At 40.4% G+C, this 144,179-nt stretch overlaps 2 protein-coding genes across 7 annotated transcripts; both read right to left on the bottom strand.

Moving 5' to 3' along the window:
- Window positions 1-20,070: 20,070 nt before the first annotated feature.
- Window positions 20,071-21,565, bottom strand: POU4F3 (POU class 4 homeobox 3). The gene is made up of 2 exons (XM_029218581.1): window positions 21,360-21,565; window positions 20,071-21,044 (listed from the first exon to the last, which is right to left on the bottom strand). Exons 1-2 carry the CDS (start codon window positions 21,477-21,479, stop codon window positions 20,148-20,150), a joined length of 1,017 nt encoding a protein of 338 aa, XP_029074414.1. The 5' UTR covers window positions 21,480-21,565; the 3' UTR covers window positions 20,071-20,147.
- Window positions 21,566-52,638: 31,073 nt separating this feature from the next.
- RBM27 (RNA binding motif protein 27) lies at window positions 52,639-136,633 on the bottom strand. 6 transcript variants are annotated; one of them, XM_029217170.1, is made up of 21 exons: window positions 136,408-136,633; window positions 125,087-125,205; window positions 122,546-122,670; window positions 114,719-114,810; window positions 113,858-114,051; window positions 112,632-112,895; window positions 110,859-111,146; window positions 108,451-108,585; window positions 98,431-98,595; window positions 96,371-96,520; window positions 93,956-94,100; window positions 93,359-93,512; window positions 91,062-91,337; window positions 89,345-89,485; window positions 85,494-85,613; window positions 84,045-84,119; window positions 83,740-83,904; window positions 81,600-81,704; window positions 81,304-81,495; window positions 71,321-71,431; window positions 66,862-70,134 (listed from the first exon to the last, which is right to left on the bottom strand). In XM_029217170.1, exons 1-21 carry the CDS (start codon window positions 136,464-136,466, stop codon window positions 70,051-70,053), a joined length of 3,159 nt encoding a protein of 1,052 aa, XP_029073003.1. In that variant the 5' UTR covers window positions 136,467-136,633; the 3' UTR covers window positions 66,862-70,050. The 6 variants fall into 6 exon arrangements, with proteins under 6 accessions (XP_029073006.1, XP_029073003.1, XP_029073000.1 ...); XM_029217167.1 differs by having other exon boundaries at window positions 91,041-91,337; window positions 136,408-136,632; XM_029217168.1 differs by having other exon boundaries at window positions 91,041-91,337; window positions 112,632-112,892; window positions 136,408-136,632.
- Window positions 136,634-144,179: the final 7,546 nt, after the last annotated feature.

Genomic DNA, 144,179 nt, shown 5'->3' with positions numbered 1-144,179 from the left:
TGGGGTGTTGTTTAGCCGGAGCGGGCTCCATATTTTCCTCTCCCATCTCCCTGCGGTATCAAGTGTGTGACTATTGATTTCCTCCCTGCATTTGTTTTTGTTATCCATTATTTATGGGATCATTTTTCCATCCTTCGTTCATGAAGGCAAATTTTGTGTAAAAATCAATTGAGTGAGTGCTGCCGATGGCTCGTCGCGTTTTCTTGGCTTTCATCTCCGAGGCTCCAGTTCTCAGGAGATGCAAAGCCGGATATTAAGGAGCATGCGAGAATGGGAAAAGGAGGTGGGGGACAGGGCAGGGTTCCGAAACCCGCCTTAAGGGACCTAGTCCTTGGGGCAATGGCTTCTCGTTCCTGGAACAATACACTCTGTTGAGCTCACCTGGAAGTCTAGGTAAGGATTAATGTCTTCCTGCCCTGAACGGATCCCTACTTCCCTTGCCCATTTGCTGGGCTGTGGTCTAGAAAGGGGTGGAGTCCCAGCTGCAGAACCTCATTTAGATTTATTTCATTGTAGAAATCCTCCAGGATCAAGCTCTCTAGTCGCTTAACCTCAAGACCCCAGGAAAGACATCCCAAAAGATTAGACGTGGAGGAGTGGGATTAAGGGCAGGGCTGTTATTGAATAAGCAGCTTGAGCACTTCACATGTATTCTTATTCGAGCTTTAGCACATGTTGTAACATAAGTAGAATGAAAAAAGGAGTAGGGGGACTTCCCTGGTGGCGCAGTGGTTGAGAGTCCGCCTGCCGATGCAGGGCACACAGGTTCGTGCCCCGGTCCGGGAAGATCCCACATGCCGCGGAGCGGCTGGACCTGTGAGCCGTGGCCGCTGAGCCCGCGCGTCCGGAGCCTGTTGCTCCGCAACGGGAGAGGCCACAACAGCGAGAGGCCCGCGTACCGCAAAAAAAAAAAAAAAAAAAAGGAGTAGGGGACTTGGTGTCGGAAAGTCCTAGTTAAAGTCCCTACTTGGCCCTTTCCTAGGCTGTGTGCCCTTGGGTAAGATACTTAACCTCTCTGTGCCAGAGTTTTCTCAGTTATAAAGTGAGGATAACACTGGTGCTTACCTCCAGTGAGGTCCTGCATTTAAAGGTAGGTGACCGGTTCGTGGTAAGGACGCAATAAACATAATCATCCTCAGCTTAAGTGTCACTTATACAGGAAGCCCATCCCTTAAGTGTCACTTATACAGGAAGCCCATCCCTTTTCACCTCAGCTAAAGTGGGTACTTGCAACCCTGCAGTTACTTTCCATCATGTGTGGATCACAATTTGCATGTCTCTACGTTATTTGTGTACTGCCTATCTCTTCCTATGCTCTAATTAAAATGGAGGCTCATTGAGAGCAGGCATCTCACCTGTCTGCCCAGAGTCTAGTTGAGTGACTGCACGGCACATAGTGGAGACTCAATGAATGTTAGTTACTATTACCATCATTCTCAGTTTCCAGATAAGAACAGAAAGGCTAAGCCATGGGACCTGCCCACGGTCACATAACTAGTAAGTGGCATGGCTGGCATTCATACCCACGTCTTTCAGACTGCAAAGCCCGTGCTCTTTCCACTCTCTCCACTTTCAAGTTGCCATGAGGTCAAATTCAGGTTAATGGTTGGTTAAACTAGAAACTGGCAAGGTGTCTCCTGAGGTACTGTTCTCTCTACTGCATCCTCTTCCCTTTTCCAGCTACCGTACAGTTTGGCAGTGGCCAAGATCTGGGGCTACCTTTCTTAACAGGTGCTTCTGACTGAGTCATCAATCTCCCAAAGAATGTCTTCCTCCACTTTCCGGGGCCCTGAAGCTGGAAAAACCAGCTGCCCCAGAGCGAGCCACCCACCCTCCACACTGGGCTCAGGACAGGTTTCTGTAGGGTACAGAGGCACAGAAGTTTCAGTGGCTCTGCTCCAAGCTGGGTCTCTCAGGGGTTCTAAGGAAAACTAGCCTCCCTCAAAACAATGATGACAATTAAGAAAAAAAAAAGGGGGGAGAGGGGTCATTCCTTGGTCAAATATGTTTGAGAAATGCTCTATTCTAGCTTCCTGTCCTAGAGATCCACATTCATCTCAACTTATAAAAGACTCCAAAGAGTTCTGCAGTTAAAACAAACAGAAACAACAACAAACCTGTTTGAAAATTTCCCAAACTTATTTTACTTTCTGACGCGATACTTTTTATAGTGAAACAATACTTTATGAATTATCAGTGGTATGTAAGACCACAGCTTGATAAAAATCCATATAGTTCATTGTTTCCCAAATTTCAGTCATTTGTATGACCTTTATGATATTTGCCTTATGTATATACCACCCATATACTATTTATTAAATACATTTACTAAAAATGTTTACTAACATTTTTCTTTAACTTACTCCTTTTTTAAACTTGGTCTCAGCCAGGCAACAGTATCCATGAAATCATGGTTTGGTGTGTGTGTGTGTGTGTGTGTGTCTGTCTGTCTGTCTAGAGGGTGGGTGTAGCTACAAATACAGACATGTTTTTCTGTCTTAATTAACCACATGTCACTTGCAAAGGAAGACATAACACACTTCAGGATATATTGGTCTGTTCTGCAATGCCCAGTTCAGTAGCCACAGGTAGCTTCTAAATTTAAATTAAATTAAATTTTAAAATTCAGTCCTTCAGTTGAATTAGCCACATTTCAAGTACTCAATAACCACATGTGGCTAGTGGCTACCATATTGGACAGCGCAGATACAGAACACTTCCATAATTGCAGAAAGTTTTATTGGACAGCATTGAACCTTTCTAGAATCTTTTAAAACTACTCAGTCATTGTTGCCTTGTTCACAATTCCCACCCACCCCCAACTTTGTATAACTCTTCCAGCAAACTCTGAGAAGTATAACTATAATGGTCAAAACCAACACTCTCTCTTCATCTTATCTCCTCACCAGAGTCCTCCCCTCTTTCCCCCAACACTCTACCTCTGTTTCACACACACTCTCCAGCGCCACCAATTTCCACCCTTTGGTCTATATTGAAGGACCCAGGGCTCCCCTCAGGGATCCAAGGACCAGTCTAGAACCTTCTCTTGGATAACACTGACATGGGAGCTTCCTCATTCTGGGCAACAGGATCCCAATATGCAAAAGAAGATTGGAGTAGATCAGATTTCACAAACTGGTGGTCTGTGAGCTAAATCTGGCCTGCACATGTGTTCAGTTTGACCTACCTGATTTTTCTTTTTTTTTACCTTTACTTTAAGGAAGGAGAGATAAGTAGATATCACATTTTAGAAGCATTACAGCTTCTCTTGGCAAATCCGATTTGTTCACCTCACATTGGGCTCATTTCCCCACAGGGCAGTCACCGGCTGGTGCTGAGTAACTTCTACCCCCTTTAGGTCAGGCCCCTGCCCTTCAGTTCACCACAGTCTGCACCACTCTGCCACCTTGTGTGTGGCTCATTGTTCTCATCTCCATGACCTTCTGGCATTTGAATCTGTTCATCTGAAAGGATCATTTCAAAGGTTTCATCAGTTACTTTCCACCTGTGATTTCAACATGTAGGTGCTCTGTCCCCAGGGATAGTGCAGTGGTTCTTTGGACCTAGGACTATATGGTGTGACGAATAGGAATGAATTAGTTTTCAAGGAATGCCCAGTCCCTGTTGGAAACTTCATCTATTAGCAGCATTGAAAAGTTTGGGGCTGGTCTAATATTCTCCCGAGTTTGAGAATCTTCAAACCTACGCCATCTTCTTCCCAATGTAACATAGTCTTGGCCTCTAGAGAAATGATACTTAGATTTTGAGGTCACAGATCACTTTGAGAATTTGATAAAAGCTATAGACTTAGTGAGGGTGGAAATATACACATAATTTTCATACAGTTTCAGGGGGTACAAATAAAATCCATCACTGACTCTTCCAGGAGTCCTGAGACCTTAGTTCAGAATCTCAGTTCTGGAGATTTCCAGTTAAAGTAGGAGATTGGACACAGGCATCAGCTCCATTCTCTCCTAAAACCTAACCTAAAATGATGAGTAAAGGACATTTAACGCATACACCAATTACAATGATGAAGAGAATGAGAAAGGAGACAATTGCAAAAAAATAAATAAATAAAAGGACACTGGAAAGCAAATAGATAAGAGGTAATTGATTTGAGAGACTCAGAAAAGCTGAATCGTAAGTCAGCACTGGGGGGAGCTGATAAGCAAACTGAAATGCGGAGCAGATTCCCTAAAAGACTTCGGAAGGGATAGTAGCACACATCTCTGGAGTTAAGACGAAGCTGCAACGGGTGGCTCGGTTGAGAGTTTGTTTAAGAAGCAATCAGACCCTCAGATTACCTCACCCACTTGGCACAAGCGGGCAACTGCCTCACCCAAACCTCGCAGAATACTGGTAACTCATTCACAAGAAAAAAAATGTTTTTTAAAAGTCATTGTATTTGAGACACCAACCACAGTTAAGGGTGGGAAACCATATTGAAAACAGAGGAATTACGTGAAATTTTACATTCTAAAGGTTGAAAACCCCATTCCTTTCCCTCACTCAGCACCTTGGACATCAGCTACCAGACATATACCCGCCAAACAGGAAATTGAGAGAATCAGCCAGTCCAAAAAAGAAAACAAAAACAAAAACAAAAAACCCCTGCCATGAGACAACTCCAAGATCCCAAGGAACCAGCCCAGCCAGGTCACTCTAGACAGAAAACCAAAGTAAACAAGGCCAGCTGAGATGTGCAGAGCTTCCAATCAACGTTTTACCCAATTAAATAAACAATACCTAATACAAGGCACAGAGACAGAACAGTGCTTTAAGTTTTTCGAAAATAAAAGCACTTTGGAGGAAATAGACTCTGAGGGAAGAAGAAATTAAAGAGAAACTATTATCAATATTAGAGACATAACTGAATAGCACTCAGAGCTATAACTAAAAAGATAGCATCCATGAAACAAGAAAAATATTTTTTCCTCAATTTAAAGAACAAAAGATCTATTAGATTTATTTATTTATTTTTATTTATTTATTTTTGTGGTACGCGGGCCTCTCACTGTTGTGGCCTCTCCCGTTGCGGAGCACAGGCTCCGGATGCGCAGGCTCGGCAGCCATGGCTCACGGGACCAGCCGCTCCACAGCATGTGGGATCTTCCCGGACCAGGGCACGAATCCATGTCCCCTGCATCGGCAGGCGGACTCTCAACCACTGCACCACCAGGGAAGCCCTAGATTTATTTTTTAATGATAGGAGAAATTTAAAACTCAGTAGAAGGTTTGAAATATAAAATGTAAGAAAACATCACACAAAAGGACAAAAAGACAAAGAGAAAAACAGTAGAGAAATGATAAATAAATCAAGAAATCAATACAGGTGGCCCAATATCAAAACAATAGGCATTCAGAAATATGAAAATATAAAGAAAAAAACCCAGAAAACTTCAAAGAAATAATGCAAGAAAACTTCCTGTAATAAAAATTGTGAATGTCAAGATTGAAAATTGCTCAGCAGGGACTTCCCTGGTGGCACAGTGGTTAAGAATCTGCCTGCCAATGTAGGGGACACAGGTTTGAGTCCTGGTCCGGGAAGATCCCACATGCCGCAGAGGAACTAAGCCCGTGCGCCACAATTACTGAGCCTGTGCGCCACAACTACTGAGCCTGCAAGCCACAACTACTGAAGCCTGTGCGCCTAGAGCCCATGCTCCGCGACAAGAGAAGCCACCACAGTGAGAAGCCCACACACCGCAACGAAGAGCAGCCTCCGCTCAACCAGCTAAAGAAAACCCGCGTACAGTAATGAAGACCCAACGCAGCCATAAATAAATAAATAAATAAATTTATAAAAATAAAATAAAATAAAGATAGTGATGTAAATAGCAAAAGAACCAGATGGAAGCATTTAAAGCTGTAAGACAGCTCTTTATCAAACCAAGTCTTGCTGAACTATTTGAATCTTGGAACTATGGACACATATAACTTTTATTTTAAAAAGAAATTAAAAAGAAAAGAAATCTTGCTCTGACTCTTGGGAAAAACATAAGCATCACCTAGTTCCTAACTAATCTCAATCCTAGAACACAACCTTTGACCCTATTGGCATCAAACCTCTCATCCTTCAGAAAAGAAGCAGCTCTTCTTACACTCTCCTCACCTTAGGAAACCGTTTAAACTGGGTTTAAACTCTGAAGAGTCCAGCTGCATACAGGTCAGCAGTTAGTTTGTTCTGGAGAAGAGGCATCCATCTCAACACGGCGTGTACAAAGAGGAGGGCCATGTAAAAGCTGGATTCATGCAACTGGTGGCCCACGGGAGACACAGGGAGGGGCGCCATCAGTGTCATGATCTGGTGTGGTTGTCAGGAACACACACGTTCCTCTCCACTTGACTATTACTTCCACTTGTCATTTTTTTCAAAAAAATCACAGTCAGGTTCCACAACTTGTTACCAACTGCTGTGATGCAAAATCACCAGGCTTTGGAGGTTATTTTCTCTCTTCTTTTCAGCTCCATGACTTTTCTCCCTGAAGAGGAGGGCAGGGGTGGGGGGAGAGGAGAGCAGTATTAACAGATTACATAGTATGCTAACAGAGACATTCCGAAACTTTAGGACTGCTTCTCAAACACTGCAGACAGGTAAAGGTCAGGTTAACTTGGTCAACACCTAACGAAGATATTGGCCCTGAATCCCAGGAATGAGATATCCTAGACCCCAATTTGAGTGTAAGCACCACGGCGGAGAGGTCTGAGTCCCGAGTTTTTGGCTGAATCCCCAGCATCCTGAGCAAGGCCTGTCACAGAGTAAATAACATAAATATTTGTTGAACTAACTCATTATATTTCTAGACCTCAGCTGTTTATTTTTTTTATTGAAGTATAGTTGATTTACAATGTTGTGTTAAATACTGTTGTATGGCAAAGTGATTCAGTTATACATATATATATATACATTCTCTTTTTTCATATTCTTTTCCATTATGGTTTATCATAGGATATTGAATATAGTTCTCTGTGCTCTACAGTAGGGCCTTGTTGTTTATCCATCCTACATATAATAGCTTACAGCTGCTAACCCCAAACTCCCACTCCATCCCTCCCCCAGCCCCCCTCCCCCTTGGCAACCACCAGTCTGTTCTGTATTAGACCTCAGCTATTTCTGACAAAACCAGACATCTCCACGGAAACCAGAAGAGACCCCATTTTTCTTCAATTCTTTGGTCAACTTGAGCTAGACATAGCACAGTGTTCATAATCATTTTTATAATTGTATTTATTTTATGTTGGGTCAAATGAAGATCTTTAGAAGCTTGAAACCCTGAATGCTTTATGTTACCCATTCTACTGTATGAAATTTAAAACACTATCTCATAAAACACATGGGAGGAAGTCCAGCACCCTTTTGAACTCGACAACAAGGATGATTTTCTACTTTTTTTAGTTTTAATTATTTATTTATTTATTTTTGGCCACGTGGCTTGTGGGATCTTAGTTCCCTGACCAGAGGTTGAACCCACACCCCTCCCCCACCGCCAGCAGTGAAAGCTTGGAGTCCTAACCATTGGACTGCTGGGGAATTCCCAGGATGCTTTTTAAAATACCAAATACTGAAGTCTTCCAAAACATCCTTTGTTATTTTGGGGTGTCTTTCCTTTGCAAGTACCCAAAGTGCATGTTTAGACTGCCTTTTGGTAACTGAGCCCTGGCTCAGAGCGTTCTACATAGTCTGTTGCCTCTGGAGCCTTCAAGGGTCCAGATGAAAAAGTTAAACAGTAACCTGTCCTTGCAAGCACGTTGACACTGTGATCAGGGAAAGGGAGACAGGGAGAGAAAGAACTGAAGGAACAAAAGAAAAGAAGCTTTTTTTTTTTAAGGGGGAAAAGATGGGAGAGGACACAAAGCCATGCCGGTAGGGAAAAGGCAGGCAGGGCCCCCAGTCTGGTCCCTACTCTACAAAACCATTTTAAAATAACAGCTCCTCAGTGACACTCCCATTCTCCCCTGAAGTCTCTAGTGACTTCCTCTGCCCACACTCAGGCAGCCAAATGTTGTTAGGTTCTTCTAATACACCAAGTCGATAAAGGACCAGAGCCTAACGTTTTTATTTTTGTTAGTTTGAAGTATATATCTTTGCATTCCAAAAGGCAAATGCAAAGAACAAATATTTTTAAGTAATATTTACTTCCCATGCTCCTTTAAGGGAGTTGTACGTTCTTTTATGAGATAGTTCCTTTATATTTTTCACTGGAGGTGAAATGGACAACCATGTAGAGCAGCACTGACTCTCAGGTTGGAATGAGATGTCACCTCATTCAACCACACGTCTGATACTGAAATCCACCCCCAGTGTCACTCACTAAAATCTCTGTTCGGATCCTCCAACCCAAGGACTCACAGTAGAGCCCACTCCTTGGACCACGGTGACTACCAAAGTCGTCTTTTTTCTATGAAACTGAAATTTTTCCTCTCTGTGACTTTCATTTTCTATTTAGTGTACCCCTTGTGGCCCTGTAGAACAAGACTCTTTCACATAAGAGTCCTACAGATTTTACCTTAAAAACTTAAGTCCATCATCTTCTACAAGAGCAAGCATGGAACAGTGCAAAGAGGTCAGTTCTAGAGGCAGACAATCCTGGGCTTAACTCCTAAATTCTATCACTTATTAGTTGTATGCCCTTGGAAATTTATAAAATATGGATTAAACTAGGCGTGTAAAACATTTTAGAAGGGGCAGCACCTTGAGTATAGGAATATTCCATATCTTAAAATTTCATCCTTGCCTTCCTTCACCTTTGCGGGGAAGGGGTGTGGTCAGGAGGAAAATAAGTAAGAATTGCTCATTCATAGACTTAATGTCAAATATTTGTTAAATACCTATTATTCTAAAGTGATCAGTAGAGAGGTTGCTTTTTTTTATTTAACATCTTTATTGTATTGGAGTATAATTGCTTTACAACGGTGTGTTAGTTTCTGCTGCATAACGATGTGAAGCAGCTATGTGCATACGCATATCACCAAATCCCCTCCTTCTTGCATCTCCCTCCCACCCTCCTTATCCCACCCCTCTAGGTGCTGGCAAAGCACCGAGCTGATCTCCTTGTGCTATGCAGCTGCTTCCCACTAGCTGTCTATTTTACATATATCCATGCCACTCTCTCACTTCGTCCCAGCTTACACTTCCCCCTCCCTGTGTGCTCAAGTCCATTCTCTATGTCTGCATCTTTATTCCTGTCTTGCCCCTAGGTTCTTCAGAACCATTTTTTTTTAGAGATGTTGCTTTTTTTTACTGTTATATACTAAATATATTTTATACAATATATTTACTAAATTTCTTTTAGGTCTCATTTTTTGCCCTACAATAAAAAGGTTGCATTAGAATTTACTTTCAAACTAGGCTACATATCAGTGTGCAGAGTATGGCTGTAGCCAAAAGTTCTGGGTGTTGCAACAATTTACTCCATGGTAAGTAAGTTACCATAGCAATGGTGGACAGGGCAAAACAGTCACAGACATGTTGTGGATGGAATGCAAAGTTTACACCACATTTAATGAAATCAGAATTGAAAGAAATTTTGTGTTTCAGGCTATATACCCAAACTCCAGTGTGAGGGCACTTCGGTGAGGAAAAAAAAAAAAGTATAAGAAACATCTTCCTAAATCTGGGCAAATAAACAGAGACATGGTGAAAAATATAGATTCCTGGGTCCCTAGAATGACAACATCATATTCTCCAGCCAGTGAATCTCTTAAGAATTCATTTTGGCTCACATTCTAGGATTCCATGCTTCTGACAGTGACAATATAAAGCACTTGAGTAAATATTATCAAAACTCTTTTTTGTGATGGAAAAACCCCTACTGTGACAGTCAAGAAATACAAACCTTCCCCTCATGACCTAATAGCATTAGTAGAAGCATAGAGTCATACTACACACAACCAAAAGCAACAGTAAAGAGCTGTGAGTGAAAAACTCAAGACGTCAAAGCTACAGAACAGAGGAATTAGGGGAAGGTGGTCAAAAGGTTCAAACTTGCAGTTATAAGATAAATAAGTCCTGGGATGTAATGTACAACATGATGACTATAGTTAACAATACTGTACTGTATATTTGAAAGTTGCCAAGACAGTAGATGTTAAAAGCTCTTACCACAAGGAAAAAATATTGGAACTATGTAACGTAACAGCTGTTAACTAATCTTACTATGGTAATCATTTTGCAATATATACAAATATCAAATCATTATGTTGTACACCTTAAACTTATACAATGTTATAGGCCAATTATATCTCAGTAAAACGGGGGAGGGGGGAAACTATAAAATAGACAGGAGAAATTCTGGTAAGTTGGAAATGGAAGAGTTGAAGTTGACATGACATTCTTATCATTTCACTTGAGCAATGTGACCAGTAACGCAGACCCTCAAGGGCTGAGTGAGCTCACAGCTGCAAACACTAACCCAAGTCAGAAGGTAGAAAAACTGAAGATCTGAGAGCAGACAACAGGAGCCCTGGTCAGCATTGTCTTATGTGTGGATTCCAGCCAGAGCTGGGACAGGCTTGGGTGCCCTGCCCAGCCCACAACTGCCCTCTGCTCCCCACTGGGCTGAGTCTCCCCAGGCCTGCTGATGACCTGGCTTGGCTGAGCCAGAACTATGTAGTCTAACAAAATGTTTTAATTTCATCCTGCCTCCTACTCCCACCCTGCCTTTAAATTTTAAACTTACAAATTGTTGTTGTTTTTATTTTTCCATTGGGTGTTGTGTTTCTGCCACGTGGTTTTAGAAGCCTCAGTGCTTAGGAACCCAGGAACTAGGAACTAACCTTTCTTCCAGCACCACTTTGTACAACTATCCTTTTGAAAACAAAATAGAAAAATAAAATAAACCAAAACAAATACCAAATGTAAGACATGCCAATGTCGTTACGTATAAACTCACATGAAGTTACAGCTGACAGCTTCAGTAGTCATGTGGTCCAACCCTCTCATTTTACTGATAAGAAAAGAGGGGGCCAGAGCAGGGAAGCTCCCAGCTCAAAAATCTCAATTCTAGGTGTTGGAAGACTGGTAAAAAAACACCTAGATTTTGACCCCTAATGTAGTGCTTTTTTCACTCCGCCGCATTACCTTTGGGAGACTGACTATTGATCTGAAAAATAATTTTGCCAAAGCCATTTGGAGTCTTTATCAACAATTGGCTTATAGTCTAATTAACACTTTATTTTTGCCTTCAGTAAAGTTCTTCCCAGTTTCCTAAACTGGTTTCAGTGTCTACAGGTATTTGACTGTAAATTCAGATAGTGACATAAAGAAAGGACTTTAGATCACCTAGTCCAAGGGGTATTAACCGTGGACCAAAAACTCCTGGGTTGAACCCAGGGAATCCATGATTGAACTCCAACAAGTTAGCAAAACTTTTGAGTGCACAGATGTGCATTTTTCTGGGTTAGAAAAAACAGTTTTCCTCAGATTCTCAAGGAAGTCCAAAAACCCTCACCAAAACTGAACTACTACCTAGGTCAATTTCCTCAAGTTAGAGTTGGGGAAACTGAGAAATGAATAGAGTTACCAAGGTCACGTAGAACAGAGTAAGGCCTGGAATTCAGAACTTTTTGTGTACCTTCCAAGAACCATGTGGCCTGTGCTCTGTAGGCTGACCAGAGATGATTCCAATTCTCCCAGTTAACTCTCTTCCAGTACAAGCTTTTTACTAACAAGAGGAATTCACTGAGAGAATATGCAGGGCTCAATACAAATCCATCCTGCCCTGGGAACAATGGTTCCCTGTACCTCTCCAAGCAGCCAGTCAGGATCACCACTTTGAACCTCTGTGAGAGGTAGAATTTATTTCCCAAAGCACTTGGCTTCCTCACGTGTGGGAGCTCAGCTGGAGTTTCTGTAGTCCGATGCTCAATCCCTAACCTTAGGTGGATTATTAAATCATTTCATCCATGTCTTCCCCAGATAGGCTGCTTTAAATTCTATTTGGAAGGCTAGAACTCAAATCAACCTATAAACACTCTCTTTATCTTTGTGAGTAGGCAGTTTTTATATATTTGTGGTGTCCACATCTCCAAATTAATTTTTGGTCACACACACACACACACACACACACACACACACACACACACACAATCAGAATTTTCAACTGCCCATGCAGTTCATGCTTTTTAGTTATTGATTTTATACAAAACTTCTTAGCATACTGGTGTGGGGAGATTATTCAAGATTATTATATCTCTAGTTCTCTGATATCATAGCAAGAAGTTAATGCACAATGACTAAGAAAGACAAATCAAGAAATGGCAGCCAATAAACTATCTCTGAAGTAGACACAAGAAATTGTTATTTGCCTTCAACAAAGGGAACTGGGTAAGTTGGGTCAAGGGTGAGAGAAAGACTTTTCACTGTAAATCTTCTAATTCTTTTGAATTTGAATCATGTATTATTTAATCAAAATCTTAACATTTCTTAAAATTCTTAATAATATTCAAATAAATCTTGAATTCTTAAAATATCTTTATTGGAGTATAATAGCTTTACAATGGTGTTAGGTTCTGCTTTATAACAAAGTGAATCAACTATACATATACATATAGCCCCGTATCTCCTCCCTCTTGCGTCTCCCTCCCTCCCACCCTCCCTATCCCACCCCTCTAGGTGGTCACAAAGCACCGAGCTGATCTCCCTGTGCTATGCGGCTGCTCCCCACTAGCTATCTATTTTACGTTTGGTAGTGTATATATGTCCATGCCACTCTCTCACTTCGTCCCAACTTACCCTAACCCTTCCCTGTGTCCTCAAGTCCATTCTCTACGTCTGCGTCTTTGTTCCTGTCCTGCTCCTAGGTTCTGCTGAAACTTTTTTTTTAAGATTCCATATATACGTGTTAGCATACGTAAACCTTGAATTTTAAATAGTGCTAAATATATATTATTTAGATATAATTAACTTCCAAAAGAAACAGCTAAAAGTGGCTAAGGAGAGCGTTGGTCATTTTGCCCTTCTGTATTCAATTTTTTAACCATGTGCATAAATTACTTTGACAAAATGTAAAACTAATTAGAAAAGAAAGAAAATCACCTCAACCAACTCGTTTTATATGTAAAGAAACTCAGGCCACTGGGGTGGGAGAGACTAGTTTCCCAAGGTGGCAGAGCTGGGATACCACTCAGGTGGCTGTGTCTCAGGCCAGAGCTTTCCTTTACATGGTGTGGCTGGTGTCCAAATGCCTTCTTCTTATTGTTATTATTAATATTATTAGATTAAGACATTTTAAGAATATTTAAATAAAATTGACCTCTCCTCATTCTGATCCTCTGTGCTAATAACTGTACCCTTTTTTATTCATTCAATTACAAGCAAATTGACAGGAGACATTTATATGAGGCAGCTTAAACCCCAGCTAATGGAGTGCCTAATGACTAATTGATCAGATCCCAACCCAGAGAGCAACTCTGAGTGGCCTAAAGGAATTTATGCAATTAGTTTAGGTTTTGTAGAAATTGAGTGCATATGAAAGTAAGCTTTTTATGGTCTTGATTTATGAGGGCTGGACGTTAACTATATCTGCCAAGAGGTGAGCTGCTTAGCAAAGCCCCAGGCATTGGGGGGCACTATCACGGCGGGGATGTTGGGTCTTGGAGCTGGGCTGATGGGGGGCAGGGAGTTTGTCAATAGAGGAAAGAGGTATTGGCCTTAGGAGTGGGATTCGGGCAGAGAGCTCTTGAAATTATGGTGGTTCCTCCTCCCTATGTAATTCAAAGTAAAATCAATATTAAATCCTAACTATGTATAAAGAAGTCCAATGAAATTCGGATTGTCCCAGGATGAACACTTGGATTTTTGTGGGTGTGAAATTCTAAAACTGAAAAACTCAAAAGAGAGAGAATGCTATTTCGGTACCAGTTTGCCTCCCGTGCCGGACTGGGCCGGACTGGGTTGAGGGACGGAGCAGAGAACTGACGTTTTACGGAGACAGGTACTCCGCGCGGTGAGGACCGGAGGCAAGGCCGGGGGTGGGGGGATGGGGGAAGGAGGGGAGGACTCCCGCGAGCAGCCTGGGACCGGCGCCCACTCCTGTCTCCGAAACGCCCCGCCCAAAGTCCAGGGGGCTCCAGGCCCGGAACGCGGCAGAAGTCTCCTCCACGGAGGCGCGGGGCGGAGCCGGGCGAACCCTGACCCCTTGGGGGAGCCCAGGGAGCCGGGCCGGTGCGGAAGCGCCGTCGCGGGGCGGAGGGAAACCTGACCTGATCAGAAAAGAGCGATCAAAGGGGAGACTAATTTGTCCGCCGGGGTCCTCGCTGGCTCCGTCTAGCCCGCCGGGCGGGTTACCGCGGGGGATCCTGCCGCTTAGCGGAAGAGAAGAAAGAAGGGAAAAGGGCTCTGTGCTCGCCGCGGGGACGCGGCCTGCCTCGCTCCTGCACTTTGGGGCCAGACTTTCGCGCCTGATAAGTCCGAGGGAAGCTGAGAGCGGGTGTGTGGGAGATAAGTAAACAGACACAGAAAGGAACAGAGACGTGAAAGGCGCAGAACCGCGAGGGGGAGACCCGCAGAGATGGAGCTCCCCCAGAACCCGGCGAGGAGAGCAGGCCTCGTCGGCTTCCGCCACCTCCTCTGCGGCCCTGGCGTCTCCAGCCAAATCCGACACGCCTGCTTCGCCCCCACCCTTGGCGGCCCCCCTCCCCTGCCCCTCGCCAGGGTCGAGTCTCACTTGGGGACGGGTGAGGCGAATCAGCAGGTTTCTGCCAGATCTCTCCACCAAACAGCTAAACAGTTGAACTAAACAAGTTCACGACTTGCCCTGGGCAAGTTACATAAACACTCTGTGCCTCCAAGTTCTCATCTGTAAACTGGGCTTAAAAATGGTACCTACTCGGGCTTCCCCGGTGGCGCAGTGGTTGGGAGTCCGCCTGCCGATGCAGGGGACGCGGGTTCATGCCCCAGTCCGGGGGGATCCCCTACGCCGCGGAGCGGCTGGGCCCGTGAGCCACGGCCGCTGAGCCTGCGCGTCCGGAGCCTGTGCTCCGCAACGCGAGAGGTTGCAACAGTGAGAGGCCCGCGTACCGCAAAAAAAAAAAAAAAGGTACCTACTCAACGGTGTTAAGGATTAATAAGCCAATGCATATAAAGTGCTTGGAACAAAACCTGACATACAGGAAGCTCTCAATACGTGTCAGAGATCATTATTACTCATTTATCTAACAAATATTTGTGGAGCGCTCACTCTGTGTGCTGTCCTACACTCGATTCAAGGAGACCGGGGAACTGGGCCGACATGGTTCTTGCTTGCCCCAAGCGCTTTTACTGCTCAATAAACAAACGGGGTGCTATCAAGGAGTAATAAGGACTAAGAAAGAAATTCAACGGCGTAGTTTGATAGCGTGACAGGGTAAAAGAACAATTTAAGGTAGAAGGAGTGTGCCCGCCCTTCTCTGGGCCTCAGTCTCTCCTTCAGTGAAAAGAGATGCTTCTTCGCTCTGCGTCTTGGCTGACGCATTCTAACCCCGGGGGCCAACAGTGGGTGCAGGGCGGGGAGAACAGCCAGGGGCCTCATCCTCAGCGCCTCCTCTGCCCCCTGGAGCCCCGCCCCTCCAGGGGAAGCGCCGCGCTGAGTCTCGAAATGTCACTGACAGTTGATGTTTGCCAGGATTCTACAGAGGAGGAAGGCTTGAGTCCAGAGAACTGTCAGAGGGTCAAGCCTCTTAGTAGGAACTACATAATCGCTCCATGGGCTCCTGGGAAGCGAATTCCTCGTTCCTTCCGTCACTGGGATGAACAGAATGCAAAGAAGTTTCTTTTATGCTTTCTAGCTTGCCCCTGACAGAGGCATCTCTCACTACTCTCATTTTGTACATGAACAGATGATGGTTTACAGAGGAAAAATGTTGATCCCACCTGACTCCAAATCCTGAAATTTGCCACTGCAACATAATCTCTCATTTTTCTGAGTATAAGTAATATTTTAAAGAGAGTATCCATTAATGCCTACTATGTGTCAGGCCCTGGCTTCTGTGATTTCATTTACTCATCAAAGCAATCCTGAAAGACAGTCTTTTTTTTTTTCCAGTTTCACAGATAAAGGCACCGAGGCTCAGAGTGGTAAAGTCACTTAGTCAACTAAGAGATGGAGTAGGTATTCCACCCTAGGTCTGTCCACTCCAGAGCTGGAGCGGTTTACATCTCAGCAGGAAAGTAAAACAACCCAGGGTCATAGTAGGGCCAAAAGAGGGTCAGGCACACTCAGCAGGCCAGAGGTCACACCCTGATCCTTGAGATTCCTCTTCAAGTTTCTAAGGGCTCATGTCAAAGAGGACCCCATCTCTACCCATGATCACCACAGAGTGAGGCAAGGCCTCTTCTAATTTAAATAGGAAGGAAACTCGCTGTCTTTAAATGGAAGCTTGATATGCAGACCCTTGGCCCTGGCCCTGCTCCTGACTTGTTTATTCTTGACGGCCTCTGTCTTTCCCTATAGTCCCCAAAATCCAGAGAGGATTGGGCTAGAGGGGTCCTTCCATTTTACAAAACAAAACCTCATTCATTCATTCAACAGATACGTATTGTCTGCCACTCTGAGCCAGACCTTGAGCTGGCGTTAAGCATGAAACAGACAAAACTCACACTACCAGAGGCACACAGACAGAGGAAGCTCCTGGCCAGAGATCACACAGCCTGGACCCAGGAGCCCAGGGTTCCTTCCTCCACATTCTGCCTCTCAAGGCTTCAGCCGTGCTGGCTTGTGTATGCCTGCCTCATTCCAGGTCAGGCCCTGGTTCCAGCCAGGTAGGGGCCTAGAAGCCTTACTCTGGTCCACAGATGACTCTCAAAGTCCCATCATGAGAGGCCAAGTGCAGCTTTCCATAAAAGCAGCCCAGAACATTGGCCTCACCTTACCTTGGCACAGTCTAAAGAAACCCCCAGCTGGGCCTTAGGCAGTGAATGCTGCAAGTTGATGAGACTTGGTAAAAGAAAATCTGCTCCAGAGTGCTTTTCAATTACTCTTCAGAGTAATTTTTGTGCGGTTGTACAGCCATCAGCAGAGGCTTAGAGAGGTAATGTGACTTGCCCAAGGTCACACGATTAGGAAATGACCCGCCAGGATGCAAATCAGGCCTGCGTGAATCCCAGACCGTCTGGTACCCAGATCCCGACCCCCGCCACACAAACACACATACACACACCCCTTGAGAAGTCTGTGCCTCCACTGGACGAGTGGCAGAGGCGACTGAACAATTTCAGAGAAACCACAGCTCCCGACGCTTCCTGAGAGAGCCCAAGGAGAGAGGCAGCGGCGCCTGCCCGGCGCGCTCAGGGGGCGGGAGAGGATGGGGCGCTTCGTGGACCCGGCCACAGCTCCCGCCGGCAGGTAGAAACTGGTCAAAGTACTCGTACGCGCGGACGGTCCCGGGCGTCTGAAGCGGATGACGCCGAAACGCGCGGCTCCAACTCACAACCCTGCCGGGCCACTACTGACGCAGACCTTGCATTCAGGCGACTCATCTCGCCCTCTCCAAAAAAAGTCTCCCAAACTTTTGAGGTTATTAATAAAACAAACAAATGAATAAGCAAATATATAACAGCGGGGAACTTTCCGAAAAGGAGATGGAGGCGGATATCGGGTTCTTCCCCGGGCCAAAAAAGCCGAAGGCCCTTACCTGCAGGAAACCTCCCAGCCCGCAAAGGCGCGTCTGTCTGGAGCACTTCGCTTCGGCGCGCGGGACGCTCACGGCCACCTCATCTGCAGCCCGGCTGGGCTCTGGCCCTGTGTTTTATACCACTATAGGCAATTAATATTGCATCAGCCGTATTTTAAATTTTCAAAACCCACAATATAATGTAATGGCATAAGGGCATTTATTATTAAAGGACACCCGATGGAGAGGGAGGTGGAGGAATCGCTGGGGCTGGTGCGCAAGGCGGGGGCGACAGGGTGAGACCCAGGGGCTGGGGATGATCCCCAGGTTTGCTTTTGCAATAAGGGGGCATATAGCTCGGAGGGGAGACCCGCTCTGCTTCGAATTTCAGTCCAGAGGTGATGACGCAGAGTTCTTTGCAGACACAGTGGGGAAATGTACAGACGACTCCAGGACTTGGAACATTAATTTTTAAATCATGAAGGTGTTTCTGCGTCTCACAGATAAGATTTCCTCCCCCTTTTAGAGTATGTGGAAGAGAGAGAAGGAAACCGGCATCTGTTGAGCACCTACTGTGTATAGGCACCAGGCCAGGATCTTTGCCGCAATTATCTCATTATCCGACCCCCACCCACCCACACACACAGAGAGAAGCCTCGATAGACCGTGGAATAATCTCCTGGGTGACAATTCCAAATGAATTTCTGAATTGACCTCGAGGAAGCCCAAACGACTCTGTCCCAGCAAAGAACACTTTCCTCCCTTTTTTGCATCTCTCCTCACCTCCCATCTAGCTGTTTGAAACTTTTAAAATAACCAAGTTTCCCGAGAAGAGCCAAGCACTACCAGACACCTTAAATAAATAATCTTACTTAGTCCTGACAATAGCCTTGTAAGTATTCGCATCTTCATGCTGCAGACAGCCGATGGAGACTCAGAGAAGTTACACTCACTTCAGGATCGTTCAGCCAATGAGTGGAGGCATTGGGGGCCCCTGCTCCCATCAGTCAGGCCTAAAAGTTTTCTGTCTGAGTCAAGTTGAGCAAATAGAAGCTGAAAGATTAGCACGTGGGAAGCGTGGAGGAAGGGCCTGGAAACCCTGAGGTCCGGGGAGGATCTGGGTGAGAAGATGAGGCAGCCCCGAAAGAGGAGCAAGGAGGGAAGATTGCAGGAGACTGGCCTCCTGGAAATGACAGTCCGGCCCTTTTGGGTTCTCACTTTTAAATCCTTTCCAAGACTAGTACTCCTTAATGTCCGAGAAAGAAAAAACACTGCAATTCGGGTTGAAAAATAAAGCATTTATTTTAGAAGTTAATTCAAGGGGTAAAGAGAGAAGGAAACAATATTTTATTTGTGTCTATTCGGGCAACGAAACCAAAGGTCACACAGCAACACGCAAATTACATGAAGCAACGAAAGAAAACATGTGACGGGGCCAGAGGAACTTGGGGTGAGAAAGATCCAGGCCGGGGTTTCGCCCCTCTTTCCGTTCAAAGCTATGAGTGAACCTCCGCCGAGAGGTTGGGGGATGGAAAGAAGTAGAGTTAAATAAATAACAGTAAATAACGGTGCTAACAATAATAATAAAAGCATAATGAGGTGAGACATGTTAGAAGGACTTGCATATGATTCGGAAAAGTCACAGTTACTTTCGTTCGAGCCTCTACGCAGCTGCTCTGGGAGTCTGGCTGGAAGAGCGAGCTGGGGTCAGAGAGTCCTCAGTCCGACTGCTACCAATGCCCTGCTTTCCTGCAGGCGGGCATTACCCCTCAAACTGCTGTCATTACCCAGCAGATCGTGGCGGACGGGCCACAGCAGGGGCCGGCTGCTGCTTGCAAACCAGCTACAGGATCCCCCCCACCCCACCCCAGCATTTTCAGTCGCTGAACTGGGCCCACCTTTTCTGGAGCCCACCTTATGGTGGAGAACAGCTCGGAGCCCGCTACTCCCCGAACATTTTCCCTGAACCTAATCTATGGTACCTTAGACAACTTACAACAAACCAAAGGATGAAATGGATAAAATTTAGGTGACGAACGGAGTATAAGGCTATCCTTTGGAAACATACATGTATTTTATACTCTAAATAAATCTCCAGTACATGTTTGTGCCCCACTTAGACTCTGTTATTCCTTATCGCTTCCTTCCCATCCCTTCACCCCTTGTCTAGTCGCGCTTAGTAAAGTGGTGTCTTCACCCCAGAGTCGTGCGTTCGGGCCAATTGACCATCCCCTGCATTTGGGCTCCCGCCGTGAGGTCGCGCGGTCTTGTGCGCGAGGGCGATTTTCAGCACCACGGACAGCACAAGCCCCTCCAGGCCTGCCTTTCAGGAATTTTTTTCTTAGCGCCCAAACTTTTCTGGTGGGAATAGAAAGAAAAGAATGGAAAGAGAAGGCCGGGAGGCAACGAGTTGGGATAAAGGGGAAAGTCTGTGACTTCGGGGGAGAGAGCCTGACCTACCAGGAAACGTCTCGGAGCCCCCATAACCGTGCCCCCCAACTCCAGGGGGACATACACTCAGCTCTCCCGGCCCCGGACGCTCAGCCCCGCAGCAGTCAGTGGACAGCCGAGTACTTCATTCGTTTCTGTTTCTGTCTTTGGTTACAGAACCAGACCCTCACCACGTTCTTTTTAAGGTCCAGTTTCTCGGCGATGGCCGCGATCTTTTCGGATGAGGGCCGCGGCTGGATAGCGAAGTAGGCCTCCAGCGAGCGCTTCTCCGGTGCCGCGATAGACGTGCGTTTGCGCTTCCTCTCACTGCCGTTGAAGAGCTCCGGCTTGCTGTTTTTCTCTCGGTAGGCGGCCTCGGCTTCCTCCAGCCAGGCCTGGAGCACCGGCTTGAGGGCGATCATGTTGTTGTGCGAAAGAGTGAGAGACTCAAACCTGCAGATGGTGCTCTGGCTGAGCGAGCCGACGCCGGGGATCTTGAGGTTGGCTAGAGCCGCACCCACGTCCGCCTGGGTCACCCCCAGCTTGATGCGCCGCTGCTTGAAGCGCTCCGCGAAGGCCTCGAGCTCTCGCGGGTCCGACTCCACGTCACTGAGGCATGCGGGCATGGTGCTATGAGGCGCCACGGCATGTGGGTGGCTCATGCCCATGGCCTGATGCAGGTGGCCCATGGCACCCAGGTGATGCGGGTGGATCTGTGCCGGCATCACCGAGTGCTCGGGGGCTCCCAAGCCGCTGACGCTCAGCGTGGGCGAGATGTGCTCTAGCAGGTCGCCCTCGAGGCCCTGGTGCACTGCGTGGTGCGGATGCGAGGTGAGGGTGGCCGGGTGGGAGATGGGCACGGTGGACGAAGTGGACGTGCAGGGCACGCTGCTCATGGTATGGTAGGTGGCGTCTGGCTTGAACGGATGGTTCTTGCCATGGGAGACGATATCCACCGCCGCCAGAGCTTCGGCGCGTGCCAGCAGGCTCTCATCAAAGCTTCCAAATATATTACCCTGCAGCTGCAAGCGAGAAGGCGCACAGCCCGGTCAGTGGGGAATACTGTCAGCTCAGGATTAAAACACGTTTTCAAGCAACCGAGATGCCTCTCCTCAAAGCCCAGGGCATAAAAATTAATACGGAGACAGAGGCTCTGCTGAAACAGACGTGTGGATCAGAGACATGAATGAGAGAGAGCGCGCGCCGGGAGAGAGCACGGGGGAGACAAGGAGAGGGGTTCAGACAGCGGCGATTGTTCTGGGCGACATGAAAAAAACATGAACCAAGTGCCTGTCAAAAAATGTGCCTTAGAGCGGTAATTATGCTCCACTACGTACCTGCGGGGCTGGGAGACAGACTCGGCGCATGGCCTCAGAGCCGGAGTGGAGGCTGGAGAATTTGGGTTCTTGAAGCACCGGGTGCATGCCGAAAGGCTGCTTGGCGTTCATGGCCATCATCTTCGCACGCCGGGCAGGGAGGCAGCGAGGGACATGGATCAGGCTCTTCTCGCTCTCTCGCTCGCCGCACTCCAAGTGAGCGCCGCTCAGCGCCCGCGCTCCCCTCGCCCTCTCGCTCGCTGCCTCCCCTCTCCCCCACCTGCTCCTTCACTCATCTTACAAGCAGCCTGCCAGGAAGGGCCCGGGCGCGCGCGCAGGCGTGCTCACGTGCCCGAGACTCGCGGGGGCGGCCCGGGAGGCGAGGCCAGGCAGCAGCTCTCCGCGCGGGCCCCCGCCGCCCCAGACACAGCATTTATACCCTGGCCGGGCCGGGCCTCTCCCCGTCCGCCCCGCCCTGCCCGGCTCCAGCCCGCAGACCTTCCGGATTCTTTCTTCTTCTTCTCGGACCTTCTTTCCCCCAAAGTCCCAAACCTCTCCATCCTGTCCCAACTCTCATAACCCAGATAGAAGGGCAGCCGTGGGACGGGAAGCTGACCCTCCCTGTCCCCCCACCCCCCCACCCCATACACACACTTTGCCCAGCTGCCGCCAAACTGCCCATTTCCAGGGCGCTCCTGGTCCCACGCCGGTGCGGTCCACCAGAGTCCGGCCCAGTCGCGCAGCGAAGGGGCGCCTCCAAGCGCCCAGACGGGCTCCGGGGAGGATGAGAAACTACCAGAATGAGCCCCAGGTGACCTCCACCTCCCGGGGTGGAGGTGGGGAAAGTAACTGCCTGCCCAGTGCAGGAGGTCTGAAGTTTCCTCCCTGCACTTGTCTTTCTTGCCTTCGCTTGAGAAAGACAATTTGCACCACCCCCCCCCCCCGCCTCCCCCATTCCCCAAGCCACCAGTCTAAGGACTCTTGCAGGTTAGTTTTTAGAACTGCCCACCGGCCTTGGGAGTCGATCAGAAGACTTCTGCTGGGCCGCTGATGCTTACAAGCCCCATTACCCACAACAGCAGCATTCATTTCAGAGCTCCTACTGTGTGTTAGGCAATTTAGAGTTAGCTCAGTGTGCCCTCAATACCCTGTGGAATAGTTACTGTTATGCCATTTTATAGACGAAGAAAACGAGGGTCAGATGGGTTAAGCCCAAGACAACATAACTGGTTGGGAGCAAAGCCATTCACTCACTCGTTCCGTTGTCGTTATCCGTTACACACGTATTTACTGGTGGCCTACTGTGTGCCAGGAGCCACGTCTGACTTCCCAGGCTCTTAACCACTCAGCTACTTTGTCTTTCCTCCCGAAGTTTCGGACTTGCGTGCCCCGAGGTTAGTGCTGCCCCGCCCTCGCCTCCCCTCTGCTCCCCTCTCCTTCCCTCTTCTCTCCTCTCCTTTCCCCGCGCTAGTAAACATCGTGAATAATGCATGGGGAATCCTGGGACCGCGGCCGCGCCGCCCTCGGGCTTGGGAGAAAAGCCCTGCGCGCCCAGCTGAGCCCACCTCGTCGCCTCCACCGCGGAGCGGCCTTCGGGTTTCAGTGATCCTGGCAGCCTGTAAGCTAGGACCCCACGCCTGGGGCTGTGAGTCAGGATTCCACGAAGGTTAACGGGGGTGGGGCGGGGTGAAAGGGGCCACCCCCTGGCCTAAGAGGAAGCCCAGCCGGGTCTGGCCTCCCCCCCCCTCAGGTCTTCTCCGCATCGGAGTCAACCCCCTTGCCTGGGTCCTCTCCTCCAACCAGCGGAGAGGATTAACCCCGGTGCGGGAAGCCACGTGTGGCCCTTTCACTAACCCTTTCTGAGCCTCGGTTTCCCGAGCTCTAAAATGGGAATTGCATTGCTATGCCTTCTTGGGTTCTGGTGAAGATGTTGACAGCTGGAGTAGAAAGGAGAGCACTGAGTCACCTTCCTCACAACCTGATGCTTGGGGCCTCAGGCTCTGCCCTGGGATCTTGCTTGCTAGAGGCCAGGAGCCAACTCAGTGTCTGTGTACTGCAGTTTCCTCATCTGTTAAATGGACATTGTAGTTTCACCTCCACTGATTGTTGTGAGGAATGCACTGAGATAAGCACTTGACACAGTGCCTGGCACACTGAAATCATGGAATAATGTTTGTTCCTCTCTTCTTCCTCCCTCCTTTGGGAACAGGAGTGGCCTGGGTCCTCTCTCTAGAGAACGGTTTGTCTGCAGGTACAGACTGGCTCCTTGCTCTCCTCTGTTCACCTGCTTTGCACCAGAGTCCGTGGTGAAGGTTGAGACACAGATGTGAATCAGACACCATCCCTACCCTCACGGAATCACCAGTCTAAAATCCACTGCGGGAAATTGACAGTGAACTTGCAATGCAGTGGAGGGGATGTAGATTCATGCACAAGACACAGAGCAAAGCTGGTGGGATTCTTGAAATACAGAATACACACCCAGGACCGTGAGCCTCAGGAGGCCTGGGCTTGGGACAGCATTCAAACACTGTGTCAGTGTGATGCTGGCTGAGCCTCAGTTTACCCATGAGAGGGCTGGACTAGATGATCGCTAAATGCTTCCAGCTGTAGCAAAAGACTACCATTCTGGTTAATTTAAATGAAATACAATTTGAGCAGGTCAGGAGCTTCTCTCCAGGAATCCTCAACTCTCCAGAAGCTAAATGCAGCATTATTGTATCACTCACCAGCATTTAGGACCACTCATTCTTGTTTTCTGCCCAATACTAGAAGCCAAAAGAGAAAATGGGGACAAAAGTTGGGTATACTGGATCCTCTAGGGAGAAGAATCTGTAACTCGCCTGGCTTCGCGGTGCCCTGAGACCCTAGTTGTCTGTGAAGCTGAACCCCCAGAAATGAAGGGAAAGGCCCGTCTACATCCATTCTTCCCCGCTTTGTCCCTTCAGGGGCCTGGGAGATACTAGCCAGGGTCGAGGTCAGACAGGGGTCAGAGACAGAGCACAACCAACTAGCCCCCTTAGGCATCCAGTACAGACCTTTGGCTCACCAGCCCTCACTCCAGCATCCTGAGGCATTAGGATCACAAATCAAAAACAATGCTTGCATCAGACAACCTGTGTTCCCTGGGTTTTTCCCACCCTTCCCTTCAAGAGGGTCTACTAGCACCTCTAAGCAGCCAGCAGGAAGATGACTGCCATCCTTAGGGACCACTCTTACTGAGAAGGCCCTGGAGATAACAGACTGGAGAAGAATGAAGGAAAAGGCCATTCAGAAAGTAACCGGAAGGAGAGCCCCAGAATGCAGTTGATAACATCCTCTGTACTGTACGGGATTTGCAAACTTAAATTCTGTCAGGGGCAAGTCTGGTAAAATTAATTAGCTGGGTGTATACAAGGGAGGATTGGGACTGTGGTAAACTGGAGAGCACATGTCCCCACCCCATGTGTTAAATTACAGTTAACACACACACACACACACACACACACACACACACATCACGTATGGGCCAAACAAAATCTGTCTGAGGGTCCAGGGAAGGACCACATGGGCATTTACGCAAGTGACCATAAATGGGGCATTTTCTTCATGCTGCAACCATTTCCGAATACCTACTGACAGCTGGGCCTTGTATAGGTTCTGCAGGAATAGAGCACACTGCTTCAGGGGCTCATAGTCTAGTGGGGACAATAGAATGGCTACATGTAAGCCTAAGTCAGGACACAAAGCACCATGTTCTCCAGAAGGACTATAGCCCTATAGGAGTGCTAGGAAGAGCGGGGTGGGGAGAGGCATCTTCCCTGAGGAGTGGCTTTCAGCTTTACTGTGAGTAGGAATCATCTACAACCTCTTAAAGTACAGCATCCTAGGGCCACACACAGAGATTTGGCTACAAGGCCTAAGGCGCTTTTTAAATAGACATCCTTGATTTGTGCGCAGATGACCTGGGACCAACAATTCGAAAAAACTTGCTCTGCACACTTGTTATATGATGATGTTAAAGCCCTGATTTAATTATGTAAGTTTCACCAGGACTCAAAGAGTTTTCCTTCTTTGACTCTTTCGCATCTTCCTCTATTATGTCTTGGGAAGAACATGATGTTTCATGGTCTCTGTTTCTCGAAGGACCCCGGGACTTCTTTGAAGATGAGTCTTATCTGTTGCCGTGTCTACAGATACAGATATATTAAGTTCCTGTATATATAGGTATACGTGCAGGAACTTAATAATTTGTGTTGAATGAATGAATGCATGAATAATATCCTCCCCAGGACTCTGGCCTGTGATGATAGTGACAACAAGAGGAGCCATTGGTGGGATGGCTCCTTGTGTGCCAGACTCTGGGCTAAGTGCTTTAGCAGTATTATGCGCTGAATCCCCACATCAAGCCTGTGAGGTTGATATCATTATCTCTAGTTCACAGATAAGAAAACTGAGGCACAGAGAGACTGAGCTGCCTGAAGGCAATAAGCATGGTAGAGTGGGGACTGGAACCCAGGTCTCTGACTCCCAGGCCCATGCTGAAAGTTGACTAACATCCTGGACTGGCACCAGTTCCCCACCACCCAAGCCCAGGGCCTGAGGCAGCGGGGTGAGCCAGCTTTTACTCCTTTCTCAGAAGGCCATGCTTCCAGAGGCTCAGAGTCTGGCCCTGCTCCAGGCGTGCTTCCGGCTGAGGCCACAGGGAGAAGCCAGCAGCTACCCCCCCTCCCACCTCCATCCCTGGCCAACCTTCACCTTCCAGTGCTGGGGAGAGAGAAAAGGGGTGGAATGGGAGACGACCCCGATAGGACAGCCCGAACTCAAGATGCCATCGCGGGGAGGCAGCTGGCGGAGCTGCTGCCTGGCCAGGTGTTCGCAGCCGCCCGCCTCGCCTTCCTCTCCCTTTCTCTCGTCTCCTTTCACAAACTTCTCACATGTACCCGCCGCCTGCGCAGCTGCTGCGGACTCGCCTGTCGACCTCGCCTCGTATTGTCTGCGCGGCCTTGGACGATCCGAGACGCCCAGTGGGACTCAGGAGCCCGGGGCCGAGCATCCGTGAGTGCCCGGCACGCGCCAGGAGTCCTCCCCTTCCCCTGGGGTCCCCGCCACAGACCAAGCACTGGCTCTCAGGCAGTAGGGCTCCATGCAGGTCCCTGATTCCTCACGGCCTGTTTCCTTATCTGAAACATGAGAGGACCGAGCCCAGGGATCGCCAAGAGCCCTTCTCCACCACGCATTCTTTCACTGAAGACATTTACTGAGTGCCTACTATGTGGCAGCCACTATGTTAAGAGGTAGGGATTCAGCTGCAAGTGAAACAGTCCCCGACTTTCACCTGCCACCCCTACCCTCCTGGAGCTGCTGCTTCAGCAGAAGATGGACAATAAAAAAGAAAGCCTCCAGTAGTGATAACTACTACAGAGAAAATAAACCAGGGTGATGGAACAGAAAATGCGTGGACAGAAAGGGGAGGAGTAACCTTTGAGCCAAGACTGGAAGGAGAAAACGGAAGATAAAGGGGAACAGCTCAGGGTGAAGGTCCTGAGGTGGGATCAGCTTGGGGTGTTCAGGGACGAGCAGGAAGGCTAGAGTGGGGGGAGTGTGGTGGGAAAACTGCGAATGTGGGGAATGGCAGAGTCAAAAGGTAGGAGCTGGATTTTGCAGAGAGGTTGGGTTTTGCTCCAAGGAAAGTGGGGAGCCACCAGAGCATTTAAACAGGACAGTGATAGGATTCGAGGTCTACTTCCAGTGGGTGGTCCAGAGTGGAGGCGAGAGACCCCAAGTTTTCTGGGTTTAGTCCTGGACTTCATGGGGAATCGTTTGAGTTTGAGGTGTCATGGCCCAGGAGACCCTTCCTAATAACTTCCCACATATTCCTTTTGCATATTCCTCCCTCCACACCCTATGTAGGTCCCCTGTGTCTTCATCTTCGAGCTCTAGACATTATCATATGTGTTGTGAGCAGTGTGGCCAGCTCTGTGCTTGCCCTCAAGAAGCTGGACTCCATAAACACATGGTTCTGGCACATGAGGACTGGTTTTGCCTCCGTCTTCTCCAGTTCATAGGTGTCTCAGAGTTCAAAGTCATAAAGCCAATCCCCCTGTGGCCTAGCTTGTTGTTACCTCTTCCATGGCCAACGGATTAGGCCATTTCTCTTACCCAGCCAGCTTGGCTATGAAGAGGCAGCAAGGGGTGGTGGACAGAGCACAGGAAGTGTGGATTCTAATGTGGATGTATAACTAACCTGCTATGTGATCCTGAACAAGTCACTCGCGGTGTCTGGGCCTCAGTTTCCTTATCACTATAACAGGATTAGGGAGACGGGCTCCACAGGCCCCTTCAGGACCTGTGTGGATACCTCAAGGTTTCAAGTGTAGATCTTGGGGAAAAGGTAGAGGCCAAATCCATCGCCATAAACGGAAACCACATTCTGATGGTTCTGCAGTGTGCTCTGTAAGTAAAGCAGGGACTTCTGTTGCTTTGTGTATCCATCAAATGCTTGCTAAGCACCTAGTCTGTGCCCGGCACATGCTAGGTCTGGAGATAAAATGATAAACAAGGGCTACATGGTCCCTGCTTCAAGAAGCTTAGAGTCTGCTGTTGTCTTATTCAGTCCTCCTAATACTCCCAGAAGTGAGCATTATCCCTCCACCTTTTCTTTCTAGATAAGGAAACCGGTTCAGAGAGGTGAAGTAACTTGTCTATCAGTGCACAGCTCATTGTTTCTTGAGCTCTAACTCTGCCAGCCTGGCTCTGTGCTTTATGTCACTTAATCCTCACAGCCACCATCTCTATGATGTAGGTACTATTATTACATCTGTTTCACAGAGGGGAGCCCTGAGGCTCAGTCAGAGAAGTTAAGTGTGTTCCTTGAGGTCACACAGGAATAAGTGGCAGGGATAGGATTTGAACTCAGGTGTGCTGCCCAGAGGCCACAAGCTTTCCTGCACACACTAGACAGCCTCCAGGAAAATGGGCGAAACTTCTGCCACTTGTTCACTTTCCTTTAAGCCCTGCATGCAGCAAAGAGAAGCAGGGTCATTAACAAGCCTCTGTAAATTAAAAAAAAAAAAGAAGAAGAAGAAGAAAAAGAAAGGCAGAAAAGAAAAAGAAAGAGGGAAGACAGGTGAAGGCTTTGCTCCCATCAGGGGGGAAATCGGCGTCTTGTCGCCTAGCTCCATGCCCTGATTTATGATAAAAAATTTAGAGGAAATCATTTATATTTTAAAGGATCTAAATAGCTGCATGAAAGTTTTATCTAAAGTGCCACTGTATTTATAGGCAGTTCTTCCATGCTGGAGGTAATTAATAGACATATAAATCGCAGGGCTCTCGGTTCTCCTGCCCGCCCCGCTGGATGGCGGCGTGGGCCTCATCGGCACTTGAGGACCACGAGGGAAGGGGCGGGGCGGCAGCAGCAAAGAGACCTGCACCAAAGCTACCGCCCCCCGCCGCGCCCCGTGTTTTGTGAAGCCTTCGCTGGGACCCAGGAGCTATTTCACATTAGACTAGCGGATGCAGCCCGAAGTCGAAGCCTGGCCACAGCTCCCGGCTGCCCAGTGTCTACTCCCTTTCAAGTGTTGTCCAAAAAAAGCACAAAGGCAGCCCCCCTTCTCTCTTTCCCGCCCTGCCGCCAGCGCCAGAGAATATACTGCACCTCTCTGGCGGCCTTATAACTCCCGAAGGTCCTGGTAAATGAAATCTTGTGCTCCCTCACTCCCCCAGCCCAACTTTAGTCAGACTCCCATTTCCCTGTGTGTGCCCCCTGCTCAAGACGCCAGGCACTTGTTTTGGAAAAGGAAGCCAGTTGTGAGAGGCCCGAGGCTCTCGGCTTACTTTAATTAAGGCCGTGAAATATTGATGGTTTTGGCTCTCTCTGTGGCTGCCACACCTTACAAGCCGGGAGAGAAGCCCAGGGATGAACAAGCTAAGGAAGGCCAGATGGTTTCCCTTCAGAAAGGCCATACAAACCTACAGAGGTGTCACCACCTGAGATCATCCTGGGGCCCTAAATAATTGATGGGTCCCCTGAATTTGAAAAGAAAAAAAATCCACCAAACTGGAAATAACAGTGATGACTCACTCAGGGTTGAACCTTTGGAAATGGGGAGAGGGTGAGCTTACCCAGCGGGCTGAGGGTGGACAGGCTGGGGAATAAAGAACAGCCCCCGTGGCCCTCTTCCTTCATTTGGGTTCCTTCCAGTAGAGCCATGTTGAGCAGCTTTCTGTCCGGAGGTGGGGCAGACAGAACCTTCCCCGACTGAACACCCTCCTTTCTTTTCCTTGAGAGACCGAGGATGGGCATTTCTCACTGAGGAGAAACTGTCCAGCTCCCTTTTGAAAGCTCTTTAATTTCCCACGCTCTGATAATGTACCCCCCTCCCCAGAGCGGGTTTAAAAGAAACTCACACACAGTTACCTATTTACTCCACCATTAAATTTCAGCTGGAGGATAAATATGTGTCTATGTTTTTTTGCTTGTCCTGTGGCCCTAAGCACAGCACTACTGAAAGAGCTGCCATCCTGGGCATTGAGATTATTTTCACCTAGTGGATTCACTTATGGGACTTAGAAGGGGAGTGATGGTGGTGCTAATGGTGGTAGTGGTGGTGGTGATGGTGGTGGAGACCTCATCTTCCAAGACCCATGTCTTCTGTCTGGTCTAATCCATTTGGGTGAACTGAGATCAAAGATTATTTCAGCTTTTGACATAATTTGACCTTACCGTTGACATATTTTAATACATTAGTCCTGAAGGGTTTTACAGATAGCTGCTTTCTCTTTGCTAAAATTAATCACTTTACAAACAATACAAAACACTATAAGCAAATACTACCCCCTTCCCCTTCTTCCCATGTATATTTATCCATAACTTATTATATTTCTCAAAAAAATTTTTTAACACAACAAATAAGACAATGAAGTTCTGGCCTTATGAGTGGGTTCAACATCCAAGTTCTAGTAGGTTAGAAATACAGGGAACCTGGAAGCTCTTTTCTAGTGTTTTTTCAGACCTTTTTTTTTTCCTGTGAAAAGGGCAGTTCATCCATTTCTTCTGCTCTTACATCTTACTTCCTGAGCAGGGTAGAGAATTTTGCATGCATTTGCAGTGGAGCCTTTTAAAATTCAAAATCAGGTCTGGTGGTAAGTAGAAGGATCTGGAAGTGAATGTCATATTCTGAAGGGCTGTAAGCCTCACGATATGGTAGGTGGGTACTCTGTTACATTTCATCTCACATTTATAACCTCCATATTCTCCAAAGAGTGTATTATACATAATGGGCCAGATTCCGTGCAGTAGGAAATGACTACTTCCTTTGTGAATAAGTGGTAGGTCTTCCGGATAGTTGAGCCCCTGATAAAGGCTATGAGTGGGAAGTGGCCATGTGACAGGGAATGGGCAGAGGATTTGGGGAGTGGGGGAAGCCTTTTCTGAGTTGCTAAGACCTTAATGAGAAGAAGGAAGCAACCATAGGACAAGCTCTGGGGAGAGTTTCTAGGCAGAGAGAGCAGTGAGTTGGGAATGAGTCTGCGTGTTCAGAGACCAGGCAGAAAGTTGCTGTGGCTGGAGCCAATGAAATGAGGCAGAGGAGTTTGGAGAGGTGAAGGGGTTAAATAGGACCTTGTAAGCATGGTAAGAAACGTATGCTTTATTCCAAGTGCAGTGAGAGGTTTGAAGCAGGAGAGTGATACATATTGTGATAAAAGTCTCATAAAAGGGGACACGACCCACTCTAAAGGCAGGCTGCTGGCAGGGAGGTTTTCCAGAAAAAAAGGGGGGTACTTTTGCTGCTCCCTCTGCCTGGAATTCTCCTCCCTGGATGGTCACAGGGTTCACTTTCACACTCCCTTCACGTGGCAGCTGAACTGTCCTCTTCTCAGCGAAGCCTTCCCTGACTGCTCTTTTTAACATTTCAACTCTCTCGCCCTCCTCCCTCATTTCCTCTGCCCCGCCCTGCTTTATTCATCTCCATAACACTCGTTATCTTATGTACTTCATATAAGATATGTGTATCTTCCTGTTTTATGATTTTTATTGCCTATTTTTCAGATAGAATATGTTTGATGAGGGCAGGAGTGTGGCTTTAGTCCCTTCTACATACCTAGTGTCACAGACACTGCCTAAAGCTCAGTAAGTATGGGTGGAATAAACGAATTAACCCGAGCGGAGTTTTGACGGCACCTGCTCACCATAGACGAAGAATGGCACTGCCTGCACTGTTGATGAGGCATGTACTTGGAAAGAGTTAGCTCCATCCACATCCCTCATTCAGGCCCTCATGTCTAAGGGGAGGCCACACAGTTTTTGTGCTCTTGAAGGGTATCAAAGGAGGGGTGGGCATCAACCTCACCTCATACTGTGCCCCACATCATTCTGTTCTAGCCCCATGGCCCTCTTTACGTCCCTCAAACATGCTAAACCCATCCCCATCTCTAAACCTCTGCCTTCATGTTCCTCTAACTAGAAGTTTCTTCCCCCATTTCTTTACTTGGCTAGTTCCTCCTTGTCATTCAGTTCTTAACTCAAATGTCACCGCCTCAGAGAGGACATCCCTGACCTTCTCTGGCCACCCAATCAAAATGATTTCCATCTATCCCATCCCTCCACGGGTCACTTTCTATTCCATTACTCCAGTGGTGTTTTTCAACCTAGCGCTTCCGCTGTCTGAAAATAACTTGTTCCTTTACTTGTTACATGCTTATCACTCACGTGCTTTCAATAGAATGTAAGCTCCATGAAAGCAGACGAAGTCACCCTTGTTTTTTATGGACTCCCCAGTGCCTGGCACATAGGAGGTGCTCAAAGCGTGTGCTGAATGAATGCATAAATGAATAAATAAGTCAGACAAGCTAAGGTTGGCCTAGAGGTGCAGAGTAAGTGATTGGCATTGCCCAGGAAATCCAATTCCCAGTTCCCTCCTCCCCTTTAGAGCACACTGCCTTCCCGATGTATGTGGGAAAAGATACCCGAAAAGATAAACAAGAAGAGCTGAAACTTTTCTAAGCCCAAACTCCAGGGGAAATGCTGAGCTCTCGTACAGAGAAGAGGAAGCATGTCCCAGCCCTGGGAGGGTCACTGCTTCCATTGTTCACCTGAGCCTTTGGGTCAAGAAAGCAGATTATTGACATCATAAAACTGATCAGGACAAAAAAACAATAAAAACTCAACCCTGGCTATGACATGACTGTTCCATTGTACAATCTGATGGAGGAAATGTATCTAGGATTACCCAGACAGTCAATTATTCATGAGCTAAACGTCCAGGCATCAATTACCTGGCTTGATGCTCTTATTCATTAAGGAGATTGAACAGCCCGACTTAACAAAGCAGGAGAAAGTTGCTAAGTAACAGAAGTTACCTGACCAGCCCACAACACTGCACCCTCCACAATATGAGTCTTTTCATGGCAAGAGAGGGCCCAGGGATCACCAGCACGAGAGATCAAGTGGTAAACCCCACTGGGGCTAGTTTCAGCTTGGGCAACGGGAAGGGGGTTGAGGGCCGATGGGCTGGGTTTAGAGACATCAGAAGGAATGTACAAGACTAAATAAGTTCATTTGTATCATTTTTTTAGATTCCACCTTTAAGCTGTATGATATGACATTTGGCTTTCCCTGTCTGGCTAACTTCACTTAGCATGATAATCTCTAGGGCCATCCATGTTGCTGCAAATGGCATGATTTCATTCTTTTTTATGGCTGAGAAAATATAAATAGACTCACAGCCATAAAAAACAAACTTGTGGTTACCAAAGGGGAAAGGCGGGGGAGGGATAAATTAGGAGTTTGAGATTAAAGTATACACATTACTATATATAAAATAGATAACCATCAAGGACCTACTGTATAGCAGAGGGAACTATACTCAATATCTTGTAATAGCCTATAATGGAAGAGAATATTAAAAGAAGAATATATATATGTATAACTGAATCATTTTGCCGTACAACTGAAACTAATACAACATTGTAAGTCAATTATATTTCAATAAAAATTTTTTTAAAAAAGACATGAGCTAAATCACCTTTTCCAAATGAGAGCAATATTTACCAGGAAGAGTAAGAATATTTTACAACACATACTGTTAATATTTTAGTTAAAAGTCAAAGATGCTTATCTAGCATATAATTGAGCAAAAGTACACTGCAAGCATAACAAAAAATCCCCTGGGTGCTACGAATTCTTGGATTTTTCTCTTCAGGCATCCATCTGAGACTGAGTCTAAAAATCATTGTAAGGACAGGAAAATTTATAAACAGGATACAAAAGTTTGTATAGAGGACACAAAGATTTATACATGCAACATAATTAACTTTCTCCTTATAAAAATATGTTCCACTGTAGATAAAACTATAATCCCCTTGACTGCTACTTCCAGCATTTGTCTGTATAACTTTTATAATCAAAAAAAAAAAAAGACTCATGGGTCAATACCCTGGCATCCCAGTGGTTAGGACTCCAAGCTCTCACTGCCGAGGGCCCGGATTCAGCCCCTAGTCAGGGAAGCTGCATGGCACAGCCAAAAAAAAAAAAAAAAATCAGATTTGAACATACAGATCGTGAGGAAAGGAGCTTGTGATTCCAGCTTCAGCTCATACAGGGGTTGACGCAGGGTTATCACAAAATCAGGATGCTCACTATATCCAATGTTCCAGGACCTCATGTGGTATAGGCAGGACCAGTTACATAATTTGCCGGGCCCCTTGCAAAATAAAAATGTAAATCCCCTTGTTCAAAAATTATGAAGAATTTCAAGATGGCAACAGCGGACAATTAAACCAAGCACGGGGCCCTTCCAAGCATAATGCCTGTACAGCTGTGCAGGCTTCCGAGTGAGACCAACTCTGGTGAGCCCAGGCTTCACCTTTACCAGATGTAAGGCCTCAGTGAGCCTCCATTTTCTCAGAGATAATAATGGGAACAAAGTGAGGATTGAGTGAGACCATGCATGGCTCGTGCTAACCACTCCACAGGGGATAATTATCTTTATTTATTTTTATTTATTTTTTATTTTTTTTACATCTTTATTGGAGTATAATTGCTTTACAATGGTGTGTTAGTTTCTGCTTTATAACAAAGTGAATCAGCTATACATATACATATGTTCCCATATCTCCTCCCTCTTGCGTCTCCCTCCCTCCCACCCTCCCTATCCCACCCCTCTAGATGGACACAAAGCACCGAGCTCATCTCCCTGTGCTATGCGGCTGCTTCCCACTAGCTATCTATTTCACATTTGGTAGTGTATATATGTCCATGCCACTCTCTCACTTTGATGCTGTGGAAATGTTAATGACAAGCAGTGACAACGGAGCAGGCTCCTCACGGGGAAACTCTACTCGTGCATACAGACTCCACAACAAGCCAAGCCACTTTCCCTCTACACTTGAGTATCACCTGGTCGCAGGGTTCAATGGAATTCCTTTCTTCCCACAGCTGTTAGCACCTGAGAAGGGCCTGATTTGGGTTGATGTGAATATTTCATGCGAGGTGAAGCTGTTGTGAGTTTGATAACTGAGGTTCATTCTGAACCAGCATAATTTGGCCCTTTCATTCCAACATTCATTCATTCATGAAATACTTTTTTTTTCTTTTTGGTTGTGCTGTCCCCCACCATCCCATATGGCTTGAGGATCTTAGTTCCCAGACCAAGGATGGAACTGGGCCCTTGGAAGTGAGAGTGCAGAGTCCCAACAACTGGACTGCCAGGGAATTCCCCATGAAATACTTTTCATGGTCATTTGCTGGCATTGGGGAAGCAGATAAATTATAAGCAATTCCTGTCCTCAGGGTTGGGGAGTGGGCATGAGGACACGCATTCTGGAAAATACTGCCACAGCCCTACACGGGACTGACTTGTTCGCATCTTCTTAGGTCTCAGCTCAAATGTCAGCTCCTCAGCCAGGCCTTCCTCCATTACCCTCCCTAAAGAAGACTGCCAAGGACCATGTCCCATGACCCCATTTAAGGCCTTCATAGATCCTGTTGACTTATTTGTAAATGACAGGGACCATATCTTGTTCATCTCTGCATCTCTAGAACACAGAGAGAGGCCTGGCTCATAGGAGCACAGTAAATACTTTTCAATAAATTAATGAATAAAGTACGAGGGAATTTTGATGATGCTGTGAGAGCACAGAGAAGGAGTACTGCATTATGCTTGAAATTGTTGCAGATGGCTGCCTGGAGGTGGTGTCATTTCAGGTGGGTCTTGAAGGAGGAGAGGGAGTTTGACAGGCAAACAAAGGTGGGTAGATGTTCCAGTCTGAAGGGACAGCGTGTGCAAAATCAAGAGTCCCAAGGGAGTTCAGGAACTGCAAACTTTATTTATTTATTTATTTATTTATATTTTTGGCTGTGTTGGGTCTTCATTGGGGTGCACAGGCTTCTCATTGCGGTGACTTCTCTTGTCGCAGAGCACGAGCTCTAGGCTCACAGGCTCAGTAGTTGTGGCACACGGGCTTCAGTAGTTGTGGTTTGCAGGCTCAGTAGTTGTGGCTCTCAGGCTCTAGAGCACAGGCTCAGTAGTTGTGGCGCACGGGCTTAGTTGCTCCGCAGCAAGGGCCGGGGCTCGAATCCAAGTCCCCTGCACTGTCAGGCAGATTCCCAACCACTGCACCACCAGGGAAGTCCCAGGAACTGCAAACTTTTTAGCGGGACAAAGGAGTAGGACCCAGATCACAGGAGGGCAGGAATTAGGCCCAGAAACAGAAGTGGGAACCAGATCACTAAATACACCATATGTAATTCTAAGGAAGCTGAGTTTTATACTGGAGGCAGGAAAGCCCACTCCATTCATCCACCTGTTCTGTGCCAGGCACTGAACTAACTGTGATGAATACAGCCGTGAGCAAGAGATATATGGTCCCTGACCTCAGGGAGCTTACCTTCCAGCAGGGAAAACAGACATGACATCAATCCATAATGACATATTTAATCATTAAACAAAACTAATTAAAAGCAGTGTAATTAAACATTACAGAGAAAAGCAGAGTGTGATGAAATCCCGTAACAGGGAGAACTAGCCTGGTCTAGGGATTAGAGAAGTCTCCCCTCTTGGACTCTCAAATCGGTCCTGGAAAAATCCATTGCTTGATGTCAAAAATTAACTTTAACTCCATGTACAAATGGGGAAAAAAACCTCATATATATGTTGATGAGTTCAGTAAATCCGTTCCCAGAAAGAAACATTTGGCTTGTTGCCATTTATATAATACTTTAAAGCATGCAAAATATTATTGTCTACTGATACAAACATATAGCATAAAGGCATGCATGCGAATGAAAAACGCCAGAATCAGTGTAGTGACTCCCTTGGGAGTAGGGGTGAAGTTTGGAGTAAAGAATATCACTGGGGAGACTGAACTGTATTTATAATATTTTATTTCTAAGCTGGGGATAGTTACATAGGTTAATTTTATTCTCTATGCCTTTTCATATTTTTGAACTAGTTCACTTAAAAAAATAAAGTTAACTGAAGTCTACACTAAGTATTTTTTATTAGTCATCATTACCACAAAAGAGATTGTAACATCTGTTCTCCAAAAGAGTACTGGAAATGGAAATACATATGTGATACCAATTCTAGCACATATTGCAGGGTAAATAAACTCCAAGCCCATAAAAATTGTCATTAGGTCAAAAACTTTGCCCAGTCCTGTAAGTTCTTCCCAGAGATTCTGTATATAAAACACAAAGTAAGTAAAGGAAAGAAATGCTATTTTTAAAAAACCTGTCCTTGTAAAAGCAACTGTTCTTATAAACTAAGGCTCTTTGGTGACTGTCTGGACCTCTTGCAATTCCTTTTATCTTTATTTGAGAAAGAGGCAACTAAAATGGAAAGCAATCCAGGGAAGGCGGAAATAACTGGAACCTCAAATTCTCACCAACAATGCTGAAGTCGAGGCGCCAGTGGGACAGCGCCCTGATCGATGTCTAAGTGCATGGGAATGGCTGACCCTCAGCCCCACCATAAATGGCTTTCAGTGGTACCCCTCAGAAGGGTCTCCTGGACTTGCGTGCATCCCTGGGCTCTGTGACTGAGGTCAAAGCTTGTATAGAGGAGAAGCAATGGACTTCCTTGATCACAATATTTCCTCATGAGTCCACGGTGGATCTCTGTAGCAGTCCTTAAAATAGCCAATGAGGAGTGATTGGACTGGCAGCCAGTTATTGATCATTCAGCAGAGTGCTAGCAGCTGTCATCAGGCCAGAGTAATAGAGACACCATGGACCTGCCCTCCGCTGGCAGAACACATTTCCCCCAAATCCTTATCACAGACCCAGAACTAAAAGCCCTGACTAATTTGCTACCTCAGCAGCACAATGTCTAATAATATCCTCTGATAAATGGAGAAAATAGTGTTTGGAAGGTGGACAGTGCTTTCTAGATTGACAGCCCAATCCTAGGGAGACACAAAGGCGTCAAGCCATCATCCGAAGTGAAAGTCTATAAAACCATCAGCAGTAGAGGCTCTTTCCCAACACTGGACCCGTTTCTATGGGCCTATTCAATTGCTAAACGCATCCATCCATCCATCAAAGCATGGTTCAACATCCTTCTGTGTCAGGTTCCGTTCCAGGTTATGGGAAATGAAAATGCCCAGGATTCTGGCCTGGAGGAGCTCACAATAAATGTTGACCACATACCCACTGGAAACAGGACCTGGCATAAGATTTCTAAGGAAAGATCCTCCCTCCAGCTTTGATACACCAAGTGAATTAGCTGATTCGAGATCAGCGATGAAGGCTAGATACTCTTGTCCAGGAATGGCAAATAAGTTTGTTATATTCCTATGTCACTTACACTCACCTGGTGATGGCTGTCTGGAACACTGTGATGAGAATGGCTCTGAGCAGACGTTCAGGTGGTGGGAGAGAATCTGGTGGTTGATTAGTGATGTCTGTTACAAGTGAAGAGTGAGAAAGTGGCTGCACATGTTCGCCTTCTCTGGTGCAATGAAAAGACAATGGGCCTATGGGTAGAGATTCTGATTTTACTTCTATCATTAACTGTGTATCTTAAGCAAGTTAGTTGCTTTCCCTCTCTCAGTTTCCTTAATCTATAGAACAGGGATGATAATGTATACTCTGCTCTTTCTTCCTCTCAAGTTTGCCAGTAAGAATTGAATGAAATAAAATATGAGAAAGTATTTATCACTATGTACTTACAACTATGTTGTAGGTTAATATTGTACTCGAAGAATTAGGCTTTAATTGGGGAGGGTGGGAGGGAAGTGGGCAGAATCAATCAGCTTGTTTCCCTTTTTGATAGATTTAATTTTGGTTTTCTGTTCTGCCCGTACTACAGAAAGCACTTGCACGAGGTAGGTCTTTTGGGTTTTCTTTGTTTTTTTTTTTGCGGTACGCGGGCCTCTCACTGCTGTGGCCTCTCCCGTTGCGGAGCACAGGCTCCGGACGCGCAGGCTCAGCGGCCATGGCTCACGGGCCCAGCCGCTCCGCGGCATGTGGGATCTTCCCGGACCGGGGCACGAACCCGCGTCCCCTGCATCGGCAGGCGGACTCTCAACCACTGCGCCACCAGGGAAGCCCCGAGGTAGGTCTTTTTTGATGTCAAGTAACATTCAAAATAGGAGAAGCGTACCATAAGAATTCCTTTACAACGAGGGAAGAGTTCTCACAAGGACCAGGCTCATGGAGACTGGTCCCTATTTCAAGATAAAGGGGTGGTTTATGGTCAAACACAGCCCTAGGGCCTTATCACTCTCTTCAACGGCAGGAGTCTGAAGCCCCACATCATGGCAGCTCTCCCATGGTTCCTCCTCCCTGCCATGCTGGTGATCATAATGATGATGAGGATAAAGATGGCTACTGATGCTTTGTCAGGCACTTTAATCACCAACTTTACTGAGATTTCTTCATTTAATCCTTCCAACTGTCCCATGAGGTATTCTCATTTTAGAAATGAATTGAACAAAATCTTAGGCTAAGCAACACCCAAGGTCACAGAGCTAGTGAGGACCATTTGAAAGCAAAGTCTGTTGAGGTCTTGCCCACTACACTCTACCACCACCCACTGTGGAAGTCTCCAAGCCAGATGACATAACCCCCCAACGAAGAGGAATTCATGCCCCAGGCTAGGAGATGGATTGACAGCCCTGAGAGCCTCAATAGCTAGGAGTTCTGTGATTCTAACCCCATGAACACCCGTGTAAAGGACCACTGTTTTAAGTAGAAGGGTTATTTCTCAGAAACAGGCAACTCGAGGGAGCCAAAGTGAGCACAATTAAACCAGGAATGTTGTAGTTCTATTATTCATGGTTTTTTTTAAATAAAGTACTTTGGATTAAGTTCTAGCAAGGCAGCAAAAATTAGAATTTTCTCCCATTTCACTCACATCACCTGTTTCTGTTCCCAGAACTCGTAAAATTTCCATTTTCTAATATCATGTTTTACAGAGCCCTTGTCCATAATGTAGACCACATCCTTTTAGCATTTACATCCTAGCAGGTAAATAACATTAATTTTAAGAAGTTCCCATCATATGCTTCTTAAGAACTAGCTAAAATCTATATATAGTGCAAATGCTTGGGCCCGTCTAGACCACCAAGAGGAACTACTCTGCCGTGCAACACTGGGTGAAGTTTGTTGAACTGACAGCCCCCCTATATTCACTGATTTCGAAATACCTTGTTGAAATGTCACATCTTAAATTGTGTCTATTTTGCCCACCAAGTGGTTACAGGGACTTACTGGTGGACAGTACGGTCAGATGGCACTCAGTTGTTCAGTCCTGAATTCAGCTCAAGCTTAGGAGCCAGAAAGTCCTACCCTTGGGTAGGAAAGTTACAGAGAGTAACTCATCTGCATTCAGAATATAGTATTTGGTATCTATTCATAGGGTTGTTTTAAGGGGAAAAATAGATCAATATGCGCAGAGTGCTCAGGGTCTGAAACATGTAGGTCTTCGTTAACATTAATAGCTGTTACCATTGTTGTGGTGGTGGCAGTGGTCATCATGTTCATCTTTCCGCATCAGTACATAAAGCTCTGTCTTAGCTTTTTCCTGACTGTGTAGTATTCCATTGTAAGGATATTTCGTGATTTATTTATTCATCTGTATTCTCTGAATTTCTTAGAATGATTATAATGTATCACATATGTAGTAAGAAAAATAGTTTTAAATATTTTGTAAATATTTTGTTACTTGCAATCACTTTTCCCTGTTGTGTATCAGATACTGAAAGTCCTTATTAAACACACACATTTGTAGATATAAGTGAAGTACTATTTTAGAGTTGCTGAAGAAAGTCTCACCCAGCTGATCTTTAAATGACAGACAAACCAATTTCCCAATGTTATCACTAATTAAGCATCCCAGAGAGACCTAGCACATGACGACACCCCTCTAAAGCAAGAAAATTAGATCTTTCTTTATCCTTTGCAATGTTTAACAGCATCCAGACTGCAAACATCAATGTTATGTTCAGCTAGTTAAATGTTATTAAGAGCCCCAGTATGAATTTCAGTCCCAGCCCTTATATAATCATGGTGTCCTGGACAGTGTCCCTTTCTATTGTACTGCAACGGGCAAGTGGACTGTCTAAGAATCCACATGTTCACATGCAAATAATCATAACTGTGTGCCACCTTCACTTGGGAAGTTTTGGGGGCAGCGAAGGGAAGTTCCTACGTATTTTATTATTTTAAAAAATTTATTTTATTGAAGTATAGTTGATTTACAGTGTTGTGTTAATTTCTGCTGTACAGCAAAGTGATTCAGTTACACATGTATACATTCTTTTTCCTATTCCTTTCCATTATGGTTTATCACAGGATACTGAATATAGTTCCCTGTGCTATACAGTATCTTATATATTTTAAATGTGTAAACATGCACATTTAAAATATCACATACACTTTTTAAAGACATATAACCATTTTAAACCTATTATAATGATCTTTTCTCCCAATATACACTTTTTAAGGCAAATGGAATGTATTACATGGTCGGTTCTGAAATGAAGCAAAAGCTTTTATTTCTCATCGGAGGTTTGAAGGCTTTCTCCAAAATCACTGTAATTGGAACAAGGAGGTCTGTGTTTCTCTTCTAATTATGTGAATAAGTTACAGCTTTGCTCTACATTTTATTGTGTCCTCCCATGACTTCTGGTGTGATGTTTGCCTTGTTCTAATTACATGGTTTCCCCCAAGGCTTCTGGAAGGCAGGGATGTGCGTGGGAGAAGGTTTATCAGGCCACTTGAGCAACACTTTGCAAAGGGCCATTTCAGTCACTGAACGGGCCCTGAGGCTGGGGAAGGGTTTGTGCAGTCCACAGTCACACATCACAGCCCCTTCCCGATGGATCAGTTCTACTCTTTGTGGATTAAAGCATCATTGTTATACACTTTACCCAGGGCATTTCAGACTTGTGTCTGTGAACCTGTGAGCATGACTTAGCTCTCTCTGTGTCATTAAGTGGTAACCACGAGTGGTAGCAATAGAACTAGTGCCTGGAGTCTGTTCCATAAAACAGAAATGGATGAGAGAGAATTGATGTAATCAATTCCCATTAAGAACTTGTGGTGGGACTTCCCTGGTGGCGCAGTGGTTAAGAATCTGCCTGCCAAGGCAGGGGACACGGGTTCGAGCCCTGGTCCGGGAGGATCCCACATGCCGCAGAGCAACTAAGCCCGTGCGCCACAACTACTGAGCCTGCGCTCTAGAGGACATGAGCCACAACTACTGAAGCCCGCGCACCTAGAGCCTGTGCTCCGCAACAAGAGAAGCCACCACAATGAGAAGCCCGTGCACCGCAACGAAGAGTAGCCCCCGCTCGCCGCAACTAGAGGAAGCCTGCGCGCAGCAATGAAGACTCAACGCAGCTAAAAATAAATAAATAAATAAATTTATTTTTAAAAAAAAAACAAAAAAAAACTTGTGGTATGATAATAAGCTCCAAAAAGTCTTTAAATTCACAGACTTGGAAAACAAAATGTTTGGACGAAACACCCCTGGCAGTAACAGAGTCTGTCCCCAGGGACCTGCCCCTGCTTAGCCCACGGTAGTGGCTGGTGTTGGAAAGGTGAGGTGCAGTTAAGACAGTGAGTCAGGCTCTGGCAACAATCTTTGTGCGGTTGGGAAGGGCTCCATCAGCATGTGTTTGCTACAATCAGAATGGCAGATGGGTAACAAGGAACGCACTCTCCTAAATGGGGACCCAGAGGATACACGCAACAGACATAGCATGTATCAGCTCCACTGGAAGATGGTGTGCAATAATGGCTTAAGAGCACCAGCCCTACAGGCAGAGGGACAGGAGCTGGAAGCCCTACTTTGCCTCTTCCCAGCTGTGTGACCTGGGCTGAGTTTCAGTTTCCTCATTTGTAAAGTAGGGGTACTATTAGTACCTACCTCCCAGGGTTAGTTGTGAGTACTCATTACAACCAGTACTAAAACATAAGCTAGTCCCCATACGACGAGGCTATTCTATCCCTAGTCCCTCCCCAGACTAACAACAACAGTAACAGTAGCCAGGATTTACCAGCATTTACAAAGGGCAGGCATCGTACTCAGCATTTAGGGCACTATTGAATTTGATCCTCACGGCAAGCCTAGGCAGCTTGTATTATTTGTCTCCCCATTTGCCAGTGTGAAAACAGAGGCACAGATTGTTAAATAACTATGGTGATGGAGAGAAGAAGTGTCAAAACCTGGACTTGAACCCAGGGTTGAGTGACTTCAGAGGCTCCCCTCCTGAGGATACTGCCTCCGGTGATGCAGAAAGCAATTAGAACAGGCAGAAGTAACTTCATACACAACTGGCGGGCTCAAGCATGTGCTAGGCTTATGCAGTTTTGCAGTTAAAAATTAATTTTTACCCTGAAAAATATTACTTCTCTAAATTTTATTTTCTCCCTTCAATTTCTTCCTTCTCATGTCATAGTGATCACTGACCTGGGGGTATTTCAAAGGGAGTGGGTACTGCTGAATGAGGAAGGAAAGTACAAATTTTAAAACATTAGAGGATTGTTGAGGGCTATCAGAGAACTTTGCTGGACTCCCACAACCCCCAAATTATAATTGGAAAAATACAACTTATCTCTAAAAACTATTTTTTCTTATTGTGTGCTTATTATAGCAGTTACTAAATAACATCCTGCTCTTTTTTATCTTCTGGACACTCGTTTTCGTTCATACAACAGTTCATTTCTACCACCCCTTCCAAGCTCTCTCCTCCCTCGATGTTGCCTATCCCACAAAGAGTACCACCATTTGCCTAGTTGCTCAGGACAATTTCTAGGAATGTTGTTTGATTCCTCTCTTGCACACCCCACATCCAATCCATTGACCAATCCCTATCTCCCCCACTTTCCAAACTACTTCCAAGGTTGTCACTCGTGTCTAGACCAGCAACCCCTGTTGCCTTCTAACTGACCTCCTGACTTCTGTCCTTATCTCCCTGTCTCTCTGATTCTCCAAACAATAACCAGTGATCCTTTTAAAAAGAGTTTTATCATATCATACCTTTGCTCAAAACCTTCCAATAGCTTCCCATCACACTCAGAATAAAATCCCAACACTTATCCAGGGCTACAAGATCCTATATGATCTTCCCCCCTCCCCCACTGCCTCTACAATCTTCATCTCCACCACTTCCCACTCTCTACCCTGCTTCCCACACCCCAGCCTCAGGAACTTCAGGACCCCACTCTGAACTCACTCATCCCTCTGTCTGGAGCCCTCTGCTCCCATATTGTACACATGACTTGTTTTCACGCAGATCTCTGCTTTATTTTCTCATGATCTGTCTCTCCCATCAGAATGAAACTCTACGAGAGCAGGGGACTTTGTTTACCTTGTTCATTGCTGAGGTTCCATGTTCTAGTACAGTGTCTGTACGTAAGAGACAGGCGCCATAGGTGAGACTAAAAATTACACTAGCAAATGTAAAACTACACCTGCGATAAGTGCATGTACTAGTCAGGATAAGCCGGGTTATGCTGCAATAAAAAACAACCCCCACATCTCAGTCATCTCAAATAAAGAATTGTTTCTCTCTCACATTATGTGTCCATCATACTCCAGTGGAAATGGGAGATGGTCTCTGCCCAGGTCACCCTCACTCAGCAATAAAGGCTGACTAAGTTTTTACAATTGGACAATTCCAAGTCCATGGCAGGGAAGAGAGATTAGAGCAAACTGGACTGTTTCTTAAAGGCTTTTACAGGGAACTGATACATGTTTCTTCTCCCATTTCATGGGCCAAAGCAAGTCATATGGCCACACTTAACCCCATGGAGGCAAGGGATGCCTGGTCCAATTTTGTCCCTAGATGGCGGGGAAGCAGAAGTACAAAGTGTCTGCAAAGTCTGAAAACATAGGAGAATCATACTGAACAGTTTATTAATATTACAATTTGTGAGAGAATTATATTTTCTTGTTTCCAGACTTCTGAATACCTTGCATTTGATCAGCAGCAGTAATGACCCTCCCTGTGCTATGCAAAAAATGTCCTTTTCATCTATGGTGACTCTGAAAATGTAGAATAGGGATCTGACCCCTATCTTTGGGAAGTGATGTTTAAGCCAATATCTGAAGGATGTGTAGCTAGAGGGAGAAGGAAGACTTCTTGGGCACTGGGCCTGGGGTAGCCGGAGAATAGTAGGAGAGGCAGCAAGACAGACAGGCAGGACCACAGCTCTGTGCGATGTGCCTTTGTGTGTGTCTAGGGGAGAGTGTATGCCTGTATTATTTTTACAAAACAAGTATCAAACTCAAATTGTTTCATAGCCTGTTTCTTTAAACTTAACCAGTATATCACAGACAACTTTCCTTGTCATTATAAACACTAATACAACTTATTTTTAACGACAGCATAGAATACCATTATACAGCCAAATCATAATTCATTTAACCCATCTCCTATTGTTCAGTTTTGAAATAGATTCAATTTTTTTTCATCCCGTAAATGACACTACAGAAAAGACCCTTGGAATTCATTCTTTGCAGTCTTCCACTCTTATTCGCTCTGAATACGTTACTCAAAGCACAATTACCAGGTAAATGGGTAGACACAATTTTTAAGCATTTTTTTTAATGAATTGACAAATCATCTCCTGAAAAGCTTCTGTCACTCTGCACTCACACAACCAATATGGCTTTACTTTAAACGTTAAGATGTTTGAACCTTATTGTATTTCACTATTTTCTAGCACAACACATTATACCGGAATCAAGGGAAAGAGTTGGGAGGAGAGAGATCTCCAAGTGCACAGGAATATTTCATTGAGACAAAACAGCAAAACTCATCTATCAGACAATAGTTTCCCGTAAGTACTCATCATCGCATCCACAGTATAGATCTCTCTGGCAGCAAACATTTAGGGGCCATATAATTCAGGAGTCATTGTCAAAACAGATCAATGGGTCCAGTACATGATAACAAGCTTCCACCCGCCATTGACAGCTGGGGGCATCTGTGCCTCTCTCGACCAACCGAGAGACCTGGACGGTGAATGGCAAATCACCATTCAGCCCTCAGTGGGAGGTGGCGCTTTCTTCTTCCAGCCCAGCCCTGAAGCAGCGGAAAGGGAAGCAGTGTGGCTTTGTGGTTAGATTAGAGGACTGGGCCATTAGAACTTCATGTCCTCTTTTGGGCTCTGCCAATGACTTCTCCCAGGGCCTCAAAACTGTCGCTCTCCTTTTTTTTAGTGGTAAAATAGAGACAGTAATGCTAGCCTCTTCCTCAGAAAGAAGACATCCGAGTGTTTACTTTTAACATGTCTGGGCATCCAGAAAGGAAACTTTGTTGCCAGGGCAATTAATTATTTTAAAAAACCACTATTGTGTCAGAGATTCTGTTATGTCACTTTAGAAAAATCTAGGTTTCATGGTCATGTAAAGAGAGCAAATCAAAATGAAGGCACCGATGAAAAATAAGGGATGTGGCAAATTGTCTTTTCTTTGTGCCACAGTGAACCAGTAAGCAAAGTGATATTAAAATAGGAAGCCTGTTAGAAGTATGAAAACAATGTAAAAGAAATACTTTTTATAATTATGGAAAGATAGCAACTTATTGTTGAATGAAAAAGGTAATGAAAGCAACACGATCAACATGATTCCATGTTTAAAATCTTTGAGCACCTATATACGTAAATACATTAAACACAGAGAAAAAACTCTAGAGGCACACAGTTATCAAGTGGTTGTCTGTGGATTATCACTTTCTTCCTTTTGGCCAATCTCTATTTTCTGATTTTTGTACAACGCACATACATTACTTGAGTGCTAAAAATTACTTTAAAGTAAATGATGAATATTTTAGAGGGCAATGATCTTTGTGAACCTAAACAGCGAATAAACCGGGAAGCTTTCATATTATGTATATGGACGTGATCCAAAACTGAGTAATATGAAATATTTGTTTTCGTTGGAAAGATGTAAGTAAATCAAAGGGGGAAGGCATTTCCTGACTTGGAAGTAGGCATATTCGGGGCCCTGATTAGGAATAGTTATTGACTTTTGTATCACCACTTAGAAAACTCTGTCTCCAGATATTCTTATAGATCAGTCTCCTTCCCTGCAGAAGATATAGAATTTAGTCTCAGTCACAGAGCCGATTATCTCTTCATGTTATACTAGCAGTCACCAACCCAGCCCCCAGCACCACACTCATGTAAGTCTGGAGGCTCTCATGGCCCATGAATACCAAGTACAAGCCTATAGTGCCAAGTAACATAAAGCTAAGTGTGGTGGATCCATGACTATGATGGTAACAAGCCCATATATGGCAGCTCCTCTCGTACACTGCTTGCGAAGCGTGCCAATGAAATGTGGAAAGAATAGAATGAACAACTATTTTTAACGTGACCATCTTCCATTCCCCCTTCTGCTGTTCTACACTTCAACTTTGCTTTGGGCAGCTAGCCCTTCCTGAGTGGAGGCAATCTTGGTGGGACTGTCAGTCAAGAGCCTTGCCCTCTTCTGGGTGATGGTTTGGTATAGAACTCAAGGTCAGCCGGGCCCCTGTTTTCTCCATGAACACTGTCCTGAGTGGACTGAGAAGGGCTGTAGGAGCTCACTCACCACAATTGCAACACCCGAAAGTTGGGTCCCTTCCTTCCTGTTGCTTCAGAACTGCCTGGTTTCTGCCATTCCTCGAGATTTTCAGGCTTTTCTTCAATTCTGTATGCTACTCTATATTTCTAGTAGTTCCATTTTTCTTTCCGTTAACCAGATTTAGTTTCTATTGCTCACAACCAAGGAACCCAAAGAGATACAAAACCCCCTTTCCATGGACCACTTTCACACCCAGCCCTTTGAGTCTTTGCGAAGTCACAAGATGATACTGGGTAATGGCACATATGTGCCTGGAATCTGGTGGGAAAAGGTCAGAAAATATCTATTATTCCCGGGAAATAAAATGAATACATACTGTATATATACACATAATACATATATAGTGCTCTGAAAATAGCACACTTTTGAAATTAAGATGACTCTACCAGCACCATCTGCTATAAGAAGAAAAACATTCTGATGTACAACTAATGCAAAATGAACAGAAATCCTGGAAAACATAACCCAAAGCAATGATGATGGAGCAGCAAAGTTTTGTGACCCCACCACGTAAAAAGCTCTGAAAGGGAGAAGAGGGTAAAAGAAGCAAAGATGGGATGATATAACATACAAACTGCTCTAGGCTGAGAATCAAAAACGCTGGTCTTTAGGATGGAATGATAAAGCTGATGACTCCAGGTATTTCTAAATGACAACACTGAGATATAGAAAGGAGACAGTATTATTCCTCAACCGTCTCTGTCTTTGTCCAAATTCCCAGAAGAGAGTCTGGCTGATTCTGCCCTCCAGTGACTGCCTTCCCCTAGGTCAGGTGTCCACCTATGGTTTAATCACCTGCGGCCACAGGAGGACAAGGTCATGTCATATAAAAAAGGATGCAGAAGCCCAGGCCTGGGGGAGGGGAGAACACTTACGAAAGGGGAAAGGGGTGTCTTATGCAGCAGGGTAATTTTAGAATAATAAGGGGATCAGAAAACAGGTCCCCAGTTCCCAGGCTAAGGTTTCAACCACCAGACCACATCATCACTTAGAATACGAGGTTTATGATAGAGAGGGTCGCGTTAGATAATTTCCAAAGCCCTACCAGCAATACAGCACTGTGGTAAAGTTTAAGTACAGTTTGAGGATTACTTTGTTAGTAAACAAAGAACACTTATTCGCAGCCTACTTTTCAATGGGAGTAGGCATATCGCATGGTGATATAGGGCAGATTTGGGAGTCTGATGCCCAAGCTCAATCCTGGCTCTCCAGTGTACCTCCAGTTCCACATAAGCTCTCCGATGCTACCTCATACATTTATTATGAGGGATACATGAAATAACTGATGCAAAGGCCTTGTTGCAATGCCTGGCATATTTTTGTTGTTGTTGAAGTACAGTTGATTTACAGTGTGATGTTAATTTCCACTGTACAGCAAAGTGATTCAGATATATATATATACACACATCCTTTTTTAAAAATATTCTTTTCCATTATGGTTTATCATAGGATACTGAATATAGTTCTCTGTGCTATATAGCAGGACCTTGTTTTTTATCCATCCCATATTTAATAGCTTACATCTGCTAATCCCAGCCTCCCACTCCATCCCTCCCCCAACCCCCTCCCCCTTGGCAACCATCAGTCTGCTCTCTATGTCCGTGAGTCAGCTTCTGTTTCGTAGATAGGGTCATTTGTGTCATATTTTAGATTCCACTTATAAGTGATATCATATGGTATTTGTCTTTCTCTTTCTGACTTCACTGAGTACAATAATCTCTAGTTGCATCTATGTTGTTGCAAATGGCATTATTTCACTCTTTTTTATGGCTGAGCAGTATTCCATTGTATATAGGTACCACGTCTTCTTTATCCATTCATCTGTCGATGGATTTTTAGGTTGTTTCCATGTCTTGGCTATTTGTGAATAGTGCTGCTATAAACATAGGGGTGCATGTATCTTTTTGGATTAGAGTTTTGTCTGGGTATATGCCCAGGAGTGGGATTGCTGGGTCGTATGGTAATTCTACTTTTAGTTTGCTGAGGAACCTCCATACTGCTTTCCACAGTGGCTGTACCCTGGCATTTTATTTTTATGAGTTATAAAAATTCCACTACTGTTATAGCAGAAATAAATGTATGAATAAAGACATTTCTCTCTCTCTGCCTGATTTCAGTTTTTAATCCACCATAAACTCATAATCTGATATCAACCTTTTGCGATTATCAATCTGATCTCGGAAATAATTCTTTATTATGATGACCTCTTAGGTGAAAGTGGAATGAACAAGCCAGATATCCCTATTTCATGGTATAAGCATTGATAATTGATTTTTTTTTTTTTTTTTTTTAGGTGATGAGGGAAAAGGAAGAACAGCTCTCCCTAAACCTTGATTCACACAGTGAATATTAACATTAACCCACCCCCTCCCCTCAGCTCTCCCGCCTCTATCCCCAGGGCCTCCCTCCCTTCCTCCTTCCTGTTTGCATCTCCCTAGCATTGTCCCTGCTCCTGTGATGTACCCTCGCAGGACTATCTTCAAGAGCCGAAGAAAATACACTTTTTATTGATTTCATTTCATATACATTTATGCTGTTGGTTGGCTGCTTTTATGTCACACCCAACCTTCAGAATTCAGATTGGATATGTCATGCCACGGTGTGCAGGAGGCCTGCAGAGAAAGCGCCCCTGGATTTTAATGGGAACCGAGTACATTCAAAGGAAGAATTTTGCTTTCGGTGTATTTAACATTGTTTGCCTAGAGTGCTGCCTCCACAGGGGCTAACATCTGTGTAAGACAGCAAGGAGGGGAGCTCCTGGCCTCGGCCCTGCTGAGAACAAAGCCAGGACACCTGAGAATGAAAGGGCTCCCATCCTTCAAAGCTTTCCTAAGCCGGCAACCCTTCTCATTCCCCTGCGTATCCTGACAGTTTTACTACCTCTGTCTGCCTCACTAAACTGCTCGTCCGCAGCATCATTGTGCCAGTTTACAAACTCGGTATAAGTGGCATCATACTGTATGCAGCCCACCACCACCTGCTCTTATGGATCAGAGTTCTGTCTCTGAGATTTATCCACATCCCTCCAGTTCATTCATTTTAATAGCTGTAGAGCATGCTGTTGTTCATAATGTTTTATTTCCTAAGCTGAGTGATGGGTACCTCTGGTGTTTGCTGGATTCTTTTCTCAACTTTATAGCAAGTCAGAGATATTTCATGATTTAAAAAACTAAAGTCAGTGCTGTATTTCAGGTTCTCCTGGACATATAATACTTCTGGCAGTAACACGTGGCCGTCCTGGTAGCAGAGTGCAGCTGCCCACTCACCCACTTTCCTGCCTCTGTAGGCTTGAGCCCAGCAACTCACAGTTCTGTGATAATACCTAGTTGTGTTTGCTGAACGTGGATGCTGTGTCAGGCGCTGTGCCATGTGCTTTGAGAGGCTGATCTCACTTAGTCCTCATAACAATACTACGGGGTCGGGGGGTGTCATTTTTATCCTGTGTTGATAGCCCGGAAATTTGGTGGCATGGCCAACATCTGACATGTAGGCAGGTACGGAGCCAGTATTTGAAAGCAGGCCTGTCTGACCCTAGGATTCGTGTTCTCACCACCATCCTGTATTTTTCCATAGTTGAGAGAGGGCGGGGTGCCATCGCCTTGGTCTGGACGCTCTGTTTGTCTGTTCCCTCCTCAAGAGACTCTCACCCAGATTTTAAATATGCCGATTTCACATTTTCATGTTGGTTACTTCTTTTATTTTCTAATAGAGCAGGAACCTTTAAAACATGGCAGTGACCTAGACACAAAGAAGGCTTGCCTGGGCTCTGAGGGAAGGGGAAGGGGAAGGGCCAGGGTCTCGTAGGTCACTCTGTGTGCAGGCAATCCCCTCCGGTGCCCTGGAGAACCCTCAAGCTGTTGACAGCCAGACAAAAAGAAGCCTCCTGCATGGTTCTTTATTCACTATCTGTAGAAGGCCTAATAGAAGGTAACATGAAAGATAACTGGTTTTGTTTGTTTGTTTTTACCTTATGTCCAATCCAAATCAGCACTGGCTGTGAATGAGTAGCTACTGAAAATTGCTATTGCAGGACCAAGCTGACAGGTGACACCTCTCAACTGCAACCTTCCCCCCAAACCTACTCCAACAGCTCTGCAGCTATTAATTCTATTCTGCGGCTGTGCTACCAAACTCCAAACCACTGGGTGAAAAAAGGAAATAAACTTCACGCCTCTGAAAAAATCAGTATTTTATTCATCAATCAGTTGGACAAGATTGCTTCCTAGCCAGGGATCTGACCCACTGTTTCAATAATTCCAAATGTTCTGAGGAGGACCACTGCTTCTTCTAAAAGACAGCTGTAACTTCAGGCACTTGTGACAAAATCTGGGTGAATTATTAGACAATTTCATGTTGGTTTACAGAGTGATTAAAACAAGTGCCTCGAATGATAGCATATGTTATAAAGAGATGGAGCCTTTCAGTTATAAAAGATGTATCAATCAGGGGAAAGCAAATACAAATTAAAGTTTGATGAGCCATTGGATATTAACTGGTACTAACTCTGCTTTCTACGGCACTTTGATGTGGAGTGGATCGTAAACATGGTAAGCGATGCTAATAATGTATATTCACTTCAATACAACTCTAAGGCACCATTTATTAAAGAAACCAATATCGCGTTGGAGTTGTGAGTGTGCTGGTGTGCACTTCCCCTGTCGTGCACCTTCACCCAACTCTTGCCATGAGGGCTCTCAGCCACAGCCTGCCAGCTATGTTGCAGTTGGTTAGACAGCTGAGAGTTATCGCCTAGTTTTTTCTTTATGAACCAATTCTAAATTATAGTGGAAACAAATTTCACAGAAAACTAGGGCTTTATGCTTTTCTCCAGAGTTTTTTCAATGAGCTGCCTAGTCTTTTCTGAATTTAGACAGCAGGCTCAAAAAAAGGAATGCCGTCTCAATGTCATTAAGTAGACACTAAATAGACATTGTGGTGTAGTCCTATAAATAGCCAACACACTTTATGTCAAATATAACCCAACATATTTTATCTCAAATGTCAAAGTAATTTTTCTCCAATTACAAAAATGCAAAAGTGATATATGATCTCTAGTAAAAGAAGAAAATAAAAACTGTCTTCTTTTGTCAATTAAACTGGGAACTAACTAGATAATCAGTTCCATGATGTCTTTTTCTCCCTTAACAATCCATTTGGACAATTTTATTTCATCTTACCTGGATTCATAGCCGAGTTCTGCCATTTCTTCACTGTGTGACCCTGGGCGTATTATTTAATCTCTCTGTGCTTTAGTTTCTCATCTGTAAAGTGGGGATAATAATATGCACCTTAAGGATTATTGTAAAATTCAATGAAACATTTTTAAAACGTCCTTTAAAACTATTATTTAACACTTAGCACTATGCTTAATGTGCTCAAAAAGTTAGCTATTTTCATTACGACAACATTATTTATAATGGATGGGTCTATTCAGCTGTATTGCCAAACTATAATTTATTTAATCAGTCTACTAATAGTGCTGGTTTTTCAGGTTGACACCAACATTTCTCATTAGTACTGTAACAGAAAGTGGGGTCCGGCTGCTCGCCACATAAAAACCAATAAAGAGGCAAAGGCTGGTGGAATGGAAAGTTTGCTTTATTTTGGATACTGGCAACTGCAGGGGGAGGGCAGTCGCCTGTCCAGAGGCCGACCTCCCCCCACTGACAATCAGGGGGCAAGAGCTTTTATAGACAGAGGGAGGGGGCTACATGCAGAAACAGTACAGTCAGCTCTGACCGTCATCTTGAAATTGGTCATCGGTGGTCTGACCAGCGTCATCTCGATTATTTAGGTACAGTTAATCTTCAGTTCCAGGGTCGGTTTGTTTCCATTTCTTTGAGGCCAATTCCCGGAACTGTGGCAGCTTATGTCATGGCTACAGCCTGGTCATCATGTAGTTAACTTTTTCTACCTGGTGGGGTTTTCAGCATCTACAAGACAGCTCACAGGATGTGGCTCAGAATATTATCTAACAGCCCTTGAGAAGGAACTAAAGGGCCTTGACTATGCTTAATGACAAAACTATTATTATTTAGTCTCCTTTGACAGTTTTCCTCTGTTTCTGCATTTTCTCACTTCTCTGATTAAACTTATTCTTTTGCTAAAATTTTTCCACAGACAAAAGGCAGGTGGAGGACATGGGGGGCAAAGACCATAGGGTTCTGCTTGGTTTCAGTGCCTGGCACTGTTACTTTGGGATAAATCTTCAGAGGCCACCATGGCTAAGAAAACATCTAAGAAACACAGCTTTCCTTGCTTGCAGTGGTTGCCATTACTTAGAATTTTAGCAAAGCCATAAAGGAGATATACTTTATCACTACATTGGAGGCACTTACTTCTGTATTGTAAACTTATTCTACTAGCTTTTTTGTTGTGTTTTTAAATCAACCACAATTTGCCTTTGGTTGGGTGAAGCGTAGCCCAGTTTAGAGCTAGGCTGAATAATTTCTGAAGATCCTTGGGAAGCCCAAGAGGGTACTTTGTTGATATTTGGGGCGGGGGGAAGCTTTGCCTATTCTGGGTGTCAGAACCACACAAACCCTGATGTGCATTTGATTTTTTTTATAGAAGGAAATGTAACTATTAATTAGGCTAAAGAGCTTAGGGAAGTATTTTACTGGGCTATTTCCCTCAGAACCTATATTTTTATTGTCTGCCCATTAATTTGAACAGATTTAAAGTGCGTGTGCATTAATAAATAGCAAGGGAGGGAACTAAAGACTAAACTGGGGCAAGGGTTCTGTCTGCTTATCAACCGAGAGGAAGCCCCCAGCTGGTAATGACACAGGGCCATTTCACAGCAAAGGGAAGAAAGGGATCAATGCAGAGACAGAGGGGACCTTTGGGTTTTGGATTTGTTTGATGAAAAGGCAGGTGTGTTGTAATATTTTATAAATATTTCAATACAATAAATAGTTACTACTTGCATTAAATTTAAAAAAAAAAGGCAGGTTTGTGTGGAAATGAGGGAAACAGGTCACAGAACAGACAACTTGTGATGCAAGGCCCTTAGCAAACGAAAGACATATGTCGTATCTCATTAAAAGAGGTTTCTTTTTGTTCATCTATGAACTCAAATGTCATAATTTTCCATCAAAAGTAAATGATCTGTTTTCAAAATAGACAGTGAGTCCCTTTTCCTTAGGTCTTCTCTTAATTCAAGAAATATATCTAACGGTAGTCTAACAAGAGTCGGTTTCAGAAGAAATTAATGAGGAACAGCCATTAATTATTTATGCTCTGAAACAGTAGGTCTGCTAATGTTTCTGCTAATCACCAAAGCTAAACAGATGTATCTTCATAAAGACAATCTTGAAGAATAGAATGAGTATAAAAGAGGCACAAATAGAAAAAATACATAAATATATAGCGATGACAGGAAACAAAAACAGGGGATACATCACTGCCCCCGAGACAATGTTTGTTTAAACTGCAAGGCACAATAAAATTACCAGCGCAAGTTCTGTTCACATTTTCCAATATTTAAGGATTATATTAAGCAATAATAATACGAGATTAATGTAGAGGGCTAAAGCTAATACTGGAGAACGAAAAGAATGAGCCTGTCCCTCTTGAAAACAGCATTTAGAAAACTGCCCAATTTCCAGTAAATATTTTAAAAGCAGCCTCTTTCATGGAGGTTATATAACTAGTAAGGCTGTAAATTTCTAAATCATCATATCCAATTCTGAAATGATTCAAAGCTCCATTTTTGCCTTCATACAAAATCTATTGGCTCCTTTTCTGAGTTGCAAACTTTGTGTTAAGGCAGCCCCTGCAGTTCTGTGAGCCGCACCATGGGAGTTGCTGTTAAAATGGGGACATTTCTGAGAGCTGGACCATCTGGATTTAAAACCTGGCTCTTCCACTTAATAGCTTTTTAACTTGGACAAGCTGGCCTCTCAGTACCTCAATTTCCTCATTGGCAAAATAGAATAATAAGAGGACCCAAGTCAAAAGGTTATAAAATGAATTCTCAGGACAACCCAGTTTACGGAATGACAGGACTTGGTCTTCTACACACAATTCACATTCTGTCTGGCCACAGCTTTTGTGATGGATGGATAGTGACAGCTCCACCTTGCCTGCTAACTCATAGTCTCAGTCATGATGATGTTTCTCATCATCCTTTGAGCAGAACACAGTTCCCCTCATGTTCCACAGAAGGTGTGCAAAATGGTTGTGTCAACATGGGGACCAATATGGGAGCTGGTAGGAGACTGGTTTTCTAACCCTGTCCTTTTTCCAGTGCCCCTCTCCCGACCCACGCTGGAGACTACGGATGAGATCTTTTCAAAGGCCCTTGCAGCACTCAGACCTTGGATCCAAAGGGTCACAGGGAATGACCCCTCTTTGGGATGTCCTGCCTGTTGAAATATACCTCATCAATATATGGAGTGATCCTAGGAAGTACTTCTCATGCTGCCTGCCAGAATCACTTGGGGAAGTTAAAAAAGTTTTAATTTAAATTTAAAAATATACTTATTTGAGTGTGTGTGTGTGTGTGTGTGTGTGTGTGTGTATACTCAAGCCCCTCTCTAGGATTACAGAAATAGAATCTTCATAGCTGCAGCCCAGTAACCTGTATTTTTTAAAGTTCCCCAGAACCTTCTGGTGTGCAATCAGATGTTGGAGCTTCTACTCCAAGGCAGGGATTCTCAACACCTTGTGTCAGAGCACATTTGCATGTCTCGCATAATTTGCTGTGATTTAGAGTGTCCACATTTATGAAAGATCTGCTGTCATAAATTAGGGTGGACTTGAGGTTATCCCCTATAATGAAGTCACTCTCCCTCACTCGCGCTCTCTAATGTTTTCTTGCATGGAGAGAAGAGGAGTTATATGGCTGGGGCATAAACCGGCATCCTGTCTAATCTCTGCGGGTGTCTCGAATGAGTGAGTGCCACTGATGGGCCGTTAGTGAATGTGGTTGAAATACTGCTTTACTTACCAGAAAAAATAAGGGGCGGGGTGCTATTTTCAGTAGCTCGCACAATACATGCACAAGAGCAGAGCGTGCTGCTCAGGTAATTATGCGTCACCCACCGGGTGGGGCAGGGTAGACCCTGCCCTCGCTGCAGCAGACCAGCATCATGTTCTCCTGTGGGCCAGAATGACTGTCTCCCCTCTCACACAAGAATCTCTCTCACTGGCAAGAATCCGCCCTGCCGCCACAATCAACCTCTCTTTAACACCTCTGTCCGTTTTCCCCTCTGTGCCTACTCAGCTGAGATGGCTTCAGCCAAGAACCCACACAAATAGTAGAGGAAATAGACATGAAACAAGACAAGGATAACAGATTCCTTTAGTATCCATCCTTCTGCTGCTTTCCACCATCCCCTGCACCTACTCCTTTAGCATCAATGAACCCTGGACCAGTCACCAGGTTGTGGAATTAAAATAGAAATACCACAAAGACGGACTTCCCTGGTGACGTGGTGGTTAAGAATCCGCCTGCCAATGCAGGGGACACGGGTTCGAGCCCTGGTCCGGGAAGATCCCACATGCCACGGAGCAACTAAGCCCGTGCGCCACAACTACTGAGCCTGAGCTCTAGAGCCCATGAGCCACAACTACTGAGCCCATGCACCACAACTATTGAAGCCCTCGCGCCTAGAGCCTGTGCTCCGCAACAAGGGAAGCCACTGCAATGAGAAGCCGGCGCAACGCAAGGAAGAGTAGCCCCCGCTCGCCGCAACTAGAGAAAGCCCGCGCACAGCAACGAAGACCCAATGCAGCCAAAAATAAATAAATAAATAAAAAATTTTTTTTTTAAAAAAGAAAGAAATACCACAAAGAGAGGAGAGCCTATTACCTAAAACCAAGCTCTCTGGAAGTAGCACACTAGCTCATTTGTCCAACGTGGGGAAAACATGCAGGAGCTGGGCAAAGCGTACACACCCTTAGCTGTACTAACAAAATCAAACCCACATGCTGCCAAAGCTTTCTGTGTCACTTCTATGTTTTATTAAACAACACGACCTGTCGGGCCATGTAACTGGCACTGCTTTCTGTACTCAGACCAACTGAATCCAAAGAGCCACTCAGATATACGGCAACAGTATATTTAGGTCTTTCTACCCACACTGGTCACATTTCCATTTCTCTCTCTACACATTTCTAACCTGAAGGACGTGCTTATTTGCCATGTGATCTGTAAAAACACATAAACTCTCACAGTGCAGAATGGAATTAATCTGAAGGAGAATCACACTCTATAAACCATAAAAATGAAAAAAGGTGGAAGAGATAAATATTTGCTAATTACCCAAACTTGGTAATACTCACGTTTTGTACCACATTAAAGCAAAATGTTCTAATTTGCCTATGAAGCTATTCAAAATTACAATTTCCAGACCACTCTTCCATTTCAGTGATCTGCACAAGCTTCTGCTCAGGTATTTTTCCTTTAGGACAGATACTATCACCTTTAAAAAGCAACGTCCAGAATTACACCCATTACTAAAATACCTGCAGAGTGTACTGCAATAACAATTAAACCAGCTAGTGGGAGAAAGGAAGAAAATTAAAGAGCTATTCCAGAATTTCTCTTCTTCCCAGTGTTGCCAGGCTCTTATTGCTTGAAAGAAGGAGATAATTCTTATAAAAATCTGAACTGATAAGTTTACGCAAAATAAACTCATATGAGGGGAAAGAATCTTCCCTCTGTGTTTATCGTGTAAGTTAATATACTCCTTAAACAAATGGGCAGATGACACTCATTTGTTCCTGACACAATGCAGTTGGTGCTAAGTTCTTCAAAAATTCTGTAAGTTACTTTTTAGTATAAGCACCAATGCATAGTGACAACAGTAAATGATCTTTTCTTCCATAAACGCCCCAGTCTCTCTCATAACCTGTTATTCCAGGGTGAAAAGTACTATAACATTGTAAAGGTTTGAATGATTTCATAATTCTTAGGTTTGTTGCCTGAAAAAAGCTCTGTGTGTGGATTATAAGAGAGGCTCATTTTTCTTCTGCTGTGCTTACCCTTTGGGGTTACAGTGTAGTATTAGAATGGAATCCACAGGTAATATTCATTACCCGTGGAAAAGGTCCCTTCACCTAATGTTCCAGATCTAGTCCAGATAGAGCCAGTACCAAAAAGTTCGCACCTGCTATCCCCCTGCTTTAATTTTAAATTTGAAGTGCAACTCCGCCCATGGCTTCTGGGTATTCACATTAGGTTAGTCATTCCAACAATAAGAAAGAATCTTGGTTTCTTCAAGCATGGTACCATCATGGCAGTGAATTAAGCATGGTGCCCCTGGCGATCCCTGAGAGAAGCCTGTTGCTATGACCTCCTTTCTTCCTGAAGGGGAATCCTTTGTTACAGGGAATAGGTTAAAAAAAAAAAAGAAGACAAAATCCTGCAGGTTTACGAATAGAGAGATGATGTCCTGAGGCAGTGTAAAATAGAGATGTGGAAAGAGTCGCAAAGGAGAAAGTCTCCCTCTGGTCACTTTAATAGTGGAGTAAAGTCCGAAGTGAGGAGGGGAAGCAAGAGAGGGAAGGTGCCATCCTAAAACATGTATATTTTCAATCTGAGTGTTTAAAACATTTTTATCTTAGACTCCCCTGGAGGTCCAGTGGTTGGGACTCCGCACTTCCAGTGCAGGGGGTGCAGGTTTGATCCCTGGTGGGGGAACTAGGATTCCCTCCTGCCGAGCGGCGTGGCCAAAAAACTCCCAAAACTTTATCTTCCTGAATGTTCAATAAATCAATATGTTTGCTTAAATAATTACAGTAGAACCCACTAAAAAAGAAATGTTTAAGAGTTTTAACGTGATTCTTTTCACACACTTGGATGATAATTTTACAAAGAGTTGGAGAAAATGACAGCTTGCTTTTAAATATTTTCGGCCTTTTACGCAGAAACACCAAACCCATGAACAATGCGTTTATTTCACATAATTTGTACTAGTGATATGTCTATTCAAGTGCTAATTCCAGTGTCCTCCAAATATATTCTTTATGAAAAATAGTTTCATTAATTTTTCTATTTAAAATGTTTTCCTTTTGTCACACCCTAAAGCATAATTCACTGACCACAATTTAACAATTTTAACAGAATTGTTAAAACAAGGAGAAAAATCTCATTTTGCATAAAGAGATTCACACTAAGAGATTCACACTTATCCAGCAGGAGCAGATCATATGGCAAAAAACAGAACAACCAGTAGAGGGTGATTCTGAAGTATTGGCTCTGTTAAGTAAATTCCCAGATCAAAGGGCTTGAGACTTTGGGGGAATACTTAGGCTTTTCTGTGGTACATCACATAAGTATATATAATACTTTTGTTCTTCTGTGGAAGACTGGTAAGGGGATTCTAGACAGGAAATGGAGCCCCTTCACCCATCTGCAGTTAAAGGCTTGTAAGACGGTCAGAACATGCTGACCGTCTACCACGAGGTAGTTGACCCACCTCGTGGCTACGTGTAATGTTCACTAACAATTGCTAAAGATTAGGAAATGTCAGTACCTAGAGTCTGGTTGTCTTTATCTACTTGATTAATGTGATATATTAAAGAAATATAAAGATGCAATCTCAGGTATGAAGTATTCCCTTCTCTTTTTTCCAACATTTGCTAAGCACATTTATTTAGGTGATTCCACAAGGTTTAATCACCAATGTAAGAAACTCACTTGTAGTTGAAAACAGCTCCATTCAGAGATACTATCTCATTTAATGCTTATTGCCATCCTGCGACCATTAAATGGGCTCTGTTATTATAAGGCCCATTTTATGAGTAAACTGAGCATTCAAAGGACTAAGTAATTAACCTCAGCTCACACAGCTATTGGGACGAGAGCACAGTAGCAAGCAGTGGTTACAAGCCATGCTTTGAAGTCAGATGTATTGTGGCTTCAAATCTTGGCTTTGCTTTGAGACAGTGACCTGCCTGTGCCTCAGATTTCGCTTGGACAGAAAGGGAAAAATCATAGTATACCTTGTAGAGTAAATAAGAATGCTTGAAACCATACAGCACAGTGCGTCACATGATGAGCTCTGAAATCATAGCCAATATTATTTTGACACCAAGGCCAGGGCTCTCTTGACCCCTGAAAGGCTGAGGAACACCTCAGTTGTGGGAGAGGAGTTACCTCCATCAGACCTGTGGGTCCTTGGAGTTCTGCTTGCCATGCCTCTCTGACTGGGAACAGTGACATTAAACGTACAACACAAAAATGGTACCATGCTTAAAGAAACCAAGATTTAAACTGAAAAATAACAATTTATAGGAGTACATCAGGGAATAAAAATAGCCTTCACAATTCCCTTTCCAAGTTTACAATTATTTCTTCTTAGCACCATTAAAATTTGACTGTGGCGAAATGAAACAAAAATTCCCTAAATAAAAGGCAGAAATAGGTTTTTCTTTATGACCTCTCCTGGTTCTTCAAGTCATTTTTTCAACGGTTAATAAAGGGCTTCTGCGTGCAGGCTATATTTCCTTGTCTCATGTTTTCTTAATTTTTTATTTATGGCATACACAAAAAAGACCCCATTATGTTTCTGGGCAAAAACGGTCAAGGATTGCCCTACAAAAATGTTGAACACTATCAAAAGTCGTTGTACTTTTCTCCTATATTAAGTGTGCAAATTTTCTTTGGATTCTGATTCACGTAGGCCACAAAGAAAGAAAAACAAGTGAAACTCTCTACTGTAACCAGTTCTTCCACCCTGTCTATGAAGCATCAAGCTACAGCCAGTGATGATCATGGAAACCTCAAAATGAATAAAAAGGCAATCCTCCTGGTTTGTAGAACAGGAGAGACAAAATACACTGTGAACTGTTTTTACAGACAATGTTCAAAGTTTTCTGAACATGTTTGATCATACCAGTTGGGTTCTTTGTTTTTTGTTTTTGTTTTCCTAGATACAGCCATTTCTGAGAAATTAATAGGGGCCTACAACTCATAGATAGCTTTCCAAAACCACTAGGAACTAAGCACAAAAGCTAGTCATAAACATATAGAGTCCTTACATAAATTAAGTCTTCACTTCTACACAGATCTGAATCATTTACTTCAATCTTTACAGACTTCTGTCCAGCTTTATCTACTTTATCAATAATAGTCACTGAAAAATGTAAAACTAAGAGTGGATGAAACTTCTTTGACATACTTGGGGCCTCAGGAGACCACACAGCACCATTCTATTTCAATGACTCCAAATAATTTTCACATGAATGGCTAAAGTGCAGAAATGTATAATTTATTAAGATTTAAATAAATCACAGGGAGAGAAGTGCCTTAAAGTTTTTGGTAGAAATTTTTCAAAAGATAAAAAAAAAAAAGTTCTAAGAAATTAAGTTCTATGTATAAAATTCTTCCCCATCTTTGATATTTCAAAGCAAAATATGTTGATAATGCTTTAAAAAGAGCATGTATGCTTTTTTAGCATTTGACGACAGTGAGTTTTTTTTTTAATGACATAATCCAAAATTTGGGGGGAAACACCTTTCTAAAAACTTGTACTGTTACCAGCAGAATGTTATAGTCATTCTCTTTTGTCTCAGCAATTTCCCTGATACAGTTCCCATACTGGAAATATTCCCAATGGCTGCTAAATTTGTCAAGAATAAAAAACTTTTTCTGTTGAATCTATTAGAACATGCCTACTTTTCTCATGGGCTGTCAAAGAATAAAAAGCCCCCTTTCTCCCAAGGGTGCTAACATCTTTTCCTTTTTGCAGATGACAATTACCATATCATTAGTAGTCAATAAACATCTCTCATAGTTGCCAAAATAGCTAAAATTAGAAATCCACAAGGATTCAGAATGACATTACTAAAATAAGAAATCTGAACATGTAAAAAAATCAAGTAACTGTATAAACAACAGAACAATGACATGAACATCAGTTTTATTCACTGAGAATATACTCTTTAAAAAAAAATCTATGGCATAAATATAACTGTGAACAAACACTGCTTTTCTCAGCACTTTCTGCCTAGAAAATTCAGTATACTATATGAAAACATCATTAAATTAAAGCATGTAAACTTATTTATGTACAACATGATTTTTTTAACGCCAAGGTTAAAAGAAAGAAGGCACCAGAAATATTGAAAAACACAAACAAGCAAGGTAGAAATACTGCAAGATTATCATAATTCTGTTTGCCACAGGAAAAATATTTAAGATAAAATTGAACATAAAATAAACATAGGTTATGATACAGCCAAATTATTGTCAAAGGTATCAAATTGGCTGGCTGTACATTATGGAGGTCACAGAAAATTATTACTTTAAAATGCTTCTCCACAAATTAGCATCTATAAATGCTATGTTCTGTGGTTTCCAATATGCTACCTAAAGTATCACTCCCCAAGGGAGCCCGGTTCCAATCCAGGGCAGATGAGATAGATGGAGCCAGAATGGCAGTGTTTGACAGACACTAGTGAAAAAGACCAGTGACATTCTACATACTTGCAATATCCCATTTTATTAGAAGCAGCAGGGCACAGAGGTTAAGCACATGAGCGCAGGAGTCAGACCCATGTTCAAATCCTGGTGCCACCACTACAGGCTGTGTGACCTCTGGGAAGCCACTTAATCTCTTCTAAACTCAGTTTTCAAAGCCGAACAGGGAGCACCTTCTTCAAAAGGCTGCAAGCAGAATGCAGGCAAACTACTGAGCCATTATCTGGTTCACAGTCTCCATTCACTACTTGTACTGAACTGAATTCACAAAAGTGAATAGCTTAAAACTATCAACTAATTTAATTAAAATTATTTACTTGTCACCATGGTATTAGAGGAAAGTCAAGTTTTATTGCTTAAGGAATCCGAAAAGGAATGTACATGGACAAGAGGATAGAAATACTGAAATGTACAAATAACATATTTCCATGACCAGAGTTGATTTATTTTGCAGACAATAGTTTTCTTCTATGGATTTCTGAAAATATGGCAACCTTCACACTGACATGTTCTCAATCTTTCTCTTCACATTTTAGAAACTAGAAAAGCTCAGACATGTAAATACACAAATGACACACTTGCCCAAGATTAAAAAAAGTGGCAAGGACTAATTATTTTTTATACGAGTTTATCAATATCTCCTATTTCTTATGAACCTATGGGAGAATATGATTTAAAAGGGTGAATTCAATGGAACAATTTTGGAATATGTACAATTTTCTCAGAGATATCAAACCTGGTTTGTTTTGAATCGTTGATAGCTAAGGTGAACTCTAAATGCAAAATTAAATTCAAAGCCAAATAATCTTTTCTTGATTCACAGACACTAAATATTTGTAGCTGTATGGACTTCGTGAGCAGGTTTTTTTTTTTTTTTTAAATAATTCCTGAAAAGTGCCTTAGATTTCATAAAAAGTAGCACCAATATTCTAGCATTCCACTCCCTTCCCAGGGCAAAAAGTGACAAAAATATAAAACTACAGGCAAGTTTAAAAAGTCACTCACAGTTGTCTATTTTAAAAATTAAAAACTATAAAATAACTTCATGCTCAAGAGCATCAAGTAATCAATAAAGAGATTGATGTATACATTATTTTCACCTTTAATTTTAGACTAAAGGTCAACTTCAGACCCCAGACTACTTTTCCAAGCAAAGCACAGAAGGTAAAATTTTATCATTTTATGCTCAAAATAGTATTGACAATGTCACAGGAAGAGGGATTTAAAAATACAATTCACCCTGAAACTCAATAGGTTAGTGTTTTCCAAACTGCAATTTTGAAAGCCAAGTAATGGGTCCTGACAAGAATAAAATATCAGGTGCATACTGGGTTGTAAGGGTAAGCATTGTCTGGTAAACTTTTGTTTGGTTTGTGTGTACGTATATACTGGGTCACAGTGCAAAATGTGTTTTTCACTGTTGAGTTGCTGTGAAAAAAAGATTCAGTCACTGCTCTAAGGCCCACTAAATTTTGCCTTCTGGAGCCCCCTACAGGCTTTAAATGTTAAAATCTTGAATTCTACAGTAAATAACCCTTTGTTGGAGGTTGGTTCAGGAACTAGCACTAGATAGTTTACACAGGATCAGAAGCTTACACAGATAAATCGGCAGCCTTTGGTCTAAGAACTCAAAGTAAACATGTGAGCAGCCTCAATCTTGAAGCCAAATTATCCTCAAAAACCGCATTTATTTGGCAAGGTCTACGTTAGCCCTCATTATCTAATTTCATTTCAAATTGAGAGAAATATATCAGTTATCTCACAAAAGAAGCTGTCTGGGGGCCAACTAAGAAGAGATAGAATCACAAGGACTTTAGAAAACTGTTAAAAAGACATTCACTTTTATGAAGTGCTTACAAAGCAGTGTTGAAAACTCATTCAACAGAAACATGGCTAGGCAACTAAAAGGCTTATTTCTATAACCCTACTCCCCAACAAAGATTTGAGTAAAGAACAAAAATTCTGAACAACCAAGCACTAACCATTACCCCAACTCAAATGTTTTAAGAACTAATGGATCACTCTATCAAAGTAATAGAACTCTATGGGGACTTCCGTGGCAGTCCAGTGGTTAAGACTCCACACTCCCAATGCAGGGGGCACGGGTTCCATCCCTGGTCGGGGAACTAAGATCCCGTGTGCCACGCAGTGCGGCCTAATAAAAAAAAGAACTCTATAAAGTGGTTAGAAAACTGCAGTGATGTAGGAAATACAGACTTTCAATGAAAACAAACTAATAGGCTATTAGATTAGGGCCGTCTTCCCTTGCTCACCTTTCATAAAAGGAAAAATATAACATAAATACAAAGTGTTTATCACGCTTCCTAACCACCACAACCAAAAAAAATCTGTTTGCAGAAATCTAAAAGTAGACTCAAACCACAAATATCCTGCAAACAATTATCAAACACTGTTCTGACCTTAATTTCACCTGTATCAAGTCACCTATCTCAGAATGCTTGGGATGGTTTAGTTAACCTAAGGTCGATTGCAGAACCAGGTAAGAGGCCAAATGGTAGATGATCCTGTAGAAAGGAGATCACTTGGCAATAAATGGATTTAGCATAAATGAAGGTGATTCGTAATACATGGATTAGCAGTGTATAGCCTTTTTTTGGGTCAGTCTTGGTTGGCCCCTCAAGTAGATCTTTGAGACTAAAAATGTTGCCAAATGGGGCAGGTTTGACTTGCAAAATGTTGGTCCACTTGTTTAAAGCAACCCTGACTCTCTAATCTAAAATGGTCCTGCAGGTTGACATACTCACTCATGTCTTATGTTTACTGGAACATAATTAGATCCAGCCTAGACAGTAAACTGGGGCTTGTGATTCAAAATTTATCCTTGGCTATAGAATAACTTACATCAAAAGCAGTAAAAAAAAATCACATGAAACCAATAATTAATGAGAGCTCATTTTGGTACTATTTGTTAATATTAAACAAATGTAATTATGTTCAAAATTATGCTGGCTCCCCCACCAAAAGCCCTAGACTCATGTTTATGATAAAAACCTATTGGATAAATTATCATCTATTCAAAACAAATGGTCACACAGCTTATTTGCCATTTACTTAATTCACAAAATATGAATAAAACTTGTTTATTTGAAAATAATGAAAATGAAATTTACTCCCATTCTTTATTATTTTCCTGTATAAGCTGAGATTTAAAGAACGACTCTTCTTGGACAATGCATAAACATTCGGAGGGGAATTTTATATGAAAAGCAGTTTTTAAAACAAGAAAATAGGAGCCCAAGTGATATATCCATCCTTTTCCCACCACCGCATAGTCCTTTTGGGTAAAGATCACTTCCTTCTCTTGTTATTCCTCACAAATATCCATCACAATTAGAACTGTCATATCTTTAGGTCATTTTTTTTTGTTTGTTTGCAGTACGCGGGCCTCTCACTGTTGTGGCCTCTTCTGTTGTGGAGCACAGGCTACGGACGCACAGGCTCAGCGGCCATGGCTCATGGGGCCTAGCCGCTCCGCGGCATGTGCTATCTTCCCAGACCGGGGCACGAACCCATGTCCCCTGCATCAGCATGCAGACTCTCAACCACTGCGCCACCAGGGAAGCCCTAGGTCATCTCTTCAAGGTGTTCTTTCCCTTCTCTCTATTGTGCTTAAGGAAAATGTCCTTCCTATTGTTTGCAGGCATCTTGAATATCCTCAAGATAATATTAAAATAAATGCTTTTATAAAATTGTTTGTGCTTTTTATCTGGGATACCAAGATCCATCCATGAACAAAGAAATATGGCTATTAAAGGTTACTTGTAAGTTAACACTTTAATGCCCTTCTCTTTCATTTTCAAGACCACTCTGTCAAAGGAGTGATTCTACTGAATATTTAATAGCCAGTGACTTCGGTACCCAAATTCATATTGAGTGGCATTCTCTCATGTACCTGAACCCAACATAACACACACACACATAGCCATCACTCATTCATTCTCACACTCAAGCAAGCATACACATACGTTTTCTTTCTTTCCAGAACAAGCCAGAATTACAGCTCTTTTGGTGATTGTTATAATTTTTGGAATGGTTCATAAATTTTCCAAATTCTTTTAAATTTGCAACACTTTTATCTTTTTTTTTTCAATTGTGAACCATTCCATATTGCATCTTTATTGCAAAAGTCAACATGCTTCTTAGAAATTCAGATTGTAATCGATAAAACAAACATTACATATATGAATTTAAATGTATAAACAGTTAGAAATTCAACAATATCTCCTATTATACTATTACACAAGTTCACAATTTTGTAAAAACTATAATACAGGCATACTATACATCAAGAGGAACCGCTATTCCTTTTCACATGATTTTTTTTTCTTTTTTTTTGAAATAATGATCCATCAGCATGGACCTCTTTTTTTCACCCTAACAAGACGTTTTCCAATTTATCACCTTAGCTACTGACAATGTTTTCTCAATGTTACAGCATGAAGAAATTGAGGGAAATTCTGCATTCCCCGGGGTTGCCTCTTAAGCCTGGGCAGCAATCCACTAGTAAACCAAGATGACCGAGCCAGGCTGGTGGTGGTTATTGCTCAACGGCTACTTAGAAAGATGTCATACACATTAAAAAGAACAGAATTTGCCTCAGATGGTATATGTTATTTCTGTAAGTGAAGATGCCAAGAAAACAAGTCACAGTTACTCGCTTTTAAGAGAAATTCTAATGCTTGGGGATCTCAGTCCTAAAGGAAAAAATATATACATTTAACTAGTTCATGCTAACCTTAACTTAAATTTTCTAATATTATATTTAACGCATATTTTGAATACATTTTTGAGAGTCAAACATGTTTTAGAAGTCTTAGAAAAGACGTTTATGAAGTATTTTAGGTGTATCGAAAACTAAGTTTTATATAAAGGGCCTCAAAACTTACTCGAAAAAGTGTCTAGCTATTCTTCACTTTAACATCCTTCTCTTTCACCCCCCTCTCCCTCAAGAACTAAAAAGGTCAAACAAATCCTCAACTCTCTCTGTACTGAGAGTGTAATAAGATGTCAATTTTAGGTTAAAAAATCATATGAAAAGGAATCTCACTCTGCTGAATTGTCAGTCTACTGAAAATTTCCTTACAGCTCCATTAATTTACTGTAATTTTCAGTTTCCAAATACAAAAATACAACAATTCTTATTGAAATCTATACGCTGGTAGTTTTAGTACACAAAAAAACCAAACAAATTATTTACAAAATTATACAGTTTAAGAAAAAACTTTGTACAAAAAATATATAAATCCTTTGTTCCCTCTATCACGTTTAAACTGTCAGGACTCAAAATATTCACCACAATGAATCTTTCAAAATATATACCAACTGAGCCACAGACATCAGGAAAATTTCATTAGAGATGACGGAGGAGGAAGAAGCAAGATTGCTTACTCTACCCCACTGTAATGTTTTCCTTCTTTTATAAGCTTATTTTAGCTTTGTGTTTTCAGAAATATAACTATAACCTAGAAAGAGGAAGTCCTTATTATTATGAAGGGAAAATTACATGAAAACTTAAAAATGATCCTGGTTTGACACATCATTCCAGGAAAACATGTAGAAGAGGAAAGATAGTCAGAACATGGGATTTAACTTCTTGTAGCCAAGTAAAATCTAGAGTCCTGATGGTTTTAAGTTTCTTAGTGAATAGTTTCTATTTTGAGAAACAGTCTTCACCTCAGGAAACAAAATCCTTGACATAGTGATCACCAAGAACCTTCTGAAGCCAACAGGAGGTTTCAAATTTTCACACCACACGTACTATAAAAACATAGCTGTGTATATCCTTGAAAAAGTTAACATCCTATGTACATTAATCATTTTATTTCCCCAGGGGTCAATACAGTGTAGTGTTGCTCCTCTGCTTTTCCATCTAACATTCAGAACACAAGGACATAAATTTACAGATATATTTTACTTAACAGATACTCTATACAGTGTACAGTAAAAATGCACACAGTGAAGGAAACCGTCTACTGAAGGATGCATATGTTCATGGATAGCAACAAGCTACAAAATTATGAAAATATAAGGTCATCTGATCAAAGTCAAGTTATGACTCCCATTTATTACTAGCATACCCATCCCACTACCCCATCCCACCCCCAACCTATCCCCAGTCACCTCACCATCATGGTTTAAATTTAGAGAAAGAATTTCACACACTTTCAAACCCTTCTGCATAACTATTAACTAAAGTGAAGCTTTAAAAAAAAAAAAAAAAAAAAAGCTGGTGACTCTCTCTCCCCACAAATCCTTCCATTATTCTCATCAAAATATCACTTGTTTATCAAGGTGCTGGTTTAAACTTTTTATTGGGGACTGACTTTTGGTGGCCCAAAAGAATCACTTATCTCAATAATGGGTAAGTCAGGCTATTAATAAAAAGGCAGGAGAAAGAAAATGGGGACGAGAAAGGGGCAACAGGTGAAAGCCTTTTATATTCTGAGAATGTTAAAAAAAAGAAAGGAAAAAAAAAGGACCAACTGAACCAGTGCTCAGTAATTTCAAAGCAAACTAAAAATCAGTGGCAGAAGTCCAGGAGAGTTAATATGATGACAGAATGGAAATCCCACAGAGCTAGCTACCATTGCCTTATAGCATTGAAGAACAGTTACGATTTACACTAAAATATTACTTACTGCTGCACATTAAATCCCCCCGGAATTCAGATTGAATACAAATTGGGCTCCTCCTCAATAAAATAATTAAATTTACTTTTCTTCCAAGACAACTCTTGAAAGCAAAAGGGTATTTTAATTACAAATATCTCCTACTATCTGATGACCCATCCATAATAGCTAAGAGATAAAAGATTCCAGGCGATTTTTACATTTAATGAAACTTTATCAGCAGATTATAATCCAAAATAAAATTTCTGAACACCCTGTCATTTACATCATAATCCAACACCAATAGCAACAAAAACAGGTGGTGTGGAAAAATAAGGCTCTAGAGATTATCCAAGTCATTCCTGTGGATCTTCACAACTGTGTAAAAGTCACTAGGCCTTTGGTGCTTTAGTATCATGAACAGTTATGAGATGTATTTAAATAGCAAACTTGCTGTCCTTAAACCTACTGTGTTGAAAATAAAAATAAAAAAATTTTTTTTGGCTCATTGACTTCTTTAAATAATTTTAAAAAGTTGTTCTTCTAAACAATATTCCTAAAAATTATACAGCTCGCATCAGATTTCATCTTCGCCATGAACGAGATTCATATTCATCTTCATCCTCATCGTCGTCATCATGCAAAAACAAATCTGACGTTTCTGTTTCCTGAAGAAAAGAGAGGGTAAAATCTGCTCAGTGGCACAAGAAAGTTAAGTAAAGTGCTTTTTAGGCCAAAGGACAAACAGACTAGTATACAAAGCCCAGGCTGGATTTACAAGTGATGCAAAGCATCTTTGGGGGCAAAAAAACCCCCCAAACATTTATATATATATATATTCTTCTCCCCTGCTAATTTTGCTAGTTTAATAGAAGATTTCCATTCTAATATCATCAGAAAAACAAATAACATATGAACATTTAGTGGGGGGAGGGGGATATCTATGAAACATGTTTTTGATAAAATTAATTTTATTCTATTATCTTAAAAGTGAGGAAAGTAAATAACCATTTGAACGTCTAAACTTTTCCTCTAATATCTGATTGTGAAGGACAAATATAATACCTTGCCTATGACACTGACATTCCAAATCTTACATAAAAATCTAAAATCTTACACAAAGTAAAAGTATCTACAAACATTCCCGAAATACCAAGATTTTTCTTTTCTTTCTTTTTTAAAGAAGGGAAATGTTTCTGCTTTTGTTATGTAAAATTACCCACTTGGTCAGGAAGACTCTTGATCAGGCATAAATGCTATCTTTTAAAACCAAAATTAGGATGAATGAGGAATAACTTGCAATGCTGCCTAAGTGTCCATTTTAATAAACTAATTAGAAATACTGTAGTAAAAAAGCAATATTAATTCTCATGTTTTAAGAAGCTGGTTAGTACTTGTATTATTTAAGTCCTTGGTTTTGCTATTCTTCCCTCTTATGTCCATCTTCTTTACACTCTCTCATTTTAACCAACTATATGTAGAAAGAAAATAAACTCAAATCTATTACTTATGGAACTTGAATAAGTTAAAACTAGAACAATCAGATAAAATTTAATTTGTTCACTTAATCCATGTCTTCATTTACCAAAATAAAAACGTCCAGAGCCCCAATAAAGCCAAAATAAACGCAAATTTTAAAAAAGTACAGTCTCTCCTACACCAGAAAATAACCCCCAAAAGAGCTTTTTTATTTCTGCACCTAATCTGATTCTTTAATAAACTTCTAGACTAGTCTTAATTACATGCATGAAAAAACTCAATATTTATTTTTAAATTTATATTACTTAATGTTAAGAAAAGCATATAACTGGAAAACAATCTAGTTCAACTCTTATTTTCAATCGTTAAATTTACCTCCTCCTTGACTTCCTCTTCCTCAGTCTCAGTGGATACAGAAGGCACCTTGGCCTTGTGCCATGATATTTGTAGCCGACGGTCTTTGAATTTTGACCCTTGGTTTGCAGGCTAAAATAGATTTTAGAAGAACACAAAAGTTTGTACTCACACTTACTAATGATTTCTTCAAATTGTGTGCTATTAAAAGTTTAGTGACTTGAGGGAAAAAAAAATCTGTTAAAATGGATCTACAAATAATCTCCAATGAGAGCTAGAAAAAGTGAAGTTCTTTTTAATTAGAAGACCACATGTCTGGTTTTCCCAGGATAGTCCATGATTAATGTTGATGTCACATAAATTTTAAGATCTGTCTTGGTTTGGATGATAAATTATATAGTCATTCTACATAGAAAAGTCATGATGAGGACAACAAATACTGTCTTAATATGATTATTGGCCTTTGGCTTTGATAATCTACATATTTAGAGTAAAACCTTACAAATATAAGTAATTTAAAAATTATCTATTCATCTCATTACATCTCTTATATCCTCATCTATATCTGTTAAAACTATTCCCACTTCTTTTCCTGAAATGCTATATAACAATGACAAATACTCTGCAGCTCATCTTCGCATCCCACAAATGTTAAACACCTATTATCCTATCTCAGGGTAAAACTACGCAGTTTCAAATGTATTTCTTGTTATTACTGTCTAAACATTTTTTTCCTCCCCAGCAAATTTCAGTAAGAGAAACCAAAAGTTTAATTTTAAGGACAAAGCAATAGAGACAAAAGAACAGAGACCCAAAGTTTCATGAAAGTGAAAGCTTAATCATTCCTACAGCTTTCCTATCAACAGATCCGGGTTGTAGAATATCCCCAATTCTTGGTTCAGTCCTAAAATATGTAATAGAAGGGGCTCTTTTAAATTTGGGGTTTCACCCTAGCTTTTCTAGGAAAAATATTGATAAACTTCATGAAGCATTTGCAAAATATTTCCATAGAACACTCAGATCACTGCACGGCAAGAATGTACATTAGGCCAGATGCATACCAGTCAATTACTGTCTCTGCTGATACCACAGCCTGTGATTTAAGGAAAAGCTCCTATTATCCCTTGTAGGTGTTACATGTTTATAACCTGACACCAAACATTTTGACTCATGGGACAAACTAAAATGACATATCAAAATGGCCCTAACCCAAATATACATTTACCATCTTTTCAAAATCAGGTAGTTACTAAGTGAGTGGACATTAAAAGTTCTCATCACAAGGAAAAAAAAATTTTAACTATGTGTGGTGACGGATTTTAACTAAACTTATTTTAGTAATCACAATGCATATGTATACTGAATCATTATGTTGCACATCTTAAAATAATACAATGTTGTATGTCAATTATATCTCAATAAACCTTGGGGAAAGAAAAAAACAGGTAATTTGTGTAACAGACATCCCTTGCCCTTACTCTATCCTTTAACATACAGCCCAATTATAAAGATTTCTTCAGCATTTTGTTCATTTCTATATTATTTAAATTCTTTCCAGCTTTACTGAAGTGTAACTGACAAATAAAACTGTAAGATATTTAAAGTGTGCAATGTGATGATTTGATTCACTGTGAAAGGATACCCCATCGAGTTAATTAACACATGCATACCTCACGTATTTATTACCCTTTTGGGAGGGGGGCGGGGGAGGGGGGTTATTAGAACATTTAAGTTCTACTCTCCTAGCAAATTTCAATTACATAATACAGTGTTGTCAACTACGGTCACCATGTTACACATTAGGTCCTTAAACTTTGTTATTTGAATTTTTAAGTAAAGTTATATTACTTTTATTAGCAAGAAAAAGCAATATAAAAAATTTTAACCTATATTAACTGGGTTGCTTTCCAAAGAGGGTAGCAGTTCTATCTTCCAAAAGAAATTTTAAGGCATTAGATGTACTGCATATATATTACTGAAGGAAGAAGGAGAAATTTAATGTGTATGCAGTCAGGAACTAAGAATATAAAACTCCCACTACCTAACTTGTAACAAATAAGATTAATAAATAGAATAGAGATGTATTCTAATAATACCAAGTCAGGAACTCTCACACACCACCGGTGGGAATCTAAACTAATAAAACTGATGCAGTTCACTCAACAAGTCCATGTATATCCAACAGAAATGTACACGTATATATGAAAAGACATTTAAAACAATGTTCACAGCAACACTGTTCATAAAAATGAAATGGAAATAACCCAAATACCTATCAATAGGAGAATGGAAAAATAAATTGTGGTATATATATATACAACTGAAAACTATACAGCAATAAAAATAGCAAACTACTGTTACATGTAATAACACGAATGAATCTCACAAACATAATGTTAAGAAAAAAAAGTAGACACAACAGAATATATACTATGTGGTTCCATATATATAAATTTTCTTAAATATGCAAAATAATACTATAACATTTAGGTGATAAAAATACAGTTGATTCTCGTTATTTGCAGTAGTCACATAAAGTTCACCCAAGCACTGAATTAGCAAACACTGAACCATTGTTCCTAGGGGAAATAGAGGGTTAGGTTCCTATGAATCTCTGGTCAAAACATTTTTGCCAATGATCAATATGTAACCTTGTTTTATGTTTAAGGACATTACTTAATATATACTGTTGATTCATTAACATTGAACTCATGGCCCAAACCATGACAACTCATGCCTGAACAAGGCTTATCTCTAACACACATCTTCACCATAAGGCACATCACTACCTTACTGAACACTTACACAGCACTTCAGAACTATACTTGGAAGCCATTTTAAACAGTGAAATCACCAATGGAAAGCACAAAAAAATGAGAGAAATATGGCACTAAATAGACTGCAAAAAAGACTTGTTTACAGGATGAGAGCTGAGATGAGAAGGCAGAACATCACCTCATTTGACCTCCACTGGGAACTTGTGCACTGGTCAACTCAAACTTTTCACAGTTCTGCACATGTCTGAAAATGACCACACAAGCACTTCAGGTATTGATTTTGAGGCTGTAATAAATTTTAGTGGGTAGGTGAATGTGCAATGCAGTATCCACGAATAATGAGAATCAACTGTATAAAGAAAGCAAGGAGGTGATTATAATAAAGTGAGGCTAGACTTTTTCTGAGGAGGAGAGAAGATAGTGACTGGAAGGGGGCAGAAGGAGACTTTTGGGGTGCTGGGAATGTTCTATTTCTTGACCAGAGGGGCAGGTAATATGGTACCTTCTGATAAATCACTTAACTATACATTTCTTATTGGTATAGTTTCAATAAACATTTTAAGTTGAGTATCATCTTCATAATTTCAAGAAAATACCAATTAGCCAAGGTATTTATGTTAAAAAAGCAATGTTTAGAATGCACCTCTGTATTTATAAATGATCCCATTTTGGTAATTTTTTAAAATTAATTAATTAATTTATCTTCGGCTGTGTTGGGTCTTTGTTTCTGTGCGAGGGCTTTCTCTAGTTGCGGCAAGCGGGGGCCACTCTTCATCGCAGTGCGTGGGCCTTTCACTGTCGTGGCCTCTCTTGTTGCGGGGCACAGGCTCCAGACGCGCAGCCTCAGTAGTTGTGGCTCACGGGCCCAGGTGCTCCGCGGCATGTGGGATCTTCCCAGACCAGGGCTCGACCCCATGTCCCCTGCACTGGCAGGCAGATTCTCAACCACTGCGCCACCAGGGAAGCCCCGGTAACATTTTTTTGATGAGAAACTTAATATATGTATTCTCATATTCGTAATTTTTTTCTATAAATATATCCAAGAATAATAACTACCTTGTAAGAGTAGGCCAAGATTAAGAGGTGAGATTTTTACTTTTTATTAACCGAATTTTGACCCTTTGCATGTATTAATTTTTTTAATTAAAAATACTTTAAAAAATTTAGGACTTGCCTCATATACCTATCAAAATATCTAATTTTTCTATATACACATATATATTCTCTCACACGCATATCTATACCACAGCTTGAAATAATGAAATAGTGGAGAAAAGTTAGATGTCCATCAATACAGGACTAATTAAATCTAGTACAGTACATCTATACAATAAATCACCATGCATCCATTAAAAACAAAGCAACATCATATGCACAATTAACAGTAATTGCCTACGGGGAGTGGAACTGTATAACTGGAGGTAGAAGGAAATGTTATTTTTCTTTCCTTTTCTTTTTCTTTTGGCCACACCACGCGGCATGAGGGATCTTAGCTTACCGACCAGGGATCAAACCCGTGCCCCCTGCATTGGAAGCATGGAGTCTTAACCACTGGACCGCCAGAGAAGTCCAGGAAATCTCACTTTTCATTGTACATACTTTTCTTTTTGACTATGTATATGTGTGTTGCCCCTCAAAATAAATCAAATATTAACATATATAAATATGTGTGAATATGAGCAAATCAATTACATATCATCAATAAAAAATTATATGCAGTAACTTAGAAGCATGTAGAACCTTAGAGGTAGAAGTTACGCAGAGAGAAATTCACCTACACAGACATTTTCCCAGATCAGAAACTGATGCCAAATCTGTGCCAGTCATGATTCATCAATCCCCTGACTGGCAAAGATGAAAAAACAAAACTTAAGTGCTGTTGAGGATATGGGCAAACAGGTGCTCTCACCCAATGTCACTACAAGTTTAAATTAGCGCAACATTCCTGGAGGGTTATCTGGCAAGCTGTACCAAAATTTTAAATACACATACGCATGCCTTCGATCCAGTCATCTTGCTCCTATGAACTAACCTAGGGCAATGGTTCTCAGTGGGAGACGATAATGTTACTCTAGAGGGCATTTTGGTGGTCACGCTGACTGAAGAGCACTTACTAGTATTTAGTAGGTGAGAGCCAGGGGTGCTAAAGGTCCTGCAATGCACAGGACTGTCCACATAACATTATTTCCCTCAAAAACGCCAAATCCAGTAAGATGTATATAACATTGTCCATTAACAGTGAAAAAACAGGAAACACCCTAACTAGCCATCCTGACTGACACCATGAAGAAAAAGACCTAAGGAAGAAAGCCAACACACTAGGATAGTAGAGGAGAAATATGAAAAGAACCTGTGTAGCTGAGTTTCTTAAATAATCAATCCTAAAACCTCCCTACCTCTAAACTTCTTGAAAAAAAAGAAAATAAATGTCCATATTTTCCAAGTTATTTATCTGTTACTTGCAGCTACTAAATGCATCCTGAGAAGCATTTACTATTTTCATAATCAGGAAGAAGAAAATAAAAAAATCTACTTCCACTCTATTATTACTGAGTACAACTCTAAACCACACTACCATAGCTCAAAATCTTTGTAGTTAAATGATGCATACTATTGAAAAAATGCCAAAGTACAGTTCAAGTATTCCAAACATTCAGTATAAATAACTTTCCCTGTTGAAATTAGCTGAACCTCTCTTTACCCAGGAGTGAAGGAAAGCACCCTAAGCTCTCATCCTATCTGTGTCCTTAAGCAAGCCTCTATGACTTAAAATTTTCAGCTTTTACCTAAACTTTAATGTTAAAATACTTAAAGGAAATTCTTCATGGTCTTTGATACCCTCCTAACTCTGTCAAATGAAAGATATATAAATAAGGATTCTTTTTTAAAATAAGTTCTTTTGGGACTCACTGATTTTATCTTTAAAATATACAAAATTCTATTTATATATTACATGATATTATTTCCCATTTTTTAATTTATTATTATTATTATTACTTTTTTTTTTTTTGTGGTACGCGGGTCTCTCACTGTTGTGGCCTCTCCCGTTGCGGACCACAGGCTCCGGACGCACAGGCTCAGCGGCCATGGCTCACGGGCCCAGCCGCTCCGCGGCATGTGGGATCTTCCCGGACCGGGGCACGAACCCATGTCCCCTGCATTGGCAGGCGGACTCTCAACCACTGCACCACCAGGGAAGCCCTCCCTTTTAAAAAAAAAAAAAAAAAAAAAAAATTATTTATTTGGTTGCACCAGGTCTTAGTTGCAGCAGACACGCTCCTTAGTTGAGGCTCGCCAGCTCCTTAGTTGCAGCAGGTGGGCTCCTTAGTTGTGGCATGCGAGCTCTTTGTTGCGACATGCATGTGGGATCTAGTTCCCTGACCAGGGATCGAGCCCGGGCCCCCTGCATTGGGAGTGTGGAGTCCCAACCACTGTGCCACCAGGGAAGTCTCATATTTCCCATTTTTGAACTCAAATATTTAATATATAAAGTAATAAAATAATATATACCAGGGGTCTGCAAACTACAACCTTCAGGCCAAACATGGCCCAGCACCTTGTTTTTGGTGGCCTGTGAGCTATGAATTATTTTTACATTTATAAAAAATTATTAAAAGAAGAAAAGGAAAAAGAAGAAGGAAGAGGAAGAGGGAAGGACAGGTTTAGAGAGAGGAGGAGAAGGAGAAAATGTGACAGAGACTGTATGAAGTCTGCAAAAGCCTAACGTGTTTACTATCTGGTTCTTTACTAGAAAAAGTCTGACTAGTGATATATACTATTAAAATATTTATATATTATTATACATGTTTTATGTTGTTATAGATAACTTCCATTGTATATAAACATTCTCTGGATTTTAAATTTGTGTATATAGTTGACCCCTGAACAATACAGGGATTAGGGGTGCTAACTCTCCATATGGTCAAAAATCTTGGTAATAACTTACTGTCAGCCTTATTATTGAAAAAAATCTGTGTACAAGTGGACCAGCACAGTTCAAACCCATGCTGCTCAAAGGTCAACAATTTTTAAATTTACTCATTTTTTTCATGTACGTATCTGGGACGTAAAGCCCAAGATTAACACATATCCTCAAATTTGGTTTTAACATATACAGTATAAAAATGCTGGTGTTTCATCTTAAAAATGAATGTGAAGTTAAAAAGGCTGATTTTAAAAATAAGATATGTTCCTTTGGAAAGCACAGAAAACAGAGAAGAGCCTAGAAGGGAAAAAAAATTAAAACTACCTTGAATTCTCCCACCCAGAACTAACAATTTAAAGCAGTTCCACTCTAAGCTTATGTATACTCTCCTATCCCACCTTTCCTTAACCTAAAAGACAATCCTGAGAATTTTCTTATGTCATTATTCTTCAAAAACATGTTTTTAATAGCAGCAAAGTACTGTTGAGCGTTTAGATAGTTCTCATTTTCACTATTATAGAAAGTGCTACACTGAGCACACTTACAGTTTGCAGAATCATTTGCATAATTTCCGTATGATAAATTCTTAAAAGTGGATCAATGCAGGGGTCCTCAACCCCCGGGCCACACAGCAGGAGGTGAGTGGCAGGTGATCAAGTGAGGCTTCATCTGTATTTACAGCCACTCCCCATTGCTTGCATTGCCACCTGAGCTCTGCCTCCTGTCAGATCAGCAGCGGCATTAGATTCTCATAAGAGCATGAACCCTACTGTGAACTGCGTATGTGAGGGATCTAGGTTGCACGCTCCTTGTGAGAATCTAATGCCTGATGATCTGCAGTGGAGCTGAGGTGGTGATGCTAGCACTGGGGAGTGGATGCAAATACAGATTATCATTAGCAGAGAGGTTCGACTGCACAGAGACCCTAATAATTCAACTGCTTGCAGACTCACATCAAAACCCTACTGGTGAGTGGCATGTGAAAACAAGCTCAGGGCTCCCACTGATTCTGCATTATGGTGAATTGCATAATTATTTCATTATATATTACAATGTAGTAATAATAGAAATTAAGTGCACAATAAATGTAATGGGCTTGAATCATCCTGAAACCATTCCCCCCTCCCCTCCGGTCCGCGGAAAAATTGTCTTCCATGAAACCAGCCCCTGGTGCTAAAAAGGTTGGGGATTGCTGGATTAATGAATACAAGAAAAAACTGAAGGACTCTAGAATTAGGTCCTCACACTTCAGAACAGCTTCACTAACACCCATCCATCACCTTTTCATACAGATATGGTTGATCCATGATCCTTTCACAATCATTAAGGACAGTAAAAGAATACTGAAAATATACATTTTACTTTAGCCTTTGTGGGATTATAAAAGACCTTGAAGAAGAGTTACCCTATAGGTTTGCTAAACCTACTTTCAATAATGTCTTAGGCATATGTATTTCTGTATTTTTTTCAAAGAAAGCATACTATACTGCAAGTATCTGTTACAAGTGTAAGTGTGTTTCTAGCACTCAAGACTGTCTGATAGCACCCTATCAAAATAAAAAACAAACTACAAAACACCATCGAAACCAATGGTAGTGTCTCATTCTTGAAGTTGCCTTACCAGCCTTGGCTTTGTTTGCTCCTTCCCCAAATGCCTGGACATGTCCCTTTCCGCAAGCCAAGTGCCGTATTTCAGACTTAACAAATATATGTATATAAAAGTTGGTTATTGGGGCTTCCCTGGTGGCACAGCGGTTGAGAGTCCGCCTGCTGATGCAGGGGACACGGGTTCGTAACCCAGTCCAGGAGGATCCCACATGCCACGGAGCGGCTGGGCCCGTGAGCCATGGCCGCTGGGCCTGCGCGTCCGGAGCCTGTGCTCCGCAATGGGAGAGGCCACAACAGTGAGAGGCCCGCGTACCGCAAAAAAAAAAAGGTTATTATTAGATACTCTAGAATGACTCTACTTATGAGAAGCAAAGAGAGCCATTTGAGCATGACTTCTGGATTAAAACTTAAAGATTTATATATAACCCTCAGGGTAGAGCACGCAGCTTCCTACCTAACAAAATTACCTACTTTTTGTAACTAAAACTTTCTACAGAGCCAAATTTATAAAAATTCTGCTTTATATTATTATACATTATTATCTAATGCACCTCACCAGAGCTGGCAGTGGGTCTAAATGCCCATGCCCAAGTTTTGGCAAGGAAATTCGAATATTATATACTCAACTCTGAGAGACAAAAATCGACATTCACCCAGCCTCCAGAAGAACACCCTGCCCATGTACAGTGCTCCTCCGTATATTATCTTCTTTACTCCTCAAAGAAGTCACTTAAAGACAATCTCACACTTTACAAAAAAAGAAAATAACAGGCTAGTGAAAAAACTGGCTCAAGAGTAAACAGACTGTAGCCCAGGTGGCTCTCAAATCTGGACATCTTATAACAACCCACCATTCTCTAATAGCCAGGGTGAAACAAGATTAATGAGCATCAAACTAATAAGAAACTATGGAGTGAAATCTTGCTCTTTAAGATTTCTCTCACCATCTTTAACACTCAATAGGGCTGAAAATGTTTTCTCTCAAAAAAGTTGTTTGAGGAATAGGCATCCTGGATGTTAACAGTCAATTGTGTATTTTTACCTTGGTCCTGCCACTTATTAACTGTATGATCTGGGGTGACTTTTTTAAGCTTTAGTTTTCCGATCTGTACACATGGGTTTCTACCTGCACTTTATACAGTTATTTAAGGTTACATGAGATCATGTATGAAAATGCTCTAGCACAAATAACACTCAAAAAATATTTACTGAATGAATTAATGAGTGGTTAGAAAGAGAATATACTGTTTATGTGCAAAATAATAAAAACATTCACCTGTGGCAAATATCTATTTGCATATTTGTCTAAAAGCAAGTGGTCACCACTGTACACAGAATATAACTAAACATGACTCTTCTCCTAACGAATTCTTCCTTTGGATTTCGTCTCCATCCCAGACTATTTTCACTTATTGACTATAAACATCTGGTAAACCATGTAATAAACCCTAAAGCAAAAATCAAATATAGCTTTCGAATAACTTGTTGCTACAAATGCATTTATGTGAAGTATTATGGAATATAGCATGAGCTGCTTCTTGACCTTCAAATATATTAATAGGAATTTGCTAATACCCATGATTTTACAACTTAATTTTCTAATCTATAAAACATTTGACATTTATACAGAAGGCATAAAGGAAATGCTAAATACAATGCTTTTAGAGTTGGCATTTACTACTTTAAAAACTTACTGAAAAATGCTGAAGTAAGTCATCTTTCTCCTCCTCAATGAATCCCCCAACTGTTAGTGCTTTAGGGCGGTGGTCCACCACCATGTGATTTAGTGAACCCCTTCCTCTTCCTCCACGGCCTCGGCCTCTTCCTCGACCCTGAGAGGACATGGTCTTTCCTCGACCCACAGGTAAAATACCTAATCGTGCAGCCTGAATAACAACAAAAAGCAGAATACAACACATTATCAGACTAAATCTAGGAAAACCATTTTTTGAGATGTTAAATGTAGTGGGTAACTCCTCTTAAATCTCACCTCAACCTGTAACTGACTGAGTTTTTTCCGTAACTCTGTTGTGTCTTCTCCTGAGGATAGCCTCTTGTGAAGGTCCAGTTCGGTATCTAATAGTTCTTTTTGGGCCTGTGGAAAAATTAAGAGTAAAAATGTATTTTTTAGACAACCTACGAAATCTTGTTCACAATATTACACTTACAGAATGACACACACCTCTTCTGGGTAAATGTGAAAGCACGCAATAAACATGGGTGTTTTAAGGAAAGTAACTTTACAGATATAATACTGAAAACATGTAGAGAGTATAATGTTATCAGTAGTAACAATAAACGGTATTACTGCTTAATAAGCAAGCAGTATTACAAATGCTTAATTAAGATGGCACAGCCCCTCCAGAATAGAGAGAGACCCCCAGGGTGGCTGTCTCCAGGTCGGCCACCTGTACACAGGTGTGTGAAGTTCTGAGGCACAGCTCCGTCCATACGGGGCCACTGTGTCCTCGGTAGCACCTAGGGCTGCTACCCGCACCCTCTGAAATCGGCTTTGAGAAAGATTTGTATCTGCGGGGCAGCTTTTGGCTGAAATGCAACAGATGTCGAGCCCTCCTTGTAAAGGAACATTGAGTTTTCCTCTTGTGACACATGGAATGCATCATAAGTCCCTCCCCAAGTCGTAGTTCACACACCCATCCTTCCGACAGCGAGTTTTGTGGTTTTTAAAAACAAAAACAATTCATTCTGATTACTGTCGTGATATGAAGGCATCATTTCCACGAGCTTTGGGGGATTTTTATGTGAAATAAACAAACTATCACTGAGGAAAAAAAAAAAAAAAGATGGCCTAAAAATCAGACCTTGGAAACAGTCATCTGAGATGAGGGAGCTGAGAACATAATAAACCATCATAAGTGAAACACAATAGGGCAAAATAAATTACACAATAAAAATTCACTAATAGTACAAACATAACAGTTACATAATTGCTTTCAGATCTGAACCCTATAACTATTGCCACTCTTTTTTTTTTTTTTTTTGGTAAGAAACAAATTATCAGCCTTTAGCTGGTGTGACTATGAGAGATTTTCTTTCCCCCATATTCTCTTAAATTTCTTTCCATAATTAAATGCTCTTTTCATAATTGGGGGAAATTTCAATTAAAATAACATTTTATTATGTTTTTAAAAAGCAATCATTTTTTCTTTTTTTAGATCATAAATTAATCTTTTTCAAAAAATTTTTATTGGAGTAGTTGATTTACAATGTTGTGTAAAAGCAATCTTAATGAAACACTTTACATTCCTTTAATAACAGACAACCACAATTTCAAATGTAATATAATATTGTACATAAAAATTTGCATTCTATATATATATATCTGACAGATTTATTCCCAGTTCTCAAAGGGCTGCAAATTTATCTAAAATCCCACTACAGAGCTGTAGAATAATGATGGAACCATGGTGTAAAAGCAAGTATTCTTCTACGGTAAGGAAACAAATAGAAATGAACAAAATTAGACTTAAATGGATCTAGAACTTTTGATTATTCTTTTCAATAGAAAGCCACATTTTTACCCATACTAAAGTCAATGATATCTTTTGAATATTAAAAGGGATGGCTGCATTACAACATTATTAAAAAAATAGAAAAAAAGCTGCTGAAATAGGAAATGTCTCTTTCCTTGCCATCACTCTAAGCAGTTACATCATCAGCATGGAGAACAAAAAAATTCAGTTAAAAAACATCTTTGTTCAAACCGGGTATTATCACTTCTTTCAGAGGGAGTGTACAGCATCTACAGAAACATTAAAAAAAAAAAAAGATACTTATAATTGTCTCACACTAGACTATTAGCTACCTAAGGATTCCACTGCACTTTTTTTTTTTTTTTTTTTTTTTTTTGTGGTACGTGGGCCTCTCACTGTTGTGGCCTCTCCCGTTGCGGAGCACAGGCTCCGGATGCGCAGGCCCAGCTCACGGGCCTAGCTGCTCCGTGGCATGTGGGATCTTCCCAGACCGGGGCACGAACCCGTGTCCCCTGCATCGGCAGGCGGACTCTCAACCACTGCGCCACCAGGGAAGCCTCCACTGCACTTTTAAAGTGCCAAGCACACCACAGATGTTCAATAACCCTATGCTGAATGAAAAATGCAAATAGGTACCTCTGTTTTTGTCTTTACTTTAGATGGTGTGGAGACTGCAGAAGATGTTTTTAACTCATCTTTCAATTGTGAGATCTTTTCTCCAAGCTCTTTTAAAGTCTTCATTATATTTGCTCTCTCTTCTGGTTTCATGTTTTTGTTTTTTTCTAGCTTGGATATTAACATCTATAAAATAAACAGCAAAAAGTAAAACTATGCTTAGTAAATTTTAGTTTAAGTAACCTTTAAAACTTTATTGGGGATATCTTTGTAAAATCCATTCCATACATCAATTCCAGCATGCAAATAATGAACATTTATCCTACCTTTTGGCATTCTATTTGTTTTTCTAACATTTCTTGCCTCTTTTTCCTCATATCTTGTTGTAGCTTCATTGCTTCCTGTATGAACAGGTAAAGAAAAAATCAGTAATGAATAACTAAGTTTGCCCATGATATATATGGCTACTACAGTCTCAACTCATTTCTTCTGAGTCATCCCTTATACGAGACAGATTTTCCTCCTAATCAAAAAATAGCTGAAGCCAGAGATGAAACCTTTAAACCTATTTTCCCCAACACTTCCAATATAAAAGAGTTTATGTTTGTAACTGTACTTTAATATTTAAAATACTGAACACTAATTAGCTGTATCTATGAGGTTTATTCAGTTAAATGACCTGAATATATATGTAAAGAAAAACAAGTTTTCACTTCCCCACATAATAAGCGAAATCCTTAGTTTTGAAGTTTGAAGTCTAAAAATAAAGTCTAAAAGTGACATGCAGCTATAGATTAGAAATGATAGCAAAATCTATGGATTTTTGCCTGGAAAATGTTGCCTCCAACCCCTCTGTTAATTAAATCTCCAATTATACTGAGATAATATATATAAATAACTATTTTATTTGAAAAACTCTTTGTGAGTTTAAATCTAAGATGATAATGAAACTCAGAACTGAGTCACATGAATAATAACTACATAATTGTTACACTTCACGTGAAACATTACCTAACTTACGAAGCCAGAAAGGAATTAAAAGAGAAAATAATGAAATAAAAGTGTTTGTTTCTCTCCCTTGTGGGGGGGTGGGGGGAGAGACAACAGCTCAGTGTCTTTTACTTTTACATAGAAAAAAGTTCTTTCTTTGTGCTTGATGTAGCCACTGAAAGGCAACTGCAAAACATTTTTTCTGTTTGCTCATCTTTTTTTCAAGTGTACAATGCATCAAGCAGCAGCTAAATAAATGTTAAAATGTAGTTTCATAACAACATGAACTGTTCAGAGGTGTTAATATAATCACTTAAGAATTCAACAGATCCCGGACTTCCCTAGTGGCACAGTGGTTGAAAATCTGCCTGCCGATGTAGTGGACACGGGTTCAAGCCCTGGTCCGGGAAGATCCCACATGCTGCGAAGCAACTAAGTTCGTGCGCCACAACTACTGAGCTTGCGCTCTAGAGCCTGTGAGCCACAACTACTGAGCCTGCGTTCTAGAGTCCGCGAGCCACAACTATTGATGCCTGCGTGCCACAACTACTGAAGCCCATGTGCCTAGAGCCCATGCTCCACAACAAGAGAAGCCAACGTGGTGAGAAGCCCACGCACTGCAACGAAGAGTAGCCCCTGCTCGCCACAACTAGAGAAAGCCCACACACAGCAACGAAGACCCAACGTAGCCAAAAATAAATAAATAAATAATAAATAAATGTATTAAAAAAAAAAAGAATTCAATAGATCCTTTCCTCTTGAAGGAAAAGAATTGAGGCTGTTACCTGCTTCTTTTTAAGAACTTCTTGGACATCGTGAGACTTTGATCCTGAACAAAGTTTTGAAGGTGTCTTTAAGTTTGAGGAGCTGTAGATCATTTTTGGATGGCCTGGAGTTGAAAATATCTATGAAACACAAATATAATTAAATTAAATCTTAGCAATACCTTAAAATAATATTTTAAAAAGACTCCATATATTTTTTTTACATTTAAAAACTTCATTTATAAAACAAGTTCTTTATACATAAACTCAATTGTCATTCAAATATAAAAACAAAAACTAATTTTAAGTAATAATGTTGTGTTTCTGAATACAATCACTTATCTTCCTTTTCTTTATATTTTTTTTAATTGTGGGAAAAAGAACAACAACTCCTGACATCTAGGAGCTAGACTGCCACTCACAGCTAGGCCTTAGTGTCCCCTTGTTAAACATAAACAATTTTCATAGAACATCAACCTCAGACAAGGTCACTCTTGTGCCCATGGTGGATCAAGGCAAAAACAAGATCACTCCATTATCACGACTGAACACACACACACACAAACCATGAATACTATCCAAACCATAAAAATGACTAAACATCTTTCTACCCTGGCTAATATGAGTGACTACAGCTTCTTTACCAATTACAGCTTTAGCATAATTCTAGTCTTCCCTCCTTCTAGGTAAACTACTAGGAAATCTGATCATAGAATTTACTCCTGTTTCCTTTAACCCTCCAACAAATCACCTAACACAGCCAATCCTAACATAAGTCCTTGCTAACACCCTCTAAATGAGATGTTCCATGGTTTCACTGTGTATACTCCCTCACTGAATAAGAGTTGTTCAACTACAGGTGTGTTCCTGGAGGTCTCTGGGAGGGTAATGTCATTAAGCTATTTTCCACAATGCCAAATAAGAATGCATGTTCTAATTGCAAACCCTCCTAAGAATTAAGGTACTTTGCAGTCATAATCTTAATACTATATTTAATCAAATGTTATGAGTTTACAACCAACCATAAGTAGTTAGCTCACAGATCTAACTTTGCAAGTAAAATGGTGACCATCTTTACTGTGCTTGTTTTGGTATTTAGATTCCTTTCTGAACAGAAATTTATTTTTAAATAATTTATAATAAATAAATAATATATAATTTATTTTTAAATTAACTTTGAATATATGATATAAGGGACACAGGATATAATACTAAGAAATTCATGGAAAATTCAATCATGCAATATATACAAATACAAAACTTATCTCAATCATACAATACTTAATTGTCCTAAAACTTAACCTACTTTAAATACACAGGAAACTCTCTCAAGTACTGTAGGAACCTGCAGAGATGATGTTCATGCTGTTATTACTATTTATCAAAATAAAAATGGCACTACCTACAAGTTACTGAGCACTTATTATGTGCGAATAAGCACTTCTCTTTTATGCTTTACTAATATGAAATTTTTTAATCCCCATAGCAACTGAGTTTATTGAAAAGGAAACCAATGCTCGCCAGTTATTTAACACAGCTAGTAAGAGGCAGGTCAAGTCAGTAAGGGCTGTGTGACTTCAAAGTCTGAGATTGCTTTTGTTTTTCTATCTTTTAGTATCGAATTTTTGAAACAAACAAAAGTACAAAATTATATATAAAAAACCTGACGTATCCATCAGCAAGCAGAATCAATCATCAATTTACATTATTTTATATAAAATAACCTTGTTTTATTTAAACCCCCAACTACATCATCATAGCACACACATTATTTTATCTGTAAATAATTCAGTTGTATCTCTAAAAGATAAGGACTCCTTTTTTAAGTAAAACTACAATACCGTTGTCACACTTAAAAGGTATAACAATTCTTTAATATCATTAAATAGTCACATTTCCAGATTCTATTATAATTTTCTAAACATTCTTTTCACATTTAAATTAGGACCTACTAAGGTCCATATAAATGCAATTGGTTATATCTCTTTAAAGTCTCCTTTAATTCCGTTTCCCTCTCTGTATCTTTCTTTTCTTTGCAAATCACTTCTGGAAGAAACCAGGTCATTCATCCTGCAGTATTCACTACAGGATTCTATGGTATCCTTTAACACGTCCCTCTGTCCTCTGAATTTCCTTTAAATTGGTGCGCAGTTCTAGAGCCTTTATGACATTTTTTCATTCTTTGATAGGATGGTAGTAATCTTCGACAAATTCCTCACTTTCTGGTTTGACAAAGTATTCTAGGCTCATCTGGAACACTGTCACCCCCAGATCTGGGAACAGCCATTTCTTCAAGGATCCCTGGTTCTTTTTGGAGCTGGGGGAAGGGGCATGTCAAGGTTCATTACCATCAGGCTGGGTCACTGTTTCTAGACCTTTTTGGTGGACAGAATTAAGAAATGTTTTGGAGGTTTTTAAAGTTGTCTAGTTTCTTCTATCCTTGCCGTAACCACCAAGACTTAAATTATATGGGTTACCTTTTTTGTTTTTTTCTATCATAAGTATATGTATTCATTGCCCCTACTTTCTTAAATAAACAGTGGCCGACTCTACATTTTTTGTCCCATTTTGCTCTTTTTACTTAATGTATCCTGATGATCACCTCATGGTACACATAAAGATATTTGTCATTCCTTTGCAAAGTTACACATATGCTATTGTATGCATGTACTACATTTTAAGTAACCAGTCCCCTACTGATGGACACTGGATTGTTTCCAGTCTTTTGCTATTGAAGAGAGTCTACATTCCCTAGCCTTGCTCATATGTCTTTCCATAGTTTGACTAGTATATTTTTGGCACAGATTCTTAGAGGAGGATTATTGGTTTAGAGTAAATGCATACAGAATTTTGCTAGATGCTGCCAAATTTCCTTTCACGGAGGCTGTACCATTTAGCATTACCATCAGCATATAAATTTCAGGTCCTTGTGGACATTATCCTGGTTTATTATGTAATTTTAAAAATGGATCTAATTTTTTTTTCTATCAGGCTATCCAGTTATCCCAATACCATTTACCAAAGAGTCCATACTTTCCCCGCTGAACTGAGATAATGTGTTAGCATATGATAAATTCCTATTTGTGAGTGAGTCTATAATCTCAGTCTTCGATTCTATTCCACTGGTCTGTCTCTTCATGTGCCAGTATCAAACTGTTTGAGTTATACTGACTTCACAGTATTTTTTAATGTCTAGGAGGGCTAACCCCACCTGTTCATTTTCAGTTTTCCTAGCTCTCTTGGAAAAAAAAGTCACCAATCTGGACAGTCATCATATAGATATATTCCCAAAAGGAAAGGAAACTACTTAAAAACATATTTCAAAATCTGACTTTTGGGGCTTCCCTGGTGGCGCAGTGGTTGAGAGTCCGCCTGCCGATGCAGGGGACACGGGTTCGTGCCCCGGTCCGGGAAGATCCCACACGCCGCGGAGCTGCTAGGCCCGTGAGCCATGGCCACTGAGCCTGCGCGTCCGGAGCCTGTGCTCCGCAACGGTGAGAGGCCCACGTACCGCAAAAAAAAAAAAAAAATCTGACTTTTGAATTGACTATGACTGAATCCCCTTTATGATGTTCTTAATTATATTAAAGAAAAAACATTATAAAAGGAATGGATTAATAGACATCTATTAATAAATGGCTAAAAATTTCAAATTCCTATTTAGCTTTCAATAGGAAAAGAAAATTTAACTAGCAAATTTCTGGCTCAATCATGGAAATTAGGGAAGTTTACCGGCCACATTTAGGTTAGCTCTCACAATTATCTTGATTGAGGAAATAAGACATTATAAATCTGGGTGCTAATCAATTTGGTAATTTCTTTGTGTCACTGAACAACTCTAAATATATTTAAAGGTCCACAGAAATATATACCTGGCAATCATCTCCAGCACCACCTGACTGATTCAACAAGTGTGCTGCATCACTCTGGTTACCACTTGCATGTCCAAGACGATGTTTCACAGGAACTTTGTTAAGAACATATGCACCCGATGTCTGTGGTTTGTTCATCATCTGCATATACAAAATAAACATATTTATGGTGGAAGTTCTTTTAACTGCCTAGGAATGATACAAATTTAGGACAGTAATTACCCTGGGGAGGAAGATAAGGAAATGCGAAGGACGGGTGCTTCAATCATCTGTAAGGTTTGATTTTTTTAAGTGAAGAGGTGGATATACAAATGACTGTTAGTATCCATACTTTTTTGGATGTTTGAAATTATGCATGCATATGTGTATATACTCATACAGAAAAAACTTTCTAATAATTTTCTTAATGTTCCCTTCAATATGTAATGCTTTTTAAGACTTAAAGGTTTTAATTGACAGTAGCTTAATAAGAATGTGATATGGCCACCCTAAAAACATAACATAATCTTGGGCTGCATTAACAGAACAGGGTCTAATGGATCACAGAGGTGATTGTATCACTCTTTCATATACCATTCAGCCGACACCTGGGGGAACATTTACCTTTGGCCCTAACATGAAATGGGGCAGAGACAAAAGAAATGCAGGCTTAACTGCAAATAAACACGATGATAAATGGAGTTAATACTATGTACTGTTAAAGAATCCTTTTTTTTTCAATCTGAATGCATTTAATCCAAACAAGAGAATGCCTAGGAGGAGATTAACATTATCATCAATATCTGAATGGTTTTAATGCATGGTGGTTTGTTCTTTACTTCGTTCATCTAGTCATTCAAATGTGTTTTGAGTGCTGTATGCCAGGCCTTGTTTTAGGCACTAGGGATCATATGAATACAACGGACAAAATCCCAGTCTCTTGGAGCTCCCATTTCAGTTTTAAAGAGAACAGAATTTTTCTATATGAGAAAAAGTGGGACAAAAGGATCGCTATAAGAGTGACTGATGCTGGGCTTCCCTGGTGGCGCAGTGGTTGAGAGTCTGCTTGCCGATGCAGGGGACGCGGGTTCGTGCCCCGGTCCGGGAAGATCCCACATGCCATGGAGCGGATAGGCCCGTGAGCCATGGCCGCTAGGCCTGTGCATCTGGAGCCTGTGCTCCGCAATGGGAGAGGCCACATCAGTGAGAGGCCCGCGTACCGCCAAAAAAAAAAGTGTCTGATTCTAACACAAAACAAAGAAGCTGTTCTAGATTCAAAGTTGTTCGGTCGTGGATGGCTATCATACTTTAGTGTTGAGAAGAATCACTAAAGGTATTTCTTAAATATGCAGATTTACGGTCCCATATCTAGAGACTGACTCTGTAGATCTGAGAAGGTAAGACCCAGGAATGTGCACCCAGATAAGTGATTTTGATGCAACACAGCACTTCTCAACCTTCAAGGTACATAAGAATCACCTGGAAAGCCTGTTAAAACGGATTACTGGGCCCCACCCATAGTGATTCTAATTCAGTAAGTTGAGGTGAAGCCTTAGAAACTGTATGTCTAATAAGCTCCTAGGAGATCAGATGCTGCCGGTCTACAAATCAAACTGAATGGCTCTGATGTAGAAGACCCCAGGACCACAAATTGAAAAACAATGATCTAGAGGATGGGACTAAAGGACCTTTAATTCCCTGTGAACCAGCAGATTACCTTCTGAATACCCCCATGTACCGTGGAGGGAGGAGACTGGGCCACCAGCACTTGCTGCTGATGAAGGTGCTGTGGCAGGTGATGGTGCTGCTGTGACAGGTGACTAAGTGTTTGCTGCTGTTGCAGGAGCAGCTGTGTTGGCGACTGTAGTGCTGGCTGCTCATTATTTTCCCTGTGCCACAGGACTCGAATGAACCGGTTGTTTAGAACTGCTTCAGTGCTGGAAATGGCTTTTCTGGCCTCCTCATTGGTAAGATACTGGATGAGGGCTGCTTCTGGATCTCCCTTAAAAGCAACCTATAAGAAAAAACAACAGCAACAACAACACACATAAATTAATGATTGTAGTTAAGCAAATATTGATAAATTATTGATAAAAAATTCAGAAGTAGAAAACAGCCTGCTGAAATCCATTGTGAATCCTATGTAAATAAAGTTAGCTATCCCTTAAAAGATAACATGTGTATTTCAACATTATATATGAAAGAATATTGGATTATTTAATAAATAATCCTAGTGATGTTATATAACCACTTGGGGAAAAGTTGTTAGGTTCCTCCCTGGTATCTTACACGTCCAAATAAACTCCAGAAAGAGAAAACATTTTACAAAAAAACAAACAAAAAAACCCAGGGAAAAAAGGTGAATATCTGTATAATCTGAGGCTTTGGAAAGCCTTTTTATGCACACCTATAAAGGCAGGACCCATAAAGACAAACAGCGAATTTGACCAAATAAAATTTTAAACCACTGTCAGTCCAAACCTGCCACAAACAAAATGAGTGACAAAACGAAAAAGTAATTTTCATATATATGACAGGCAAAGGTTTGGAAAAGCATTATTATAAATGCCTTCATAAAAAATGGGCAAAGACAGTGGACAGGTAAATCCAAAAGTGCTGCAAATGGTCTATATAAATTAGAGTCTACCTAGGAATAAAAACAAAGCAAATTAAAGCAAGTACAATTTTTCACTTATGAAACTGGTCTAAAAATTTTTAATGGATCCATATTAGAGTTTTGATGAGGTTCACACATTGCGTTAGGGAGCATCAACTGGCACAACCCTTTTGGAGAACAATTTGGCAGTTCAAATAAAAAGTTTTAAAATTCCCTTTAATTCAGCAATGCATCATAAAAAAATAAAAGGTTTATACAAAAGGAGGCTCACAATAGCATTGTTTTTATAAAAAATAGTAAGAACAACATAAATTCCCCCAAATAGAGAATAGTGCTTATATAAAGTATGGCCTACTGCTATGGAATGAGTTATGTCCTCCCCAAATTCATATGTTGAAGCCCTGACCCCCAACGTGACTGTATTTGGAGACAGGGTTTTTAGGAGGTAAATAAGGTTAAATGAGATCAAAGGGGTGGGGCCCTAATCAGACAGGACTGGTGACCTTACAGGAAGAGCTCTCTCTGTCTCTTCCCTTCCCTCTCCTTCCATCATGTGAGCACACAGCAAGAAGATGGCCGTCTCCAAGCCAGAGAGTCCTTACCAGGAACCAAAGTGGCTAGTATTCTGATCTTGGATTCCCCGCAAATAAATTTTTGTTGTTTAAGCCACCCAGTCTATGGTATTTGTTATGGCAACCCAAGCAGACTCATACTCATTTACATTAAAAGCTTCCTAATTTTTCTAAATGCCATAAAGAATAATGACCTAGGAAAAACTTAAGAGAAAAAAGGTAGTGAGAGATACATAAATCATATTTTGGTTTGATGGCAACACTGCGTGTCAGGGGTAACTGACTGAAATCCCAACTTTAAAAGACCTTCTAGTACCCTCAATTACAGCGTAACACCCAACCACAAATTGATAAATTCAAATATCTAACAAACACACAGCAAAATATAAAAGCTTCAATTTATTTGATGTTAGATTATATGTTACAGTGCCTAAAATTCTCAAGATTAGAACCATCCTTAACCAATTAATATTTCACAAAATAAAAGCCAGTCAGTAAACAAAATTGCAATCTTAGAAGTTACCAAAAATCTCACCTACTTAGTTAGAACACTAAAGCAGGTAAAAAAGTCATCTGTCCAGAGATACAACTATGAACAAAAATACAATAACTGGCCCACTGTCTTTCAGGAAGAGGTTGCAGAAAAGAACCAAATGAATTCAGAGGACAAATTCAGCACAACAACTCCGTCATAAAGTTGGGCATACAGATACACAGTGGAATTTAAAACACATAGCAGAGATGATCAGACTAATCACTGGCTTGTTTAAGCAAGGTAAGCTGATAGGAATATTTTTGAAGATACATTATATACATGGATTTTGTCACCAACATAGCTACACCTACCTGGATATTAACAATAGTTCCAAATTTGCTGAAGTGTTCATTGAGCTTGGTAATGTTGTTCAGTTCCTGAGGGATTTTCTTGACTTCTAATTTGGTGTTTGTATACTGATTCTTTCTCAAGAATCCTGGTTTACTCTGATTATTATTCCCTTGCCTGAAAGGAATATTAACAGATCTTGGTTACTTCTCCTACATTATGCCTAGGCAAGAGATAATCAGCAAAGAATGTAAGTTTATATTTATTCAAGTATCCTTTGTAAGCACTTAACATTCTTCAGAAATGACTAGGTAATTTTCACATTATCCTTATTACATGGGAATCAAACAGGTAGAGAGAAAGAAAGAAGACTGATGTCTCAATAATTCTAATACTGGGTTAGGCCTAGAAATTAGTACAAATTACTAATATCTATTATCAATATTCTGTTAACTTTTCAATGTTTAAGACATACTAATGATGCCTTTGGGAACCTTAGCTTTGAGGCACATAGATTGAAAATTACTGATTAATGACAACTCTTAATTTTACAAATTTACTACTGCAAACAAAAAACCAGAAACATCAATTAGATGTTACTAATTAGCAAATTATCTTACTTTCCCAGCCAAGGTTTCTTTGCCAGTGGCCCTTCCAAACCACTCATAGCTCTTTTCCGGCTATCTGGTTCAAGAACCACTCTGGTTATGTTGCTATTAATTGAAACAGGAACTGGTGGTTCAGTCTGGATGACAATGTTAGCAGCTGTAGAAAACAAAAATTAACATTACTGACTATGCGTTGTATTTGGGGAATTTCAAATGATTAAAATTATTTAGTCCAAAAGCTAAAAATCACTGTGAATAGCACCTGACTACTACCATTTCCTTTTCAGAAATGTTTAACAGCAAAAATAAATTATCAATTGCCTCCTTTTTCAAAAATACAATATGCACGTTTAAAAACTCCTAGCCAACTCTGATGTAATGACTGATTCAGGCAAGGATCATAAATGGAAGGAAAAAAAAATCAGTGAAAGGGTGTTGGAGAATAAGATATTTATCTGATGCCAAAGTACCACTCCACAAATTATTTACTTTACAATGGAGAGCTCTAACAATTACAGCAAGTGATCAAACTTATTAGGCCACAAATGGAGTGAAATATTTGTCTCCTTATAGGATTCAACAAGAAGTTCACATGGATAGGATACTACTATGGAATTATGATTTTCTTTTATGTGTGGCAATGATATTGCGCGTATATAGTACTGTGTCTTATTCTCAGATGTAAACTAAAGGATCTTAAAGTGTCACAATCTCCAAAATTTACTTTCAAGTGATTCAAGAAAACAATGTGAAGGGAGAGGGGAGGAAGGGGAGGAAGACAGAGAGAAGAGTGCACACAAGTGAGCATTCATGCCCAAAGCTGACAAAATGTTAACAACTGGTGAACCTAAGTGAAAGTATTCAGGTGTTTATTGCACTTTTGATTTTTTTGTAGGTTTAAGATTATTCAAACCTAAACATTGAAAGGAAAATTCAAAGCCAATGTTATAAATTAACACATTCCATTCACAACAGTTAAGACTAAAATACTATAAGACGCTGACCTTACGATAGGTTACCTGTCAGTGGAAAGAGGTGTGTTGAACCAAAAAGCAAATACCAACCCAAAACTGCACATGTTATATTCTGAGTATTCTCCATAACTTTAGCAACTCCACCAAAAGTAAAATCAGCAGCAAAGAATAATCACTGTGGGGCTGAAAATACGAACTTCCCACTAATTTCAGGTAATTTGGTAACAATATATGCCATTACAGCACAGAAAGTAAGAGCATATTCTTTGGAATTAGATAAACCTGGGTCCAAATGCTAGTTCTGTCATGTATAGCAGGGGTCCCCAAACCCCAGGCCAAAGACCAGTAGCGGTCCACACAGCAGGAGGTGAGCGGCGGGCTAGCAAGCTTCCCCATCGCTCGTGTTACCGCCTGAACTATCCCCACCACCACCCGCTGCACCATCCGTCTGTGGAAGAATTGTCTTCCACGAAAACTGTCCCTGGTGCCAAAAAGGCTGGAGACCGCTGATGTATAGAATAGAATAGAACAGAAAAGAATTAATAATGGGCAAGTTCTTTAACCTCTCTTCGCCTCAGTGTCTATATATAAAAAAGAGAATAAAAATAGTACCTCATTTAAGTTGTTGGTAAGGAATATTAGAGATAATAATGTATTAAAAAGGATTTAGTTTAATCTTGACACAAAACTGTTAACTGGTAGTAGCAATAATGTCATTAATGGCAGTAAAGAAGAGTTAATAAAATCAGGATAAGAAAGAAGGTAAGAAAAGGAAAATGTCCACCATATAATTAAATCAGGAAAATATCCTCAGGATGGCACATGGCCAGTCATTCAAACTGAAATTAAATACTGGAAATCTAACTATAATAAGAAGTAAGAAACTGGAATCTCATCAAACGCTTTAACCAAATTTTTTTTTGAGCGGAGGTGAAAGGATAGTATCAACCCATATTAAAGGCAATGCTTGCATTTAATCTTTTAAGATTTGTGGCTATGCTTTATAAAGGTCCTAACATATGGTTATAATCATAAATAATAGTCAAAGGATAATTTTATCATAGTGTTTAAAATTCTCAATGTTACTAGTGTGAAGCACAGCTCTTAAAACACAAAGTAGGCCATTAAATGATTAGTTCTTTGAGGGTGAGGGATCATGTCATTTTTCTATATCTAACATCTAGCATAGTGCCTAAAATAGCCTAAAGTCCTACAAAAAGAGCAATTAATTAACACTAGTATTATTTTTATTTAAAAATAAATATAAGCAGAATATATTTATTTTTATTTTATTTATGGCTTTAAAGTAAAATTTGGAGATATTCAAAAGCATTTGAGATTACACAGCACCCTTCAACGAGAGACTGTTGAAAGTATTTTTAGACCTTAGTGAGGTCAGAAATACTATGCCCAAATGACATTTAGCATGAGAAAAAGTTAAATGCATTCTTACCTCTTGGATTTGCATCCATATCTCCAGAGGTTAGGCCAATCAGGTTTGGGCGCTGTGTCTGTGTTCTTGAAAAAAACTGCCTATACTGAGATCTACCAGAACTGGTAATACTAGGAGCTTCTGGATTATAACCATCTGGTTCATAGGTATCTGAGGGAAAACAAAACAACAAAACATGAAAACAAATAACAGTAGTTAAATAATTTCCTATTATAAAATAACCAGAAAAATGAATTTTCTTCAACAAATATATCAACCCATATATATTTCTCTCTTTGAATTATAGTATATAGATAAACCTACTGGAAGTCAAAGAAACAAAAATGTTCCAGTCACAAAACACAGACATGCAAATCCATTCTGAATTACTGATATATTTCTGGATTCGTTTATCTAGCCATTTTTGTCCTCTATATTAATCACCTAATGCAAACTTAAATGCACATTTTTAAGAGAAATTTTCACAAACATGAACGCCATATACAAATGACTGGCTGGGTTTCCTCTGTTATCACGTCTCACCTAATTTCTCGGTATTCTTTTAATTGGGGGAAAAAAACCAATCTATTAATTTGGTTATCTGCTTTTTTTTTCTTTTTTTGGCCGCGCTGCGCAATATGTGGGATCCTGGTTCCCCAACCAGGGATCAAACCCACGCCCCCTGCATTGGAAGCACAGAGTCTTAACCACTGGACCACCAGGGAAGTGCCTGGTTATGTGCACTTTAAACTGGAGAGAAAAGAGCCAATTTCATATGTAAAACATATCTCAAATGTTTTATTTCAAACAGCTAAATAAGATACATTTTATGTTTAAAAATGTAATCATCATTTTACTACCACCCGCTTCATCAGTGCCACTTTTATCATGTTCTCTGTGTTTTCTCTACAACTAAAACTTTATTTATTTTTTTGGCCACACTGTGTGAGGCATGCGGGATCCTAGTTCCCCAACCAGGGATGGCACTCACGCCCCCTGCAGTGGAAGCACGGAGTCTTAACCACTGGACTGCCAGGGAAGTCCCTAAAAATTTAATTTTTAAAATTCTTATGCTAAATAAATATTTTGTTAGCGTTTAAAAAAAATTCTGAATGTGTTTATCTCCAAAATATCCTTTTCATCGTACATAAAATGAAAAAAGGTTAAGATGGAGTGAAGATGCCAATTCTCACAGCTGTGATTTATCAATATAAATCCTTGCATCTTTTTTCTTAGTGGAAAAACTCCTTTGTTGCTCGTATTAGGTTTCAGCTACAAGATAAGGTACATTCAGATCTTTATTACTAGCCGATTAGTTCTATAATTCAGAGTATAAGATCAGCAAATTATGATTTAAAAGTTTTCAGTTACCACTTGGTACTCTTAACAGAAAAATCTACACTAAGGCTGCAGAAAGTTTTAAAGAAGTTACATAATCAAATAGCCTCGATCTGATAATTCCTGGGAATACACAGAACCCTAAGAAACTTGAAAGTCCTTTAGTTAATCATGATGAACTGAGATCTAAACGCAAAGTGAGAAATGTTAAAAACCTCATGAGACACCCTCAAAGCACTCCACAGATCTTCAAAATGTACATGTCAATAGGAGGGAAGAGTTTTCAAGAAATCACATTATAAACAGCCATTCCATACAACAAGGGACAGATGGGAAAAAGACATTTTCATCCATGATCAGGAAGAAGCCAGATGTTTTTGTTTTCTTTTAAAGAAAAATTAACCTAGTTTTCTTGTAACATGTAACTGATTAGAAACCATTCAAGTAGATACTCGCTTCCTATCTATCGGATTAGAAACTAGTTCAAGGAACTAGCATGACCTTAGTTACAGAGGCACAGAAAGTAAATACAAAGGACACCAGAGATGACAGACACACAGGAGACCTAATCATCTAGGAGCCACTAGGGACAAACCAAAGAAGCAGAGAAACAGAAAATAAAACTACCTAGGAGTTTTAATGGGAATCTGTGAGAGCAGATCAGGATACCAGATCACCTCTTACGTTGGCCAGTTTATGGTACAAAAGATCAGAGGTGGATGGCCATCTGTAGCAAAGCTTACCTGGGACCAGAGGGGTGGGGCTGGAGACTGAGGTATGGTACCCAATGGAGGATCCCATGAGGTTTCGAGGTGGCACCAAACGAGCTGCCAACAGAGGAGGCGGTGTCCCCAACTGAAGTCGCTCAGATGCAGCAGCACCATGTTCACGAGAGTACATGGGCTGTCCTACAGAGGAAAGAATAGGAGGGCAGCTGGGATTGAGAGTCACAAGCTTCTTGTAAGCAATGATCTACTTCCTGGGACTTGAGCCAAGAACAGAGAAAATATACCAATGGGAACTGTACTCAAGAAAGATGTTACTAAGATTCTTTCTAACTCAAGAAATAGACATGCAACTGGTTAGGATGCACTGAGGTACAAAGAGTAAGAATTAGATAGTGTGACTGCAAAACGTCCATTTTTTATAATCTTAAATGGAATAATTACGTGCTGATTTACCCAAAACTGAACAATCAACCATATCAAGTTATTAGACAACGGAACCTTGAGCTATTATTCATGTAGAGTTTTGTATCCAATGAGACATGTGGTTATGAAAGCTGTCATACCCATTTAAAAAAAATAAAAACACTCCTCCCCTAACTCATATAATTTCAGGTATGCACAAACTATACTCCCTATCTGAGAGCAGAAAAAAGAAAAATAATAAAGGAACTTAAAAAAAAGAAACCCACCACAAGCATACCCTCAGAGAATAAGAAATATTCAAAAGAAAAAATTAAACAAGACAGTGAAAATTCGTTATCCTACTAGCAGGTGGATAACAAACATAGAGAAAGAAAAAAAGGAAAAAATCCCAGGTGAACAGACCAGCCACTGTACACATGAAATTACCTCAGATATTAAGGACCACTTTTGGAAACAAAGCACATTTAGAATCTATATTTATGGATGCAAGAAATGTCAGAAACAGTGAAGCCAAATTCTGTAGAACAAGATTAAAAAAGACAAGGTATCAAGGAGCAAAACCCCCCTTTGGTTGGTTATTTAATAGTATCTTTTTCACTGACTACCTCGTATGAGACCTATTTTTAAGATTTACTCAATATTTTATATCTAAAGTCAGACAGACATTCACTACGTGACACAAAACAAAGTGAATTTAGAATTTTTTTATACCTGATGAAATGTCCTTATAAAGTGAACAATCCAGAAGACTATTAATACACCTTAATAAGACAAGTCACAAAGCACCACTTGATTTCACAGTAAATGTAGAGAAGAAATAGATGTGCTAAACTTTACTACCCTTCTCTTCCTATATACGGAGCAGAGGAGGTGACACATCATACTGTATAAGCAGACCACATAACTGGGGGCTTAGCACCAATCCTTTCAAAACTGAAAAAAGGATCAATCATTACACTGCAAAAACAATTTAACATATCCTCAATGATCTGAAAATAGTTTTAAGCATGACCTACTGCAGAGAATTCCTTGCAGAACGCAGTAGTGAGCTAAAGAGAAAAATGGGAAGTACAATCTCAGTCCATATGACTAGTTTAAATTTATGATACAGCACTCAATGTACCATGTGTATTTAATTAATAACTGTCTCAAAGTAAATTAGAAACTAAAAGGCTACTTTGTACAATGTCTTTTTAAAACGAGTGACAAAAAACATGCATTCAGACACTTCAGAAAGATGGCTGTTTATTCAAATGAGGCCTGATTTTCTTTAACAACATCTATTCAGGTCTCTAAATAGTATTTCAAAAAGAAACAGTTCCTCAGATAAAAGGCTGATTCTAGGACTGGTTAGAAAACTTCTAAGATGGGCCTGGTACACCTTAGTATACCCTGTCCCTCCAAAAGCAAGATGGCTACCAAACACTAGCATGTCAAAAACAAAACAAAGCAATCTGCAGAACCAACATGAAGAGGCTCCCCATGGTCAAAAACTAGACAATTTGAACATCAAAAAGGGCCATAATGGGGTGAAACATACCAAACATTAGAAATCCATGAGTTCTTTATGATACTTAAAAAAAATACAGTGGTACCTCTGGAAGGTATTAGGAAACAAACTCATTTTCTGAAAAGTGATAAATGAAAGGACACAAGCATTTATCCTGTCTTTCCTGTAAAAAGTGAACTTCAGGTTAAAGAAATGGTTAACTCCCAAGTTTCACTTTGTAGAATGCCAGCCAATAAATGTAGAAGAAATAATAGAATTAGAGTATCACACTTTTATAACCCCAAATGAAACAAGAGATCTAGGCAGGGATCACAAATAACCACGTGCAACTTTTTAAACGGATGCATCAGGATGAAAACACCTGTACACAGTGATCAATATTTGTAACACAGAAAGGAGACAACTTGGTATTATGTACATCATGATATACTGCAGTAGGAAGTACAAAACCCCATCAATAAAATATTCATTCAAAATAAGGGGGGGGAAAAAAAGCAAACGTGACCCTAATTAAGTCTCTAGATGTAAACGTCTAATTTACAGGAAATACAGAGGATAGAGGAATGTGTTAAATAACACGAGGGGATGCAATGTGCCAAGTCCAGATTGCGGAAAAATTCTTCAGGACAAATGATCTGTTCCTTCAACAAATAAATGTCAGGGAGAAAAAAAAGAGGTAGGAGAAACTGTTACAGATTTAAAGACTTTAAAAAAATAAAATAAATAAAGACTTAAAAACATATTAACTAAATGTAATATGTAACCTTATTTGGATCCAGCTTCAAATGAACCAGCTATAAAGGAACATCTATGATACAACTGGGAATAATGAACACTGGTTGGATATTTGACAATAATACCTGTTATAAATATCTTGGGATTGTGATTAAAGTATAGTAATTGTGTGCATGTGTGTTTATCCCTTATCTTTTAGAGATATATAATGAAGATTTTACAGATTAAATGTTATGTTTGGGACTTGTTCTAAAATAATCAAGTCAGGAGTGAGTTACAGATAAAGCAAGATTAACCGTGTGTTGATACATGTTGAAGCCACTAAATGAATAATGACAATTAACTACACTATTTGCTCTCCTCTTGTATTTGAAATTTTCCATAATAAAAAGTTTTTAAAAATCAAATTGGTTGGGCTTCCCTGGTGACGCAGTGGTTGAGAGTCCGCCTGCCGATGCAGGGGACATGGGTTCGTGCCCCGGTCCGGGAGGATCCCACATGCCGCGGAGCGGCTGGGCCCGTGAGCCATGGCTGCTGGGCCTGCGTGTCCGGAGACTATGCTCCGCAACGGGAGAGGCCACAACAGTGAGAGGCCCGCGTACCGCAAAAAAAAAAAAAAAAAAAAAATCAAATTGGTTACAATAATGGTGAAGATAAGCCAGTCACAATTTAGCTTCATTCAATTTAGTTTTTTAAAAAATTTTTATTGAAATATATTTGATTTACAATGTTGTGCTAATTTCAGATGTAGAGCAAAGTGATTCAGTTAAATATGTATGTATACATATTTTTTTAGATTCTTTTCCATTATAGGTTATTACAAGATATTGAGTATAGTTCCCAGATTCATTCAATTTAGTTTTGATCAGTGTAGAGTGACTAAATAATTCCAAACCGCAAACATCCTAAGTTCATACTCCTATCTTGAGTCATTCATGTATCTTACATGCCTGACAGCAACATTTTCACATTCTCTTTTTTTTTTTTCCCCTGGTACGCGGGCCCCTCACTGTTGTGGCCTCTCCCTTTGCGGAGCACAGGCTCCGGACGCTCAGGCTCAGCAGCCATGGCTCAGGGGCCCAGCCACTCCGCGGCATGTGGGATCTTCCTGGACCGGGGCACGAACCCGTGTCCCCTGCATCGGCAGGTGGACTCTCAGCCACTGCGCCACCAGGGAAGCCCTCACATTCTTAATGTTAACTCTAGTCAGTTGAAGACAGTCTATTCAAACTAAAATTTTAGCTACTCTTTGTAATTTTCCTGATTTTGTCTTTAAGAGTATTCACAAGAAAAAAAAATCCTATTTTTAAAAAAAAATTAATTAATTAATTTATTTATTTTTGGCTGTGTTGGGTCTTCATTGTTGCTCGCGGGCTTTCTCTAGCTGCGGCAAGTGGGGGCTACTCTTCGTTGCAGTGCGCAGGCTTCTCATTGCGGTGGCTTCGCTTGTTACGGAGCACAGACTCTAGGCACACAGGCTTCAGTAGTTGTGGCACGCGGGCTCAGTAGTTGTGGTACACGGGCTTAGCTGCTCTGTGGCATGTGGGATCTTCCTGGACCAGGGATCGAACCCGTGTGCCCAGCACTGCAGGTGATTCTTAACCACTGCACCACCAGGGAAGTCCCCCTGAGTTTTAAACTAAAAGCTCAATCAGAAAAAATAAAAAAGCTGTACCTTCCAATTATTGGCCATGCTTATCATGTGTCTTCTCTATTAGAATACAAGGTCCCTGGCACACTTTCTAAAGGTCAGGGCCTAAACGGTGCCTGGCACATAGCAGGACTCAATACTTAAAGAAGGGATGAAAGTTTATTTACTAAAAGTATCCCAATGACAATTAAGTATTTCTTTGGATGAATACCTTTATTTGATATTCATTAGACATTATTTGAAATGGGCAATATGACAACTAATGCAACACAAATCCAAGTAACACACAAGGGGAGAGAAACTCTAGACAATATATGACGACTCTACTGGAGAATGACTTTTCTAGACATCAAAATCCATGATTGTGCACAGAAAAATGTTATATATTCCACCGAATTAAATGAGAAATCTCCCGTTTAAGAATATAATGTTTTAATAATTTGACATAGTTAATAACAGGAAATGTATTTTCCGAAAGATAAAAGTATTTTATGTAAATTCACTTGAAGATTGACAACTGCCTTCAACCTAAAAATCAGTCTCTAAAATCTAGGATGTTGGGCTTCCCTGGTGGCACAGTGGTTGAGAGTCCGCCTGCCGATGCCGGGGACGCGGGTTCGTGCCCCGGTCTGGGAAGATCCCACGTGCCGCGTAGCGGCTGGGCCCGTGAGCCATGGCTGCTGAGCCTGCGCGTCCGGAGCCTGTGCTCCGCAAAGGGAGAGGCCACAACAGTGAGAGGCCCGCGTACCGCAAAAAAAATAATAATAATAAATAAATAAATAAAATCTAGGATGTTATATTTTACTATCTCTCTTTCACATACCCAGTACAACGAGCCTAGCAGTTACAAAATATTTCTACTACTACTTCTTCAAAGAAGCAGAATAAACAGGTCAAATTTAAGGCAGAAAAGGGAGTATACTTTAAAATAGTCCTGTCCTGTGCAGGGGGGAGGGGGAACCCACAAAACCCCAAACCCCAAAACTATACACTGAATTGGTGACTTCAAATTTGGGTAAAATGTTTAAGTACTTCAAAGGAAATTGTTGATTTTAATAGGTGTTTTTCCATATAATTCCAACTACGTTTCATTACTTAAGACCTTTTCAGAGTATTTGGGACATCTTAACTCCAAAAAAACCAAATTTCAGAGCTTTTTCTAAATTATAACCATTTCTGACATTAAGTTTTAAATAGCATTACCAGGAGCCCCATGTATCCTACCCAGTTTTCCAGTGAGGTAATTCTTTTTCTTCTTTTAACATTCAACTGACCTCTTCAAAAATGAGTGATAATTACAGACTAGATGAAGGTTTTATTTTGGGCAGAATTAGTTCCTTTGTTACCTGTATTTCTGAGGCACTCTGTTCATTTAGTTTTAACAGCAAAATACACTGTGATTGATTTTTGTGGGTTTGTAATTTGTAACATATTTCTTTCCCACTAATAGATTTTTAGCTTCTTAGGAGAAAAATCATTTCTTATTCATCTGTATATTCCCAGTACCCAGCATTCAGTAGACTCCTATTCTTACCTCCAAAAATCCAGATTTCATTTTTCTATGTTTATTTGGGTCCCTATTGACATAATTTTCACAACTAAATACCATTTGATATGCTGTTCTTCACTTACACACATTTTCTATGCTGTGAATTTTAACGTTTCAATGACCAAAAAAATCTGTAACTTAAACTTTCCCAACTTGTAAAACTTTAAGAATAGCTTAAGTTCCCTATTACATTGCAAACATACATATAGCTTTTTTACTTCATTTGAACTGAAGCAAGTTCTAATTTTCTTGAAATTATAAACTATAGCGCTTAAAAAGTAAACCTGAACAATTTAAAGAATTCAACTTATCTGTCTCAAAGGTAATTAAAAAAAAAAGATGTTTTAAAATCAACTGAATAGAAAGATACAAAAAATTTATAAATAACAAACTACACTAACCAAAAAAAATTTTTTATGTTTAGATTATCAGAAACCATCTCCTAGGTTTTCAAATTTCTCTCTAAATTTTGGAATCACATTTTAACTTTTAAGAAAGGAAGAAAGCAGTTTGCATAGTAGAGTTTTAAACTTCCCAATATTGAATATTCTATAAGTTTCAAAATGTTCAGTTGCCCACCAACTAAGTCTCTTTATAAACAATGACACAGCATATAAGACTATCTTCTAAAGCACTAATTCACAAATGCCAATAGGAAGCTATTGCCCTTTATTGGTCTGAAACAAAAATGGGAAAAAAATGTGATATTTCATAAAGCCAAATTTAAAAGGACTGTCATTTATTCTGAGTTATTTGGTATAAAAATGTATTTTTAAAACCGAAATATTAGATGTCTTCATATGCAGTCCTTAACACAGCAAAATAAGAAGCTGCTAACTGTATCAGTCCCCCAAATTTTCTTAGAAATGTTATCAGCCTCTGAAAAACAGAAACTTGAAACTTCAGTTCTAAAAGGACTTTACTGATATACCAAAAATAGTCTGGCTTTTAAGGAATAACAGAAAAATCATCTTCAAACATGAAGTCAGACATTTTGTTCATCTTGGCTCCCTAGGGTATAGCACAATGCCTGGCACATAGTAGGCACTCAATAAATATTTGCTGAATTAATATTAGGCTAAGTCATTGAAATAAATGGTAACTGCCAGATACTTTTTCATTAAAATCAAAATGGAATTTTTGTCATACTGAGTGAAGTCAGATGAAAGAGACAAATATCATATATCACTTATATGTGGAATCTAAAAAAATGGTACAAATGAACGTATTTACAAAACAGAAACAGACTCACAGATGCAGAAAACAAACCTGTAGTTACCAGGGGGGAAAGGGGTGAGGGGTGGGGAGGGATGAATTGGGAGATTGGAATTGACATATACACAGTACTATATATAAAACAGATGACTAATAAGGACCTACTGTATAGCACAGGGAACTCTACCCAATATTCTGTAATGACCTATATGGGAAAAGAATCTAAAAGAGAGTAGATGGAGCTTCCCTGGTGCACAGTGGTTGAGAATCTGCCTGCTAATGCAGGGGACACGGGTTCGAGCCCTGGTCTGGGAAGATCCCACATGCCGCGGAGCAACTAGGCCCGTGAGCCACAACTACTGAGCCTGCGCGTCTGGAGCCTGTGTTCCGCGACAAGAGAGGCCGTGATAGTGAGAGGCCTGTGCACCGCGATGAAGAGTGGCCCCCGCTTGCCACAACTAGAGAAAGCCCTCGCACAGAAACGAAGACCCAACACAGCAAAAATAAATTAATTAATAAACTCCTACCCCCAACATCTAAAAAAAAAAAGAGTAGATGTATGTATATGTATAACTGATTCACTTTGCTGTACACCTAAACTAACACAACACTGTAAATCAACTATACTCCAATAAAAATTTAAAAAGAAAAAAAAAGCTGTACTTCAGGGCACAAAATTTGATATACATTTCCCCATAACTTATCTGAAATAGAAAATAAAAATCTCATGCTGGGAAAAAAAAAAGGGAACTTTTATAGAGTGAGTCACTATGTTAAATTTAACAATATTAAAATAAATGGTAATCGCCAGATTTTTTAGAAATTAAAAACAAAATGGAATTTTTATTGTGAGTCACAATGTTAAATTTAACAATATGAAAATGTGTCATCTGCAGAAGACTCTCAGATAAATAAAAGGCATTAAGAAGTAATGTTAAGAGCTGATTCGGGGGGAATAGATGAAACAAGACTGATCAACATGAAACATGTTGAAGCTGGGTGATGGGAATGTGGCAGTTTATTATACTACCTTCTTTATTATTATATATGTCTGAAATTTCCTGTAATTAAAAAAAATGAGAGAAGCAGTAAAACAAATACGCACTGCAACAAGACACTATAGTAATTAGAAGACGGTGAGATACTAAAAGTGAAACAGTATGGACAATTACTTAACTATCAGATGTGGTTTCTGTTCTGAAGAAGAACAGCTGAACATAAGATTTACATAAATGAAAAGAAATCAAATAGTAGGCCTACGTACAATTATATGTCATTATGTAATAAATGCCTTTTGGTACTGTAGGAGTTCAGAACAGAGCAGTAATGTTCCCCATATACTTAGAAGATCTGGGTCTTGCAAAAACAGGAGAGGGAGCACATTACTAAGAATGAAAACAGGAAAACAAAGTTGAGTCATGACAGGGGCACAGACAGGGTTATAATTGGCCTGACCACAGAAAATACACATGGGGGAATAATGAAAAGAGACTACCAAGAAGTGAGGAATAGATTATAGAAAGAGAAGCCATAGAAAGGGGTTCATCTATGGTTTAGGAGGAAATAATGGCCACTGAAGAGTTCTCATAAGGAGCTGTCATGGCTGGTTTTCTTAGGCAGACCAGCTTAGCAGCATTATGTAGTGTGACATGGGGGGAAGATGGGGGTGAAACGTAATGGACTCAAGAAGATTGTATCAGTAATCCGAAATGTGAAGTGATTCAAGCGTGGATGAGGGCAGAAGCCACAGCAGGAAGAGACAGAAAGGGATGCTTCAAAGAAAAAGAGGAAGAATTTTTCGATTAACTAGATATAAAAAAGCAAAGCAATGAGTCAGTCATGTCAGGGTTTCAATTCTAGGTGATAAAGTGGGTGTTATTTCCATTAACAAAGAAAGACAGGCATTGTGGAGGTAGTAGAGACTTAAGGGAAGATAACAGGTTTGATTTCAGAGAGGCTGAAATTTATGGAGACAATGATAACTACAAAATTATAATAACTATTCCTTACGTGTAACTTGCTAGGTGCCAGATACTATTCTAGATGCTTTATAGGTATTAATCCATTTCTTCCCCAAAACAACCTTAATGAGGTGAGTAATGTTATTATTATTTCTATTCTACAAAAGAGGAAATTAGGATACAAAGAGGTTAAGTAACTTGCCTAAGGTCACAATGACATAAGTGATGGAAGCAGAATTTGAACCTGGGCTTAATTACTTTTCTAAGTTGCCTCTCCAGGTCATGACAGAGATGAAGAAATGTTTATGATAAACACAGTTACAAAAAAAGATGAATTTATCTATAAAGTTACCTAGCTCTGTAAAGAAAATCTCACAGTCTGACATTTTAAACCACCAACTACCTTATTTTTATGTTTTTGAAGAAAAATTTTTTTAAGCCTTAGTCAACTAAAACCAACACCAACAACAAAAAAAACACTTCAGAAATAAAAGAGAATTAAGATCCAAGAAAAACATATTATTACAGTTAAACATAAATGTCACAAAACAGCCTAACCACTAAATATTACACTTTAAATGATGCTATCTTCACTTCAGCATTACAAGTTAAATAATTAGGTATATTTTATCGGACCTTTTGTATACTCTTAGGAGATAAGCCTTATGTTTTGGAAATTCAATCAGAGGAACAATTTTTGAACACAAGCTTCAAAATAAAATTCCTTTAGTGGAGGAATGTTGCTACTCTACAGCAGAGTAGACTTCTCCAATACAGAAGGCCTTGCCCTTCTCTCCCATTATCACACAAAATTAAAATACAGTTATATATCATAACCACACAGTAAACTGCCCTTTAAACACAAATATAATTTTTATATAGCACAGTCCATAAAAATAGAAATTAATTGTATTTTTTTTAAGTGTAAGACTGTTCTGAGAAAACTTGGCTTTTCTATACCCTAGCAATTTTAAATCAAATGTATACTTACGTTCTGACACTGTATAAAGGAGGTTCTGGGGTAAGGGAGGAGGTAGTCTTGCTCCCACTGGTGCAAGATTGGGCACTGCACTTGTCCCAGGCTGGTCACGGTTGTTTATCAAGCTTGACTGTGTTATAGGTGGTCCTACAGAGAACCAAAAGTGAAAGGTAGAGCATTAATGTTTCCCAGCTAATAAAAATACTCACTACACCAAGTATTAATTTGGATATTCACACTTAAAATACCTACTTTGGCTTAGAACAGAATTAAGGAATTTGATATGTGCAGGGTTAAGCACTGGGTACATAATTAATTTAAATGACATTTTAGTTCTGTAACGGACAAAACTAATCTACGGTGGAAAAATGGCAGAACTGGTTGCATCTGGAGGGGCAGTAGAAAATGGCTACCAAGGGACCTGAACAAACTTTCTGCAGTGAGAGAGTTCTACAGAACTCTCAAGTTAATGATAAACATGTTTAAGTGTACTGATGTTACAACATACCGTGAAATGCATCAAAACTAAACATGGAGAGATCACATTTTTAGTTAATTGTAGAACCTAGATGCTATTTGTTTCCTTGAAATTTTTCATAGCAAAATGTTGGGGGGAAATGACATTCTTAGATTTAACTTTTAAACAGATATGTTCCCAAAATGAGGTTAAGATCTTATACTGTGAGAATTCCTATACATCAAAGATGGCTTTTAATCTGGGAAATAAAATCTCACCTTGAGCTTCATAATTATACCATTCATGTGACAATATTAAATACTAACAAACACTGTTAAAATAACCATATTGCTATTGACCAAATCTATGCATTAAATGTCTCCGAATCGTTATCAACTTTAATGAAACGTGTTCTATAAAGAATATTACTGCAGGAAAGCTATGTGATGGGTACATGGAATCATGTTAAACTATTTTTGCAACTTCTTGTGAGTTTGCAATAATTTAAAAAAATTAAGATTTAAAAAACCCCAAAATTGAAAAAGTACAACTTAAATAAATTAAATGGCAACCATTTTTAAAAATAATTTGCTAACTCTTAAAACATTAAATGTCTTTGGGTAGATATTTTCTTATGTCTTTGTACACATGTAAACTGACTGCCCCAGAATTTTTTCAGTTACATTTAAAAAATTAGTCTTATTTCTGTTTCTGCTAAACCAGCAACTGTTAAGTAAGTCGTTGTTTTTTTTGTTTTTTTTTTTTTTTGCGGACACGCAGGCTCAGCAGCCATGGCTCACGGGCCCAGACGCTCCGCGGCATGTGGGATCTTCCTGGACCAGGGCACGAACCCATGTCCACTGCATCGGCAGGCGGACTCTCAACCACTGTGCCACCAGGGAAGCCCCAGTTAAGTTTTTTTAAATGATCATTTTTAAACATTTCTTATCTTAATTTTGGTGGATGTGGTAACAGCATATTGATTTTTTTTTTGAAGTCCTTATCATTGAAGAGATTCATACTGAAGTACATACTGGTGAAATGCTATGACATCTGAAATTTACTTCAGCAAAAAGAAAAAATAAGCAAAAAAATTGTGTGTGGGGAGGGGGAGGAATAAATGAGACAAAACCAGCTGAATATTGATAACCACTTAAGTTGGATGATGGTACATGGTATATTATTATTCTACATCTGTGTATATCCAAAAATTTCCATAGAGGGGAAAAGGAATGGGACGAAGGCAGTCAAAAGACACAAACTTCCAATTATAAGATAAATAAGTACTAGAGATGTAATGTACAACATGATAAATATAATTAATGCTGCTGTATGTTATATATGAAAGTTGTTAACAGAGTAAATCCTAAAAGTTCTCACCATAAGAAAAATAATTTTTTTTCCTATTTCTTTAATTTTGTACCTATAAGAGATGATGGATGGTCACTAAACTTACTGTGATAATCACTTCATGATGTATACAAGTCAAATCATTATGCTGAATACCTTAAACTTAAACAGTACTGTACATCAATTATATATCAATAAAACTGGAAGAAAAAAAAGAAAATTTCCATAATAAAATGTTTTAAAGATTATTTCAATATTCTTGCAGAGATTTTCTTTAAAGACGGAAATTTCACTGAACTACTGGCATGTTCTTTTTTTTCTGACCTCTTCAAAACACTGGCTTTCTTTAGATGCTATCAATTAGCAAGATTCTCACTCCAGGTCAATATAGATTAGGCCACTATTGATAAAATTTACACTTGGAGGTACTACAAATAATGCAATGTAACACTGGATAGAAAAAAAAGAAAAACATCTTAATTATGGGAATATATTCCAAATTCTATTAATAATTTATTTTTCAAAAACTTAAAATCTAGTGTCAAGTTAGGTAAAAGGGATGGATTCTTCTAAATATAATTCTCCACTAAAGAAATATTCAACATATACTTACTTGGTATGGGAAGCACAACAGAAGGCGGAGGCTGGCCATGTCCTTGAGGAACAGGAAGTCTCATACTGTGGCCAGGACCTGGGCCTGGGCCTGGGCCAGGACCTGGACCTGGGCCTGGGCCTGGGCCTGGCATTGGAGGCATTAACATTCCAGGAGGTGGTGGAGGAGGAAGCCCAGGAGGAGGCGGAGGGAAAGGAATCATGCTTGGCAGAGCAACTTCATCAACAACCAGGGGATCATTTCCATGATCAAACTGACAAAGGTCACCAAGTACACAAAATCCTCTTTCTGTAAGAAGATAAATCTTATTATGATCTACCCAGAGTTTAGAAAACAAACAAGTCCCTGAAACACCCACCAATCTCATTTATGAAGTGTTTTTTCTCCAGGGAGTCTAAAGCCTTCTGAGTGTTACTCTGTTAACCATCGCATATCCCTGAGGTAGGGGCAGGTGTACTCTCTACTTTCTATACTGTGAGACTACACTTTGTTGAGATAGCAAATAACTGGATCAAAAACAGGCTACCAACCACTATTAGATTAACCCATTCGCTATTGAGTTTTCATAATAAAAATTCAGATATTTTAAATAACAATTTAACAAAGGTGGGGAGGGATAAGGAACTTGAATTAGATGATCTACTTTCAACTATCTACTTTCATGCTATTATTCTAAAGCAACCATTCTTGCTATATCTAGGAATTGAAACTTTAAAGTATTCAACTGAACATTATGTACCAGGTTATTCACTGCAGCATTGTTTGTAACAGCAAAATATTTGAAACACCTCAAAAGTGCCATCAAAAAGAAACAGGTTTAAACACATTTTTGTACATACAGAATACTAAGAAGTGTAAAAAATACTGAAGAAGCTCTTTATATATTAACACAGGATGACTCCAGAAAATATTGCTAAGTGAAAAAAACATTATGCATAGTATGAATGAAGTATGAATAGTATATAGTATACTAGCATTTATGTAAAAAAGAAAGTGGGGGAAATACATGTTTTTGTTTATGTACACATGCAAAGACTATGTTTGGAAAGACACAAGAAATTGACAGCATTAAACTGTCCTTGGGAAGGAGATCTTTGTGGCTGGAAGACCAGGGTGACAGTGATTTAATGCTTGAATCATGTGATTCTATTCCCTACTTAAAAATAAATAAAATGTAAAAATATATACATTCTATATTTAGAGAAAAAATGTTATGATGTGTTATTTGCTTCAAATAATACAGGCCAGGGAGAAGTGGTGGAAGTATACACAAAAACAAGATTGCCCATGAGTTGACGCGAGATCATGGATACACTAGGGTTAATTATATTATTTTGTCAACTTCTGTAAATATTTAAATATTTCCATAATATAAAATTAAAATAAATGCACGCACACACACAGCCTGATCCATTCATTCAAATGGAAAGTTAGCAAGCTAAAATTGTAAGTAGGTTATACATGCTTATTAACAAATTCCCAGGGACAAACACCACACAAAAAAATTAAAATTCCTAGTGTCTACCAAAGTTTGTGGTATACTTATAGTGTTTGAAGTAACAAGAACAACAAAAAACAAACTAAAGGGTAAAATTTAAACATTCTGTTAACAAGGGCCAAACTATTACACCCAACAAGAAGCATATGCCAAAAGAGATTCTCCTCCTCATTCACCCCTTTTAATAAAATCCAGACTGTAATGAAAAGGTATGCACTACTAGCAACATTTGCTTTACTAGTACTTTTGGGTACAATATAGAAGAGAACTTTTACCATCATAATCTCTGCATCGCCTCTTTGGTGGAGGGTTTCGACCAAAAGAATTGGAAGAGCTATGATTATTATAGTAATTAGACCAACTCTCCGTTGTGTTTTCAGAGTGGTGCGCAGGTGCGATCACAGTAACAGTGCTGGGAATAGACTGTGCCCCAGAGGAATACTGCTCAGAAGAGTTCGGAGGTGGTGCAGACACAGACACGTAGGAACTCTCCAAGTCATTCCTCTCACTCTTAAACTTTGATCTTTCCCTATGTTCTGCTTCAGAGACAAAATAAAAACAAGAAACAAATAAGATCAGACATCTATGTTCTTAAACTACATTTATTTTCTCACAGAAAAAGAAAGATGAGAATACTGAAGTAAACTTACTGAGCTGTCCATATTTCAAAGTGCTCTCATTATTAATATATCCTAAAACCAGGAACATCAACAGTGTGACATATTTTGACCAGTAACTTGTATAAAATCATCTTTTATAACATCAACATCAATACAAAATGAAGAAAGACCTGCTTCTCTACTGATATTTAATAAGAATGCTATCCAAGAACTGATTTCCAGGGCTTCCCTGGTGGCGCAGTGGTTGAGAGTCCGCCTGCCGATGCAGGGGATGCAGGTTCGTGCCCCAGTCCTGGAGGATCCCACGTGCCGCAGAGCAGCTGGGCCCGTGAGCCACGGCCGCTGAGCCTGTGCGTCCGGAGTCTGTGCTCCGCAACAGGAGAGGCCACAACAGTGAGAGGCCCACGTACCACAAAAAAAAAAAAGAATTGACTTCCAAACTGCTATCCTGGGAGATCAGTGGTTGGGATCCCAGTAATCTACTTAAATTTCCTTCTTTTTAATTTTAAATACTCTAAGCAACCTTAAAGCAAATCAATTATTTTCAGTCGGGGGTGGGGGTAGGGGAGCAGGCAACCCTCTTCCTCCAGTAACAGTTTTGTTGACTAAAGGACATTTGTTTCAATTATACCACATGACTTAAGTCTACTCACATACGATGATACACTTATGGATAGCTTCTTTTTAGTCAAACTCCTTTAACTCCAACCTGAGAATAGAGCCTTGTCTTTAACAAAAATCAAGTTTTTTGAGACAATTCCAGATTTTACATTGTTCAAACATATTAAAGGTACAGTTACTTTTAAGGGACACTCTGGCACCCTTGTGATATAGGAAGATAAGCAACTACGGAGTTTTTTGGGGAAGCCTCATGGACCCACCAACATTCCTACTGGGATCCCGGTCTTTGCTGCGCCCCCGGCTTCGACTCCGACTTCGACTCAGGCCTCGGCTCTTACTCCGGCTCTTACTCCTGCCTCTTCTCCAGTCATACTTCTCACGGTACATTTCAGTCCGCTCATAGTACCGGTCATAGTCTCTCCACTTGCCATCGTCTCTTTTTTTCTCACGTGTCCTATAATACAGATATGAAAGCCATATGTATGCTATAGAAACCAAGTCTGAAAACAAATCAGTAGTATGAAATATCCTCCTTGATTCACCAAAATTCATAGCTTCTATACTTTTCCAGAAACCATAAAACTACCATATAATTCCTCTAATCCATTATATAAAAAGAAAAAAACATTCCCTACAAGTACACTGGGTGGGAAGAAATGAAAAAAAGAGGTGAATCCAAAGTATGGGGAGGGGTAAGAGGAAAAATATATTTAAAACTAGAAAAGACAAAAGGCTCAAAACAAAGTTTTCCTAAACAAAGACTAATTTTTTGATGGTAGGCTGATGGTTCAACATATAAACTGCACTACCTGTAAGAAAATGCTACAGATGATTTTAATACTGAGCACCCCTAACAAAATGGAACATTTCATTAATATTCTCTAAGGAGACTGCTCCCACCCCTGAGCTCTTGGGGAAAGCACATAATGAAAACTGTTTATAAAAGGAAGAGAAAGTATGACAAAGACAAAAAAACAGAGGGAATGGAAGGAAAAACATTTTCTTTCTTTAATCAGCGTAGAGAGAGGAGTAGAGCATATGTTAAAAATCCCTTTAATGCCCTTCTACGGTAACTGAAAAGTGAGTTATACATGTCTTCCTAATTAAAAATAAACACAAACCTTCGTTCACTAGATTCTGAACGAGTCTTCTGGGGACTAGGGTATTTCTTTTTTCTGCCATCTCTTTCTTCCTCTGCTGGCTCCTGAAATACCTACATGAAAATATTCATTAGAAACAAGAAGAGTCCTTCTATAAATTATAAAACACATCCACCTGATAATCTTTCCGGCACACGAGAGGGCACAAATATACTGAAATACTGAAGTCAAATCACATCCCCAAAAGCTGGTCAACAGGAAGAAGTAAAAAAGATGCTGAAATTACTTTAACAGCAATATGTTAATTTTTAAATGCTAACTTAAGGTAGAGAATAGGAGGAAAACAGCAACTCATTCTTTAAACCGAAACAGTAAAAACAGCAAATCTCTAAGTATCATATAGTAAAATGGTGTGTGTTTTCCTAATTACAAAATATATTCACACATTAATTCATTTGAGGAGAACTTCAGATTTATTTCACAGAAAAGGTTTTGGGAACAAATGGTTAAGTTAACCACTGCTATAAAACTAAGTATTTCATGTGAATTATGGAAAAATGGTATTGGAATTACTGGAAATGTTAAGGCTTCTTTTAAAACTTAACAGTCAAGATTGACCAGAAATAGAGAACTAGTGATTCTATTATAGTTTTTAAACAGAAGTTAATCTCAAAACAAATATATGGCCTTTACCAGAGAGAAATGAAATAAAGACATTTGGAAGAGGTAAACAAATGCCCATCTAATGGAGAAGCTCATTTAAAAATACACAAATAAGCAAGTGAATGAATGGAACAGAAGATAACAATTTAGTAAAACTCAGGCAACATAAAATGGCAGCCACAATATGGCAACCATATGGTGCTGACAAAAACACTCTACAATTATAAGACTGTATTTAAAAATCATTCTTTCTACCAATTTACAGGAAATACAGAGGCTGCAACCAGCAAAATCCAGAGTCAAAACTCCGTAAGACAAATGACTGAGTTTCTTCAACAAAACAAAATTTAAGGAAAAAAAGAGGGTGAAGAAAGGAAGAAGAGAGGTAGATATATAGGTAAGTATGAAGGGGGAATTTAAAGATATAAAGAGACTTAAAAGACATCAACTTGGAGAACTTTTTCCTTCTTTTCGCTGTTCTGTATTTTCTAAGGTTTTTTTGATGGACATGTATTAATTCACTCTGAATTTTTCTAATTTTAGGAAACTAGTTTTCGTTTTGTTTTTTTAAATTTTTAATTTTTTGGCTGCGTTGGGTCTTCGTTGCTGCACGCAGCTCTAGTTGTGGCGAGCGGGAGCTACTCTTCGTCGTGGTGCGCAGGCTTCTCATTGCGGTGGCTTCTCTTGTTGCGGAGCACAGGCTCTAGGCGTGCGGGCTTCAGTAGTTGTGGCACACGGGCTTAGTTGCTCCGCAGCATGTGGGATCTTCCCAGACCAAGGATCGAACCCGTGTCCCCTGCATTGGCACGTGGATTCTTAACCACTGCGCCACAAGGGAAGTCCCAGAAACTAATTTTCTAAACTACTTTCTAATTAGTTTTTCTAATAGGAAAAACTATTCTTAAAAAGTTAAAGGAGCCAAGAGAAATAAAAACATAAAACAAAACAAAAACCTGTGCAAGAATGTTCACCGCAGCGTTATTTATGATAGGCAAAAAGTATTAACCATTTGCCTATTAATCCAAATATCCATCAACTGATGACTGGATAAAGAAAATATGATATATTCATAAAATGGGGTACTATTCATCCATGAAAAAAAAGAGAAGTACTGATACGTGCTACAACCTGGAGGAACCTTGAAAGCATTATGCTAAGTGGAAGAAGCCAGTTACAAAAGACTATATACTGTGTAATTCCATTTATATGAAATGTCCAGAATAAGCAAATCCATAGAGACTGAAAATAGATTAGAGGTTGCCTGGGGTGGGGGCTAGGGAGGGAAGCACTTGGAAGGTGATGACAGTGAGTATGGGGTTTCTTTTTTGGAGGATGAAAATGTTCTAAAATGGATTGTGGAGACAGCTGCACAACTCTGACTACAATAAAAATCATCACATTTGTACATTTTAAATAGGTGACTTGTAAAGTTGGTGAATTACACCTCAATAAGCTGTTTAAAAAAAGTCAAAGGGCATGCACAATATGGATGAATCTCATAAAATAATGAGCTAACAAGGAAGCTAGACAAAGGACTGTATGACTTCTACATCCAGGAAGTGTCAAGTTTAGGTTACAGAAGCTAAACTAATCGTTCTAATGGGTGATGGAAAACATAAAAAGATATCAAGAAATCCAAAGCAATATGGGTGAAGTCTGATTTAGCATCCTGCAGTACACTACCAAACATGATTTTAAATCTCAAGCATGGTATTTAAGTGGATAATAAAGGAGTGCTCCCTTGCTATATAACTAAATAAAATGCTTGGTTTGTACAGATAAAAAAAAAAAAGTCTATGTGATTCTTGTAACATAAAATGAAAAAAACAGGAGTACATGGTATATTAGAAATAAGAGTAGTAGTAACCCTGGGGAGAGGGAAGTGAGAGAGAATGAGAAAGAGGGAATTTAAGAAAAAAAAAAAAAGGCAGTTCAACGAACTTGATTTAGATCTTGATTCAAACAAATGGGGAAAAAATGGACATTTATGAACAAATAGAAATTTAAACACTAAGTATCTGATGACATTAAGAAGTTACAGTTATTTTTATACATGATAAGAATACTTGGGCTTCCCTGGTGGAGCAGTCGTTAAGAATCCACCTGCCAATGTAGGGGACATGGGTTCAAGCCCTGGTCCAGGAAGATCCCACATGCCGTGGAGCAACTAAGGGCTCGTGCACCACAACTACTGAGCCTGCACTCTAGAGCCCAAGAGCCACAACTACTGAGCCCACGTGCCACAACTACTGAGCCTGCGTGCCACAACTACTGAAGCTTGCATGCCTAGAGCCCATGCTCCGCAACAAGAGAAGCCACCACAATGAGAAGTCCACACACTGCTACGAAGAGTAGCCCCCGCTCGACACAACTAGAGAAAGCCCGTGAGCAGCAACAAAGACCCAACCCAGCCAAAAATAAATAAATTTTTTTTAAAAAAAGAAAGAATACTGAGGGCTTTAAAAATATAACCTTTTAGAGATACCTGTTAAGTATTTACAGATGAAATAATATGATGTCAGGAATTTGTTTAAAAATAATTTAAGAGGATCGAAACTAGTTGAAGGTACAGAAAAAGACTGCCCATGGATCTATAATTATTGAAGAGGAAATGAGGGCTTCATGGGGACTCATTACATTTTGCCTTCTTTCAAGCATTTTCATAATAAAAACTTTTTATATAAGTTAAACAAAAATAATCTGTATTCTTTTCTATTTTAAATAAAATTTCCAGAACTTCCTGCGGTAAGGATATGTTTTTCCACAATTATTTAAAACTTTTACTCTGAAATGAGCTACACGGCACTAAACTGTCAATTTTCCTTGAACTAATATGAAGTATATGTAAAGACTTCATACTCCAAAACCTCTTACCTACTTTGAGCCTAGTATTCTAAGAATATGAAAAGTAAATTTCTTTATGGAATCAGATTATGACCAGACATGCTAATTTTAAAAGTTTTTCTTCTATGTTGTCCACCTGACTTAAATTCTTCTACCTCACATCTTCTTTTAGAAGTCTGATCATTACACACATATTTAAGACTTTTTAATTATTTATTATCTTCGTCTATCAGGGCTATACAAGTCTGAAAGCCTCCATTCCACTGGACCATTTTAGATATAAAAGTATACTTAACAGGTATGTGGATGAGGCAGGATTGGCCCTGGATTGATGAGCTGCTGGGGTGATGAATACTGGGAATTCATTAAATTATTCTGTCTCCTTTTGATGTGCACCGAAAAGTCTCTAAAACAGGGGTTTTTTTTTTTTTAATTAAGTGAAATAAAGGTACTTTCAGAAAAACCAAACAGGGGAAAAACTGTGCCAGAGGCTCTCATATTTCCAGTCATAAATCCATGCAGTGGGTCTAAGAAAAACTGCCTTCTAACGTTTCAGATGATTGTGATATAGTGTGAATAAGGAATTATAACATCAAAGATCCACTATTTTCATGATTATTCTTTTGTATGTTCATGAACTCAGACAGACAGGGTAAAGGGTTTGATGACAGCTAATTATAACCACAGCAAATTCAGAAGTAATTTTCCAAATGCAGATAGAACACCCTGTGCTTCATAAATTATGGCACATATATACCAAATGTTTTTCCAGCCCCAGGATGAGTTGTGCCAATGATCCAACTTCTCTCACCCGGTTCCCTGTGTGACCAATAGTTTTATCGTAAAACTGATGGTACCGTGTAGCTGGGGACCAAGGGAGAAAGTTAAAACAGCTAGTCCTCAGATTTGCTCCCGTGCTCAGAGCAACTGCATCAACTGAGCACAGACCAGAAAAAGAGATAATTAGCCAAAGACAGTGCTACCTCAAATCCCCTTCCTTCAATGTTATCTAACAATTACTATAAGCTATTATATTTACACACTATTCTACAAGCTATTATTTGTTAGTAATGACAATTAAGTTACGTATAAAAGCTTAGAAAATGGGGAAAATGCCAGACAGCATCATTTGGGGTAGTTATACATATACAGAAGCTGAAATCCATTTTTCATAATTTTCAAAATTAGAATTTACTACAAAGATACAAAATGAAATAGTGCAACAATTTGGTTTTTTTAAACTGTTCTTTCAAAACTCAAAATAATGCAATTTTCCTCATATTCAAATGAGCTGTCTTTCAAACAGACACTTCCAATCCACTGACCTTCAATGACTGTAAAAAAGGACAGACGCTGCAAAAATTTTAACTTATTATAAAAAGATTTAACATATACCTTTTTTTAAGTTCCCTGACCAGGGATTGAACCCACACCCTCGGCAGTGAAAGCGCAGAGTCCTAACCACTGGGGAGCCAGGAATTCCCTAACCTATACCTTAAACCAAAAATTATACACTATCAAGTATGGAAGTAAAGTTTCTTCCTATTTCCATTACTTGAAGAAACATACTGGGGCCCCTTCTTTTTTTTTTTTAATTGATGCATAGTTGATTTATAATGTTGTGTTAATTAGTGCTGTATAGCAAAGTGACTCAGTTATACACATATATGTATATATTCTTTTTTTAATATTCTTTTCCATTATGGTTTATAATAGGATATTGAGTATAATTCCCTGTGCTATACGGTAGGGCCTTGTTGTTTATCCATTCTATATATACAAGCTTACATCTGCTACCGCCAACCTCCCAATCCACCCCCCCCAGCCCCCTCCCCCTTTGCAACCACCAGTCTGTTCTCATGTCCATGATGCTGTTGCTGTTTCATAGATAGGTTCATTTGTGCCATATTTTAGATTCCACATATAAGTGATATCATACGGTACTTGTCTCTCTCTCTGACTTACTTCACTTAGTATGATAATCTCTAGCTGCATGCCCCTTCTATTTTAAAAAGACTTTACGAGACAACTAGAGAGCATGAGCCAAAAACAAAAAAGTGACAGTAATCTCAAGTGATCTTTTTTTTTTTTAATTTTTTTGCGGTATGAGGGCCTCTCGCTGTTGTGGCCTCTCCCGCTGCAGAGCACAGGCTCCGGACGCGCAGGATCAGCGGCCATGGCTCACGGGCCCAGCCGCTCCACGGCATGTGGGATCCTCCCGGACCAGGTCACGAACCCGCGTCCCCTGCATCGGCAGGCGGACTCTCAACCACTGCACCACCAGGGAAGCCCAAGTGATCTTAATTAAGTATAGCTACATTTTGTTTTCTTTTAATGTTGGATCAGTTCAATCAAGCTAGCATTTAAAACTGTATCAAAGAGACTTCCCTGGTGGTCCAGTGGATAAGCCTCTGCGCTTCCACTGCAGGGGGCACGGGTCCGATCCCTGGTCAGGGAAACTAAGATCCCGCGTGTTGCATGGTGTAGCCATAAAAAAAAAAAAATGAGAATAAAAATGTATCAGAGGGCTTCCCTGGTGGCGCAGCTGGTGAGAGTCCACCTGCCAATGCAGGGGACATGGGTTCATGCCCCGGTCCGGGAAGATCCCACATACCGTGGAGCAGCTAGGCCCGTGAGCCATGGCCGCTGAGCCTGCGCGTCCGGAGCCTGTGCTCCGCAACGGGAGAGGCCACAACAGTGAGAGGCCCACGTACCGCAAAAAAAAAAAAAAAAAAAAAATGTGTCAGAAATGACAACTAAATGCAACATGTGATCTTCAGAATGAGTCCTGTACTGGAGAGAAAAAAAAACATGCTATAAAAAAGGGACACTGTTGGGTCGATTGACAAAACTGGAAAACAGTAGAAGAAGACAGTAGATTAAAGTGTTTTATTGATGTTAGGGGACTTCCCTAGTGGTCCAGTAGCTAAGGCTCCATGCTCCCAATGCAGGGGGCCTGGGTTCAATCCCTGGTCAGGGAACTAGATCCTGGATGCCACAACTAAGAGTTCGCATGCCGCAACAAAAAGATCCCGCAAGCCACAATGAAGATCCTGCATGCCGCAATTAAGACCCAGTGCAGCCAAATAAATAAATAAATATTTTTTAAAAAGTGTTTTATAGGTGATAAACTTACTGAAACTGATAACGGTACTAAAGCCATCTAAGAGAATATCCTTATTCTTATGAAATACACAGAGTATTTGGGGATCAAGGGTCATGATGTATCTGACTTACCCCCAAATGATTCAGAAAAAAATAGTTCTGGGTGAGGATATATAAAGAGAGCAAACAGGGCAAATCTTCAATAGATGAATCCAGGTAGATGACAAACAGGTGTTTTGGGTAGTATTCTTTTAATTTTTCTGTTTAAAATTATTCCCAAATAAAAAGTTTATTAAATAGTTATAACAAAAACAAAAGTTGGGAAATACTTCTATATAATAACCAACATTTATGTGCCAGGCACTGGACTAGGGTGCGGGGTGGGGGATGGTGTATAAATCTCATTTAATCCTCAGTGAGATAAGTACTACTATGATCATCATTTTGCTGATGTGAAAATGAAACAAAGAATAACTTATTTTAAAGCTACTATTTCAATTCATACAGCCTAATTTTGGAGCCCATATTCTCATCATGTAATACTAAATACTATGACATCTATATATAAAAAGAATTACAAATGAACTCTGTAAAATTTCCTCCTTGGTTCAAACAATTAGACTACCATCTAAATCATGTTTTTATACTTCAACACTGTAAAAACATTTATTTTCCTTTTCTTTCCTATGTTGAAAGTGACGTTTATAATTCCATTAACTAAAAAAACTATATGGTTAAAAAAGAAGAAATGGCTTCTCTTCACATGAAAATGATGTAATGATTTCTCTTGAGGTTTCATTAATACTTTACTTTCAGTCAAGCCTATTTTATTATTTTTTAAATTTTATTATTTTTTTTGGCTGCATTGGGTCTTTGTTGCTGCGCAGGCCCTCTCTACTTGCAGTGAGCGGGGGCTGCTCTTCGTTGCGGTGCTTCTCATTGAGGTAGTCAAGCCTATTTTTAACCAAGTTTTCTTTTTCCAGAAGTCACTGGAAAAGATTTCCCTGAACTCCTCAATATTACTAAAATATTTCTTGTAACACTAAACAAGCTATCTGAAATTCTTCCAACTCCTCAAGTCCAAGGAACTAAGAAGCCCTGATAAAGAATCTGCACCATGCCCAAAACCCAGAAACTTCCATCAAGAGAGCTCTAAAGAGGCCAACTACCAGCTAAGAATGATACTGGTAGTAAGATCTAAGAAGCGCCCACAGGCAAAAGAAAACTCTGCATTACCTCTTCTTTAACTTCTTCTTTTTCTTGGACTGGTGGTTTTGGCTCAGGCTTAACTGGTTCCAAAGGTGGAAGGTAGTTCTTAGTATAGAGACTTTCAAATAGTTTATCCACAAAACCTGAAGTCTCTAGGAGAAGAAATAATATGTGTTACACAAACAAACACCAAAAGTTTGACAACACTATTGGCAAAGCTGAGGAAAGTGGGACATCTCATACGCTGCTGGTGGAACTAAAAATGAGCCTAACCCTTATGGGGGAGAACCCCTCTTCTGGGTTTTAAAACCCTTTGAACATACTTGCACATGTACAGAATGATTTATATGCAAGATTGTTTGTTTGAGTACGTAAAAGATTGGATACGACCCAAATGTCTGTGAATAAGAGACTATTTAATAAATTATATGACAACTGAACAAAACACAGAGTGGCTATAAAAAGAATGCGTACTGATAATATCAACTCTCCAAGATATAAGATTAAATATTTTATCTATTTATATTTGCATTTAAAAAAAACCCTGAAAGGACATAAAAATGACAAGTTGTGCACTGGAGGTGGGAAGGGAGAAGATGAGGTGAGAGAGACTTTTCATGGCATACCATTATATTGTTAGATTAAATGTACTGCCTACTCAAAAATTTAATTAAAAATATTTTTAACTCAGTTGAAAAATAAACTTTGATATGAGAAGTGATATGAAAATATCATTTTGTGTTTTACTTAAGGGATGCTCTATTTTATAACTCTTCAGACTAATTGAATGGGGAGAAACAGATGAATTTATTACAAATTAAATGTCAAAATATTTATGTTATTCAAACCAAAGTTAAATCACTTTCATAGGTCCTACCCCTCAGGAACAGCTAAAGAGCATATCAGAAGTACAACACAGACTCTGCTTACACTGCAACTATTACACATTTTACATAAATAGCTATTTCTAAAATGTCAAATTAATTTTTCTTCAGAAAAGCATCTTTTCATAAACTTTTTTATGCTATTAATTTGTGCAGTAAGCATTTTCCATGATTATAAAATTGTGAGCTCTTGTTACACATAACTTTAAGACAAATTAATCAGACCATTCAAAAGCCTTCATGATCAGAAGACCTTCTTCATATGCCTCTGTATTTCTAAAGCATTTTTTAAAACACGTACTACTTTTGTAATTCAAAAGACATATATCATTACTATCTTTAATTAAAACTAAGTAATATAAATTAATATATTTAGAAAAGAAAATACTCATTGGTACTGGAAGAATCTTGTATTAGATTTATTATGTATAAAAAGCCTTAAAAATGCCCCCAAAAATATGTAATCCTGTGTTTTAGATTGAGAAGCCATATTTACTATCTTTTCTTTCTCAGTAAATATTTGAGTTAAAGGGTATCGTCTCATCACCAACAGCTAGATCAGCTATTAAGTATGAATTATCCACATTCCTGTTTGTCCATTCAACAATATTTACTGAGTATCTTCTACATGCCAAGCCTGTAGGTTCTGAGTCACCAATCTCAACAAATGGAAAGACAAAGGGGAGGTGGGGAAAGAGATACACATAGATAAACAGACAAATAAACATATAACATGACAAGGAGTAACAAGTACCATGAAAAAATAAATAAATAAAGCAAGGCTGGGAAGAAGAGAGAGTGATTAGGGGTATGGGGTATACTATATTGTATACAGGATGCTCAGGCAAAACCACTCGAGAAGATGACATTTGAGAAGAGACCAGAAACCATAAGAAACCATGTTTCAAGCAAGGGTAAACTGTTCAAAAGCCCTGAGCTGGGAACATGTCTGCCATGCTGAAAAAACAGCAAGGTGGTCAATGTGGCTAGAATAGAAAAAGTGAGGGGGAATGGTAGGAGGTGAGGTCAGAGAAGCAGCAGGGAGGCCCCTAGTAAGCTCCGCAGACTATGGACAAGACTTTGATAAGTTGATGAAGTTAAAGACACAAAGAGAAGAGAATCATGCCCATTTCTTCTTGGATGTCAAGAAGCTCCGGCCAAGAAGAAGAAAAACAGATACCTTCATTGCCCTAATAAACAGTAAGAATAAGCAACTTCATTATCCTTAAATTGCTACCCCTCAACCATCAACCAGGCTCTACCCTGCAGCCTGTGGCATGGCCCATGCCATGCCAACCTTGGCACCTCCATAAACACCTTAAAATAGAGATGTGTAGATAGACTTCATTTCACTCCTGAGAACAGTAAGACCTTTGATCAGTATAGTATGCAGCTTGAACTGAAAATGCCTTTCAGTTCAAGGTATCAATCACATTTCCACATTACTTCACCTAAAAAGCACTTCAGTTACCACTGCCTCAATATAGGAGAAGCAGAGAAGGAAAGGGAAAAAAAGTTTTGCCAAAATACACAATAAATAATTAAGCATGAATAGGTATATTCAAGTATTTAAAGGACCCTGACCAATTTCCTTCCTTTCAAGCTTTATCTTCAAGATTTTATCAGGAAGTTTTAAATTTAAAATCTTTACTTAAATACTTGGTTGAAGGCCTATAATAATTACCTTTTTGTAAAAATACGTCAAGTTGATCGGCACAAAAGGCTTTCAATTCTTTCTCAGGTTTGTCCTTCTTGACCAGTGCTACAACATAGTTGGCTAAGGCTGATGGGTCAGCATCACATCTAGTTAAACAAAGAGAAAACAAAAATTTTTAAACATTTTTTTTCAAACACTGATGTCATTAATGAAGTCACCACTATTTTAGAAAGCTTCAAGCCAAAAACTTTTAAAAAGTGACTGCAAACAAAGGCGACTATTTTAACAAAGAGCATATATACAGTACAAATAAGTTTTTCTTTTTCTGCTTATTCTTATAAAATAATTTGCCTCCTATTTTCAATGTTCTAATCATACTCAGAATTTTGGACCAAATCTACATTTATTTGCTCTCAGTGGTAATAGGGAAAGAGTGGCAACGGACCCTTAAGTTGCAGCTTGACTCTCAGCCTGTAGAAGCACTATCAGTATCCTCAGGAACTATTGGTTCCACATGATCAATGAGGAAGAAGCAGGGAAAGTGTGATGCGACAGCTTTCCCCATTCCCTATAACCCCAAGCACCAACATCTAAAAATGGCAATCAATTTCCACTACTAATCTTCTCAGTGAGTATCTTAAGGATCTTTTTAAGATAAAAAGTGAGAACACAAGAAGGATGTCACCTTAAATTTTATTGGCAAACACTTCAGCAGCTATAAGCAAGAAAGAAAAGATCTGGGAGAACAGAAAGGACAAGAGAAGTGGTGAAAGGGCAGCAGAGATAACCTTTGTCTACATCACTTTTTCTTTTTTTTCTAGTCAGTAGTAGTAACCTGACTTTGACATTCAAAATTATCTCCTATGCCAGGGCAGCACATGATCCTTGAGTAGCAATCTGCCAGACTTAACATTTTATATATATTACATGAAATAGAAAGTTTCCATTTTATAAAAAATATTTAGGGCTTCCCTGGTGGCGCAGTGGTTGAGAGTCCGCCTGCCGATGCAGGGGACACGGGTTCGTGCCCCAGTCTGGGAAGACCCCACATGCCGCGGAGCGGCTGGGCCCGTGAGCCGTGGCCGCTGAGCCTGCGCTCCGCAATGGGAGAGGCCACAACAGTGAGGGGCCCGCGAACCGCAAAAAAAAAAAAAAAATTATACACACACTTATATATTTATATTCTATTTTCCCCATAAATGTACATTTAAGTAACATATCCTTTGTGGCTTCACAGCACTGTTGTGAAGATAAAATGAAAAAATTCAGAATGACAGTAAATAAAATCATTATGCAAGCAAAGTGATCATATCCCTATAATACACTATTCAAATCTAACTAATCTTATTCTATAATCCTTGGGCCTCTACCATCAATCAGAAAGTTAAAAAGTTTCAGTTCAAGGTATCAATCACATTTCCAATAACTTTATGAGATTACTAAATAAAAAACAAGCACCAGCACCCTTACTAGTGTAATATATACTTTTAAAATTAATAATTCCAATAAAATAGCAGACTTTTTCACTGTCAATATTAACACTGTTTCAGGCAAGGCTGGTTCTTTAAATATCCATGCTCATTTATGTACCAAATTCTAAGAGAGCAAATTGCAATTCTGTCAATTTTACAAAACTCAAAACTATAAGAAAAAAAAAAGATGGGCAAAGGTCAAAGTGCACTAGGAGTATAAGTACACAGATGATGAGCTACATGTTAATTAAAAGAAAGCTGGAATTTTTAAGTAAAAACTATTACATTTTGGAGAATTATGAACAGATTACCTTAGTAAATCCAACTGCTAAATTCTAAAATGGATATATAGCATTTCCACCTTCAAAAAATGTTACCCGGGCTTCCCTGGTGGCGCAGTGGTTGAGAGTCCACCTGCCGATGCAGGGGACACGGGTTCGTGCCCCGGTCCGGGAAGATCCCACATGCTGCGGAGCAGCTAGGCCAGTGAGCCATGGCCACTGAGCCTGCGTGTCCGGAGCCTGTGCTCCGCAACGGGAGAGGCCACAACGGTGAGAGGCCCGTGTACCACAAAAAAAAAAAAAAAAATGTTGCCCATGCCATGCCAACCTTGGCACCTCCATAAACACCTTAAAATAGAGATGTGTAGACAGACTTCATTTCACTCCTGAGAACAGTAAGACCTTTGATCAGTATAGTTCTAATCAACATTCAAATGGAGGAGAGGAAAAAGAAATTACATCTCTACCTTTACTTAGAAAGTTCAGATCCTAGATAAGGAAGATATTCTAAACACAGAGAGAAAGGATTTTTTTAAATAAGTACGAATGGAAGAAAAGAAGCAATGTTATTTTCCCCAATGTTATAGGGACCTTCAAGGAGTCTCACGACCTAACAGGTATTAACACTGGGTAAGGATATGAAGTATCTAGTGAGAAACAGGCAAAACTCAGATTACTGGATAAATGAGGTGAGTTAAACAAACCCAGATATCTTATACATATATTTAGTATTCAGACTCTGAAAAACAAATGCAGAGTTAGGTTGCTTCTGATGAAATACTTCTTGACGTGACAGTGTTAAAACTCAAGATGGGGGACTTCCCTGGTGGCGCAGTCATTAAGAGTCCGCCTGCCAATGAAGGGGACACGGGTTCGAGCCCTGGTCCGGGAGGATCCCACATGCCGCGGAGCAAATGAGCCCGTGCACCACAACTACTAAGCCTGCGCTCTAGAGCCCGCGTGCCCTAGAGCCCGTGCTCTGCACCAAGAGAAGCCACCACAGTGGGAAGGAAGTCCGTGCACCACAACTAGAGAAGGCCTGCACGTTGCCAAAAAACCTCAAGATGAATAGTTACAAGAAGGTAAAAGAGTAGAAAAAGACTAGACACCAAGAAAAAAGAGTGATCACAGATTCTAAATATTTGTTTAATGTGAGTGAACAACTGACTGTTAATAACTGATAGTTAGAATTCTGCACCAAATACAAAAGCATGTTTACAGACAAAGGAATGGGACCATTTAAATTTAACAGCTCCTAATATGTATCCATAAATGCACTGTGAAGGAAATTGCCAGTCTGAAATAATGAGTCATGTTGAAACTTAAATACATTAGGGAGTTTTTTGCTGTAATTTTCTATACCTTTATGATTGCTCTTATTTATTCTTTCATCACCACTTACCATATAATCTTTAAAAACTGACAATTACAATACAGTAGCAGCTATGGTACCAATACTAATAGTAGCCCAACAAGACTTCCAGAAGTGTGTCACAAAAATCTGAGCATGGTTAAGATCCTTGATAGGATCAAATGCAGGGCCACTTCCTACTTCTCTTACACAAAAAGCAGTACCCAAGAAGAGTATTTAAACCTTTTAGGTCTTCATTTGTAACCAAAACTTATGGAAATTCATTTCTGTTTAACTACAGGGACAAGTACATTTTGGAAAGAAAGACATTTTAAAATTCTGGAGCCATGGCTATGTTAAATACACACGTTTCTAGACAAAGAGGGGCTTCCATTGTAACAAAGAGATTAGAAAAGGTAATAATATCCACCTAAAATTACTATTCTACTATAGTCTTTAAAAGACCCTAACAGCATAATCAATCAATTATTATTCATTTTATAGATACCTAAATCTGTAAATATGTAAAGACAAATCATGTGATCCATTCAAGAGCAGGCAGACAGCTTACCTGTGGAACTAAAACTCAGCTGCAATTCCATGCAAGTAAAATCTATCACAGCATATACATTTTTCTAATGTTTATCTGCACAACAAATTAATGTGTTCTAAGTCTCAACCAATAATCACCTTTCAGTTAAAATAAAGAACCAACAAAAGAAATTTCCTAAGTTTAATGGAAGTTACAAATGAGGATTCCTTAAAATTCACATCTTGCATAATAATGTCCTAAGAACGTTTCAATTATCTATCTTTTAGTTTAAAAAATAAAAATTGACTAGAATTAATTTTTATTAGGGGAAGTGAACAGAAATATTGTCCTAAAAATGTCTTATCTGTAAAAACCTCAAATTTGTCTTTTTCCTTCTAAATGAAATCTCCATTGCAGGTACTGACACATCTACTGAGCTAGCACCTCAGCTTTACAGATTTAGACACATACCCAACCCCAAGGACAAAGAGTAAAGGTTCTCCCTTACCTTAAGCCCCAAGCCAAGAAACACCACTAACTACTTTAGGAAAAAGCCAAGGCTACCTAAACCTCATCCATTTTCAGAAAAATCTACTACATGTTTCTGAATGTGTGCTGTTTTACGTTCTACCTCAGTGTGATTTTTGTTTCAGAGGTGAGACAACTAATGACTACGCTACTGGGCCACAAGAAAAAAACCTCCTAATCCTAACGTGTATCAAAAGCCATTAAAAATGTTCATACTTAGGACTTCCCTGGTGGTGCAGTGGTTAAGAACCCACCTGCCAATGCAGAGAACATGGGTTCGAGCTCTGGTCTGGGAAGATGCCACATGCCGCGGAGCAACTAAGCCCGCGTGCCACAACTACTGAAGCCTGCACACCTAGAGCCTGTGCTCCGCAACAAGAGAAGTGCCCGCTCGCTGCAACCAGAGAAAGCCCACGCGCAGCAACGAAGACCCAACGCAGCCAAAAATAAAGAAATAAATTAATTAATTTTTTAAAAATTCCCATACTCTTTTGACTAGTAGTTGTACTTATGGGAAACAAACCTCAGGAAATAAAGCCAAACGTAGAAAATATTATGGGTACCTAAGAGACACTAAATACATATACATGTATTATATAAAAACAGCATTATTTTTAACAGAAAAAGTAAAGTCAAAGTAACCACTCTTATTGTTGAATGTTTATGAAACATTAGGCATCCAAAGTGGTTATAGAAACAATACACAAATATTAAAATGCTAACGTCAACTGGAGAAATCAAGATAAAAAATTTTACATTTGAGGGACTTCCCTGGTGGTGCAGTGGTAAAGAATCCGCCTCCCAATGCAGGGGATGCGAGTTCAATCCCTGGTCAGGGAACTAAGATCCCACATGCCGCAGGGCAACTAAGCCCGCGCACCACAACTACTGAGCTTGTGCACCTCAACTAGAGAGCCCATGTGCCCTGGAGCCTGCGCACCACAACCAGAGACAAGCCCGCGTGCCACAACGAAGAGCCCACGTGCCACAGCAAAGACCTGATGCAGCCAAAAATAAAAAAATTTTAGGGCTTCCCTGGTGGCGCAGTGGTTGAGAGTCCGCCTGTCAATGCAGAGGACGCGGGTTCGTGCCCCGGTCTGGAGGGATCCCGCGTGCCGCGGAGCGGCTGGGCCCGTGAGCCACGGCCGCTGAGCCCGCGCGTCCGGAGCCTGTGCTCCGCAACGGGAGAGGCCACAACAGTGAGAGGCCCGCGTACTGCAAAAAAAAAAAAAAAAAAAAAAAAAATTTCACATTTGAGTCTAATTACAGCTACATGAAAGTTCATACACAGAAGAGAAACTAGAAATAAATATATACAAATAATTTTATCCTCTTCTGTCCCTTCTACATTTTCTGTAACACAATGCTTTTATTTCTACTTATAAAAAAGTAAAAAAACAGGAAGTCTGACACTGAGATCTATGTTCAGAATATTCCTTTGATAAGAAAGTACTGGAAAAATAAGTAAAATCTGAGTTGATTTTATCAGAGTATAAGTGAATAAATAACTATTAATTTCTAAGAACCTGTTAACTCATATTAAGAAACACAAATATTGGTACTTCTACTTCTTTTCAAATGAAAGCTTTCATACTCCCCTTCATTAATTAGGGGCTTTCATAAATGAATATGATGTAAAAGAAAATATCCCTAGGTTTATCTGGAGGGGAAAATATATGACTCTCAGTTGTATCTCATTGTGATACTTGGACTATGGCTCCTAGTGCAGTAGCACTCAGCTAAGCACACCCAGAAAATTAGACTACTAAAACAAAATCTTACTTTTCTAATTGTGACCAACCTAAATATACATATGAGGACATTGATTCATTTAAACATTTACTGAGTCTTAACAAAATGCCAAGCATCTTGCTGGGTAATGGAATTACTTTGAGCAAGACAGACCTTGCCCTGCAGTCACAAGGCTAAGAGATGGAAATGAAAACAAATAATCATAGTACAAAATATCAAATGCTTTAAAAAAAGAGATTAATAATGAAGTAACAACACTGTGAGAGGATGAGGCAAGACAGTGGTAGGAAACATAAGGCTATAAAAGCAATATATGGCTTCTAGCCTACAACAATTGGGCCAGGGAGAATGAAGTCAGAAATATTTAGGAGGTGGACCAAAGGACATAAGAACAAACACCTTCCTAACTTAGTATACTATAACTTGCCAAGAAGTCTTCCGGTCAAAATAAGTCTCTTTCTGTGAAATAGTGAACGGCCTCCTTAAACAAGTCCCACAGGACTTTAGAGGCACACCAATTCTATAAAGCCACTACATATATTTCAGAAAATTATCACTACTTTTTGATCTTAAGAACATATTTACAAAATACTCATTTTACCCCTGTAGTTTATTTATCAGGGAGATGTGATCTAACAGCTGCTACATGGTGATTTTTCTTCCCATCTGAGCAACTGCAGAGATTACTAGTCAGAGTTAACTTGATAAGGACTGCAAACCTATAAGCAGCATGTAAACTTTAGAGTTCAACCCAAGTATACAGCCGCTGACCACGGAGTCATAAAATGACCTAAACGAACCTTATTGCTGCCTTTTCCATCATACTCAGAAATGAAACAATCTCCTGGTGCATTTTTTTTACAAAGACCTGAACTCACAGAAACTGCACACCAAGTCCTTTCACTAGCAATTCTTGTCCCTACCTATAGAGCCTGTAAGGAGAATCTAACCCTGTCATGCACTAGACTGATTACTTTGTAAGAGGCAGCAGCGCTTAACATTAGTAAGTAAAATATTTTTGCAAAAAGAGTTCAACATATTTTCACATTTCAAAAACCATAAAATTTCATTTATATTTAATGATTCTGAGGTACACAAAGCACTTTTTATAGCCTGCATCATAATACTCATATTAACTCTGTTTAATACAGGAAGGTTAGACAATCTCTCCAAAGTCAAACAGTGAATCACATATAGAACTAGAAGCTAAATGCCCTAAGTCACATAATGATGCTCTACTAAAATAGATAGATGATAGATAAATAGATGGATACAACTGTCCAAAAATATTACAAACCCCATCACTCTTTTTAAAACATATTATCAGGACAATTTTTTGTTATTCATAGCTTTTTTTCTTCCAGTTTTATTGAGATATAATTGACATACAGAACTATATACATCTGAAGTGTACAGCATTAATGATTTGATTTACATACATGAAGTGATTACCACAATAAATTTAGTGAACATCCATCATCTCATATAGACACAAAATAAAAGAAAAAATACATTTTTTCCTTGTGATGAGAAGTCAGGATTTACTCTCAATTTTCATATGTAACGCAGCAGTATTAATTATATTAGTCATGCTTCACTTCCCTAGTACTTATACATCTTATACCTGGAAGTTTGTGCCTTTTGACTATCTTCAATTCCCCTCCTGCCACCCCCCACCTCTGGTAACCACAAATCTGATCTCTTTTTGTATGAGTTTGTCTGTTTGTTTTTGAAGTAAAATTGACCTACAACACTTATGTTAGTTCCTGGTGCACAACATAGTGATTCAATATTTCTATACATTACAAAATGACCATCACAAGACAAATTTTTACAATAAGCCTAACAAGCAGCAGTAAATTAGATGTATTTGTACGTATTTAACATATGTAATATAAATAACTTAAAACATTCCTCATTAAAGACAGCATTTTAGGTAGAAACGCATGTTTGTTGTTGAAAACTGCTTGCCTGAACATTTCCTAAACTTGTAGAAATTTCTCTAGTGATGATTTATCCCCGAGGTTTACTTAGACCCTTACCTTTAAGGAGTCCAAATACTTAAAATGAGCAATTATTTCTAATATAAAGAAACCCAACATGTCCTACTTAAGCATAATCCCTACACAGTCTCTATAACTAGGATACCTAGGAGGTTTTGAAAGTGAAGAAAGATGAAGACCCCAAAGAAGATCTGTGAGTTCAGTCTGTTCATGCAGTGGGAGGAAGAGACAAACTCCTTGACTAAGATGGTTTCTCTCCCCTTTACTACACTGCCAACAAAAATGGTACTGGGTTTCTCATAGCCAGTTAAGGAGTCATTTCTTCTAGCCTTCCTCCTTCTGATTTTCCTCTAGTAAAGTAATAGATATGTCCCACACCTACAAAAGGAGTGGAACGAAACAGATAAGCTCTAACAGCATGAGATTTCTTATTTGTCTACAGGGAATAATCACATACAAACTGGACTGGCTTAGTAATATCCTGTTACGTGCCTTCGTTTCACTATGATGAGGTGGACCATGCTTAAAAATCCCTAAAAATCAAAAACTTTTATAAATTTAGTTAACTTTTTTTTTCTTTTTTGGCCACCCGTGTGGCTTGCAGGATCTTAGTTCCCAGACCAGGGATTGAAGCCGGGCCCATGACAGCGAAAGCTCAGAATCCTAACCACTGGACCGCCAGCGAACTCCCTAAATTGAGTTAACTTCAAATTAAGCTAAATAAGAAAGTGCAATAGGAAATGATGTACACAGCTACAGTATGATTCCAACATATCCACTGCAACTACATTATATGAAAGCCTAACAACTGCTCTGAAATGCTATGTTGTAGCAACATGCCAATCTCCTATGAAAATTTTCTTGAATCTGGAATATGCAAAAAGTAAATTTACAAATACAACCCACTTTAGCATATCATTTATTACATTTTAGGATGTCTAAACGAAAAATAATCTCCCATGACAACATACTAAGAATGAAAATATACGTGACCTCGGCATTTGCATTTACTATTTCTTATTAACACCTTCATCCAAAATCATTACTTATATGAGTTAAAAATAAGTATTTTAATTTTGTAGTTCTAGGAAAATCATTTGTATTATTAAAGTCTAAGCAGTGACTTTAGATCTTTAACCCTAAAAAAGTAACAAAATTTTTATTAAAAGAAAAGATGCATGATGTGAGCTTTAAGTTGAACATATAACTCAAAACAAATGGGGAAACTAAACAGAAATAATCATTTCGAAAGATAATTTTTACCCATGAAAATTACAGAATATCTATGAAAAAATCAGTGTAAATAGTCAAAAAAAACCCTAGTGAAAACACCCTTAGGAGGTTTAAGTTCCCACCCAAACTAAATTCTGATATTAAGAAAGAAAACAAAAAACATTACCCAGACCAAAACATTTCAGGGAACTTTAAAAAAAGACAGCAATTAACTATAATGTTAAAACTTGTTACCTTCTACCCAAAACATAAAGTACACATTTAATACTTTCAAAAGGATCTCTACCAAAAAACTAAAAACACAAAGGTAAAGAATATTCCAATAGACCTTTTTCTATTTCTAGCCTCTTCCATATATGGTCAATTTCACTAAATCTACTTCATGATTTCCCACCTTCATTTCCATCTTTGTGCTCCAAGCTTGTTACTGTGTGTAGGGAAAGTACGATGAACACTCAAGAGGCCCATATTCTTCTATAAAACTTTCAAGGGTGTCCAGAAGCCCCTTTCACTTTAATCAGACCATCACTAATGTAAAACTCAGAGGCTCTTAGTGTACATTTATTCATACCTGTGCTCTACTCACACACTCCTCGTCCTCAGAAAGCAAATAAATATCATTTCAGACATCAAAATGCTCCTAATGCTGTCTCCCTTTCCCATTCTACTTCCTTCACAAGGCTGACACACTGGACTACAGATGAGTCTTCCTAAGTGTTACCATCCCAACCCAAGAAACCAAAACGGCAAAACAACAAGTTAGTTAACAGGGTTTCTCAGGAGGACAACGAAATATACCAACAGGGAAGTAGCTGTCTCCCAACAGCCCCAACTTCACCATACCTCCACACCTCCCCAACTACCCCTTCTTTCTGCCTCTGCAAAAACTCAATTTTTCCACTACAGTGATCTGATCTAATGAATCAAAGCCTACCCTTCTCTTCATCTACCCCTTTTCTTTCAGCCAGAAAGCCCTCCCCTCCACTAGGAGGATAAGTAAGAAGGAGAAGTGACAAGGGGGCAGCAAATGATCCCTTCCCATGCCTTCCTTCCCGAGAGAGTGAGATAGCACCTCTCTCCAACCCTCCCTCCAGCTTTCCGTCTTTGCTCATGGAGATATGCTTCAGAGACTACCTGTGCCCCAGTGTCCCAAATAAGAACTTCACAACCTTGCCCCTTGAAAATGATTACAAAACCAACCAAAAGTTGATACTGCCGCTATTCCTTTCAAGGGTCCCAGCAATATTTCCACAACACTACCCAAAATATTTTTTAAAAAACAAGCCCCGCACCGATAATCCCACACCTCAATATCTTCAGTTGCCCTCTCAGGACTTAGAAAACTCATTCTTTCTACTACCCCCCCTTTTATCACTCCGATACCTGTATCCAAAAATCCCTAGAAGCTGCCGGTATACCCCTCTCAGCTCGTCCTCCAATAATATTAGATACCAGGGTAGTCCTTTCAACCCCCAATCAAACGTACAAAAATCTCAATTTTCCCAACCCCTAATGGTATTTAAAAATCATCAGCTCTCCTGGCACTATCAACTCCTGAATAATAACATCCCTCAATAGGCTTATCAGGTTCCCAATAATTCCTAAAACATTTCGATGCCCACAAATCCCTTTCAACTACTCTATTTTAATTCAATACTCTTGAACCTTTAGAACTCAGTACTTGCTATACATCTCTCAATGTCCCTACTCTCCCTTTCTCCCCTCATGTTTTCAAAAGGTCCTCGATACTCTGCTTCTAGATCTTTTAGTCCCGTAATAATATTATTTGTAAAGCCCTTGATATCCTGATACTCCCTTCAAGATCCCGATATTCAAATTTTAAAATCCCTCGACAGCCCCGCTTTCTCCCTCAGTTCTCAAAGAGCAATGTTTTAAATTCCCTCACTTCCTTCAGCCCCTTTGAGCACCCCAATATTTACATTTAAAAAACCCTCGCAGTCCTCCCCGCACTCCTCTCCCCCCCCCGGCCCCCCCAGCCACACCGCCTCTACGCCCCTTGCTCTCCCTCCCCCCCACCCTCACAATGGTGATAGTACTACAGAGAAGACGTCGCCGGGACCTCCCGACCGCGGCCCCTCCGCTCCGCCCTCCCCCACGCCGTTTCCCCTCCCCCCACACCCCCACGGGCCCCCAACGCCCACGTTCGCCAGCCCCGGCCCAGCCTGCCTCACTCACATCGGCTCCAATAACTTGGCCAGCCAGGACTTGAGGGCATCCACATCCTCTATGAGCATGGTGCAGGGAAGGCGGGCTCCGCCGCCGCTCCTGTTCGGGCCTGCCGCGGGTCGCCCCTCGCCGCCTCCTGACGCCTTCTTCACAGCTCTCAGTGCCCCAGCCCACCGGGCATCTTAGGAGACTTCAACGTACTCCCCCGGCCGGGGCCTAACAGGAACTAACCCAAGAGCCCTCACTCAACGTAGCACGACGGCACGAAAGGGCGGGAGACAGTGTCGAGTGGCGGGCGCGGGAACCAATAGGAGACAGAGGGGCCGTGCGCGCAAAGCCAATGAAAAGGCTCGTTCGCCCCGCCCGCCTGTCGTACCCAGTGAAGGAGGAGGGATTTAGCAAGGTAGGTAGAGAGCTTAAGTGAACTCCTGGTGCAAGATGGTATCTTGGAGAAGGTGCTGTGGCTCTTAAAGGGGCCGCGGCGCCTTTTTTTTTTTTTTTTTTTGACCACGCCGCCGACCGCCGCGGAATACCGCTGCCTGCTGCTGGAAGTGCGTGGGGGAACCCGGCGAGACCCTCAGACTGGCTCCTTCCTCTCGTTTTTTCCTGGAAGCACACACTCGTGTCCCGAAATGACTCAGCTGTAGTAAATCTGCAACACAACGTGAAATACGTTCACGTTCGACATATCGTACAGAACGCAAAATTTTACTTTTTTTCCTCGTACACTCATTTTGCTCGGCACACATACCGGTATCTTTTGCTGCTGTGCTTAAATTATGCAAAATGCTATGGCAACCATGCCTTGGACTCCAATAATCGTCATTTTTAAAACGTGGCGCAACGGTTGTAAAAAGCTGAGGCCATTTCAATTTTACCAGTATTTTAAATATATTTTTTATTTAGGAAGAAAAAGGATTCCAATTTTTACAAAAATTCTCTCTTCATTGCCTATCTAAAATTCGGTGGGAGTTTAGTGCAGGGAGGATTTTCGTCAGAAAAAAAGTTTTTAAAAATAATTTTTAAAAAATTGAAATCACTGAAATAGACAGTTTAGTCTGTACTAGATGAAAAATCCCTTTTGGAGTTTTGAAATGACTGGCTTGGCACTGGTGTTAGAATGTTTACATAACAACAAATACTGAGCACCTGCTATATACCAGCACTGTGTAAGGCGCTAGGATTCCAATGGTGAGCAAAACAGAGTCCCTCCTCTTAGAAAGCTGAACAGTATATGGGATAATGCATTATAATCATAACACTATGAAAATTACCTGATGAGCACACACCTCATATAAAAGAGACGGGTCAACCCAAAATAAGCAGGCATGCTATATATATATGGAGCAGGTGTAGGCAAACTTTTTCTGTAAAGGGCTAGACAGCAAATATTTTTGGTTTTGTGGGCCATGAGGTCTCTGGCAACTACTCATCTCTGCCCTCTTGGCATGAAATAGGCCATAGGTAATATGTAAACAAACGATTATGGCAGTGTTCCAATAAAACTCATATGAAAATTTCAATTTTAGAGAATTTTCACAATATATCGTTCCCTTGATTTTTTTTTTCAACTATTTAAAAGTGTAAAAGTTATTGTTACCTCGCAGGTGTCCAGAAACAGATGCCAATATGGTTTGGCTTGCAGGCCGCAGTTTGTGGACCCCTTACCGTAGAGTGATAAAAGCGAAGTGCACTTAAAAATCACCTAGTGAAACTCCTTCACTGACACCTCCTCCCCAACTTTGCGTATGAGAAAAAAAGACCCAGAGAGACTGAGTGATTTACGCAGAATTGCACATCTGTCAATGGAGCAGAAGTAACATCCACATCCTCCAACAGCAAGCCCAGAGTGTTCCCACATTCAACTGTTGCCTCTTCTTCCCTCTCACCTCCCCTTCTTGCTTTATGCTTATCCACATTTTCCCTTTACTTCTTTCCACTACAGAGATGAAGTGTTACCCCCAAATGACAGAAATTTTAGAAAGAGAAATGTAAAAGTGATTTGATTAGGCCTAGGGCTAGGCAAGAACTTGATAGCATGATTGATATGGAATAGGAATTGCCTTTATCACAGTAAATCACTCCTCTGCAAGAATTTCAAAGTACTTTTCAAATGTATTTATAGAACAAATTTTTCAAGCCTTATTTCAGAGGTGAGGGTGTTGAGATACCAACTTCCTAGAGATCAAGGGCATTATTTAACCAAACACAGAGAGTAGAACAGACATGATTACAGTAGCAATATTTGGTTTGGAGACCCTGGATAATTTATTCCTTTCCCCCTATTTTTCAAATGTGATGTTACTACTTTTATAAACTGAATAGAATAAAATAGATAGATGGATATAAACTAGTATTTTGAATGTAAATGTTGAACTCCAAACTGTGTCTTGAGAAAGTGGCATCTATAGAAGAGTTGCTTTTCCAGAAGTGGAAGTGGGATACAATACAGGCAATCCCACTCCCATGCCCGACTCACTCCATTTGCTAAACAGTTGGTTCAGATTTGGTCAGTAGCCATGGCCCAGAATTTTCCATGTACTTTATTTGTTGTATGCACAGAACTGACTCATCTGAAGTCCATGAATGAATGAGGCACTGGTCCGGGAAGATCCCACATGCCACGGAGCAACTAAGCCCGTGTGCCACAACTACTGAGCCTGTGCTCTAGAGCCCGCGAGCCACACTGAGCCTGCATGCCCTGGAGCCTGTGCACCGCAACTACTGAGCCCGCATGCCACAACTACTGAAGCCCGCGCGCCTAGAGCCCGTGTTCCACAACAAGAGAAGCCACTGCAATGAGAAGCCCGCTCACCACAACGAAGAGTAGCCCCTGCTCGCCACAACTAGAGAAAGCCCGCGCGCAGCAACAAAGACCCAACACAGCCAAAAAAAAAAAAAAAAAGAATGGCTAACATAAGAAAAAAACCCCAAAATACCTGACAGTGCTGAATGCTGATAAGGAGGCAGAGAAACTGGATCACTCACACTTCACTGGTGTAATGTAAAATGGTAGCTACTCTGAAAAACACTTCGGTATTTTCTCTAAAAACTAAACATGCAACTACCATATGACCCAACAATTACACTCCTGGGCATTTATCCCAGAGAAATGGAAGCATATGTTCGCACACAAAAACCTGTACACAAATGTTTAGAGCAGCTTTATTTATAATAGCCCCAAACAAGAATCAGCTCAGATGACCTTAAACAGGTGAATGGTTAAACTGTGTGACACAGCATACCATGGAATGCGATTGCATGCTTCCCTGCAACAAGGAAGGAACTATTGATACACGCAACAATTTGGATGAATTTGCTGAGTGAGGAAAAAAGCCAGTCCCCAAAGGTTACATATTGTATGGTTCCATTTATATAATACTTTGAAAATGACATAATTTTAGGAGCAGAAGACAGAGATGGGGGTGTGGAGGGAAACTGGGCGTGTTTTTTAAATGGCAGCACGAGGGATCCTTGTTGAATTGGAACTGTTCTGTATCTTGAATGTGGGGGTGCGTATGGGAACTACAGAGAGGATAACATTGTATAGAATTAGACACACAGACATGCACAAATGAATACACATAAAACATGTCAATGTCAATATTCTGATTATGATTTGCAAAATCATAAAACTAGAATTTTGCAAATGTTGCCATTGGGGGAAATTAAGAAAAGTGTGCAAAAGTTCTGTCTGCATTATTTCTTACAACTGCTAATGATTCTACAATTATCTCAATTTAAAAGAAAGTTGCTTCACACATAGAGAACAGTGTCAACAGGGAGAAAAGGTTGAAAGTGGCATCTCTGGATGTGTGTGTACCAGAAATAGTCCATGCCCCATTCTCAAAGATCTTCATAGGGACCTCAGTCTGCCATCCTTACAGATTAGAAAAGCAAACAGGAAGAATGTGCAAAGCTCCACTGCAGTAGGGACTTTTTTTTTTTTAAGCAGGAAATAGCAACAGTAGACCGACCAGACACCACTTCCCTCTGGTTATTCCTCTGATACTAGAAGACAACTGCCCTCTCTTCCTTGGATTGAATAAGCCCCTTGGGATTGGGACACATCAAATAATAATAACTCATACTCCTTGTGTGCCAGGCACTCTGGCCAATGAATTCTGCATGGATTAGCCTCTTTCAATTCCTGCATTCAGCCTTTCTTTCTTTCAAGAAATATTGATTACAACCCTATCATAGGCAAAGTGCTCTTATAGGCCCTGGGGATACAGCAGCGAATAAAATAGGCATTCTCTTGGAGATCTATTTTAGCAGGAGGAGAGTGATGACAAATAAAGAACTATATCATATGTTGGGGGCGATACATTCTATAAAGAAAACTAAGGCAATGTGATGGGAGAGAGAGTGATGGGGAAGGACTGAGCAGTGGTCTGGAGGGTGTTAGTCATGTGGATATCAGGAAGAAGAGCTTTTCAGGGATGTGCAAAGACGCTGAGGCAGGAACTAATTTGGCAGGTTTGAGGAAAGGAGGAAAGCAATAGGGCTGGAGCAGAGTGAGCCAGGAGGAAAGTGATGGTAGAAGAGGTTAGAGAAGTAGTAAGAAGCCAGATCATGGTGTACTTTGTTGGCCATGATAAGGACTTTGAATTTTTATTCTGAGTGAAACTGGAGGACACTGAAGGTTTTAAGCAGAGGAATAAAATTGTCTGATTTAGTTTTTTATTTTTAAACACGATAACTATGGCTGCCTCATGGTTATCAGACTGGAGGGGACAAAAGTGGAGGTAGGGAAACCAGTTAGGAAGCAATAATCCAAGCAAGAAATGATGGTAGTTTGGACTAGACCAGCACTGAAAGAGATAGTAAGAAGAAGTTGGATTCTGGATATATTTTAAAAGTAGAGTCAATGAGTTTTGCTGACAGATTAATTGTTGGTATGAAACACAAAAAGGAATCAAGGATGACACCAAGGTGTTTGGCCTGAGATGGGGAAAATGAGGGAGGAGCAGATTTAGAGAATGGCTTGTAGATCACGAATTCAGTTTGGGACATGAATTAGACATTAGACATTGTCTTAGACATTGGACACAGTGGTAGCCGGCCTCCAAGATGGCCCCCAATGATCCTTACCTTGTAGTTTTCACACCCAGGTATACTTTGCTCCCACATTGGATCAGGGCTTGTCTGTATGATCAACAGAACACACTAGAAATGACAGTCATTTACTTCCAAGACTCGGATAAAAAGCATTGCAGCTCCTATTTTGGACCTCTTGTTCTGGGGAAGGCCAGTCATCATGTCCAAAGGCACTCAGTCAACCCTTCGCAGAGTCCCACATTGAGAGGACGTGAGGCATCTTACCAACAGACAGGACTAACTTTCTAGCCTTGTGAGTGAGCCATGTTTGAAGCAGATCTTCCAGCCTGAGTAAAACCTTCAGATGACTGAAGCCCGGGCCAGCATTTCGCTGCAATTTCATGAAAGCCCCAAGCCAGGACTACCCAGACAAGCTGCTTCCAAACTCCTGACCCACAGAAATTGCGAGTGATAATTAATGGCTATTATTGTTTTAAGCCACTAAGTTCTGGGTAATTTCTTAGGCATGATAGATAATTAATATAAAACTCCAAATAGAATGCCAAGTAGACAGGTGGATCTGAGAGTCTGGAGTTCATGAGAGAGATTGGGCCTTGTGTTAAAAACTGGGGATTCATCAGCATGTAAAGTGTGTTGAAACCATGGGCCTAAATAAGATCACCTAGGAAGTGAGTATATCTAGATAGAAAGGCCATTAGGGCATTCTCCTATTTAGAAGGAAGGGGAATAATATCCAGTAAACTGAGAAGACTTGGCCAATGAGGCAGGAGGAGAACAGAGAAAGAAGAAATGTGCCTCAGGAAAGGTGGAGTTTTCAACTGTGTCAAATGTAGTTCTTGCATCAAGTAAGATGAGGACATGGAATTGACCATTGGATTTGGCAGCATGAAGGTCATTGATGACCTGGACAATTCCATGAAATGGAGGAGGTGAACACATGATTGGTCAGAGTTCAGGAGAGAAAGAGAAGAGAGGAATCAGAGATAGTATGACACTTCTCTTGAAGAGTTTTACTGTAAAGGGGAGTAGAACAATGAAGGTACCAAAAGGTGTGGTGGGATAGGGAGGATTTGTTTGCATTTCATTCTGGTTTTTTTGCTTGTCTGCTTGCTTGCATTAGGTTAGAAGATATGTATGAATGTAGATTGGTATGATCTAGTAGAGAAATGAAATTTGATGATGCTGAAGGTAAAATCTCTTAGTAGGAAAAGACAATGGGAAAAGACATAGTTTAGACCAGTCTGATTTCATTGTTATTATAAAAATAGGAATCCTAAATGTCGTAAATGCACAAAAGAAATTTAAAAAATATAGCTACTGAAATTGGAAACTCAATGATATGTGATTGGTTGTCTTTACCTATTTCTTTTTTTCTCCTCCTTTTCTTCTTTTCCATCCATCTGTCCATCCTCTCCTTCCCTCCTTGTGTTTCTTAAGAAGCCCCTGCTTGTGTTTCTTAAGAAGCCACTACTTCACAATGGTGATGGAAATGCTGGTAACAATTTAGATAGGCAGGTTATTTAGGAACTCAAGTGTCACATTTCCCATATGACCCTATGACATGGCTGGCAATGCTCTGTTCAACGTTGACAGGAGCAGGCTGAAGCATATGGATCCTGAGTCTGGAGTGGCATGGTATGAGTGAGTGATTTCTAATTCCTAAGAATTACAAGTATCACCACTTTAGGAGAAATCTAGGCAACAGGGGTTTCTCAAAAATTTGGTACTTGAGAAGTGCAACTTCTCTAATTTGGTTACATTTGTCTAAATATAAAAGTCTCTCTAATTAATATGGCTACTTGTTCCTAGTTCATGTCAATCAGATTTAGAATTCCCATTAATTAAATGACTGTCTTAGTCTGTTTGGGCTGCTATAACAAAATACCACAGATTGGGTGGCTTATAAACAGCAGAAATTTATTTCTCATAGTTCTGGAGGCTAAAAGTCTGAGGATCAGGGTGCCAAGCATGGCTGGGTGAGGGGCCCATTCCAGGTCGAACACTCCTTTTTGTATCCTCACAAAGTGCAAGGGGTTGGGGAGCTTATGGGCTCTCCTATATAAGAACATTAAACCCATTCAAAAGGGCTTCACCCTCCTGACCTAAGCTCCTCGCAAATCTTAACGCCAACACCTTGGGCATTAGGATTTCAACATATGAATTTTGTGAGGACACAAACATTCAGACCAGACCACAGCACTGATCAAACTAGCCTCCAGTATTCACCACTTCTCTTTCTTTCTCTTTAGATTAATCTTTCTTGAGCACTTAGCCCATGAACCACACATTGGGCTAATCACCTTCCTTGGTATAGCTCATTGTATTGTCACAGCAGGCCTAGGAAGTAGGTACTATCATCACACACATTTTACATGTGAGGACCCAGAGTCCCAAGGTTGAAGGAGCAGAGCTAGCACAGGACAGAGCTTCAAGTCAGACCCCGGCATCTGACTCCAAGGCGGGTGAGCACAGCCATTGCACACACGCTTCCTCTGCTGCCCAGTAACTGTCGGAGGCTGCACATAGAGCAACCCCGGGATCAGCTAAAGTCCATAAAGCCTAGAAGGATCTCCTTCTCTTTATATTCATTGCCTAGGTCATAAAAAAAGACAAAACTGTTCACCATTCAGGAAACATAAAAGTTAAGGTAGAACACTAATGTTGGGAAAAAAACCCATTTAAAAACAAAAGGTGTCTAATAGGATAGGGAAGTGACAACT

The sequence above is a fragment of the Monodon monoceros genome, unplaced genomic scaffold (genome assembly GCF_005190385.1).
Source record: "Monodon monoceros isolate NGI ecotype Baffin Bay Population unplaced genomic scaffold, NGI_Narwhal_1 Super_Scaffold_12, whole genome shotgun sequence".
Taxonomy (NCBI): Eukaryota; Metazoa; Chordata; class Mammalia; order Artiodactyla; family Monodontidae; genus Monodon; species Monodon monoceros.
This window is presented reverse-complemented; position numbering and strand designations above follow the sequence as displayed.

Excerpts from the sequence above, each read along its gene's own strand:
- RBM27 (XM_029217167.1), bottom strand. The coding sequence starts at position 136,466 with ATGCTCATAGAGGATGTGGATGCCCTCAAGTCCTGGCTGGCCAAGTTA. Across the intron at positions 125,206-136,407 it reads GCCAAGTTATTGGAGCCGAT|ATGTGATGCTGACCCATCAG; the intron begins GTGAGTGAGGCA and ends TTGTTTAACTAG. Across the intron at positions 84,120-85,493 it reads AAGTTCTTAAAAAGAAGCAG|GAAGCAATGAAGCTACAACA; the intron begins GTAACAGCCTCA and ends CTGTTCATACAG.
- POU4F3 (XM_029218581.1), bottom strand. The coding sequence starts at position 21,479 with ATGATGGCCATGAACGCCAAGCAGCCTTTCGGCATGCACCCGGTGCTT. Across the intron at positions 21,045-21,359 it reads TCTGTCTCCCAGCCCCGCAG|CTGCAGGGTAATATATTTGG; the intron begins GTACGTAGTGGA and ends TCTCGCTTGCAG.